Raw genomic sequence first — 144,179 nt, forward strand, 5'->3', positions numbered from 1 at the left:
TGTTAATGACTTCTTTGGAGAAACTAACCTCATGGCCTTTGAAGACAGGAGGAGAAGGGGACGACAGAGGATGAGATGGTTGGATGGCATCACTGACTTGATGGACATGAGTGTGAGCAAGCTTCGGGAGTTGGTGATGAACAGGGAAGCCTGGCGTGCTGTAGTCCATGGGGTCGCAGAGAGTCGGACACAGCTGAGTATCTGAACTGAACTGAACTGAACCTCATGGCCTCTGTGCTATTGTTCTGCTGCCAAGTCCGGTCCGTCTGTCTGCAACACCGTGGACTGCAGCAGGCCAGGCTTCCCGCTCCTTCACTATTTCCTGGAGTTTCCTCATTGAGTCGGGAATGCCATCCAAGCACCTCATCGTCAGTCACCCCCTTCTCCTTTTGCCTTAAGTCTTTCCCAGCATCAGGGGCTTCTTATGACCTTTGTCAACCTACAACACAGACTGGTGAACCACAATGACTCTTTTTTAGGAAGCAGAATTTATCTTCTGTCCCTGTACTATTGATAAATAGTAAAAACGAAATTCTGATAAAGTTACTTACATTCATGATACATATATTTTTAGTTTTATCTGTGACAAAGTATTTCTTTAAATTTTTTTATGATCAAGTTTTTTTGTTAATTTTATATTTCAAAAATGTTTTAAGTGGAAACATGAAATTCAAGTTGTTTCAACTGAATAAGCAAATAAGATGACTAAACCCAGAAAATCAAGAACTGAAATAATCCAGCCATAAAATGGCCGGGGGGGGGGGGGGGGGGAGGATATGACTAAATAAAAGAATCACTTGAAAAACTTTAGTTTACCTCTATTAGTTATGTAGGGAAACTAACAACTTTGAAAGAAAATTGGCCAACAGAATTTTATGGAAACATTTTAATGATACAATGCAAAGATAAGCTAAGAATTTCCTAGGCTGAGAAAGTTTATTTTTTGAGTAGTTCAACTCAGTAGCAAACAGTTGTACCAGAAAGTATTGTTTAGAACAACTTTACAAAACCTTAGCAGTTCTCTATGTTGAAGCTCGGAGACAAGGCTACCGGAAAAGCAAAAATTAAAGTAAAACCCATGACTTAAGGCTATACAGAGTAAAATATGAAGTGTAAAATGAAGTGTTAATTTTGTCAGACTCTTTGCTACCCCATGGATTGTAGCCCACCAGGCTCCTCTCTCCATGGAATTTTCCAGGCAAGAATACTGGAATGTGTTGCCATTTCCTCCTCCAGGGGATCTTCCCGACCCAGGGATCAAACTCCTGTCTCCTGCTTCTCCTGCACTGGCAGGTGGCCTCTTTACTACTGAGTCAATTGGGAAGTCTGGAGGCTTAAAGTGCCACCTTACAAATCCAAGTTCAGTGCTGTTGCAACTATACAAAAAACTTAAGTGATAAGATATTTGTTCTCATAAAGACTCTCAGTCTTAAAAACTGTCTCTGACCTTCTAAAGAATGCAATTTTATTTTTCTAATATGTTAACAGACTGTAGGAAGTATACATATGTGTGCATGCATGTATATGTACAGTGTACTGGGAAATTATATATAAGTAAATATAAATGGATGCAAATATATATTCCAGTCAGAATCCTATATATTCATTCAATTAAGTTTGTTTTCTCAGATTACAATAGCACTTCTGCCTTCACCAATACTACTGTCAGACATGGAAGGCTGGGGAACATTTTCCACAATGGTTGTGACCAGGTTTGAATAAATCCCTGAGTAGATCTTTCATCTCTTCTGAAAATGGCTTTTATCTTTACATCACTCCTATAGCATTGCTAAAAGGGCGTCTCCCTCACTTACTCTATCTCAGTGTTGTTGGAGAATGTTTGCTTCGGGGTTTTTGCCAGCTTCCCTTTGGAACAGCGAGCAACTGCTTAACAAATGGCAGGTCTATGTAAGAGGAAATCTCTGTGGTTTAATGTACTTTTGTTTCTTGTCAGTATGCAACTTCTGTTTTTGTTCACGTATAATCATCTTGTAACCCACGTGGAAAGTCAAAGAAACCAAGGCTTGGAGAAATGGATATTCAATCAATTACTTGCACACTGCTTTCTCAGTTCTTGGCCCAAAGAGTTTTCCATGAGACACGAGAGTCGAGTTGGTACCTGGGACTGCTGTATGCAGACAGCTGGATATAAAAGAGAGACAGAGAATCCCCTCTAAACTCAAGACCTTGTCAAAAGGTCTTCCTCATCACTTGCATGAGGTCTTCCCTCTAGAGAGAATCTCTTTCAGGCCACTGAAGTACTTTGCATTGATTTCAATAGTTATATTTACCTCATGAGTGTACAATTATTTGGCAATGTGTCTCTACCAGACTGAAAGTTTTGACAAGTTTGGAACTGAGTCTACTCAGCATATACCAGCTATGTGTTTTGTGTTTTCTACAGATGTCTGTTGGATGAATAGATGAACCACATACTGTAGTGTGGTGTTCCAAAGTCAGAAAGATGTCCATTTGATTAATGTCAATGAATCACAAAAACCAAGCCACACTCATAAAACACGTGTCACACACTGCTGCGCTCTTCTGTGCTAAGTTGCTCGGTTATGTCTGACTCTTTGCAAGCCCATGGACTATAGTCCACCAGACTCCTCTGTCTATGGGATTCTCCAGGCCAGAATACTGGAGTGGGTAGCTGTTCTCTTCTCCAGGGGATCTTTCCAACCTAGGGATCAAACCCAGTTCTCCTACATTGCAGGCAGATTTTTTTACCATCTGAGTCACCAGGGAAGCCCAAGAACACCGGAGTGGGTAGCTTATCCCTTCTCCGGTGGAACTTCCTGACCCAGGAATTGAACCAGGGTCTCCTGCATTGCAGGCGGATTCTTTACCGCCTTAACTACCAGGGAAGCCATCACATGTGAGGACTGTTTTATACTCAGGAAAAAAATGAAAGTCACTTTTTTGCAGTATGTGAATCATGGATTTCCTCATGTTGGTTCTCAACGTACGAGAAAGAATGCATTTCTGTCTGCCTGCTGGAAGAACTCATAAAGTCAACACAGGTGTTCTGAGTATTTACCGGGAAAATAGAAACCTAATACCAACTCAACTTTTGAGACAACTATCTAGTCCAGAGACCAATATGAAGATTGTCGCTCTGAGGGAGAATGAAATGAACACCATACTATCAGAAAGCCATGAAAGAGAGATAAAAGTAAGAAGTCCCGAGTGTCATCTTTCCAGAGGGAAGTTGGCATTCTGAACCAACCACACGTGGCAGCGAGGATTGAAATGGAAAGGGACGTTAGAAAAGAACAGAATTTGGAGAATGACTGAGTTTGGAAGGATGGGTTAAAAATACGCTCCCAAGAGGAGATGGTTGAACACTCTTCTAAGGACATAGATACAGGCAGAATTTTTCCTGGGAGATAATTCCTGGGTGAATTTGATATTTGGGGTGTTGATGAGCCCCCTGCATACTTATTTTGCTCTTTCAAAAATTCTAAATTCATGAGCGTGGGCAGAAACTAGTAACTCATTTCCAAACAACAGAGCATGGAAATGGACGAATAATCCTATCGTGGAGAAATCTTGCACACGATCTCTTAAGGAGTAGTGACTTTTCCATTCGTGATGTCATGATGATGTCTTCTCTCACCTGACAAGATGTGATGAGAATGACATTCCACCTCCATGGTATTCATTCCCCAAAGCCATGGAGTCTAATCTGGGGTCTGGTCATGAGAAAACCTCGAACAAACCCAGACTGAGAGACAGAATAGCTGACTTACTCATTCAAAACTCTCAGGGTCATGAAAACAATGAAAGACGGAGCAACTGAGGCAGAGCACAGGAGATGCGATTGCTAAGGGCAACGTGGTAACCTAGCGGAGATTCTGAAACAAAGGACACTAGTGGGAAAACTGACGGAATAGGAATGAAGTCTTCAGTTTAGTAGCAATGCAACAGTGTCGGTTCTTCCTTCTGATAAATGGGCCAAGGTGATTTAAGACGATAACATCAGAGGAAACTACCTTTTAACTTGATGTACCTTCCCTATGTTCTGAAGGCTGACGCTGTAGGATATAATGATAGTACTGTTACCAACAACAGCAACTGAAATTTCTGAAGCACTTTCACAAACACTGACTCATGATTTGACAATATTATAAGTCTGGTAGAACAAGTATTGTGATGTCCATTTCATAAATGAGTGGACAGTGGCTTGAAGCTGAATTTACCCAGGATCAAAATTTTTAGTGCCTTTGGGCTTAAACCATGATCTTATGAATCCAAATTCTATGTTATCTTTACTTTAACCAAGTATCAGAAAGAAAAGTTAATGTACATGTGCAGAGGAGGAGGGGAACAGAAACATGGAGAGGAGGCACTGAGGGATTTGAAACGATTAAATTTCAATTGAAAACTCCACTGGAGACTGAAGTCCTAAGTACAATTAACGCTTTCTGGTTTTTCAAGCTCACAAATTTGTTTTTTGCATCTCTCCGTCTCTATACTTGTGTATTAGTGATAGTTCATCTATAAAAATAACCTAATTATCACAGTTTTGTGAGTCTGCAAAACTACTATACTCTGGAGCCCCTGAACCACATTAACTGTTCTTTTACTTTGCTTCCTCTGGCCTCACCATCATACTTTTCTAGAGCTGACTCATGGGTCATGTGCCTAAGAAATTTCATATATTTGGTGTGGTATTTTCCATACTTCATTTTCCTTGTCTGGATTACACAACAGCACCAGCAGTCTTTAATGGGAGTATGTTCACAGGACAGTCTCTTGTTATACTTTAGAAACACCACTCGTCTATATGCAAATTCTGGACATCTGCAAGCATCCCCCTCTCCCTTTCTCAGTCTCATTCATTTTCCAGCAGCATACATCAGAAAGTAAAACCTGAACAGGCTTCCGTTTGCCTTGAAACAAAAATGCATCCTTAAAGATGAGATAATTATACTGTCATATCACACGGAGGCTTTCAAAGAACCTCCTGCGGATACTTATGTACACTCTCACACACGAAGATGGCTGTTTAAAAGCAGGTAGATGAATATTCTTCCTAAACTGTGGTCTCCCGAGTTGCTGCTGCAGCCTGAGGAGTTATTCCTATGCTTTGCTGCCACCTTGGCAAACTAGAAGGATTTACAACGGAATTCTGTACCCAGCGGGCTGGAAACAGCGTTCCCATTGACGAGGCGGGCTGGCCTGGCTCAGAGAGGCGGCTGAAACGGCCTTTATGCAGCAGAGAGAAACTGGGAACATCTATCCTCCGGTGGATTTCCTCTATTTAAAATAACTCGGGTTCGGCAAGATTCAAGTGTTCTTCTCTGAATAGCTTTTAAAGGCTCGGTCTCTCTTCAGTTCGAAATGGAGATGGGGAAGGAAGGAGTCGGTTGGGGACGTCTGAGTGTGCGCTCTGAGTGGCCCTTTGGGGGCCGACGCTGACAGCGAGGCGCTCTGTTCCGTTTTCTCTCGTCTAACCTTCCATTTCGCCTCCATGGGATTGCTCGCCTCCAACTTCAGTTAACTTCTTGGGAGTCCGGAGCACTTACTGGAAGATGTTTACAAAATGCGAAGCATCTGGGTGGCCAAGGCGGAGGCTCATATTCCCTTTTTATAGCTTCCAAAGAAACTGGGGAAATAAGCATTAAAATCCGGGTTCTTATATTTGACTGCTTTCCACGTCGGGACTCATATTTTTTGCTTCGTCATTCTCTTCCGTGTTTGCCTTGTTGATTCCATTCTAAGGCGCGGGCTCTCTGTGTGTCTTCCCCCGCCCCTCACCTCTTTCCCGATTCAGGTCTCAAAAATCCCTTACCACTCCCCTGCCCCGCGCCCCGCTTCCGATCTCTTAATCTTATTTGAATATGTTGTGGTCTCTGAGCTGCTGCAGACACTGGGTGGCTGGGAGACCCCTTTCCTTGCGGCTTCGTTTCAATTTGCCGTGAGTGGGTGGATGCCTTCCACAATTCGTCTCGCACACGCCAAACAGTTAAAAAGCCGGAGTCAGAAGGAGCAGAGAGTTCCACAACTTCAAAGCACGGTCTAGGAAAGGAAATAATCCGGGGGTCCCGAGTAGGAGAGGGGAGGGGGCAGGGGAAAAAAAAGGAATAAAACCCAACTTCGCTGGCAACTCCAATAAATCTAGTAACTGTTGGCAAAAAGCAAAAAAAAAAAATTCCGAGGGAGGGCTGGGTCTGGTCCGGATGAAACGCTAGGGCTCCTTCCCATGCCGGAGACGGGCTCTGGAAGCCTGCCACTGGCGTCCTGCCACGCGAGTGCCCCCAGACAGGAACACACCCACTGGAAACGCACGTGAACAAAGCTCGCTGCCCGGCAGCCGCCGCCTGCGGTTTCCTCGCGGATCGCAGCTTCTCCAGGGAGGAGAGCAGGGCGCGCACAGGGTTAAGTTAGCTCCCTCCCCGGGAGGAGGGATAGGCGGCGGAGGGGGAAGGCGGCTCTCAGTCCAGGCCGGGTACCTGCGAGTTAGTTGTACGTTCGAAACCCTTCGCGGTCGCTTGCGAGGGTGATATCTTCCAGTCTCACCGCGAAGGAGCCAGGGGGCCCGGAGAGCATTCCAGCGGCCGCGCGGTCCCCGCCCCGGGGGGGTCTCTGGCCTGCGGTCCCGGGCGTCCAGGAGCCGAGACGCGCCAGCTCCGCGCCCGCCGCGTCCGCCAGCCCAAGGATCGGGTTGGCAGTTCTCAACGATGGGCAGGAGGGACCTTGGCGGCGACCCCTAAAATAATACCATGCCCCGGGAGCCCCGCTGCTGTGGAGCCAGCTCCTTCCCTTCCCACCTCCCTGACCCTGTCGGATTCGGATGAGCGCAGTGCGAGGAGCTGCGGCCGCCAGGTAAAGGGGCTGAGGTGCCAGGTGGACTTTGCCAGAACCGACCTGGCTGCCGCTCTGCCAACACCACGGTCTCTTAAGGGGGGTTGTAATTATTATTATTTAATCCGCTGGGGGTGATCTTTGGGGTAGCATGCTTTAAGCTTTATCTTTCATCCACCGAAAGAACAGACTGCTTAACTCTCCCCCGATTTCAGAGAAGAGAAGTCTAGCTGCAGGTCGAACATCCCTCCTCTAAGGAGTTTTCTAACTGAGCTCTGGGGCAAGACGCAAGTGAGCTAGTCCCCCCGGAGCATCGATCCTAAATTGGGGTTGCTAGATCCACTAAGCTTGCCTGAATCCAACCTCTCATTTCCCCAGGATGAACGCTAACTTCTGAGAGAGCCACGCTCCCCTAGGCCCCCACCCCTGCACACGCTCCATCTGCTGGTACTGTCACCAGCGTTATCATCAAGAGGTTGCATCTACAACCACCAGCTTGCCCCCTGCCCGCAACCGGGGATCCATGAGTGGCTAACAAGATGCGGAGGGTGCTGATTCGTTTTCCTTCGAGTTGGGCCATAAATTACTCCCCCCCCCCCCCCCCGCCCCAACACCTAAACCAAGTCTTTCTCCAGCCGTGCGGACTTCATCGGTCTGGCACTGAGTTCCCTCCAGCGCGTCTTCTAGGCGCGCCAGTGGGGACGGCGAAGGCGGGAGCAGCCCACCGGGCTAAACTGGGATTGCGTTCCCGACTCCGGGGGCGCGGGGCGCGGGGAGGGGAGCAGTTAACGCCTCCCAGCACTGGGTTGAGAGGCGAATCGGACAGCGAGGAGCTCGCGAGTGGAGCCTCGCCAGCCGCCACCGCGCCCCAGCCTGGAAAGATGCCTCCTCCGCCACGCCGACCGGTCTCGGGCTTGTCCCCGCTCTTTCAGCGGCGGCGCGATCACTTCTCATTTGTAATCAGGCCCAAGATCAAGGTTGCCGGTTGAGGTCGGGACAATAACCAGGGAAAGGAAGTATCCGGAGAAGGTGCCTGGGGCGGGCTGAACCCACACTTGATGTCCAGTAAACTCCTGGAGCGCCTGGGGCTCCGGCCGGCGGCGGCGGCGGGGGGTGGAGGAGGAGGCCACCGCTGCTGTGGTCTCTGGGGCTCTGATGCTGGCACCTCCCAGCAAGATGGCACTCACTGTCAGCCGTCGTCCACTTAATCCCCCAGCCAACCCCCAACCCGGGATGTGTATGAATCACACACTGAGTTTGGGGGAGGAGAGCGGCTTTGTCATCTGTAAGGCAAACGCATTTTACGGGGCCACCTTCTCAGAAGGCAACGCGGGAGCAGCGGCCCGCGGGCACGACCTGGGGTCGTGTGTGCGTGAGTGTGTGAGCGCGTGTGCCAGCGTGCGTCTCGAGCATGCGTCTGGGTGGATCTCGGCGCGGCTTCTGCTTGAGAGGCACATTGGGCCTTCCTCCAAGCCTGCTTAACTCGATGGAGGCGCTCACGAAACGTGAAGGCGGTAGACACAACAGGGATGCGAAGGAAATAAAAACAATTAGGAGAGTGGTGCCAAGTGACTCAGACTCCGCACCGAGGACCGGTAAATCAAACCCGGGTTGCCGGCGGTCACCGCCCCTGCCTAACTCTTCTGCCGCGATAGCCGAGAGGGTCTCTCGGGAGCTGTTCCTGAGCCGCCTTCTAGCTCGCGGGCTGCTTCCCGCCCGGCCCCACCGACGGCGCGTCTCGGCGCGGCCCCGCGCTTGGCGCGAACTCGTTCTCCCTCTTCTGTTCAGCTTGAGTCTCTCTCTAGACTTGTTAAAACATGACAGCAACTTACTGGAGGCAGGAGGAACCTTAATGAAGTGAGAGAAGAGAAGCAGCTTCCCCCGCCCCCTCTTTTCCAAGAGAGACGTGGACCTGGTTTTCTTACATTCCTCTTTAACCTTTGCAAAGAGATCGCCGAGTGGAAACGGAGCCTGTATGCAAATCAAGCCTTTTTTTTTTTTCCCGCTGTCAAACCTGTTCCCTAAACGATGCGTCTGAAAGTGGTCGCTGCTTGTCATCTGTGGGGACGACGAGCTCTTTCAAGCGGCCAGGGTGCAAGGAGAAAATGGGGGTGTTTGAATTAATTAAACTTTGGATTATTTCCCGGTTAAATTATTTAAGAAGATCGGGGATCAGGGAACTAGGGGTGGCGTAGGGGGCAACTCACCAAGGTTGCCTGCATTTGAAATTACGCCATCTTGGTTGAAAGATGTTGTATTTTTTACCCTCTAATCTCCCGTTTCGATCATTCCTCAGCGTCTAAATCCTAGATCAGCTGGTTTAGAAGGACCACGCCGGGCGGGCAAGGAGGGAAATCAACTTTCGGCCGTTCCGACGGTGGCCACATCCTTCAGAGATGGGGTGGGAGGGTGCAGGGGAGAGAGGGAACCGGGAGGGCGGGCGCCGTCCGGGCGGCACCCGTGGGGTTGGCCCCTGAGCTCGCCGTGCCACGCGCTCCAGGGAGGACAGGGTTAACGGCCGCGGCTGACTTTGCCTGTTGGAAAGCTTGGGGTTGCAGCCGCGCCTCCCGAGCATTCTTTAAACCAGAAATGTGGGAGGGACTCCGAGAGGGTGGGCGGGGGGGGTGAGAGGGAGGGAGAGAAAGAGGACTCGAGGAGGGGAGCGCGCCAGAGCGCCGGGGACCGAGGCAGAGGAGGAGCGCGGCAGCGGCGGAGGCGACCCCGCGAATTCCTTCCAGTAAACACCTCCTGGGGGTGTCCGGAGGGCTGGGGGTGGGCGCCGCGGCGCCTACATTAGCCCGGCCGGGCTGCGCCCAGGCGGCAGTCGGGCCGGAGCCGCCGCCGGACTCAGCGCCCCGCGCGCTCCGCGCTGCGCCCCGCGCCCTGCTCTGCGCGATCAGCTCCCCGGCGTCGGAGGCGCACCCGCCCGCCCGCCCGGCTCTCCGGCCGCCCTCCCCCGGGCTCCTCCGTCTCCAAGGAGCCGCGGGCGCTTCGGGGCCGCTCTCCGCCGCGGTCCCCCGCTCCCCCGCCTGCTTGCGGGGCGCGTGGGCTCGGCGGAGGCGGAGAGGGGGAGGCTGCAGGCGGGCAGAAGGGGCGGGGGCCGCGGCTGCCGGAGCCCAGAGGAAAGTGGCATGCCCGAGCCCCGGAGGCGGAGGTGGCGGAGGCGGCCGCGGGGAGACGATGCCGCGGCTCCGTAGGGGAGGAAGGCGAGAGCGAGCCAGGCGAGCCGGGCGCCCGAGCGCCCGCCGGCTGCGGGGAGGCGCACGTCGCTCCGAGGCTCCGGCCTCTGCACCCCCGCGCCCCGACGCTGCGGGCGACAGGGCCGGGCTCCGGCAGCCGCCGCCGTCGCCGCCGCCGCCGCCGCCACCTGGAGGACGGAGCAAAAGTTTGGATCTGGGGAAGGACGCGGCGCCGAGCGGGATTCCTACCGGGGCCGCCAGGAGACCTCCGAAACCTTCGCAGGTAACGCGCACCCCCGACCCTCTCCTTCCCGGCGGGTCCGCGGGATCCCGCTCCCTCCCCTGACGCTCGCCTGATCCGGCGGAAAGTCAGACCCAGGCGAAGTTCTAGATCCCCGGGAGTGGGCACCCAGCGCGGGGAGGTCTCCTGGAACGTGGGCGAGATCTCCGGCGCTTCTTCGCGCCGGGTGGGCAGCTGGGCTGGGAGGCCAGCCTCCCCCGAGGACGGGTGGGAGCCCTCGGCCCCAGCTGGTGCCTCGTTTTGGAGCCCGGGGGACATTTACAATCTTTCTTCAACGGCTTTTAGTATTCTCCAGTCCAGGGAAATGCTGCGTAGATTTCACTCAGTCCCGGCCTCACCCTCCTACTCTCTCACCCCGATTTAGTATCTTTTAAAAACGATACGAGCCCATCCTCATTCGCCTGCCGGATTGAGCTGATGCCAGAAAGCTACTTGGCAGGGAGGGGGCGGAGGTGCGACAAGACGGAAGCAAAGGGAGCGTGTATTTTCCACTCTTTCGCATTCCCGGAGCCCTGCCTCCCTCCTTCCATTCACCTTCTGGCGTCATAAAATAGGAACTTTGGAAGTCTCATTTCTGTTGCAGAAGGCTGAGAGGAACCATGTTAGCCGTTGTTGGTGTGGATGTGCAGTGATCGTCTGCCCGGGTGTGTGAGTGTGTGTGGAGGGCGAGTGGCGTTGCGGAGAGGCCGGTTTCCTCGGTGGCCTGATGCACAGTGGCGTGGGGGGTAGTGAGTGGTCGCGTGTGTGCTCCAAGCCGCGGGGAGCGGATTCACGTTTCCTGAGCAGCAACCTCTCTTTTGCCGGTCAAAGCTCCTGCGTCTCACCCTGAGAGCAAAAAGGGTCCAGCCCCAACTCCCCGACGCCCCTTTCCCCCTAGTCGAGTTTCCCGTTTCCAAGCATCTCGGCGTTTGTTGCTCCATCATCTTTCTTATGATCCTTATTTATTCACCTGGAAAACTCCTCCTGCCTTCTCTTGTAAATGGAAATCAGTCTCTGAGAGCTCTTGATTAATTTTAGTGGAGGGAATCTCTTGTAAAGCTTCCAGTAAGCTAATCAAGTACAAGGCACAAATCCGTGTAAATGCTCACGCAGGAGTGCAAGGTGCTGATTAGATTTCTTTACATGCTGCATTTGGTATGCAAAGCCTCTTCTAAATGGGAGCTCTTGCTCCCCACTCAGCTGGGAGACTCTTTAATCACCCAGGGTCAGGGAGCTTTGGGGGCATGTCCACTGGCTCACAGGCTTCTTGCTAAATTTATTATGCCTAACTTCTCCCAGCCAAAAGCTAATATGATGGCGACCTTCCTTCTCCCGCCGATATTGTCTATGGACTTCAAGCTCTATGACCTTATTACATCTCCAGCTAAAAGATGACCCCCACCCCCAAACATTTTAAGGTAGATAGAATGCAGGTTGGCATGTGTCTGGGGATGTATTTGGTCCTTGCAGTATGAATCAGTATGAAATGTACAATTTTAGGTTAGTATCTGAGGTGTTAGCCCTGGGCTTTTTTTTTTTTTTTTTTTTTAATCACTGAGCAACATGCCAGATACATAAGATTGACAGGCCACCATATTAGATGAGAATCAGTCTTTGACTAAAGAGTCTTCAGGGCATGATATGAAAAGTTGCTTATTCGCCTATCATGTCACTAGTCCCCCAGTCCAACTTTTCTGCCTCCCCTCTTCAGAACCCCTGCATCAGAAGTGCAGAGAGGGTTAAACCATTTATGGATTATTAATAATCTCATGGATGACCGTGCAACACCATACTGTCATGTTGAATTGCAAGGGTCTGTGACTGGAGGAGGTTGGAAAATGCATTTTCAAACATCACTCCATGTCTCATGGCAGTAGGTACAAGAAATTGGAAAAAGAATTGAGCTATCTGTACTGTAGCAGGCCTATTACAAACCTAGCATGGAAGGAATGTTATTTTTTGTTTTTTCTTTTTTTAAGATGCCTGTTTCTTAACACTTCAGTAGCCTCATTGCAGTTTTAGAAATTCCTGGGGAAGCTTTTAACACCAGAAAGTAGATTTCCAAATGATATCCTGCTGCGCTGCCTCAGGTTCCCCCAAACAGGCATGGCTGTTCCTGTATGCCAGGTTTCAGACACTGTGATCTTATCCGGGTTTGCCTTTGACCGCCTGGATCTAATTTGAACCTCCTCTGATACCATTACATTTATATTCTGGCCTGCTGGAGAGTTTGATTTAGGATTTAGCCACATCTCCCGAAAGCAACTTTCTATCTTCCAAGTCTGAAGCTTGGTTTCAACAAAGGCTTAAGCATGTAGAAGTGCAGAAGCCTTATTCTGTAGAGACCCGGTGTGAACATTCCTCTTCCTGACTCTTCAGCTTTATGCTCTGCAAGGAAGAATTGCCACTTCCGCGGTCCCCAGTGTCTGAAGTTAAGAAAACAGCAAGGGTGCCTGGCAGCTCTCTTTTGGTTTTGCTCTGCTTAGAAGATGCAACAAAGGTCAAGGTGATGTGATTTCATTTCCATTCAGGTCAGACCTTTCTGGATAACCGTCTTTCGGTATCTTTAATTTCTATTCAAGTTCATTTTTCACTAGATTACTTTAATAACTTTGTGGTTTCTGCCACAGCGATTCAAATCCAGGCCATTAGTGACCTCTATCTGTGAGAAGTGAAAACTCATTGTTTTTCTTTCTTCTCATCAGAATCTACAGATTACATGGGTGTGTTGGGGCAGGGTTGGGGGGTGGTGAGCAACAGCTCTGTAGTTCTGAGTATTTAGATTTTCCGACTTGATTTTTCTGTTGCACAGTTCAGTATGGGTAATGATATTTAACAACAGTAATAAAAATGTTACAGGCTAATAGGCTACTAAATGGTTATTCCATATAGCATCGACAATGTGATCAACGTAAATAAAACACCAGTGCTGTCTATTGCCAATAAAAGAACTGTACAGTTAGGTAGACTAATGTTTAGAGACTCACAAACTGCTGGATGTAAGTGAAGCTTTATTGCCCCAGAGTGCTTACATAACAAGGGAAACTTGAGACAAGCTCAGAACATATATGTGGAAACTAGACTGCATAGTAGCAGTGCGTGTATGTCTTTAAATTCAGCGGTGCTTCTGCTGTGAACTTATGGTCCAAATCAAGGGCGAGGTGGGGTGTGAGAAGGGTGTCTGTAAACAGATGGTCTTTCAAGGAGACTTTTAAAATCTCGTTCCTAATCCAGCTTTGTCTTCTGAGCATTTTCGAATCAAAATTTCCATTTGAGCTGATTATCCTAAACAGTAATTGAAGACAAAGTTTACTGACTTTCTTAGGTGGGTGGATACCATTATCTGACATTTTCCAGATGGTTTTTGATCTCTTGGTATTTGGGAATATAGAATTTTTAGGAGGCTTTCTTTCTTTTCCCCTGGGCAGATTTTATACCAAAGACATTTTAAAAGACCAATTATTATTATCATTATTATTTTTAAAGTTAGACAACCATTATAATATCCCAACTTTATTACTTTTCCCCACCCTCCAAATTGCTTTGCTTTTTTTAAAGTTACATTCTTTTTTTTTTTCAAAACTGCATGTTGGGGATCAGAGTAAGGTTATCAATATCTTTTTACTCCTTTCATCAACATGACTTCCATTTAAATATCTGTTTATAGTAAAACATACACAGGTACACATCAAGGGCCATTTTAAGACAGAGATTCTTTTCAAGGTTTGAAATATGTTTCTTTTTAAAAGACTCTGACACAAATATTGTAATAAAAATATCCTGTGTTCTGATGAATACAGAGACTTATTTCAGTCGCACGGAACAGTAAAACACTGTATTAGTAAAATAATCAGTGGTATTTTCAGTACATGGTCAAATCTGTTAGAACCGTCTTGATTTTTTTTTTTTCTTTCCCCTTGGCGAATTTCACATCTACTGGTCTTTTTGGTTTACTTTGATTCTTTCTACTGTGGCTCTTTGAAGTGATTCAAAATTAAACAGCAGCTACTTTTTTGGGAAATTCTTCATGTTATATTCAGGATTCCAGAGGAGTTAATGATGCAGAAAAAGTCCTGTAAAACATCTTTCTAAAAGAAGTCCTTCTCTTGCAGGCTCCCCACTTACTGGCCTGCTGTACCATTTGCAGTGAGTTGGAACTCCGATATTTATTTATCTTTCAAATACCACCTCTAACTTAATTTAATGGGGTGGGGGGTGTTTCCGCAGAAGAGTGTAGCGCCATGTGTCGTCTGAACAAAGCTATGTCATTTTCATGGACCTGTCATAAGGGAAGGTCACCGAAAATATTCCTGTATAATTTGCGAGGTCAAACGGCCACAGCTAGGTTTCTCAAATACCTGTCAATTATTCTGCAGATACTCAATAAGGGCACACGTTTTTCCAGCAGTTTAGTGGTTGAAAACCTTTTTTTTTTTTTTGAGGCATTTTCAAAATCAATCTGGGATGCTCTTATCTGTTCAGCGCTCATTAGAACTGGGCAGTTTTTCTCACTTTCTTCCCAGGTTGGTTTTAAGGCAATGAGCGAGAACCTTGGCAAAAGTTCCTCTGTTTCTGCTCAATTCACAGGTCACGTGCTGTATTTCAGTTCTCTTTATTAGAGCTTTCAAGAAACAGATAAAAGGATCTTCCAACTGAACCTTCTAAGGACCCGAGGGCTTTCCGATTTAAACCCACCGAAAAATACCAGGTCTCCAGGTTCACCAGGGCCATTAGGTCTCAGGACACCAACACCTCCTTCCACGGGAGCAACAGAACAGCGGCTCCTAAAACTGGTTCACCAATACAGAGGTCATACGGCTGAATGGAACACATTAGACTCATATCCGTCCCAAAATAGGCCCGCGCGCTGGTGTCACTCTCGGCCCCAGCTGCCCGCGCGCGTCACTTTCATTACAGTCCAGTGTCAGGATAGCCTGTGCGAGAGTTCTCCCTTCCACTTGGCTCCAGAGCTTGGACTCGCGGGCTTTTAATATTCCTCACCGGCATTAGGTTAAGAGATGGTGAAGCTCAGAGGGTGGAAGTTCCAGAAAACTCTGTTTAGACCCTGAAGCATGATATCGATTTTATTCTTTCTTTGTTAAATGCTTTGTATGGTGGTGGACGTCACGTGATATGAAGCCTGCTGCTTTAGCCACACTTCACTGTACAGTTCAGTGGCGCTAGGTGCGGCCTCTCTGCTGTGCAGCCCTCAACATCATCCATCTCCGCGAGTTTTCACTCTCCTAACCCGAATCTCTGTGGCCATTCAACACTAACTCCACCCCCCCCCCACCTCCCCCCCAGGCCCCTGTCATTTACTAATGTACTTTCTGACACTATGGATTTGAATATTCTAGGTACCTCTTCTAAGTGGAGTCAAAGCAGTGTTAAAACACATTCTTCCCAATCATTTCTCCCCCACTTCTGTTATGTGCTCATATAGAGGATTTCATTTCTTCTCCACAACTTCCTCTTCTGTGAGTTGGTCCCAGAAAGCCCCACCCACCTGGCTTCTCATTGGGTAACAGGAGCCAGAAGGAAGTTGAAGGCTAAGGTTGCACAGACTCCTGCCTTAAACCATTTGACTTTGTAAGAATCATGAATATTACGTTTAATTACCTAGATGTTAAACTCTCTGATACAGTTCAGAAACTTCCTTCTCTACAAACTCAACCAAAATGATCAGAGGTGGATTTAAAAAAAAAAAAAAAAATTAAAACTGTTAAAAAAAAAATCTTGCAATCATGTAAATATTTAGATGTAAAAAGAGCCTTTCACTGTCTCTCCGCCATCATGGTAGATATATGTTTGCCTATTAGCCCAGGGGTAATTTTATGATGCCAGCTTTGTGTTTTGGGACTTGTACTGTGATGGGGAATGAGAAATAGGGAGGTTGTTTTGGAAGAAAGAAGAGATGTATTAATAGAAAGAAAATCTGTGTTCTCATGTCAGCACACTCCTTTCTACAGTGATGACCTTGGACAAATTACTTCATCTTCTGGAGACTTAATTTCCTCTCTGCAGAGTTCAACAGGGTTGTTGTGGGGTCAAATAAGATTAATGGGTGTGAAAATACCTTACTAATAATTCAGTGTTATATTCCCATGAAGAGGCATTAGTCAAATTGATAACATTTATCACTGCAGGACTGTCAGCTGCTAGGATAGTTCTAGGTTTTATGTAAATAGAAAGGTAACCAAGGCAGAGGGCTTCCTAGGTGGCTCAATGGTAAAGAATCTGCCTGCCAGTGCAGGAGATGCAGGAGACACCAGTTCTATTCCTGAGTCAGGAAGATCCCCTGGAGTAGCAAATGGCAACCCACTCTGGTATTCTGGCCTGGAGAATCCCAAGTACACAGGAGCCTCACGGGCTACAGTCCAAGGGATGGCAAGGAGTTGGACATGACTTAGTGACTGAGTGTGCACGCACATAGCCAGGTCAGAGTGCCCTGCCCTCCAGGAGCTTTTGCTTTTTGTGAGTTCTCTGAGATTTCACTCACCGATAAAGTGCCTAGTGTTCCTCTCCATCACTCCATCCCTTCGTTTAATGGTGCATCATTTCCTTGGGTGAGTTTGGTCTATTCTGATCAGGGCGAGTTGGGCGCAAGGGCCAAACTTTCCTTCCCTGACAGCTTGGCTTGTTGTTGGAAACTGAATTTATTACAAATGGATTCCACTGGGGATCTTTTGGAGGGGAAAAAAAAAAAAATCAACATTCCCTGAAGTAAGGTTGTTTCTTTTTGTCTGGCTTTATACATTAGCCATCCAAGTTAAACTTTTGCAAAAACACAGTCATTACTGGAATAGATGATGCCTTTTTCAGACTTTGGTTTTGCACAATAAGGCTTGTGAAGAGCATTTTCAGTCAACAAGTTGTGACTGACTCTGCTTCCCCATGGACTGCAGCCCACCAAGCTCCTCTGTCCATGGGATTCTCCAGGCGAGAATACTAGAGAGGGTTGCCATGGCCTCCTCCAGGGGATCTTCCCAACCTAGGATTGAACACATGTCTCCTGCATTTGCAGGTGGGTTCCTTACCACTGAGCCTCTAGGGGAGCCCAGGGAAGCTCTACATAGCTAGAAACACACACTGCAATGAGGGGCTATACCTTTGTGTGAATGGGCTGGTACTCATGGAGGAGGTATTATTTTTGTAGAGGCGGAAGGTTTATATCCAATGATGAGGAAAGCTTTTCCATACATCCAGGAGATGGTTTTTACCACTTAGCATGGACCAGGCATGGATTAAGACTGGAGAGGTCAGTGTAGATAATGCAGGATCCCTCCTGAGGCTACCCAGGCCAGCCAGGACAGAGGAAGAAATAAAAGCTAACGGCACTCAGGTTCACACATGATTGAAAACAGTGCCAGGAACCCAGAATATTAATGAAAAGAGTTTTACTTTTGGAAAGAGTCTCGGGTTCTAATGCTGGCTCTGTCCCTTGTGAATTTTGCAAACCATATTTTGGGGCTTCCTTGGTGGCTCAGATGGTAAAGAGTCTGCCTGCAACGGGGGAGACCGGGGTTTGATCCCTGGGTCTGGAAGATCCACTGGAGAAGGGACTGGCAATCCACTCCAGTATTCTTGCCTGGAGAATCCCATGAACAGAGGAGTCTGGTGGGCTACAGTCTATGGAATCACAAAGAGTCAGAAGTGACTGAGTGACTTAGCACGTTCATTTGGGGGGCACATTTTAAACATGCTTTTTAGTCTTCACCTCTTCAAGTCAAAAAATAGAAGGAAATTCTTTCTATTCCCAGAGCTGTTCTTCTGAGGGTTGAGATAATTATGTAAAACGTCTACCTGTCTGGCACACAGTAGAGGCTTAATAAATGCTGACTGCAGATCCTTCTCTCTGAAATGATAATGATTCCATTATGTTATTTTCCACCTCTACAAATACCTTTGCATTTCCCTGGAATCCCAAAGAAGCCTTGTGACCTCTTGAACCTGTTCACTAACAGGTTACAGCTTCTTCTGCAAAAGAAAATTTTGTGGTCTATTCAGGTAACAGTGCTTGAAAGGGATGGCAGAGGAAAGGGCCCTCCACTCAATGGCAGAGTGAGCTCATAGCTAGCAGGGTACAGTGTGGACTGATGGTGTGAGAAGGCCCAGAGAGAAGGAACAGAGACAAAAAAAAAGAAAGAGGCTTGTCCCAGTTTGGGGAACCGGAAGGTGACATCAGCGGGGCCCTGCCTAGCTTATAGTTTTTTTGGTTATTGAAAGCATCACCTTTGGCATGCCAACCCCGACTCACCTCCATGTCCCTTTCCATGGGGACCGTACCTGCAGCTTGCAACAAGTCCCACGTCTAGACTGTGACCCTGAACACAGTGAACCATGGCTATGATATCCCTGCTGGCCTATGAAGATTTTTATCAGAAAGCATTTTAAGCACTGGCTTCCCACAATTCATCTCACACATGACTCTTGGCAGAGTCAAGAAAATATTTTATTGCAGAATATTAACACGTAAATCATTGCTCTGTTTATATCATGCTTATTCTGTGCTTATAGAATGATTATGCCTTGCTTGTATAATGATGGATGTTCAAATCAGAATGATGCTCCTGGGTTAGCACTTCTGGATGGAAATATTTCTTTCAGAAAGCCCTTTTCAGTTAATTTAAGTAAAGGAGCTTCTTACTGTGCCTGTGTTGGACCCTCCTAAGAGCACTCAGAAGTACTGGTCAAAATACACTCTGCTGGGATTATTTTGCGTTTATCATTATGATTGCATGTATGTATAGTATAATTGCTACATTCTACTGAACAATGGAGACTTGGTTCTTTTTTTTTTTTCTTTGACACTCTGAATCTGTAAATTAATGTAGAAAGGTTGTATATTTAAGATGTTAGGAACATCTAACTTCCAAGTTTGGAAACGCAGAAGCTTTTCCTATTAAAATCACATCCTATATGTGTAATATGTATACATATAATCAGTCATATTGGAGCAGAGAGAACCAGGCACTAGACTGTACTTGGCAAGCTCTTCTCGTCTTAGTAAGTAGCTTCTGAACCAACATTCCACCCAACATAAAACAATAAGACCCTGTTTTGCTACTTTAGACTGTATTAGAGAGATTAAAATTCTTTGGGAAATGGTTTAAAATATTTTTTCTTACCCAAATAGGTAAGGAACAAGTCCAATTGTGCTGAGAGCAATGGAATTCAAAGCTCAGTTCTCATAATCTCTGAGTCCTGAAGGAATGCAAAGCAGACATCCATTCAAGTCACAAGCCTGTATCTGGGGATTTGACAAAGGTTGTTTTTTTTGTTTTTTTTTTTTTTTTTTTACCGTATGACATGGCACAATGCTAAGTTTTGTGCTGAGCATTTGGGATACTCTTTCAGAGAAGACCTTGTCCTTCCTCACCAGGAAATCCGATGGACTTGACCTAGAATTCTCCCTTCCCAAACTTGACTCAGCCATCTGAGTGAACTAAAGGAGATGGTTAAAAATGCAGGTCCTCAACCTGAGACCTGGAGATGTCAATGTCCTCCGTCCATGATGAAGCCTGGGAATGTGGATGCTCCTGGTACTGAAGATTACTAACTGATCATCTTTAGAATTTTTCCCGAGCCAAAGGCTCAGTGGTTTTATAGTTGTCTGGCTAGAGTCACTTGTGAATTTCTGAAAGTATTTTTTTCTGTATATTCTGCCACCTTTCTGTATATGTCGCTCCATTTAACCTAGCTCTTCCAGGGGAATCTTCGAAGTGACCAGACATCAGGGCGGCTGGCTTCCTTCTTGGAAGCCACAGTCTCCTGTGTGGTGTCTTCACTGTCTATCTACCACTCTTGGTGTCCTCAGAATTAGTGCCCTCAAAAAGCAAATCACATCATATTGCTGTGGTTGATGTTCAGTCGCACAGTCGTTCCGACTCTTTGCCACCCCGTGGACTGCAGCACGCCAGGCTTCTCTGTCCGTCACTGGCTCCCGGAGCTTGCTCAGACTTACTAGTCACCTGTGACCTGGATTTCCTGTGCCTCTGGATAAGGCTTATCCAAGCTTGTTATCATGACATGAGGTCCATGACAGTCTGGGTCTCAGACGATCTCTCAGGCCTCATCCCCAGCACCCATCCTCAGCACTGATGCTCCGAAGGTGATAAGGCCAGGCCTCTTGATACACAGCCTCGCGCGTGCTGTTTATCTTTTACATAGCATATTACCTGCTCATTCACCACCTGGCAAACTCTTTTCCTTTAAGACCCACGAGAATGACACACTCCCTCCCTGTCAAAATTAGTCATCGCCTTCTCTGTGCTTCTAGAGTGTTTTGTTTGTCCCACTGTGAGTTCCCCATTGAGGTTGTATTATCATTTGTTCCCATATCTGCCCTCCTTTCTGGACTCCAAAACCTTGGCTCATTTGTCCCTTTGTTAATACTAACAATAGTGCTCAGTGCCCCAGGTTCTGCATAAAGGTAACTGAATGAATATGTATGTAATTATGCCGTACCCTCCTGGAAAACAAGAATGTCCATCATCTAGTGATAGGGCCCTCTTCCTCAGAAATGCTTTTCCATTCCTATAGATGTGATTGCTCAATGGGGAAAAAAAAAATGCGACCACCACCGTTCTGCCTTACTCTAAACAGGTTTGTCAGGCAAAAGCTTTCTGGTTAACCCAACCTTGATCCACAGCAAGTTTTCCGAACCTCGCATGAGGCGATTTCCGATGCCACACTGGAAGATCTGTTTAAAGAAGGAATACTTTTGCCTGATGAAACATCTTTCTTGGCACCGAGTTAAACCATCAGTTAAGTCGATATCCACGCAGATGTGGTTTCCATAAAATCAGAAATTTAACTCACAGTGTTAACTTTGTGTCTCTTTCCTGGCAGAATTAAAGGGAGCAAAGAACTTGTAATGATGTTTTACATTTGTTCTTTTGCAGGTTCTTGCTCCTTGTTTATTTTGTCCTGGGCGCATTATTTCCTGATGGTGATATCTGAGGAGCAAGGGCCCTCCAGAGAGGAGAAAAGAAGACTAGAAATCATAGAACCTTAGTCTCTCTCCCTGCACAAAGTAGGACCCACCCTGTCCTCACGATTTTCACCCTGAATGAAGCAAAGCACATGCAAAGGGTCCAACGCATTCTAAACTTGCATGGTTTAACGTGATCATGGCAGGGACAGAAAAGTCGGACTTCAGGTCCCTCTTGTTGGCCAGGAGACAGCTCTAGCACCTTGCTGTTTTCATGGTGGATAATCGATTGATGGACAGAGAGGACTTGCCTGCTGGTGACAGGGGTATACGCACATAGAAACATACTCTGGTCCCTCTTCCCCCCTTTTTAAGCAAAACTTTCAGTGGCTCACAAGATCAGAAGATTATGGAGCACGTTTTCATATGCCCCCACTTTAGCCTTTGGTCCCCCCTGGGCCATTTCTAGACTGGCAACACTTTCAATGCTACCTTTGCCCAAGGATTTTGCAGAGTTAATTTATGGGACTGTTTAGAAAAAAATACCCTTTCCTGATTCTTGAATCATGCTGGGTGTCAGCAAGGCCACGTTCTCATCTAGGTGGGTTAGTAATAATAGTGATAGTAGTGATAGCTAACAGTGGTAATGGTATGGATTGTACAATTCGTTTAGGGTGCTGCTTATGCAGTTCATGCATATTATCATGTTTAACTATTCACAAAAATCCTGGATAAGTAGTTCTGTTTTAGAAATTCCACTAATAACTCCATTTTATGAAGCTCTAATACTTTGGGTACAATGAGTTGACTCATTGGAAAAGACCCTGATGCTGGGAAAGATTGAGGGCAGTAGGGGAAGGGGATGACAGAGGATGAGACGGTTGGATGTCAGTTGACTCAATGGACGTGAATTTGAGCAAACTCTGGGAAATAATGAAGGATAGGAAGGCCTGGTGTGTGGCAGTCCATGGGGTTGCAAAGAATTAGACAGGGCTTAAAGCCTAAACAACAACAACAAGAAGATACAGGGAAACTAAAGAAGAGAGAATTGCATCAGATTGCTTATCTGTGTGTGTGTGTGTGTGTGTGTGTGTGTGTGTGTGTGTGAGTTGTTCAGTCGTGTCCAACTTTTGCAGACCCATGGACTGTAGCCCTGCAGGGTCCTCTGTGAATGGAGTTCTCCAGGCTAGAATACTTGAGTGGGTAGACATTCCCTTCTCCAGGGGATCTTCCTGACCCAGAGATCGAAGCTGGGTCTCCTGCGTTGCAGGTAGATTCTGTAGCATCTGAGCCACCAGGGAAGCCCATCTTATTTTGTAGTTGCTGTTATTTAGTTTTATAGAATAAGTAAGCACTGGGTAATTTCCAAAATGAACTCTAAATTTATTTTCCCATGTCTTAAAATCGAGTTATCAGCTGATTGCTCATTGTCCCCTGGGCAGTGTGTGGTCCATCTTTCCACAGTTAACTTTGTTACAGGTAATTAGCTAAGAAGTCACTGTTTGTTCTCTGCCACTTTTGAATGAAAACAGTTCTAGTGCCTGTTAGGATATTTCTATAAAATGAGAAATGGAGAAGGCAATGGCACCTCACTCCAATACGCTTGCCTGGAAGATCCCATGGACAAAAAGAGTCATTGATTAAAAAAAAAAGTGTGACAACTTTTAGCATGTTTTCAGTAGTAAAGAGTGTCTGTGTTAAGTATCTAGGGATGACGGAGTCAGTTATTGGAGAGCACATCTCCATGTCTTATCTTTACCCTGTTACCAACCCTGCTAATACATAATTAAATTGATTGATGTGAGACGCACCTCTTTTTTTCCCTGTGGAAGGTGATAATGGGCCATAGAGTGACCAGAAGGCAGGAAATAGCATAGAGTCAGAGGATTCTGAGAGAGCCTGGAAATGATGAGCAATTGACTATATTATAAATAGGTCAAATTCTCTCCTTTTCTAAATCTATGTAATTGCTCAGGTGGTCAACCCTGTTGGGTAAAAAAATGACCCAGAGATGGGCTGGAAAAGGCTGTTCCACACTGATAATTTGAAATAAGCCCAGCGCTTACATGTCTTCACCCAGCTGAATTTGATTTTTGACCATCCGTCCCTTTCCACCGTTTTTGCTGAGTCCTCATCTCTGCATGCATGTACATTGTGTTTTATGAAAATGGGGGCTGTAATTAAGACTCTCCAATTATTTGTCCTTCCTAGTTCTGTGCATTGTTGTTTAGTTGCTAAGTCTTGTCCTACTCTTTTGCGACCCCATGGACTGTATCTACCAGGCTCCTCTGTCCATGGGATTCTCCAGGCAAGAATACTGGAGTGGGTTTCCATTTCCTTCTCCAGGGCATCTTCCCATCCAGGAATCAAACCTGAGTCTCCTGCATTGCAGCAGTTTCTTTACCGCTGAGCCACCAGGAAAGCCCCTGTATGTTCTTAACTGTCTAAATTAAGAGGTCCGGTGCTTAATCTAGACCGTGGCTGTTGCTGTTTGGATGTTCTTTTGTCACCCCATGCCCATCATCTGTCATGAGACCACTGTGGATGGGGCAGCATAAAATGGTTTCTGAGTTGGGTCAATCTGGATGGACTTGTCGATGGGGTTGTTTATGAAGGCAGGCTCTGTCCTCTTCAGTGAGTGGCCCTCAGTTCCAGGACTGCATGAAAACACCAGCTCTGTTTGGCCCTCTGGTAACGTCTGTGTTATTTCTGTCTATGACAGTGGGAGGTCTAGCTGAATCCAGTGGAAGCAAAACATTTGCTCTCTGCAGTTGGCAACTGAGAAGTGATCAGGCCGCATGAAAGACGCTGAAACATGCCTGTGTCAGTCTTGCTGAAAATGGTTGCCTGGTCCCCTGGACAGCCTGCATCTCTAAAGCATCCACCTGCAACCCTGGGTCCCTTTCCCCTCTCTACTCCGAGTGCTGAATTCACTTGGATTTTCTGTTAGGCTTCAGTGTCGATATGTTTTAAGGGGAGCCGCTCATTTTCAACACAATTTCATTCTGTGCAATTCCTATTTCTTTATTAAACAAGATGTGCTGTCTAGAACCAGGAGTTTGACTCATCTTTGATTGCTCCCTTTCACTCATTTTCAGCTGTTCCATCACCAGTTTTATGCCTCTTTTAAAAATGCTGTCCTTCTGGCCCTGACTTTGGCTCCATTGCAGTTGAACCTAGGTGTGTCTTTCCTCCCCTGACCTGCACAATGTAGCTACTCTTGATGATTCTCCTGCAGATGATACTACTTTTTATTACTCACGAGGTCAAGGCCAAACTTTTAAGCTTGACACTCAAGGTCTTTCTTTCGGTGGCTTTCCTTTATTTTCCCAAAGAAAAGTTCATCTTCTCTTCTGAACTAAATTTAGGATGAGCTCTCACTTTTATCTTTATAATAGTCTCATTGCAGTGTGAAATCTTACCTAATGCTTTGTGTCCATTGTCTATGAACTCATTTAGGGGAAGGCTGTCCCCGATAAATGTTTGAGGAACTCAGTTGAACTCAGGTATCTGACTCCAGCTTACCTCCAAAGCTCACAGGACAAATCTCCTGTCTCCGTCTACGTATACTGCTTTCCATCACTTTCAATATTAAGCAGATTAATATTAGCAAAGTTTGCAGAAGTAACTCTTGCTTATTTGAATTGTAAAATTGTCGAATAGAAGCTTCCTTTGTTCCCTCTCTGGAACACTCTGTCAAAGCAGTGCTCTCTTGCTTTGAAAACAGGAAGGTAGAACATTCCATCAGCATCACAAACTCTCTGTTGATATTTGTAAAATCTGTAGTCTTTCCAGGCCTCTAGGCAAGAGCAAATAGAAATAGTCAGAGGCATTAGACTTGATGATGTTGAATTGGATTCTTATAACTGAGGCTTGATAGCCAAAATGAGTGGTGTGCTGGTTTATAGTGAAAGAGATGCTTGCAGTGTTGTGAACCCATAGACTCCAGCTTGCTGGAATCTTTGAAGACATCTGGATGTTTTGAAAAAAGACAATAATCACATGCATTTTATTATCTTCATAATTGTATTCTTTTAGAAAGGGAGCCGTGTAATGACAAAGGGTGGGGATAGTATAAAGGCCATGGGGTTTGGATTCAGATGGATGGATTTTTTGTCTGTTGTTTCTAATTTTTTAGTATTTAAATTAATATTTATTGGAGTATAGTTTATTTACAAAGTTGTGCTAGTGTCTACTGTACAACAAAATGAATCAGCCATACAAATGCCTACATCCCTTCCCTTTGGGATTTCTTTCCCTTTCAGGTTACCACAATAGAGTTCCCTGTGCCATATTGCCCAGCAATTCTACTCCTGGGCATATTCACAGAGAAACCCATAGCTCAAAAAGACACAGGCACCCCAGCATGGCAGCACTGTTTCCGATAGCTAGGACGTGGAGGCCGCCTAAACGTCCATCAGCAGAGGAGTGGACTAAGAAGGCGTGGTGCATACATGCGGTGGAGTATTACGCGGGTGGATGGATTTGAATCTGGTTCTGCCAGGGTAGCTTGAGTGTGTTTCTTCCTCTTTGTTTCTACTTCCTCAGTTTTTAAATAGAGGACAAATAATACACATCTCATAGGACCACTGTCATGAATAGATTAAGTGATGCTTGACGCACATCAAGTGGGGCTTCCCTGGAGGTTCACGTGGTAAAGAATCCACCTGCAATACAGGGGACCTGGGTCCCATCCTTGGGTCAGGAAGATTCCCTGGGGAAAGGCATGACTCCTTGCCCCAGTAGTCTCACCTGGAGAATCCCATGGACAGAGGAGCCAGGTGGGCATGGGGTCACAAAGAGTCGAACACGACTGAGTGATGGAGCATGACACACATCAAGTGGTAGTAAGCATTAGCTCTTTCCTTTTTGCCCTCCAACCTGCAGTAGCACCAATGCTGTGGTTTATACATGACTATTTTTGTCCTGCATAGACGAGTCAGTTCTGTAACATTGTGTCATTGTTTCCCTAAAGGATCTCTCTGTGCAGTCATAGTACTTCTTGCCCAATTTCTCCTTAGCAGTATTTATTTCTGGGGTCCAGAAGAGGAAACGAGATTTTAGCAATAGTTTTCACTCTGTCTCAATTAGGACACTCACTGTCGAAGAACACTTAAAATCACTCTGCTTTCTGGGAAAGAAAGAAATCTTTCCAGCAGTCTTATCGCCTAAAAAACAGTGGGGATCATGAATTATTAGAAAAGAATTACCCAAAGAGAGTGCTCTTAAAAACAACTGCCCGCAGAGGACTCTGGCTTATCAACAGGCAAAAAGAAGAGAATCTTTGTACTAAACTTGATCTTGTCACTATAAGCACGAAAATAGCAATGCTCATAATATATTCTGTGGGGATGATGCTGTGAGTGTTGCAGCCATGTAAAAATCTCAAGTAAAAGCTTCTAAGAATGAACGTTATGAACTCTTCAAGAACTCCAGGGACCGTCTATTAGGAAACAGGTAAACAGTGAAATGAAAGCTATTACAAAGAGGGACGCAAAGAAGGCAAATCAAGTAAATAGTTTTGTTGTGGCCAGTCCACCTTGTGGAAAATATGATGGATGTGAGGCATTTCATTTAGCACGAATGACCACTGTAATTATAATTGGATAATGAATACGTTTTCTTTTGCTGCATAATGCTTTTTAGTGTTTTCCAGAGTTACGAAGGTGCTTTTCCTATCAAAACCCCATAGCCATGTGAAATTATATGGGTAGACTTATTACCTGGTAAAAAGTAAGTGTTGTTTCAGCTCTACTTAGATTTCACTTTAAAGGCTTGTCCACAGTCTGGAAACACATGTTAGCAGATAAAGAAGGATCTATACAGCATTTTCTACACTTAATAAACCAATATCCAAGCTTACCCTTGATTATATTTTTCTTTGTGTGAAAATCTTGATCTTCTTATATGAAATACTTTGGACATTTGGAAGGGGTTTTATGGGAAAATTGTAGTGTTTCCTTCATTAACAATTTTTCAGATAGCACAAATAATTATCTTGATATCTGAGCTTAAATTTGATATTCTTTGACAGGCGTGCACACAGGCTGGCTTCTCACTGCCCCCTCTCGTTTTCATGATTCTTCATTTCTAGATCATTAATGGCATTTCTGTGAAAACACGTAGCAAATGAATTCCAGAAGAAATGAGTATTCAGATGATTATTCATCCTTCAGTGACAGACAGACTTGTAAATAATGAAATGAAGAGGGAAATCTCTAATTTCATCTAATGGCAGCTTGGGTGTGATTCAGGTTCCACTTTTTATCAGAACTCCTAATAAGAAGATGGAAGGATTGAGGCTTCAAGTCCCATATCTCTCTTCAAGATTTAGAGTATGTTGCTGATGATGGAGAGCTAGTTGGTATCTGTGAAGTGTGAACAGAACCATGAGGCTACAGTGGAAGTGATGCAAGGAACTGGACTGTTTGGGAACATTAGGACGTGGAGGTGGGCTGGGAGCTTTAGAAGAACATGGGCATGCCCCTGGTAGAGATAATCTTCCAGAATCTCCTTTTCTGCCTGCAGTAGCTCTTAGCCTTCTCCAGTGGATAGTTATTGAGAATTGGTTTTCAAAAATGCAGCGTTTGCTTTTCTCATGTCACTCTGTGATTTAACTCTCTGGAGCCCAAGTGATAGCAATCAACCTCCTGTCACCTCCACTTCTCGTGTTTAATTAGAAGGAAGTGGGAGGAGCTAGTTCTCTGCGGTCCTAGGCATGACTCCAGGTAGAGTGTATGTCAAGGATGACACAGTTGTTCAGTGTTGGAATTAGGTGACCCTGAGTTTGAATCCCAGCTCTTCTATACTACCTCACTGTTACTCTTTGGGCAAATCATAAATTTTATCTCAACCTTTTGTATAAAATGGAGACATTAAAACTTTATAGAGTTCTTATAAAGATAAATAAGTTATGCAAATGTTATGCAGAGTAGGATCTTATTGTTAGTTTTATGTCTGTTTGGTTAATCACCACTCTATCCTAAGTTCTTTAATGAATGGATGCTTGAGTGCATACATGGATGGATGCATTTGTATACTCTGCCTTGAAATCTCTAAAGATTCATTTTATTTAGAATTGCAGTGGACCCTAATGGAATAACTAAAGATTTAATTTAATTATTGCCAGAAGGAAAGCATGGTATGAAATGTAAAGTTGAAGATGGGAATTGTTTTTCTTAATACTTACCATTTTTGTAATTCTTACTTCTTGAGTTTCTTAAAGCCTTCAATTTGTTTCATCATTTTACTTTCTGATGTCCGTAGTTGGTGTGTGCAGTTACTGCTATCTCATAGATTTCTAGAGAGGAAGATGACATGGGAAACTCACGTCCATTTCTGTTTTGTGTAGCTGTGTACCAAATACTCAGAAACAATCGGTGCCATGAATTGGACTAGACTAGCAGTATGAGATCATCAAAAGATCCGTAGGTTCATCTGGACCCTTTTTCTAGATTCCATATGCGTGTGTTACTATATGATACTTGGTTTTCTCTTTCTCACTTACCTCGCTCTGTATGACAGACTCTGTGAATTGAGAGGCTGGGATTGACATTTGTCACTGCCATGTGTGAAAAAGATGGCTAGTGGGAACTTGCTATGAATCCCAGGGAGCTCAGCTTGGTGTTCTGTGATGACCTGGAGGGGTGGGATTGAGGGGTGTGAGGGGGTCCGAGAGAGAGGGGATGGATGCATGCATACATCTGATTCACTTTGTGAAAAACTAACAGCAAAAACTAACACAACAGTGTAAGCAATTATACCCCAGTTTAAGAAAATAAGGTCAATACGCTGGTGGGCAGAAGGTCTGAATTCTAATTTTTGTTGTCTTAAAAAAAAAAAAAATCTTGGATCTCTGTCAAATTATCCAACCCTCTTGAGCCTCACGTTCTTCATCTGATTAAGACTGGGTAGTTCCATAAGTCTCTAATTCTCAGATCTGGGAGCAGCATTAGAGGTTAGGGTAGGCTTTGCATCTTGTCTGCTTGGGCTTTAGCTGGCTTCACTGTTTCACAGCTCTGGCACCTTGGCAAAGTACTTCATCTCTATAAGCTGCACCTTTCTCATCTCTGCAGTAGGGAAACTAGAACCCCCTTTAAAAAATTGCCATGAGGAGAAACAAGGCCCTACTGTACAGGACCGGGAACTATATTCAATATCCTGTGATACACCATAATGGCAAAGACTATGAAAAGAATGTATGTATAACTAAATTGCTTAGTTGAACAACATAAATGAACACCTTATAAATCTACTGTATTCAGTAAAATAAACTGTAAAAAAAAGGCCAAGTAAAAAACAAACCAAAGAAAAAACATGTTAATAAAATGCAAAATAAATATACAAGTAATTGAAATAAATGTGAGTAGATTTAATTTACACATTAGACAGAGATTCCATGTTTGGTAAAGGAAAAAAGCAAGTATTATGCTATTTACAAGAGACATCTCAATCCTATTAAAAAACTATAGCTGAAGTTCTAAAATAAAAGAACTGGAGATTATGCTACACAAAGAGAAAGGAAAGAAAGCAAACGAACAACAATAACCCCACCATCAACAGCAACAGTAAAACAGAAGGATAGCAAAGAAAAATAATTAATATAGCAGTTGCAACATCCAATAATCTAGAAAACAAACAAAACACTAGGAATTATAGAAAGGAAAACATGTCATGTATAATCCCAAATACTGGTAACAATCACTAATATTATTTGCATGTGTTTTTTCAGATTTGCAATTCTATTAGAAGTGTTTATTTAAAAAAACACAAGTGTTCATGAGGATTAAATGAGGTAATACACATGGAACATAATGTTGGGTAGAGTTAAGTGCTCAGTAAATATTAGCAAGTCTTCCAACAGGGCTTATTAAAAGAATAAGCCAAGGATCCCTTTGGAAGTGATAGTTTGGAGGTTTGGGGAAAGCAGTAGACATTGATGTGTCTCTGTGTTACTCACCCAGCAGACAAGTCATCCTCTTCAAAGCTACCAAGTAATCAGAGGGTAATCAGAGAGGAACTTCTCTGTCGCCTCTTCAGGAAGAGGTGTGGTCCCTCTCGCTCCCTCTAAGAGCCCAGCCGATGTTTCACAAAGATAACTATTGATGATTCTGCAGTAGCATGGAATTTCCTGGTGCACACAGGTAAGACACAGAGACACTTTGTTTTGTGAAGCAAATTGGAGAAGGAAATGGCAACCCACTCCAGTATTCTTGCCTGGAGAATTCCATGGACAGAGGAGCCTGGTGGGCTACAGTCCATGGAATTGCAAAGAGTTGGACACAACTGAGCAACTAATACTCGGAGGGCTGATCATGAAACCTTTGATGTGAGGGAGCTATTCCAGAAATCCTTCCAAGAGGCCTGCACTGCTGTAAGTAATGAGTCTTGCTAGGCGTATATCTGATGCTTCTGCCGCTACATTATTTCTGACAATTTGACCAGCCTAACCTGTAGGATCTCAGTTTAGAAGACCACGAGGGAAATAGAATTTCAGGGTGCAGTGCTCAGGCTAGGCCTCTCACAGTAAATTTTCAGTATGGAATCTTTTGTGAATTACTTTCAGGCACCACAGATGGTAAATAAGGCAGGGGATACTGAGAGGGCAGCCACCTCCCACCTGTTAGCTCATTCCTTTGATTCGGGTAAGAGCGGACAGGTACCTGCTCTGGTCATTGTGGTGAAATGCACATCCACTCTGCAGCATTTAGACAGAGCAAAAGCATGCTGCAGGCACTGCAGTGATAAAGGTTTCAGTTCAGGTCAGTTCAATCGCTCAGGCGTCCCACTCTTTGCAACCCCATGAACCACAGCACGCCAGGCCGCCCTGTCCATCACCAACTCCTGGAGAGTACCCAAACTCATGTCCATTGAGTCTGTGATGCCATCCAACCATCTCATCTTCTGTCGTCCCCTTCTCCTCCTGCCCTCGATCTTTCTCAGCACTAGGGTCTTTTCAAATGAGTCAGCTCTATACATCAAGTGTCCAAAGTATTGGAGTTTCAGCTTCAACATCAGTCCTTCCAATGAACACCCAGGACTGATCTGTAGGATGGACTGGTTGGATCTCCTTGTAGTCCAGGGGACTCTGTAGAGTCTTCTCCAACACCACAGTTCAAAAGCATCAATTCTTCGGTGCTCAGCTTTCTTCACAGTCCAACTCTCACATCCATACATGACCACTGGAAAAACCATAGCTTTGACTAGACAGACCTTTATTTGCAAAGTAATGTCTCTGCTTTTGAATACGCTATCTATGTTGGTCATAACTTTCCTTCCAAGGAGTAAGCGTCTTTTAATTTCATGGCTGCAATCACCATCTGCAGTGGTGGCCACAAAATGTGAAATCAGGATGAGGTGTGATGACACGATGTTAAGGGTGCAGACAGGGCATTTGGCAGAGTGGCTTGCCTCCAGGGATTCTTGTTCTGTCTCTTCCTCTTCCTTAGTGGGTTCTACCAGCAGGAACATCTCAGGGTCCTCTCTCTTACTGAATCCTTTGGGATGAAGGCTGTCTGAATCACCCTTTTATCCTCAGGTTGCAGCACAGATCAGGGATTTAGTAGGGATTCAACAAATATTTGTGGCAGAAAGGAGTGAGAGGGCAGAGGAAGGAAGGAGGGAGATGGTAAAAATCAAGATGGTTTGAGCTTTCCTTCAATAAGTGATGATAAGAAGTTTTGTTGGCGGTGGTGGTGGTTCTGCATTGTAGTTTTGGAAAGCGCATAGAGTTGTTTTATCCTATTAAAGGCACAGCGTAATAGAGGACCTTTGGAGTGAATTAAAGTACAGCTCTGCCTATGCACTTGACACAGTTATTCAAAAACCAGCATCGACTCAGTTTTCCATTCATCAGCTTATAAAGTAGGGCAGATAGTTTCAAATGTGGTTTGCGGGTTTCCATTGAAAGGAAAATCTCATCAAGAACAGAAACCCTAGCCTTGGATGAACTTATTAGGGGCTTCATCATGTTCTGCATGGCACCACATATTTTTAAGTTAAAAAAAAAAAAAAGATTCATGATGGAGACAGTGATCAACAGTTATTAATTGAAGCCCCAAATACTGGAACATTCTAAGTACTAGTTTTTAGTGTTCTCAGTGGGGTGATTTAGTAAATTGTCATCTAGCAAAAAATACATCATAGAAGAGGAAATAGTCGTCAGTGAGCCATCGCAGGGTGAAGACACCCTGGCTGCAGAGTAGACGTATTACGTGCTTTATTTCCTGATACATTAATGCACCAAAGAAATACCGTCCAGGATGTACTACATTTTCATTTCTTTTTCCAAAGCTTGCCAGTGGCATACAGATAACTCAGGTTTTATTTGACCCCTTCTATGTGGTTTGAATACCTGTGTTGAATCCTCCGCCTCTTTTCTTAAACTGAATCCTGACTTTCCAGTTAGAGCTGACAATGAATTCCACTCACCTAATCGGGCTGAAACTCTCTCCCTCTCAAGATTGTGATATTTCTACTTGATCTATTATTTGTAAAATTTAATTCATTGGCTTTGACCAAACAATTAGCACGGTGAATATGAGTGTGCTGTTTAACTAATCCGAGGCATGGTTACGTTTCTTTAGCCATTCCTTTCTGAATTCAAAAATGGAGAACTGCTGCTGTGAATTTCAATCAGCTCAGCCCAGTTAAGAGAACAGTTCTTCATCACTCCTGGTGCCTGCTGAGGTCTGATTCTGAGGTGCTTTTTCCCTGAAGGTAGTTTGCTGTCTTGCAGTAGGAGGTGTTCCTTGGTACCACATCAGATTCACATGCCCTCACCCATCGGGTATACATCACCACCGTGGAATGCACTGATGTGGATTAAAGACCTGTAACATCATCTAATAATGCCTTTCTAATGGAGATAGGCATCATTCTGGTAATGCAATTTTGGTCCTTAGAGACGTGGTATGCTAGTTCAAAATTTGATTTTACTCTTTGTGTAAAAGCTATCTTTATTGAAAGAGAGGGAGGAAAAATCTAAGAGTGGCAAAGTATTGAAGTCTTTCCACGTCAGATTCCACAGTAGATTCAGATCTTGAGCTAAGGCCAAAAGAGGTTAGCAGTCCTAATAATCTTGCTGCACCTTCAGAAATGAACTCATCAGTATGTCAGAATCTGCCTACACTCCTATGAGATGCTACAGGTCAGCAACATAAGTATTTCTTCCCTGTCTAAAATCTTAAAATGTATCTGGTGAGGAAAGAAACACAGGAAGAAACCCAGCTATTAAAAATTAGAAAGCTGATGACTATTAACACTTTTAATAATTAAATAGCAGAAGAAATAGGCATAAAGATGTAAGCATGGTTTTTGTTTTCTAGTAGTGAGATGTCACTATAGTATAGATAAAAAGCAAGCAATTAAAGAAATGAAGTTGTTAAATATAGTCTTGTGAACATAGAGGACTTGTACTTCCATAAAACTGTCTAGAATATACAGGTAATTTCCTTAAAATTAAAGCAATCTTAAGCAGCACTCTCTGGATGTTTATAATTTTTTAAAAGTTTAGTATCCTAACAGGCTTCTCTGGTGTCTCAGAAGTAAAGAATCTGTCAGCAATGCAGGAGATACAGGTTCAATCTCTGGGGTGGGAAATCTCCTGGAGAAGGAAGTGGCAACCCACTCCAGTATTCTTGTCTGGGGAATCCTATGGACAGAAGAGCCTGGCGGGCTACAGTTCGTGGGCTCAAAGAGTCAGACACAACTTAGCAACTAAACCACCACATCCTAGAGATAGCCGTATGGGTTCCACCTGCAGTATTCTCAATTCAAAGAGGATGCCTGCTGGCTGGTTGAAAATTATGTGTACATGGGTGTGTGCACAGCCTAGTGTTATTGGTAAAGCTTAATTTTAGATATTTAATTTACTTTTTTGACAAATTCTAGTCTAATATCCCTTATGGCAGAAAGTGAAGAAGAACTAAAGAGCCTCTTGATGAAAGTGAAAGAGGAGACTGAAAAAGTTGGCTTAAAGCTCAACATTCAGAAAACGAAGATCATGGCATCTGGTCCCATCACTTCATGGGAAATAGATGGGGAAACAGTGGAAACAGTGTCAGACTTTATTTTTGGGGCTCCAAAATCACTGCAGATGGTGATTGCAGCCATGAAATTAAAAGACATTTACTCCTTGGAAGGAAAGTTATGACCAACATAGATAGCGTATTCAAAAGCAGAGCCGTTACTTCATCAATAAAGTTCCATCTAGTCAAGGCTATGGTTTTTCCAGTGATCGTGTATGGATGTAAGAGTTGGACTGTGAAGAAAGCTGAGTGCTGAAGAATTGATGCTTTTGAACTGTGGTGTTGGAGAAGACTCTTGAGAGTCCCTTGGACTGCAAGGAGATCCAACCAGTCCATTCTAAAAAAGATCAGTCCTGTGTGTTCATTGGAAGGACTGATGTTGAAGCTGAAACCCCAGTATTTTGGCCACCTGATGTGAAGAGCTGACTCATTTGGAAAGACCCTGATGTTGGGAAAGATTGAAGGCAGGAGGAGAAGGGGACGACAGAGGATGAGACGGTTAGATGGCATCACTTCCTCTATGAACATGACTTTGGGTAAACTCCAGGAGTTGGTGATGGACAGGGAGGCCTGACATGCTGTGGTTCATGGGGTTGCAAAGAGTCGGACATGACTGAGGGACTGAACTGGGACTGAGACTGAGTCTAATATCCCAGATTCCCTGCTGTCTTTCCCTAAATTCACCTGCAAGTAGTGCTTTATTAATTTTAAAAAGCTAGTGATAAAATTATACTGCTAAAAGTATTGTAGCTTTAAAAATGGAATCAGAGCTTGAGCTTGGTCTGGGGACCACACATGTTTCTTGGAGAAAATCCATTTTCAACCCAATATGTTGTGTGTGCTCTACACTGCAGGGGTACACTGAGGCTTAGAGGCAGTAAGCTAGTCCTGGAAGCAAACTCCCTAGGATTCAGATCCCCTCTCTTCCTTGTACTTGGTTGCCTTAGATAAGTTGCTTCTCTCTCTCTTGGCCTTAGTTTTCTCAACTTGAGCATGGAGATAAGGTTTACTGCATAAGTTGTTGGGAGGATTAAATGAATTGGTTGAGTATGCTCGGAACAGTACCTGGCATGTAGTTTATACCCATTAAAGTAAGAACTATGATGATTACTTACGAATAATGCTTTACTAGCTCAATTCCTGTACCTTAGTAAATGACGTGAACTCTGTCTTCTAAACGATAAACCCCCTCAAAATACACAGACCCTCTTACTCAACGGGAAGCCTAAAGCCGTAACTATTTTACAGTGTTCTTTTTAAAGCATTTTTACGAGGAAGCTCTGTGACTAGTGTTCTGATTCTCTGAGAGCAGGGTTCGTATCATATTCATCTTGAAATGTCTCCACATCTCCTAACAGAGTATTGAAGTGAGGAATAAATGCTTAAATGATTCCTTCTTCAAGTTTATAGCCTTGTGGATAGGAGGCATTATTACTAGGGTACCTCAATTTTGAAAAAGGAGATAGGCAAATTAATGTCCCTGCACAGACCCAGAAAGTATAAAATAAAAGCAAAGTATGAAAGATGCTTCTCAGGACTAATGTATAACACGAGCTCATATTAGAAGGAAAGTGGTGATTATAGAAATAGTAAACTTGCAATCCTTTTTAGGAAATAAAGCACATAATGGAATTTTGTAGGAAAAAAAAATCTTTTCCTATGTTATAAGCACAGATCAGAAGAATAATGAAACCTCTGTGTAGTCTCCTCGGCTCTCTTTCTTGGAATGTGTATGTCCTCTGTGTGTGTGTGTATGTGTTCAACTGGCCTATGACTTTGTCATTTTGTAAGCAGAACAGTACTCTTGCCTGGAAAATCCCATGGACGGAGGAGCCTGGTAGGCTGCAGTCCATGGAGTCAAACAGAGTCGGACATGACTGAAGCGACTTAGCAGCAGTAGCAGCAAGCAGAACAGGAGGCAAGAGGCTCTCCTTTGCCTTGAGAGTTATACTCAGATCTTTCAGGAAATTAGTGTTTTCAGCATGAAACATATATCCTTGCCTCAAAAATTAATTTAAAAAGTAAGTAAATGAGAACAATCAGAGAAAAGCAAACTGGGTGGGTGGAGGTAGCGGGGGGTAGGGGGGAGATGGGAATGGACAGGTGCTTAGCTGATTAAAATGAAAAGTAAAACCACGGCCAGTGCTCCTGGATAAACGTCGATCTGCATTATTAAATGAAACAGGGGTAAAATATAGACTGTCAGAAGCGTTTTTCTTCCAGAGACATGGGGAGAATTGAAATGCACTTTCAAAGGAGAAGTCTTTCTCAGTGTTTCCTCAATCATTTTCTGTTTGAAGCTTGAATTACAGGGCTGCTTCCTACCTAATGCTTTCAGTTTAGAATCACATCACAAAGGACAGGGGGAGATGCAGATGCTCAGAACAGCGGCCGGAGCACTGGTGTTTATTCAGTGGGGAGTTCCTGCTGCACGATTCCCTTCTGCAACGTTCTGATTTTTGAGTGCTTTTGCCTCCTGATTTCGGACACCGTCTTCTCACAGAGTGATTGCTATGAGGCTGCAATTGCCAGAGCAGTTTAAGACCTTTAGGAAATAACGTGATCTGAAATAAAGGAACTGGTTATTCCCACCTCTTTCTCTGGATCTGGCAATATGGGTGGCTAGCAGCTTCCTAAGTGGTTCATGTCCTCATCAAAGAAACCTGTAGTTAAGATATAGTCATGTGGCCAGATAAATACACATCTAAACACGTAGATGTGTACACATGCTTATTCATACACGTGGACACTCACGTATATACGTATACATATATATACACACATGCACACACATAAGTGTTGTAGTTACTCTTGCAGAAGAACTTGTTATTCAGCCCAGACACCACATGCTTTCTGAACACGTGCTCAGCCTAATGGTGCAGATGTGCCAGGGACTCAACCGCTGTCTCAAACTGTTTGCAGTCTGGTGGTGGATGGTCAGGGGGCCGGGCTGTGATGGCTGAGGAGGTACACAGAGGCCTGGGGGCAGAGGAGAAGCGGGGCTCATCTCCCCTCTGGGAAGGCTCCACAAAGACTAACCTTTGAGCTGATCTTTGATGAACAAACAGGAATTTAGTTAAGCAGATAAGCACTTTGAGGTCTACCAGGCAAAGTAAGTGAGCACTTTGGGGCTAAGTTTATACAAAAATGAGTATGATTTCTTTTATTTCTAAAAAGTTCAGCTGTCCTTTGAATGCACTGCCCCAAGGAAAGGGAGTCAGGGAGCTAAGCCATAGTTGCGCACAGTCAAGATTATATGTGCTATGCCATATATGTATATGCACATATATGTGTAATGTAGATACATTTGAGTACATGTAATACAGATGTTTATAAAGTCTTTTTACACTCCCCTCCCAACCCCTTTTTACCTCCTAGCAGCTCAACGAGTTATAGGGATAGGGTCATTATTTTCCAGATGAGGGAAGGGAGGCCCATAGAAGTTCTGCTTCTTGCACGGGATCTCGTGGCCCAGTTTCCCTCCCAGGACATTCTTGGGACCCGCCACCTTTCCCCAGGTGTGTGCTGCCTGCTGCCACCTCGAGGCAGGATGGCAGGTTCCAGGTTCCCTCTCGGATCCCAGGCTTCCCCCGACATCAGTACCATACAATGGTTTTCCTGGCTCCATCACTCTCACTTCACGCTGGATCGACAGACTGTTTACCTGTCGCAAGAAGCCCATAAGATTTGAGCAGAAATGTTGACTTCCTTGTAGCTCTGCCAAAGCGGCTCCCTTCTCCCCCCGCCCCAGGAATTTCACCAAATCTCTTCATGCTTCTCCTTCATTTCCGTACGTGAAAGTGTTTCTGCCAGACAGACATCAGACTTTGTCCGTTCCGGCTCTGACTCTGCAGGGATGGGTAGGTTTCTTTCTTTCTAAAGTTTGACTTGTCTCTCTTTGGATGTGGACTTGTACCCACCTGGGTGAAACAACTGTGTTTCTCCTCATTTTTATAGGTGAGACAGGGTGAACATTCGACTGCTTGAAATTAAGTCCAAAATCAGGAAGCACGAAGGAGAAAGACATCCTAACCCATCAGGTTTAGAAATGATATCACACAGCCCAAAACCCGACTCCCAGTAAAGACAGTCTTCACACATAGAATCCATACTATGTGACAAGTAATTTGTAAAGGCTAGGAGAAAAAAAAAGAAGTGGTTCAAGAGAATAAAATTGAAAGGTGCTAGGTGCAGTGTTTCTAGACTGCCTGCTCTTGGCTTCTGAGATGCTCGTGAGAAATTTTTTAAAATGAATGAAGAATGTTGTTTTCTCTCCTTTATATTTCTACAGTGTGATGTTTCTGACTGTGAAAAAAAAATGCAGAAGAGCAATTCCTCCTCTGCTTTAATTACTCAGCTAATTATCACGATAACCTTGTCACATCATCACAATTCCCCAAACAGAAAATGCCAGCTCCAAATTGCACCAATGTTTGGTAATTTTACCTTGTTAATGGCTCGGTGTCAGTGAGCCGGAGCACTAAATTTTTTTTTCCCCATTACCTTGCGGTTGCACAGTGGCTATGTCTTTGCCTCCAAAGCTGCTATTACATTCTGCCTAGCGTCCTTCTGCGCCACCACTCTGTGATTCCAGTGTGGCTTTTTAACATCTCCTCATCGTTTCAGAAGCCATCTCCTGAGAAGTATGTAATTCTCCCCTGGCTGTTGGATGGTAATAGGAGCTGCGCGTGTCTGGAGAGGGGAGCGCACAGCCTGGGGTGAGAAAGTAGCTATTTATCAAGGTATCTTACAATCTCAGTTTATGTTGTTGTAAAACGTTACCGTGCATGTTCTGCAAGATTCTATCCGCTAGGAATTTGTCAGCCATTGTCGACACACCATAAGGAGTAAGGATGCAGTTTCTTCAAGTCAACGGAATTTTTATTCTGCATTTCTTTGCCCTCATTTTCGAAGAGACTGACTGCAAGGGATGCTTGCCTAATGGTGCCAGCTGTTAGATTATGTATTGTGCAGAATGGGTGCTGGAAATATACTACAATGCTCCCAGAGCCCCGGCAGGTAGAAGACAAGGCATCCTGATATATGGTCCTTGCCTTCGTGGAAATTCTCCTTCCATTATTACAGTGGGTGACATTGTTGACAACGAGTAAAGTTGCAGAAAGGCTGCCTAGTATTCAGTGATAAAGTAGGAATGAGATCACGTAGAATCACACCAGAACCTTTCCAAACAGAATGGTAAATGTCCCCTGTTGTACAATGAATAGTAATGTAGCCCTGAGAATCATTAGTTCTTCATGACAGCCCCAGACTTGAGTAAAAGTACCGTTGTTTCCACTGTGGTTCTTGTTTTCTCTGTATTAGCTGTTGCTTGTTTGGCGTTAGTGCCCCTATGATCCCAGCGCTGAGCCTCACCTCTATGGGACCCTTCTATCGCCATGCTTCTTTTCCGTCCTCAAGCTATCTTACCAATACAATCTGTCTCAAGAAAAGCTGGAACTCACTTCCACTACACTGAACATGACAGACACCGATGCTCAGCATTCATTTCCTGAAAAGCTTTGCATTTTCAGACTATAAGTAAAGCCTTGGACTAAATGCAGGTCGTTTCTGAAATGGAAGGGTTGGAGCAGCTACTGAACAACTGGGGAAGAGTGTTCATGGGAAGAAAGGTATCATCTCTTTCTGAAAGTTCCGCACAGCTGGCCAACTTGTTGAATCCCACTGACTCAGGTCTCCAAAGGGATATTTCTGAAATGCAAGCCAAAAGAAATTGGAATGTAACATATACAAGGTAAATATTCTGTGTGATTCCTGGACTTGCCACGGAGGACGTGTGGCAGTTGGGATCAAGAGAAGCAAGTTTGAGTGCGATCTCTACCATTTTTTGTCTAGGAGGCAGATTATTGGCTTTCTGGAAATCCAGTCTCCTCCTCTGTAAACTGACATTAATAATACCAAGTCACGCCTTGTTTTGAGAGTCAGATGAGGTGATACAAGGATCTGAGAGAGAGAGTAAATGGGTATATAATGTCAGCTACTTGAGGCTAGTTCCCAGCTCCCGTCCTTACTCCACCTTTTTTCTAAATCAAGACGCAGGCTCTCTAATTTATTTCACAATTATCATAATGATTGTGATACTTATAGGCATCAATTATTTTCCTATTCTTTAGGACATTCTTTGGGCAACAACAGGTCAATAACAGGAAAGAATGCCATCACATGATTGTGTCATGTTCTTCAAAATGAAATCTACTGAAGGTTGAACAGTATAAACAACAAGCAACATAAGCGGTCAGAGTGACTCAGGGGAAATGGCCCAATGAAATTAAACAAAGGAAATTTTATACTGTGAGGAAAAATCAATGGATTGTAATAGAACCCGGCAAGAAGAGACAAAGCTCTTGAGTCCCAGAGACCCAGAGGTGATTGAGAAGGTGTGTGTGGACTAGAACTCCAGCTTCTTGTTTTGCTTTTTGAAGGCGGTTTCCACTGTGTTAAGTATAAAGATAATAAGGCATGTATTTTTTAATTTGTTTTCTTTTTCTTAAGTGAGTTTCGATAGCTTGATGCATCTATAGGACATCAGGTCTTTAAGAGAAACACATGTCATTGTTTTTGAGAATTATGGTTTTTTGGACTTTGTTGCCTTACTCAATGTATCTACCACAGAAGCTTCATGAAATATGAGTTATCACAGTTACACCCAAGTAATATCACCACCGTTACCTCTGTCACCAAGGCTACACAATCAGGAAGTCATGAATTTGGAATGGGACCAGCTCTATGTGACTGCAGGCTATGCTGTTTAACAAATGCCAGATGAATTAAATGTCACCCCCCTCCCTGCCAGGGGCAATTCTTTTGTGACTGACATGGTTCAAATTTTCTGTTAGCTCCAAACCCCAGTACTCTATATGACCTTGAGAAAGAAAAACAACAGAGCGATTTGGACTTCTCTCTCAAAAATATGAACTGTTATATACATTTATTCCTAGGTGGAGGATGTGTCTGACATGTATATAACTTCACAGATGATGGTTGACTCCAGATCTCAGTGACGATGCTAGAGTTAAAAGGAAGGCAGTGTTGATGCAGGTAAAAATCTGAACATGATAAAGTCCTTAAAAAAGGTATTTCTACGTTTGACACTAGAATAGACAGCTGGAAGTCTGGCCATTGATTTCTTTCCTTCAATTGCTGCGTAAGATGATGTAATCAAGGGCAGTATCAGGTAGGCAGGAGCTCAGTCTTCAGTGCAGTTTTTAATACGTGCATGGTTGAAAACCGAAGTGGTACTTGGCAGTCTGCACTTTTCTGCCTTTTTATGGAGAATATTATAACCAAATGACTTTCTTTTCATGTCTCATGAATTGATGTGAATGATGACTATGCATTGTGTGAGTTGGATGGATAGGTTTAGAAGCTTTAGTGATTTATTTTTTTAGACCTTTGGTGAGTACCAATTTGGGAGTATTAAAAAGAACACTGGTTTCCCTCATTTTTATACAAAATTATTATCTTAGAAGATGTAGGATAATCAGAAATTCAACACTAAAACCATCACTAATGACCTGGTTTAGAAACATGCTTAGGTAATTAAGAGCCTAAATCATTACATGTCCATTGGGCCAACCATGACCATTTGAAATGCACTTATGGAAGACCTATGTGAAGACATTTTGACTTTGGCAAAAAGGGCTAGTTTTCTGAGTGTCCTTTTAGACTCACAAATAACAAAAAAAGTAAGTATTTGTGAGTAACATTCTGCAATATGAACAATTTCTGAGTCTTTTGTAGGCATGGTTAACACTATCACAGAAAAATATTGCTGAACTATTGTGATTGAAACAAATGATATCTAATTTACTGTAACAGTTCTAGATCTGCGAATCAGTTTCATCTATATGATGAGCATTATAATAGTGCTGATCTCAAAGGTTTTTGTAGTGATCAGGTATGAGATTCTATCAAAAAAAACGATTTGCAAGTTGACGAGTATTATTCACGCGTAAGTCCTAGTGGTGTCTGTTATTCTGATTCTATGGGACAGTTTGTACATTAAGACATATTTCATGTGGCTTATCTTGTCCTGTCTTATGATTTCATAATAATACCCATTTACATTTATTTCCTTTTGTTTCATGAGATTGTTCTCATATTTCCTGTATAGTCATGAATTAGTTCTCGATTGCATTCTTGGTCTTACCAGAAAGCACACAATTTAATTTTATGATTCAATCAAGTCTTTGGGAATTTAAAATATTACTTCCTCTATATGAAAAAGAATACAAACTCCTGAATCATTGGGTTCCAACCAATTTATATGATATTGAAAGGGAAATTGTTGAAGTTTCTCTGATTGTTTCATAGTATGAAGGAGATAATATATTTATCATATGAATCCTGGTTTTATCTCGTTTCTGTCTCACCATTTCTATGACAGCAGGAAAAGAGTCACGGAGTTATGAACTATACCAGTTTTAGGAACAAAATTTATAAGATATTATATAGACCATCCAAGGTACAATGCCACAGAAATCCTGACAGCTTATTTTATACTAGATTTCCATTTCTGTTGTTTCCATTTCTTTCAGGAATCTTAGGAAAAATGAAATAAAATGCCCTACTTTAAACACTGTTTTGTTTTTATTTTTATTGAGATGAAGATAACAAAATTCTTCCAGACCCAAATGACGTGCAGTCCGCAGTGTCAGACAGTTGTTTTTGCAAACGAGAAGTGATATTAATATTCCCAGGTTGTATGGAGTCATAAAAATAGCTTTTGTCATAATGTCACTCGTGTGCTATTACTTTTCTCATAAGAAATCTGACATATCCATTTTCAGTTAAAATGTGGATATGAGACAAGGGAATATGCAATTGTTTTAATGGGCTGGGTGTAAAAATAATGACCTTGATGGAGCTATTTGCAGTGTTATGTAACATCTGGAACCCCGATAGTTTCTTAATCTGATAAATAGGAATGTCAGCATTTCTCCCATACTTGCACAGTTAGTGACCAATTTATTATTATTTTTTTTAATTTTCAAATGATTTCAGGAGCCAAACTCACAAGAGTTATGTTAAGATGTATATGCTTGAGGGTCTTTGTGCTCAAGTTCTTAGTTTTAAAATACATGTTGTTAGCTTTAAAAAAAAAATTACTATTTTGGGTTGTCATGCTGAAAAGACACTCGGAAATAGCATAAAAAGATCCTAGATTGAAAGAGCTGTTGCAAATCATGAGGGAAAATGTACTTGACGTGTGACACTGATGTATTCCTACTTATTGAATCCATGGGGCCTTGGGAAGGTTTAGAACCTGTAATGAAATTTGTTATAATATGCCTAGCGACAGGCCATATCTTAAGGGAGAAAAGCCATTGCTTTGTTAGTTCTCCAGACAGAAACTTCAGTGCTTTCAGTAGAGAATGAGTAAGCAAAATGCATCATTTCTTGTAAGATTCTCCCATATCTCCCATCATTAGCAGAAGAAAGATGGGTCTCTGCTTTCTGTCGGATCTAGACCATGCCAACAGATAAACCAGTGGAGGAAAACAACCAGTTCAGGGAAATTTGCTGCTATACCAGCAGCAGTCTTCTCATGAATTATCCTGATGATTCTTACAATGGAGATTGGAAGACAAAGTTGAATGTACCTGGACAGAGATCCACTTTCCTATTGGCAGTTGCCCAGGTCACTCTGGTTGAGGGCCCGAGTGAGAGCACACGAGGCAACAAAGAGTAGTCTCTAGATGGATTAGAGGGAAAAAAAATCAAAGGACTGTGGCCTTAAGTCCCCTGATGAGCCACTCACTCCTGGTCAGGGAAGATGATATTCACTGAATGAATACCGCACATTGTTACTACATTCAAGACTGAAGTTGGGGCAATTTTCCAAGAATGAAATTGCTTTGTAGAGGTATCTAGAGGATCGTTTTGATTTTTAAACCCATAAGATAGCTCCTGGCAGTTTCTCAAGTCTAATCCTAAAGAAACCATCCTTACTACTACCATGAGTGTGTGTGTGTGTTTGTGTGTGTGTGTGTGTGTGTGTGTGTGTGTGTGTGTGTGTGTAAGATGGAGATTTCTGCTGCTATTTTGGTGAAAGCATTTGGGAAAATGCAATATTTAGAATTGTTCCATAGCTGATTCAGATATGTATGGTAGACTCTTCAGGGTTTATATTCCTGGCTTCGTTGCAGGGAGAAAAAATGTCATCCGGTGACTGAAAAATAGTTTCAGCGTTGCATCCTATCAAATCTTTGGCATGACTAAAAAGGAACAGACCCCTTCAGTATATCAGCTTCCCAGGAATGAAGCAAGCGTAAATATGTTTCAGTTTGGTCGTTTGTGAATTAGTCAGGATGAAAAAATATTCTGTTTCTGCCAGATGAAGGGTAATACAGTACAGAACTTTCAACAGTATTAATATTTGTGTTGGTCTAAAAGTAATGAAAATAGTTTCCACAGGTCACCAAAATTTCTCATGATTCAACCAGTATCATTGAAAGTTGGAAGAAGGACACATCTCTTGGAATCTATTTAAATGAAAACTGTGTTGATGCCCTGCTCAGGGGTAATCTTTTTCAGAGGAACTGGGGAAGGTGTGTGCTCACACATGTATCAGTCGGGAGCAGGATAGTAGATTTGAGCTTTGCAGAAGTGGCTGCAACCAGCCCAGGTTAGCTGCCATGTTTGATAACGTCCCGTCAGAACCACTTGGGCACCTGGGCAATGTCTTGAACATCATGGTATTCCCGACACTGGCATGGTGCTTTCACATAACAGAAACGCCAAAGGTATTTGGCTTTTCTTTCCACATATGTCTTAGACTGAAATGGAACTTTCTAGGAAGAGATACACTGTGTCTATGTCATAGGTATGTTTGCCTTGCTGCCATATTATATGGATTGAGGGCATGGATTCCAGAACCAGCTTCAGCTCACCATCTTGGCTTATATGTTGGCTCTGTCACTAATTAACCTAGGAGCTGGGCACAGCCCTTTATCTCTCTGCCTCAGTACCTTTCTCTGTGTCATACAGACAGTAACAGCACCTGCTTGCACGGTTGTTGGGAGAATTGAAGGACATACTATCCATAAAGTGCTTGGGATGAAGTCTACCCCTGGCAGAGGACTTTTCAGTAGATTTTGTTTTCCTAAAGCAATCAAGGGAACGTGATCAAGGGAACTGATCAAGCGGCCAGTCAAGTTTTATGAGCAGCATGACCTACCCTTCTTCTCGCAGGCGGGCTGCAGAAGGCTTGCACAGCTCCTCTGTAGAGCAAGGGGTCTTCCTACTTATTTAGAGAGTCCTCAGCTCTGTTCTCCTCATGGCGGGTCCATTGAAACTTTGCCCCTTTTCTTATTTCATCAGGGGACAAATAAAGACAAAGAAGTGAGAGGGCAGCAAACACCGTCTCTATTCACAGAACCTTGCTGACTTGGGGAAGGGGGTACTGGGGGAGGAAAGTGGGTCTTTGAGGCAGAGCACACAGTTTTGTTCCAGGTCATCCCTAGGCTGAGCACTCGGCTTCCTGTTGAATTGCACGGGCAATGGAAAGGGTTATCATAAGGAGGATGAGTGCTGAGATTCAGATGTCTGCAGCTCGGGACTGACATGCATTACTGTATACCGCATGGGTAACTAACTGGGACCTGCTGTCTCACACAGGAAACGCTACTCAATATTCTGTGGCATCGTATTTGAGAAGAGACTCTGAAAAAGAATGAATCTGTATATACATATAACTGAGTCACCTTACTGTACACCCCAAACTAACACAGCGCTGGAAATCAACTGTGTGAAAGGGAACGTGTGAGTCGCTCAGTCATGTCTGACTCTTTGAGACCCCATGGTCTGTAGCCCACCAGGCTCCTGTGTCCATGGGATTCTCCAGGAAAGAGTACTGGAGTGGGTTGCCATTCCCTTCTCCAGGGGATCTTCCCAACCCAGAGATCGAACTCAGGTCTCCTGCATTGCAGGCAGATTCTTTACCATCTGAGCCACACTGGCTCTAAAAAATCAACTATAATCTAATAGAATTTAAAAAAAAAAATGATTGAAAAGCTTTAACTACGTGTGAGGGAGACCTTAGTACTGAGTAGTGGTCACTGCTAAGTATTATTTCCAACCAAATTTAATTTTCCTTCTTATGATATAGGTGGGGACTTTTTCTTAAAAACGTTCTCAAGTATCAATTTACATTCCCACCAGCAATACAAGAGGGTTTCCTTTTCTCCACATCTTCTCCAGCATTTATTGCTTGTAGATTTTTTGATGATGACCATTCTGACTGGTGTGAGGTGATATCTCCTTGTAGTTTTGATTTACCCTTTTCTAGTAATGAGTGATATTGAGCATCTTTTCATGTGTTAATTGTCCATCTGTAAAATAGATAGCTAGTGGTAAGTGGGAGCTCAACTTGGTGACAACCTAAACTGTGGAATGGGGGGGTTGGGAGGCTCAAGAGAGAGGGAGAGGCAGGGAAGTATACATACGTATGTATACTTATAGCTGATTCTCATTGTTGTACAGCAGAAACCAGCCAAACACAGTAAAGCAACTATCCCCTAATTAAAAATTAAAAAAAGAACAAGAAAAAAAAAAGTATCTTCATGTTCAGGAAGCTTGGAACAACTCTGGATCAAATGGCACACAGGATGATAATTGAGCTTCACGCTTGGTTTACCTGTCGTTTCTTTTGTCTTTATTTCCACGAACTTCCTCAGGGATCCGCTGTCCTGATCCTGCCATCCAGCACCCACTCCCCACCAGTTAATGAAGGTTTCCCATCGCAGGCTCCGCCTTGGCTACTTCCTCCTCTTCTCCTTATCTCTCCCGTCTTAGTTACTTGACTTTTGAAACCCATTTTCTTTGTAACATGGAGAAGCCTCGAATCGCTTCTGAGGTTAATGGGCATGGTCTGTGTGTCCAGCACGGTGCCAGCTGTATGTTAACCACTTCTCTCTGCTTCTCCTTCTTTCCATCCCTTCCCGTCTCCTCTTGTTCTACTGTCTTATGGATTTGCAGTTCAATTTTTGATCTTAGAAATTCCAGCCATGACACCAATCGATGAGCAAACCCCATCATGATAAGTCTTAACACTGTGATGTGAATTTCCTAGCAACCACAACCCTTCACTGAGAAGAAGGGCTTGTATTCATGAGGCACCTTTGGGACATGGTGATGAACTACTGAGGGCTTTACAAGGGGAGAAGGAAGGCACTTCAGCTACTAGAAGAGGTTATCCTTTTGCCTCTGGGCACAGTTCTTGCTTTCCTCTAGAAAGAAAAGAGGAGCTGTGTCTGCCCAAAGCAGCTCTGCCGTTATCTCACTTCCTTGGCAGCTGAGCATCTATTGTTAAGGAGACCCTTGTTAGCGCAGGTTTCCTTTTGTGAGCCTGGGGAGGTGAGAAGGGCACAACTGGGCTCCTCTGTTTCTTGAATTAACCAAGAAATGGCACCAGGGGCAACAGGGAGCGTGGAACCCAGGCCTCTGTGCCAGGACTGTGGGCTGGAGCAGGGCAAGGTTAGCAGGAAGAGGAGATCATTTCCTGCGGCCAGCACCACCCTGGATGCCCTGAGCTCAGCCCTTAGGGACAAATGCTGGAGACAAGGACCCAGGAGGAACCAGGACAATAGCAGTTGCTCTTTAGTGTTCTCATAAAATTCTGCAGATAGTCATAATCAGGAGTGTGTTTTGAGAATTTCTGATGAGGTTTGTTTAGTCTATGAGCCCTTTGGTTATAGCAGTTTATTTTGGTCTTATCAGAGCTACTGAAAAATACATTTATCTTGCTGGACACCAATGAGACAATGGCAGGATACCAATCCTGAAATAAGGTTTTTTAAAGCATCTTTTTTGTTTTTTTTTTCTGTCTTTTTGGAAGGATTTTGCATTAGCAATAAAAATCATCACAAGTGCTGCCATTACCAAGATGTTTTCTTTGAAAAGTTTTGACCAGTTCTGTTTGGGGATCATGCTAATGAAATGTGACAGAGAGTCTTAGTGGCATTGATGGGCTGTTGGTATGTTCATTTAATCTATACTTTTTAAACAGGCTTTCTCCAAACGGACATATCATCTTTCAACCTTAGGAAAAAATCAAGAAGAGAAAGTGACAAGCTTTCACACTGTTTAAGGCTGTGTATCACCTCCTTCCTCATTCTCTAGTTTCCGGTATTACTAGTCATCACCCAGGAGAGTCAAGTCACCGTTTTTGTCCCAGATTATACCTTGGCTCTTTCAAAGACTTTTTCTCATTCCAAAGCCAAGTTTGTGTTGAATATTGAAGGTGAAAGCCCTTGGTTTTGTAGGTTTCAAATTCCAACTCCAGGTTGTAATCTGTGTGAGGATATTCTGAATAGTTAAGTGGATACATACAAAAACTGAACGTGTAATAACTGAACTCTTTTCATTTCAGGCATTGGAATTCATAGTTGTACTTTCTTACCTCAGCCTGACCACAGTATTGGAAGCAGCTAAATGAGTTTGCATTTAGAGATTTTGTGTGTGTGAGTGTGTGTGTTTTAGCATCACATAGATGTGCTTTCGTTTACCCACTTAATGAAAGAGCCAAGAGCAAAGCGCATAGTTTAAAGGAATTCTTTATGCTTGTGTTTTCCTTTAATTTTTTATCATTTCCTTAAAAACTGTCCCAGTGTCTTAATATATACCATTATACTTATTGCAGTCTGCAATGAATTGAGAATTTGGATTTTAAAGTGTTTGTGGCTGCAAGTGTTTGTAAGAACCATCTTTTAAGAAAATACCTGTTTATGGTCCTCAGTGGTACTGGGTTTGGGTGGTGTAAGAAGGAAATGGCAACCCACTCCAGTGTTCTTGCCTGGAGGATCCTGGGGACGGCGGAGCCTGGTGGGCTGCCGTCTATGGGGTCGCACAGAGTCGGACATGACTGAAGTGACTTAGCAGCAGCAAGGTGATTACAGTGTATCTTTGGCCCCGCTGACATCCTTAGGATTTGGATCTCAGGGCTTTTCTTCATCTGATTTCAAGGCTGAAATTTAAAATGGATATATTCTTATTTTATCACAGAATGCTTTCTGCTAAGGTTTTTTTCCTCTGGAAGAGTACATGATTTTAAGAGCCAGTGATGTTAGCTTTAGGTTGGCTATAACGCGTTTGGGCCTCCCAGGTGGTGCTAGTGGTAAAGAACTCGCCTGCCAATGTAAGAGACATGGGTTTGACCCCTGGGTCTGGAAGACCCCCTGGAGGAGGGCATGACAGACCACTCCAGTATTCTTGCCTGGAGAATCCCATGGACAGAGGAGCCTGGTGGGCTACAGTCCATAGCGTTGCAAACAGTTGACACAACTAAAGCAACTTAGCATGCTCAAACATCTGATGCATTTATATTTGGACCTGCTATAACATTTTTATATTCTAGAATTTCTTTTAAAATGGAAATTATCACCCTCCTAAATATTAGTTTCAGAAACTTTAACAAACTATAAAGAACCTTATGGGGCAAAAAGGATATTGAAATATGATGGCCAAATAGTGCCTATTATGACATTTTAATTCAAGGATTCACAGTTTGCAGTTTAAAATTACAAACCAATGGCTGGAGTGATTGATCTGGGCCTAAGAAAGAAGAAATGGCTTATCTAATCTCTGGGCTCTTCTCTTTCACTGAAATTTGTAGAATTTCCACCAAAGTGCAATTCCAAAAAAGGCAATGAAGTGTTCTCAGTTGTGTCTGACTCTTTGTGACCACATGGGCTGTAGCCCTCCAGTGTCCTCTGTCCATGGGATTTCCCAGGCAAGAACACTGGAGGGTGTTGTCATTTCCTTCCTATTCCAGGGGATCTTCCTGACCCAGAATAGATGGACCCTGGCTCCATCTCCTATGTCTCCTGCTTTGGCAGGCAGATTCTTTATGACTAGCACCACCTGGGAAGCCCACTCTTTATTCATCTGGTATTGAGTATTTCTGTAACTATCTTACCACTGCAGACTAAAAGGAATTGTGACAAGGTACTTACTGGAGTGAAGCCATGGGGGCAGAGCCATAGAAGGACCCTCTTCTGATTCAGAGCACTTGATGTTTGAAGAACACAGCATTTCTATTTTTTTTTCACCTTCATTAGACATTTTTTGTTAATAACTTTAAAACAAAAATTTCCATTACTCTGTTCAGGCTTCTGGGTCATTCTTTTATTATTAAGATGTGATATGTACATTGTTAAGTATACAGATCTTCCCTCTTTTAATTTAAAAATAAAAACTTTTTAATACTGGAGTAAAGTTGATTAATAATATTGTGAGAGTTGGTAGCTCAGGTGCTCAGCAGAGTGATTCAACCATATATATACATTTCTCTATTCTTTTAGATTCTTTTCCCATGAAGGTTGTTACATAATATTGAGCAGAGTTCCCTGTGCTATGTGGGACATCCTTGTTGGTCAACCATTTTCAACATAGCATTGTGTACATAGCCATCCTGAGCACCTTCTTTTCATATCAAGTGTCTCTTGATCTGGCTTAGCAAAGCTCTTTGAAGCTCCTTTCTTAAGACAGCCAGTAAACTATGTGTTGAGAGGCCGTTGTTTTGCTTTCAGGGAAATGGAAATTGTGTGTGGGTGTGTGTTTGGAATGGGGAGGATACTAGTGCCAATTTGCTAAGATTTTATTTAATTTGCAATCAGTCTTATCTATGCCACCAAAATATTTTTGGATGGAGCCCCAAGAACGTAGAGTGGTAAAACAAACAATAAAATGTTGAACCCCACAGGCCTGCACAGCAACGGTCCAACTTTCGTGTCCTGCACTCAGTGCTGCAAACAGCATGGATAATGGACTGCATATCGGTAAGGCATCACTTTTGGGTCACTTCAGTCGCTCAGTCGTGTCCGACTCTTTGCGACCCCATGGACGGCAGCACACCAGGCCTCCCTGTCCATCCCTAACTCCTGGAGTTTGTGCAAACTCATATCCATCGAGTTGGTGATGCCATACAACCATCTCATCCTCTGTTGTCCCCTTCTTCTCCTGCCTTCAATCTTTCCCAGCATCAGGGTCTTTTCCAATCAGTCAGTTCTTAGAATCAGGTGGCCAAAGTATTGGAGCTTCAGCTTCAGCATCAGTCCTTCCAATGAATATGCAGGACTGAACTCCTTTAGGACGGACTGGTTGGATGGCCTATCACTCAGCCCTGTGTTTTCTCATTTCCATGGCTTTCCCTGGGTCATGCATGTCTGTGTGCTCAGTTCCTTCAGTCCTGTCTGACTCTGTGTGACCCTATGGATGGTAGCCCTCCGGGCTCTTCTGTCCGTGGGCTTCTCAAGGCAAGACTGCTGGAGTGGGTTGCCATGCCCTCCTTTGGGTCATAAACCTAGGATTTCCTCTTCTCTGCTTATCTAAATCCTACTCTTCTTTCAAGGCCAGTCTCAAGTGACTTATCTTCCATGAAGAATTCCCAGGCTGTTTTGACTCATAGCAGCTTTCTTTTCCTCTGAGGTCATCAGGGGCTTTATCAGTTGCACCACTTGTCTGAAGGCTCATCAGAGATTCAGCTACTGCCGTCTGTACTTCTATGTTGTGCTTTTGTTGTTATTATCCGGCCATCTTTTTTATTAACTTCTTCAGGAGACGTATGTTATCTCCTCAACCAAGACATGGGCGGCAGGGCAGCGGGTCTTAGGATGTTTTGTGTTCCTTACACCAGTTAATCAGATCCCAAGTTCATAGCAGGTGTTGTTATTAAGCAAATATCGGTTCAGTGATTATAAGACGATGCAGACATGTAAGTAGGTTGAATGTTAAGTATGTGCAGACAGTAATTACGTTTTGATGTTCTTTTGTTGCTCATTTGTCCTGTATGTAGCTAGGTTGAGTCTGTGCCTAAATGCTGGCAAATACATGGTTATGGGCCAACCTGTTTGGCCCACAGAGACTCACGTCCTTGCTTCTCATTCTTCCCATTTAACGAGAACATGCCCTGCCCTGCGGTAGGTGCTTCACAAATTCTCGTGTATTTAATCCTCATAGGAGCTCATTGAATTAACTGCTGTTTACGTTTTCCAGATGCCTAGAAGGCAATGGCACCCCATTCCAGTACTCTGGCCTGGAAAATCCCATGGATGGAGGAGCCTGGTAGGCTGTGGCCCACGGGGTTGCTAGGAGTCAGACACGACTGAGAGACTTCATTTTCACTTTTCACTTTCGTGCATTGGAGAAAGAAATGGGAATGCACTCCAGTGTTCTTGCCTGGAGAATCCCAGGGATGGGGGAGCCTGATGGGCTGCCCTCTGTGGGGTCTCACAGAGTCGGACATGACTGAAGCGACTAAGCAGCAGCAGCAAGGGGCACAAAGAGTTTGAGTGACCTGCCCAAGGTCTCAGAGCCAGTCAGGATGGAACTCAGACTTAAATGCAGATCTGAAAAGCTCTCAAGACAGAGCTTTAATCCCTAAATTTCAGTCTACTGAATTTCTTCTGCACCCAGACCCACGCTCCAGTTCTAGCTTTCCAGCTCTTGACCATCCAAATCACTGATGTACCAGAGTTTCTGTGTTAACATATTTCTTTAGCTGAGTCATCCTTTAGGTCATTTGGACCTCACAGTTAGCAACCCAGGATTGTCAAACATAGCTTCACTGGAAGGAAAGTTTTTATGTATTGTAAATACAAGGATGGGAAGAGAGTTAGTGTAAATGACCAGTATATCCCCAGAGAAGGTTTCCCTGCTATCTCAGATGGTAAAGGATCTGCCTGCAAGGTAGGAGACCCAAGTTCAATCCCAGTGTCAGGAAGATCCCTTGGAGAAGGGAGTGGTTACTCACTCTAATATACTTGCCTGGAGAATTCCATGGACAGAGAAGCCTGGTGGGCTACACTGCATGGGATCACAGAGTCATACACAACTGAGAGACTGACACCCGCATATTCACACGCATCTCAGAGGAAAAATTCTGATGGTAAGAGAAGGAAACACTCCCGCCATCATTTCTGTCCCTTCATAGTCAACACACACATACACACAAATGGCATATCTTTGGAAACAAAAAGTAAGTAATGGGACTTTATTTTTAGCAAAGAACAATTTGATTTTTCTTTACTCACTGTTAACGTTGTGTTAGCATTTACTGATACAATGAAGACACGTCTATTGAACTAGTTTCTGATTCCTATGTGGGTATCATTCTGGTATACTGCAATTGGACATATTACACGGGGGCGAAGGAGTTCACACATTAGCTCAGGGGAGAAGAATGTCTCAGCTCCTTCTGTTGGGTGTGCCAGCTCTTGCAGCTGTCTGAGAAAGACGATGTAAGGAGGAACTGTTTAGAAATGACAGCATGGGATGAATTCTGGCATCAGGTGTCAAAGATGCTATTTTCGGTTGCGCTTCTGGGTTGCTAATTTAGTGAGTGATTTTCCCTCAGTGTCCTCATGTGGCTAAGGAAGAAGTGGTTTGTGACAGTATTTTCTTAACCAGTATTTATTTTACACTGTATCCTTTGGTATTCTCAAGTTCATACCATCTTAAGATTTAGGACATCTGAGCCACCTCTAAAGCTATAGTGGAGTGATTTGAGTCATCAGAGAAATCTGGCTTATTGTGTCTTCCTCATTTATTTTTATTAGTCTGGGTTAAAACAGTCATTCTCAACCCATAGGAGAATACATCTCTAGGGCAAGGTCCCAGGAGTCTGCATGTTCAAAGAGCTTCCCAGGAAAGCCTGAAGCATGCCACTGATTAAGGACTTCTGGCTGTACCATTAACCAGCTCAAAAATAGTTCATTCACAATTTGCTCATGACTTCTTGATTGTTCGATTATAGGGTTGTGTGCTCAGTTGCTCATCTGTGTCTGACTCTTTGCAACCCTATGGACTGTAGCCTGCCAGGCTCGTCTGTCCAAAGGATTCTCCAGGCCAGAGTACCAGAGAAGGTTGACATTTCCTCCTCCAGGGGATCTTCCTGACCCAGGGATCGAACCTGCATCTGTTCCATGGAAGGTGGATTCTTTAGCACTGAGCCATCTGGGAAGCCTTGTGTGTGTCAGTGGCTCAGTTGTGTCTGACTCTTTGTGACTCTATGGACTGTAGCCTGCCAGGCTCCTCTGTCCCTGGAATTCTCCAGGAAAGAATATTAGACTGTGTTGGCATTTCTTTATTACAGGGTTAATACATAAAATAAATAAAAATACAGGATACCCAGTTAAATTTGAATTTCTGATAAGTAGTGAATATTTGTTTGCATGTCTAAGTCCCATGCTCTATTCAAAGTATCTTATTTTACCTGGCAACTTTTCATGCTGTAGAAAGCCAATAGAGTCTTGACTCTTTCACAGGTGTTAATACCAAGGGGTCAAAAAGGATCCCTATACAAAAAGAGGTTTGTGGAGGCTTTGGCACAGCCTGCAAACTTGCATCTTAAACCTTTGGAGGATCATTGTATTGGAAAGAAATTTGAAGGTGACTTTGTAAAATCTTGTGTTCGTTTCCTTCCTTTAATGCTGCATTTTGCCAGTGCTGTGTTCACTTTACTCCTGAAATAAATTGAAGAGTTTCTTTTCGAGTGCAAAGGAATCTAGCCACCCAGCTCCTATTAAGCCATATCTTCATGTGGAAATCTGTTCCAGCATTTCTCATATGGCTGCTGCTAAGTCGCTTCAGTCGTGTCCGACTCTGTGCGACCCCATAGATGGCAGCCCACCAGGCTCCCCTGTCCCTGGGATTCTCCAGGCAAGAACACTGGAGTGGGTTGCCATTTCCTTCTCCAGTGCATGAAAGTGAAAAGTGAAAGTGAAGTCGCTCAGTCGTGTCTGACTCTTAGCGACCCCATGGACTTCAGCCCACCAGGCTCCTCCATCCATGGGATTTTCCAGGCAAGAGTACTGGAGTGGAGTGCCACTGCCTTCTCCCATGGATACGGCTACTGTCTCCTAAATTTCAGAACTTTATTTTGATGAGACTTGTGAGGACTCTGAGACCTCCCCATTGACCAATTTGTTGTCTATCCAAATAGTTATTCTTCCAAGTGGAATATTTTTTCACTCTTTGTAAATTGCATCTCTTTAGTCTCTTTTGGGGAAAAAAAAAAAAAAAATTACCCAAGACATCCTGGGAAAGGTAGGAAACAAAAGCCTTGGCCATTGTTAAGAGCAGATCAAAGTCATAGTCAACACCACCGGGATTCATTCCCACTGAAATTGATCTCTGGGTAACATCCATGCCTAGCTAGCATAGACTGACTCAGCAAAAACAAACAAACAAACAAACCCTGCCGTCACTAGGTGGGCAGATGTTTTCACTTTGGCTTTTATTTAATAAGTTTTCAGGTACAGTTAATGGGCATACTTGTCTTATGAGTTTGGCAGTCCTAGCACAGTGCCTTTAACTGTTGTGGTTGCCGAGGCAGTAGTTCAGCTGTGTGGACGCAGCCTTCACCATCTGAAGCTTGTTTATCCGCAGCCTTTGCTCCTGGACTTTTATCATCTCTCTGAGATTTTGAAACCTGGACCCAGATCATCCTACACATTCCTTAGTCTAAAAGAGGCTCAAGGTAAATATTGAATGTGTATATCTGATACTCCTGGGTAACTTTGAGTGCAGTGAATATGGGTGAAACAAGGGACTCTGTGACTTAGAACTCCGTTTCCCAATTTCTGGAGCTGAGGACAATTTGTTGATATCAATATTGATACGGCGGCTCCGCGGTAAAGAATCCGCCTCCAATGCAGGAGACACAAGAGATGTAGGCTCACTCCCTGGGCTGGAGAAGGTAATGGCAGCCCACTCCAATACTCTTGCTTGGGAAATCCCATGGACAGAGGCCTACAGTCCATGGGGTTGCAAAGGAGTCAGACACCACTGAGTGAGTAAACAGTGCCAGCAACAAGGTGCTCTGCAGCTCAAGAGAGATGTCCTCACACCGACTCTCCTTGTTTGTAGGTATATATAAGTTAGGTTGGAAGTGGGGAAACAAAAGTTCTCTCTCTTGAATGGGCTTATTGGGCCCCACAAGGGTAATTGTGCTGTGCTCAGCAGTGTCTTGTCTCTTTTGTGACCCCATGGGCTGTAGCCCACCAGGCTCCTCTGTCCATGGGTTTCTCTAGGCAAACATACTGGAGTGGGTAGCCGTTTCTTCCTTGAGGGGATCTTCCCGACTCAGGGATCGAACTCGCATCTCTTGCGTCTCCTGCATTGACAGGTGGATTCTTTATCACTGAGCCACCTGGGTAGCTAAATGGAGTAAGGAGAGATGAACAGGATGAATGCCTGTGGCTCTGAATCAAAGCTGTTCAGAGCTCGTATTGGAAACCGTGGCCTAGACTGTGCTTCTTCCCACGGGGCGGAAGGGCTAATGAACAACCTGCTGCAGCAATTTCAAGCCTCTCTAAAGGCTACGGAGAGCAAGAGGCCACAGGAGGGAAGACAGAAGCGGCCCCTTTGTTCCAGAGAACCACCTTCCAGCCATGGTTCCACTGCTAAGCGCCCACGCTTCTGAGTGTCAAATTGTTCATCTGTAACGAAGGGATGATCCCGCCTCCTTGGCTGTACTATCCGGAAGATTAAAGCGAGGAATATATGTTAAGTGCTTAGCGCGGTGTCTGGGAAGGACATGGCTTTTAAGGAGTTCAGTGAACCTTCATTCTCTCTTGCCTATAAAACTGTTTGGGAAGGCATTTTCTAGAATTGGGAAGGAGGCTTATTGCACTAAGGCTTTAAGAGAGTATTCACAGCCTTGTATATTCATACTCTGTACTTCCTCTGATTAATAATCTGCCATCGAGTTCACCGGTGACCAACCTAGAGATAAAACAATCTTCCTGTTTTCGCAGTCTCTGCTGTAATTGAAACTCTGGCTGTCAAGAGACAGTCTCAGAAACTTATGAGCAAAGCCTCAGTTATTCGAATTGCTTTCAGGTTTGCTACTATTTTTAATTATGCTTGGTGTGTTCGTGTTTTCCTTTTGGAACAACAGCTATGTATTTTCATCCCCATGGTTATCTTCTGATGCCTCATATTTGGTTGTTTTCCTCTATCTGGGCATAGAAGCGGGGATGTTATAATTTGTCTACAAGTATCTGCTGTCTCCAAACAGTAGAGAGAGTCCCTTACACTTATAAAGTGATAAAACATTATCATTGTTTTGTGTTCGGTGCTTACAAATTCAGAATTGTACACGTTATTAAAAGCTTTCAACACTTCCTTTTCCTTCTTTGAAACATAATCAGCATATTGCCTCTAGCATTCTTTCAAGGAAACTCAAAGACTATGCTTTCCAACTTCTGAAAATCTAATTCCTAAAGCAACAGCAGTGCAAACGGCTTGTACCTTTTGTGAGTAGCCTAACAAGTCATTTGTTGATTTCGTTTTCAAACGCATTTCAGACGCAGTTTGCCATGTTAAAACGGTTGCTTGCTTGGTGGTGGAAATATTCTATTGCATCAGAGAGAAGACGCTACAGACACCCCTCGAAAGCCCTTCAGATAAACCCCCAAGAGCAATGACACACTATGCTCAGAGGAGAGCAGAAATTCTGATAACTAATCCAAATCCTTGACGTGAAAGTCACACAATGCCCGCATGTTGTGTATTTCTGTTTAGAAGAGTGAAAAGCTGAATCTGTCCATGTGAGCCCCTGATCTTAAATACTGCTATTCCTCTAAATATAGCTCAGGACATTTGTCAGTGAACTGTGAAGCTCTTGTTAAAAATAAAATGGAAATTCAAATCTTGAAATAAATAAGATGTGATTTGTAATGCCTTGCCTGTTTTTCGTTTGGGGTTGGCCCATCTGAGGCCCTCGGAATGCCCGTTGTGAGTGACCCCATTTAAGTAGTTATTCAAAGGCTATCAAGTGTTATAATTCTGATGTCTCCTTTTGCTGTTGGGGTAGAAAACGACAAAGGCGAATCGATTTTTTAAAATGTATTTTTATATTTTGTCAATATGTATAAAAATGGAGGAGAGGAAGTGAAATGATTCATTTTAAATGACGCATGAATCCATTTTCTCCTGCCGTGCTCTTATAGGACTCCTGCCCGTATCGAGGGGAGGCGAGTGCATGACTGAAGAGGTGAATTCCAGTCACAGCCCACTGCTGCTGACTTTAAAAAGATATGCATGGAGTTTTATTAATTTCCTGCAGCCGCACTCCCTTTTGAGACTCTGCTTTCTGGCCAGTGCACCATTTTTCAGTTTATTAGCCTCTGAGGACCATGCTCTGCCTTTAACATGCCTGTTCTACGTCCCCAGCTGTCAGTAGCACTTGGGGGAGAGGGTCAAGGGCAGACTTGGGCCTTGATTCAGCAAGTGGCAGCCACAACCACGAGAGTCTGTCCCACTAAGTTGAGAGGAAAGGGCCAATATTTTCAATGTTGCTTGCGGTGCAGCCTTTCTCATTTTAACACAATTCATTGTTTAAAATACATATGTATATGTATATACATATCTATCTATCTATAGATATACAAATATCTACATAGATATACGGATATCGATAGATGGATAGATAGGTACATGGGTACCTGTTCCCCCTCGCCCCGAAACAGTTTTACAGGTAACCATTTTGAAAGCTACGAAACATTCCACCGCAGCAGCTTTTGCGACTTGCGCCAGAACAAAAAATCACAGGCACGCCGTGTTAACTAGGCAGTGTGAAAGCATATTGCAAACATTATTATCAGAGAAGAACATCTTTCTAAGTCCATAATCATTTTGAATAAATGGCAGCAGTAACAATGATAACCGATGGATGATAAACCAAGAATAGATGGCTAAGCGGCTGTCTCTGAAAAGTCACCTTGTAAATCAGAGGCCCGAGTAAAGGGAAGGATGCGCTGGCCCGACTTGCAGGCAGGGCCTCCAACCCCAGTCACAGGTCGAAGGCAATGCCAGTGCAGCAAAGTGAGGGGAGCTGGGGTCGAGGCACGCTGCAGACTATCCTAAGGAGCTTTTTATTTCACGAGTTTCGTTGATCTAGCTCAGTTCAGGAGCATTCTTGTAAAAATCAGACTGCTTTAACTCACAGAAATGCTCAGAGTCACAGACAGCTTTATTGGTGGGTGAAATTCTGCTGCCTTGTGGTGGTAGGGTTGAAATGAGTTTGATGGACACCTTGATGGCCACCCCTGCTCCTGAAATCCAGCCTGGTGCTCAGAAACCCGGGATCCCCTTGCAAACCTGGCATCTGAGCAGCAGAAACACATCCCTCCCAGTTGGAACCTCATACCTTCTGATCTGCCCTGGCAGTCCTGATAGAAATCAGGTTTTGGAAACCCTTTGAATTCTTGTCTTTGAGCTGACCGACCTCTGCAGTGAATCTCCACTCCTCTTCCACCCTTCCCGAGGGGTGCGGTCCCCCTGCCAGCTGGCCCTCTGAACCTGGGGCTTCTGTTCCCCCTGGAACTGCTTTTGAAGCCAGAGGGCGCCCTGCAGTGGCTGATGGCAGCTGGGAGGTGGGTGGAGGGGAGGACGGGGGCTGGGGGCGGGGGGGGGGACAGCTGAGAGCCGTATTGCTCCGTGGGATTGCAGGTTTCTCCTTTGCCTCTTTATCCAGATAGATACTCACTTTTATTTTGAAATGCATGTCTTCCCTTGGCTAAAGTAAAGACAGAATTATTCTGGTTTTAAAGAACACCACGAGAGCCAGCCTGTTTATGCAAAGTTGACTGTGACAAGCAGCTGCCACTGAAGCCATGAGTGCCAGGACTTGGAAATTGGACATACACCCATTCCATTTAGGCCGAGGTTATTTCAGGAGTGGAGGGAGGCTGGGGAGGTGCCAGAAACTTTCTAAATGAATTCCGATGCCCTCTCTTCTTTAGTCTCTCATTGTTTCAGTCATTTGGAGAAAATTACCTCTCAGAACCTCAGCTTTCCTTATCTGTAAAATGGCAATAAAACTCTTAGGTCAGGGGGCTGTTCTGAAGATTAAAGTATGCAGTATTCTTAAGCACTGTAAGTGGTTTCTGGTTTTTCTGAACAGCTTCAGAACCTTTGTCCTGATCAGGATCCTAAGCATGGTACAGCAAGTTTCTAGTGAAGACTCACAGGACTCCAGGGGCAGAAATTGGCAATCCTCTTTGAAAGCAACACCTGTGGAGCAGTAATGAAGTGCTTCGAGGGTAGTGATAGTGCAGTTTCGTTGAGGGTGGGTGTTCGGTTGCTCAGTCATGTCTGACTGTTTGCAAGCCTATGGACTGTAGCCCGCCAGGCTCCTCTGTCCATGGAACTCTCCCGGCAAGAATACTGAAGCAGGCTGCCATTTCTTACTCCAGGATATCTTCCCGACCCAGGGATCGAACCCAAGCCTCTTGCATCTCCTGCATTCTCAGTTGAATTCTTTATCAGAGCCACCTGGGAAGTCCCATTCAATGCGGGGGCCATTGGAATGTCCTAAAATCGGTAGTTGCCAAAAGGGGAAGCAGGGTCCTTTGTCGATTTGTCCTTGAGCTTCTACCAGGCTGGTTTGGGTTGTCTCAATTTTGCCACTCAGATTTGCATCTCGTCTTTCTTTCTGTGTTTAGTTGTTTGGATTTCTCCCAAAGTATTTGCGGCTAAAATTCCTTTTGGACTCTGAGCTGCCTTTTTTTTACATAAGCTTTGGATTGGAATCAATAGAATGTCAAGACGCCAGGCACATTCGGCCTAATAGCAGGTGGGTGTCTGCCGGACAGTGTGCCTGATTTGCCTGACAGCAGCAAATTTAGGCCAGAATTAATGAGTCAGTGGAGATGCTGTTTGTGTTGCAGGATTTTTGCAGAGTTTTCACAAGTAGTTGTGTTTTCTCCTTCTAATGGGACTGTGTTTGCTCAAGAAATTATGTGCTCATATATGTTTGTGTGTATGTGTTTATTACAACATTAAGCAGATTTATTCTTGGAAACCAGTAATCATGCACACTCTCAAAATCTGACTCACAAACCTAGAGTTTAGTTTAACAGTTTGTCCTTTTAATGTTCAAGGAGAAGAAAACACGCAAATACTGGATGAGTCACCAGTTTTTGTTTACCCTTATTAGGACACTTTGCTGTTGTATTTTGGGCTAATGTTAGAAAACCAAGGGTCAGTGGAAGAGAGGGGAGCTGGGGTGGTGGGTGAAAGAATGAGGTCACAGCCAGACACTAGTTTGAATGTTGCTTCTTCTGTTTAGAGGCTGTTTAACATTGAGAAAACCTCCTTCGTTTTGGTTATCATTTTCCTCTGGATCTTTCCTTGTATATTTGGGAGTTAAAAAATGGTTAAATGTGGAAATGCAAGTAAAGAGCCGGGTGTCATCTTAGGCGTCCCTAAGTGGTGACTTGCTAGCTCATCAGTAGAAATGGGTGACCTTAGCAGCGGTTTCTGGTTTCTGCCACGTTTATCCTTTAGCTGGTTCTTTTGTTTTCCATGCTCTCTATCTGGCAACACACTTTCTCTTGTTTCTGCTTTTAATTTCGAATATAAACCCACATCTGGGAATCCAGGCCTTCTCATCGTTGACCACGAATGGCCTTTGAATTCACGAGACCTCCCACAGTGGGGATGATATTAAACATTCTGATCTAGATTTGGGCAGAGGATGAATAAAATGGAAATGAGGTTTATGCAGATCAGCTTCCCATTTGTTTGGAGATGGTCAGGATGCTGCGGCAGGCGGGGGTGTTCCAGGATTCTAGAACAGAGCCGGCAGTGCCCTGAATGACAAGCCGGTGGGTTCGCTTGGCTCGTTACAGGATGCCACTTACCCCCAGAGAGGACCGGCCTCTATGCTTGGCGGTCAAAGAAAGGAAAGCAATAGTTCCATGGGACCATTCAGTCCTAGTTCAAACGGTTTAGGAAATTCTACCACTTCTTCTCTTCCCGGGACAAAATGGTGGCTGTTCCCTTCCTTTGGTTCAAAGATCCAGTCAGTCCTCGTGGGTGACAACTGAAGTCACAAATCCAGTCATGTTGGTACTGAAGCCTGACCCGAGGGGTGAGGACCTCCATTGTCTAACGGGACGAAAGGCCAACCATTCTCCCTCTGCAGTGGTGACATTATGTGTATTTTATAACGTTTGTGTTACAGTGCCCATTGTTTTTAATTTGCAAAAATAGATTTTAAATAATAAAATTCTTTATTTTTATTCAGAAAAAAATGAGAGTGTTTTGTTGGGAGAGTGGGGTCAAGGTTAGAGGATAGGGTCCAAAAATCCCTTTGCCACATTTCATTTGAGTGAATAAAGGCCTGATATTTGGGGTCTTTCTGCAGTGCTATTTTTCCATATCGTCTTGTCCACAATTAGGATGTGTGATAAATATGATTCTGTTACTTTGTTTCAACCCGGGCCATAGTCTTTGAAGGGATGAAGACTTGGTTACAGATGACAGCTGTACCTGTGAACACAGAGGCAGATGGTGTCAACTTAGGTGCTTTACTATAGTGGACTTCTCTGCTCACAGAGTTTATCGTTTACACTGGCTGCTTTTTCTTGGAGGGGGTGACAAGTAGGGAGCTGACCCCATCTGTTCGTGGAAAGAGTACCAGCTTTGGAGGAAGAACTCACCTTAAATATTTGTGTGATTCATTATTTTTCTGTGTCTAAGTTTTCATGTCTCTAAATTATACAAAATAAATCTTTCTGCCAAGTTTTGATGAAGCTTAAAGAGGAAGCTACTTATAGGAACCAGTAACTCCAACAGTGGAAGATATTTACGTAATCACCTACCATCCCATTTTGTGAGGGATCTGCCTGTTTAAGGTGACTTAGATCCTACTCTTAGATCTACAGGCTGATAGTAAAGCAAAATAAAATAAAGATTTTATATTCTTATCAACAGCAAGATGAGCATTATTTTGATACATATGCCTTATGACTATGTGATGTATGCGTGTGTGTATAATGGGTAATCATAGTTTCTTTTGATTTAGGAACCTCTGTGAAAGTGGCAACGAGCCTGAAACTGAAATCACTCTAGACTTCTTAACCACTTTGACCTACTGCCTCAAACAAAAACTCATAGAGATGTTCCTCAATCCCACTTATTGACTTTCATTGTACTTTGTGTTTGTTTGAGGCAATAGATCAAAGTGATTAAGAAGTCTAGAGTGATTTCAATCTAGGTTGAAATTCTGGCATTCATTGGTAATGATCTTGGTTAGTTCCTTAACCTCTGTGGGTTTAATTTCTTCATTTGTGCAATGGAAGCAACTAGAGAACTAGGTTCATAATGCTACTATATGGATTAAATGAAGATGATTAAGTAAGGTGTCAGTCAGTCATGTCCGACTCTTTGTGACCTCATGAACTGTAGCCTGCCAGGTTCCTCTGTCCGTGGGGATTCTCCAGGACATGGAGTGGGTTGACATGCCCTCCTTCAGGGGATCTTCCCAACCCAGGGATCGAACCCAGGTCTCCTGCATTGCAGGTGGATTTCTTTACCATCTGAGCCACCAGAGAAGCCCCAAAATACTGGAGTGGGTAGCCTATCCCTTCCGGAGGGGAACTTTCCGAGCCAGGAATCAAACCGGGGTCTCCTGCATTGCAGGTGGATTCCTTACCAGCTGAGCTACCCAGAAGGTGTCTAGCACGTAGTTAAGCACTAAGTAGATAAATCCTAGCTATTGTTGCAGTTATAATCATTATTATGATATATGTAATGGGGATAAGAGTTAGTCTTATCTTATCTACTCATTGTAGGGATTACATACAATCATTAAGCATTAATTTGTCTTGCAAAGAAAGTGCTGAGTAAAGTCTAGCTGCTTTTTATTATTAGAATGAAAGCACCTAATTTTGAGAGATGTTAAGTGATAACTATAAAAAAAAGGGCACCTTTCCACAGGATTCTGCCTCTTAGATCAATCTTACTGTCTTGTTCTATATTCCATTATATTCTGCACAAGTTTTCAGAGTAAGAGTTGCACATTGTCTCACTGCACGTCTTTGGAGGTTAAGCTAAGCTTCCTCCATATTCCTCTCCTAGCCCTTTTCTAAAATAGAAAATCATCCGATAAAAAAAAAAAAAATTAGACCTAGAGAAAACTCCCATGTGAGGAATGAAATTGTCCTTGTGAAGTTAAGTTAGGGCTCTAGAAACTGTGTGCAGAAAATCATTGAAAGATACTCTCTATAAGATTCTGAAAATTATTGAGAGGGATCAACTCTGAAAGTTAGAATGTCCCAGTCCTTCTGGTAGTAAATACTTTGGGAGCATTTATTTGTTTTTAATTTTGATTCATTTAATTTTTCATGCTAGGTCATACTATTGAAAGAAGTAGAAAGGTGAAAGTGTTAGTTGCTCAGTAGTGTCTGAGTCTTTGTGACCCCATGGACTGTCGCCTGCCAGGCTTCTCTGTCCAGGAGATTCTCCAGGCAAGAATATAGGAGTGGGTTGCCATTCCCTTCTCCAGGAGATCTTCCTGACCCAGGGATCAAATCCGAGTCCCCTGTGTCTCCTGCTTAGGCAGGTGGATTCTTTACCACTGAGCCACCAGGGAAGTCCTCAAAACCAAGGGCCATTTTTGGTTAGCACCAAAGTAATGCCACGCAAGAAGCTGAGTTCCAGTTGGAGGTGCTGAGGATTGAACCTGGGGCCTCGTGCATGTGAAGCCTGAAATCTGTGCTGCTGGTAAACTGGAGTGGGCAGAGTTCCCCAGTGGTAACAGTCAAGGAGCTCATCCCTGGAGCAGCTGAAGGCACTGTGTCCCACGAACAGGATTCAGATATGGGCTAAAGCCATGAATTCTGGGAGCAGAACACTCCTATTTTGGCAACAGTGGCTCAAAGCCCTGGGTACCCCCAGAATCAGGCGGTATATGCCATGAGGAGAGCCTCCCAGCACATCCCAGGGCTCCGAAGCATACTGTCTAGATCAGCGCTCCTGGCTTAGTTAAAGAATATTTCCTCAAGGCATTGTGCAAGGGACAAAATACAACTTACTCTATATAACACAGGCGCTGCCTGTTGATTGTACTGTGCTGTGAGTCCTGAAAATCAGTGAAAAGGAGGAGAGAAAGGTGCCTTTCTTAAGCTAATCAGAATCTGACAATGGGTATATGTAGGTTTTAAGAATGGGAGGAGATTGCCACTAGGTTTTTGTTATTGATGGGCTCCTGTGGTGCCCCGGTCTGTCTTTTTCCCTGTAATAAGATTTATTTATTTATCCCTCAGGGTATATGGGCTTCCCTGTCTGTTACCTGTGAATTTTCAGTCTGAGGAAGCCTCCGCAATTACATTGCTCTCTTGTCCTAAACCCTGTTTAAGCACTGATGAACTGGGGCTTCTTCACTACTTGCCTCATAAAATGCAAGAGTTGAGTAATACTTGTACAGGACTGGGAAATGCATTTTAGGAATGGCATGAGCACATACCAAGCCTTACGGTATTGACGTGGGCATTGCGCTCCTTTCTTCTTTAAATAATTAGCAGGAGAAATTACACGAGGAGGGAGGGGGAAGCTGAAAGGTAGACATGAAAAAAAAAAAAAAATGTGGCAGTCAGTTAGAATCATAAAAGGTATTTTTGTGAAGTCTTGATTCTGCGTTTCTGTCGAGAAATAGACTTTCCCTGCCGAGATCTGGTGGCCGGGTGCAGGCGGGCTTGGAGTTTCATCCTAAGTCATCTCTGCAGCTCTCTCCACTTCGGGTCTTTCGGATCAGGACAGTGTGCCCCCCAGAGGCAAGAGGACAGACATCCTTCTCTGGGGTCCGTGCAGGCCTGCCCAACTTCAGCAGAGACCCACTTGCTGTGCGGAACCTAGCCTCCTCCTCAGATGCCGGCTGACAGAGGTTTCTAGATGGCGCTGAAAGATGCTTTCCGAAGCTTCATGGAGTCAGTGTCCATGCCTGCAGCCGCTCATCTGTGATGCTGGTGGGTGCAGACACCTCTGGCCCTACCTTAGTCAGGCCTTCTGCATGGGAGCAATATGAGGCTTTTTACTCCTGCGGACTCTTCACTGCAAATGGGGCCACATCCCAAAAGCCAGGAACAGGGTGGGCATGAAGGGGCAGTGTGTTACGGGCAGTGATGAAAGGTATCAAGGCTGAGGAGGGGCACGACGCAGACGAGGGCCTCTGTGGCATCCTGAAAGGGTAAGTAACAGAGCTGGGGAATGTGACTGGCCTTTTGTCCTGGCCGCTGACGGTCGACGTCACCTTGACCTCTGGTTTCCATATTTGTAAAATGGTCCAAATAGTGACCTACCAGATGGAGGTGAGATTGAGGCAGATAATGCTTGTCAAGTTATCCATCATCAGCATTCAATAAGGTCTCCAGCACCCAAGCGTTTCCAAGCCACCCTTCCTCAGGTTTGACTCGAGATCTGTCCTCTGTGTTCAAAGAGCAAGACATCACTCAAATGTTTTATTTCTCTTACTGTTCTTTTTCCCACCTGCTTCATGCCAGATGATTATGTTTTCAGGGCAGTCTCTGTATTATCAGTCTGCTAACGTTGCCTCCTTCACTCAAACCGGGCTCATCTTGTTCAGTTGTAATGAGAATTCCACAACTATCCTCCTTTGAAAAATGTGAACCTCTTTACTTCTAATTGAAGAGGTGAGGTGAGCTTATTTGTAGATAGTTTGGAAAATCCAAAGTTAAAAGAGTGAAATCACCAGCAATTATAATCTCAGTATACAGAATCATTGCATGTGTGTGTGTGTGTGTGTGTGTTATAGGTATGAGAGTGTATATGTAGTGGGTATTTTACTCAGTGTTCTGGATTCTGCAATGTAAAGTTCATTGAGATCGAGGATGTGTGGATTTTATTCATTTTAGAATGAGAATACAAAGGCATATACATTTTCCTTTCTTGATGTTCTTTAGGTGTACCAGTGCTTCAGCTTGCTGATAGTGATAATGATTGCAAATATTTTTACGTTATCTGTCTTCTTGGCATTAGTTCTACATGCCACACACACATACCAATATATTCCTGCACGTATATGTTATGTGTTTTATATATATATATATATATATATATATATAGCATATACACATATATGATTTATTTAATTATTTTTACGGAGGAGGAAAATGAGGCACAGAGAGGTTAGTAACTTGCGCACATACCACACAGCTTCTAACAGCAGAGCCCAGCTTCAGCCCCGGGTGCTGTGGAGCCTGAGCTTTTTATCTGTTCTGCTCATTGCACTGATAATACTGGTGTAAGAAACAGTGATCAAGGAGCATGAAGTTTCAGTTACGCAAGATGAGTAACTTTTAGTTCTCTGTTTACAGTATGGTGTCTGTATTAACAGTTGCTGCATTTTGCACTTTATTTGCTGAGAGTTATCTTGCTAAGTGCTCTTACCACAATAAAATAAAATAAATGAAATGAAATAATGTCCCAAAGCAGCATTTTACAATCTTGGTAAAACTCATCTTTATGTGTCAATCTTTCCACAGTTTAGGAACTGGAAATATGATGTTCATTATATATACCTATATATTTATATATAGCCATATGTGTGGGTGTCAAAGTAAAAGGAGGTTTTTGTTTAATTAAAAAAAGCATCTGAAGCTAGAACACCAGTAGGCAAATTCTCATGGGCATGGTAGACATGGCATCAGTTTAGTAATGATCCCAACATTTATATAATCGGGCCATGGTATTTCTCAAAGTCAGAAAAAATGTTCAAATCCAAGAAATCAATGCAGAAAGGTAAGCTGGTTCTTATGGAATTTAGATGAGTCAAAGATATTCCCAGGTAGCATATGAATGTTAAAGGTAGTACAGGTTTTCATTTTTGAGTTGACTTTCCTTTATAGATTAGTATTCTCCAGTTTGGCTATAAGCAAATCTACACTATGTTATATAGGCAATAGCTTATTTGATATTTGACCCTTGCTTATGTGTTCGAAAAGGTGATGCAGTTCCCAACTGGAGGTTTTAAGAGATAATTCAAGTGAAGTCCTTCATTCTGTTATTGGAATGTTTAGAGAACTGGAAGTATTTGTAACTATCAAAGGACGAAGCTCACTTTTACTTTGTTTTCAAAATGATATTAAGAGAAAAGCACGTTTACATTCGCTCAGCATTTCAGGACATGGGCACAAGTAACCCAGCCTTGAAGCTGCTTTGTCATCTAGCTTGCATCTGGCCAAGGAATGAAACATAGCAGACCTTCTCTTGGTCTCTAATCGTCGCTGGCAGCAGACACCAGGGTGCCAGCAGCGCCAGAGGATTCCCCAGGAAGAGCTGCTTCTGCTGTCCGAGATTTTCCAGACTTGTTTTGTTTGCTCATTTGACATATAATCTTGTGGTTTCTGGCCGCTTTCACCACCTAAAGCAGAAAAACATATTCGATTCTTAGGTCTAGCTCAGCTTCTAACTGTTTCAACAAATTAAAGGACTTGACTGTGGAATTTTTTTTTTTTAAGTGAACACTTTGCTGTTACTCAAACCCTACCATGGGTTCCGCAGACAAATGCAAGCTGTCTCTTTAGATGTGGTCACAGTTGACAGTTCAAAAGAATGAAATCAAAACCCTGAAGACTTGAACTAAAAAAAAATCATTCCTGGAATAAAAGCTCGGATTTCAAAGATGATATTAAAATGATAATAATTTTACACATCCTCGTTTAGCATAAATTTCTCCTGATGAAACACTCCCCACAAAACTGTAAGGCTGTGTTGTCTGAATCACCCTTTTAGGGAAATCTCTAGAACTTTCACAGGGTAAATGATGAGGAATGTTCTGGGGGATTGATTCCATTATAGTTTTTCTTATTGGTGGGGATGGGATTAAATTAAAATAGTCTAGACTGAACCAAATGAGACTGTTTGATTCTGAATTTTATTTTTTAATACTATCATTAAGCTTAAACTGTTGCATTATTCTGGTGCCCACATATTTTTCTTTCTTCATGTGCTGTTATGTGAAGTGACATGGGCTTATTAACAAAAAATAATTAAAAAATACTTTCAGTTCTCTAAACATTCCAATAACAGAATGAAGGACTTCACTTGAATTATCTCTTGCAGTAGCTCACCCATCCATCAAGGTAGGGACTGCTGTATTATTAATAGTATTATACAGATAAAGAGACTTGCATTTCCCGAAGTTCAATAACTTACTCAGTGTCGTGTCACTCGTTCAGGGTTTCTCCACTGCAGCTGTATCTGCAGTTCGAACTGAAATTAGCTCTCCGTTGTGGGAAGCTGCCTCTGCCTTCCTGGAGACTGAGCAACACCCACGGTCTCATCCACCGTCTCTTCCCACTAAATGCCAGCTGCAGCCCTAACCATGACTAGCAAAAAGTCTCTAGTATTGCCAAGCGTGCCCTGGGAAGGGGGGCAGGACTGCCACACTGAGAATCACTGTGCTAGTTACGTGGCAGAGCCTGGGGATATTTTAGATGGATTCCCTTCCCCTTAACTCTTCTTGGGCCTCCCTGATAGCTCAGTTGGTCAAGAATCCGCCTGCAATGCAGGAGACCCCGGTTCAATTCCTCGGTGAGGAAGATCCCCTGGAGAAGGGATAGGCTACCCACTCCAGTATTCTTGGGCTTCCCTTGTGGCTCAGCTGGTAAAGAATCCTCCTGCAATGCGGGAGACCTGGGTTTGATCCCTGGCTTGGGAAGATCCCCTGGAGAAGGGAAAGGCCTCCTACTCCAGTATTCTGGCCTGGAGAATTCCGTCCATGTCTCAAAGAGCTGGACACACTGAGTGACTTTCACTTTCACTCTTCTTACTGTTGCCACTCCCTGTTCATATAGGACATAGCAACAGTGATCAGCTTCCCTTCTCTCTCCTTTCTTTCCCCTGAACACAGAGTTTTAGCCCTTGGCAAGTGATGGTTAGCGTCTGCTTGTTCATCCTGAGGACGGACTGAATGCATTGACAAACGCCTTCCTGTTCTCACTGTGGGTGTGGTCAGTGTAAAACGGCGGCGGGTTTGTGCCTTGTGCTTGCAACATCATACGCATAGCCACACGCATGCCATACAGTAAATGTTTAAGTGTTCATCTCTCTTGCTTGCTGAATGTGTTTGCTGAGTCAGACTTCTATCACTGGTTCCTCTGAATCACTAAGTGGCCTGCAGCAAGTCACTGAATCATTTGTGCTTCCTCTTTTTTTTTTTTTTCTTTTTGAGAAAATGAGAACCATCCTTCCATCACAATGCCTTTTACCTTTCTCTTTGGAGAGTGGTGTGTTTACTCCTAAACCTTTTGGAAGGAATTCTAAGACATCTGGTTCATTGAAAGGTAAATACAATCTTTTGGAAAGGAAAAGTATATTCATTCACTGAGATAACTGACTTTCAAGATGAAATACTCCATTGGTCAGCCATCAGTACATAAAATACTTTAAGAAGAAAGCCGAGAGGTAGCCACACACACCTTTCCCAAGTTGTCGCTGGTTTCGGTTTTCTCAAGGGTAGACACTTCCTCAGGCTTTCTCGTAGCTGAGGATTTGGGTATAAATACAAAACCATTTTGGAAAAAAGTAGTAAAAGCACACATTGGTGGTGTCTTGATGTCCGTGTCTCCGTTCATTTCACAGGAGCGGAGGGCGTGTCTTGCCCTCTTCCAGTGCCGGTGCATTTGAAGTGCATACCTTCCTGTGTAAATTTATTCTCGAAGTTAGAAAGTCTGCAGTGAGAAAGTGCTTGAGGGTGTCCCTGGTGGCTCAGTGGTAAAGAATCCGCCTGCCAATGCCGGAGACAACGGTTCGATCCCTGATCCAGGAAGATCCTATGTCCTGCAGAGCAGCTAAGCCCAGGCACTGCCAACACTGAAGCCCGAGCGTCCTAAAGCCCCAGCTCTGCAACAACAGAAGCTTCCACAAGGAGAAGCCCACACCCCCCCAACTAGAGAGAGGCCCCCGCTCTCCACAACCGGAGAAAAGCAGGAAAAGCAAGGAAGACCCAGCGTGGAGGAAAATAAATAAATCAATAAAAGTATAAAAAGAAAAATGCTTGCACCCTGAGGGTCTGAAGATACACAGGCAGAGGACAGACCAGACTCCCACCTCTGGCTTGAAGAATGTATGGGGCGGGTTCCCATAGCTCCTAAAAGGTAACCTAGGTGAACGCTTAGGTGATGAGAAATCCTATCACCTCCAGGCTTCCAAAATAGCCATCAAATTGTTTTGGCCAGTGAGCACATAAAATAGTTAGGTGAGAGTAAAGTAAATCTTTATGGATTAGCAGGCAACTCAATGTAATTCTTTTTTATTGCTTTTGATTTATTGTGTGACAAGTATACATGGGTACCTAATTTATAAATGAGGTGGAGTTTTGTTTGCTGAATATATAGCATTTTTACTGCTAATAAATATTTCATAAGCTAAACCCTGACTCTTGCGGATGTGGGAAGTAAAGGGGCAATATACTTACATAGAATGCTATATAAACTTAATATGCATTTATCTTAGCTTTTCAAACAGAGTAACAGTCAAGAAATGAATGAGTCACTTCAGTAAACTGAAACAGCAAAGTAAATTGCAAATTGACTTTAAGTGTCAAATTAAATATTTCTCTACCTCTCCGTAGTAGTTGATTTCACCTTGTCTGAGATGTTTAGTTGTTAAGATGTGTCCCAGTCTTTTGCGACCCCATAGATGGTAGCCTGCCAGGCTCCTCTATCCATGGGATTTTCCAGGCAAGAATACTGGAGTGGGTTGCCATTCCCTTCCCCAGGGCATCTTCCCAACCCAGGGATCATGGTTGGGTCTCCTGCTTGGCAGACAGATTATTTATTGCTGAACTCTGTCTGAGATGGGTCATTAAAAACAGATGTGATGCAAAGAAAGCAAAAATATTTTATAAGACTTTTTAACAGCAACAACAAAGTGGTAGGATAAAGATGACTTTCTGGTTTCTCAGTGTTAATCGATATATTCTGTCCTCTGATGGAGGACAAAATAGAAAAAGAAGGCAAGAGCTCTAGAGAAAGACAGAGGTGGCTCCCTTCTTCTGCCCTGCTCATACTGGTAGCTGCGTCCCTGGTTTCCCACCCAACTGTATAGGACATTGGGCTGCCAACTGTAGGACACGTAGGAGACGGAGACCGCCTCCTTCCCTTGCTTCTTCATCAGGTAAGGAGAACTGGTATGTCCTTTAACCTTCGGGATAAAAGTGCATCAGCTCTGAAAGTAAGTGGAACCTGATGTGTACAATGAAGGACTGGTATCACTTGCTCAGTCAGAAGCTGCAGCCACATTAATTCTGCACCTGTTCTGCAGGTTGCCCTTGCTGAGTGCCGTGGGGGCTCCAGACGCGCAGAACATGCTCCATGGGCTCTCTGCAAGCACAGGGCTCTCTTTGTAGTCATTCCATACTGTTTGCAAGTTACATAAATATATCTCATAATATTTTCAAATCAGTGGGCGGAAAATACACAAAATACATCTCCATCTACCCTACACTAAATCTCAGTACACATCTGGATAAGGGTAACGTCTTCTTTTCCTCTTATGTTTAAGAACTTTAGAAGTGATGCCTCTTCAGAAGAAAGCAGAAAAGGGGTGCTTGACTTGAATATGTATACTAACTCTAGATTAATGCTTAATTAATGAGTTATTAGACTTTTCCTTTTTTTATTGGCATATAATTGCTTTCTGATGTTCTGCTGTACCACAAAGTGAATTAGCTATATGTGTGTATATATATATATCCCCTCCCTCTCAAGTCTCCTTCCCACCCCCACCTGCTTCCTACCCATCTAGATCATCACAGAGCACAAAGCTGGGCTCCTTCTGCTATACAACAGGCCCCCAGCACCTAACTATTTTAAACATTTCTACATTTTTCTGTGATGTCTGTGTGGCCCCATTCTGTGCTGCATATTCCATGAAACTCAAAGCTGATTCTTCCTATGATGTTCAAGCTCTATTTTTCTGTAGCTCATCTCTGGAATGCATGGCCAGTAGGTTAATTTAAGGCTTGTCGTGCCTTTCATATAATGTCTTTTTAAGTACAGTTGAAACCCTGTTGATTTGATAAGGTTAAACGTGTTCAGTCAAAATCAGTAGGTGCCAGTAGGATTTTAAATATGTCGTGTATTTTCTGGGGATTGGAACTGAAGGATATTGTCGGATCTTTATAGTCTATCTGAAAACCAATTAATAACGTTTTATAGATTGTGAACTCTTTACAGCACTGCCAACCCTTTGCTGTGTCTTTTGGTTGTTTAGCATTGTTTACAGGGCTCTTAGTTACCTGTGTGTTTTTTTTGTTGTTGTTTGGTTGGTTTTTCTTGCTTTGAAATTGTTTTATGCCTGGTTCTGAACATTAAAACATCTCAATATCCGATTTCCAGAAATAGTATTTTAAAAGTTTCTATCTATCTTATATACTACAGATCCTAACATCCATCTGCTTCTTAAGAACATGACAGTCACAAGTATCTGCTACTAATTTGTTTTCGAGTTCATCTAGAAAGAGTCTTTAATATTATAAGATTTTTAGTCTACTCCAATTTGTGGCCTTCTGAATATTTTAATGAACCAATACTAGGTTTAAGCTCCTCAGGACAGTTTCTCTAGAAAATTCAAGTTACACTTGGTAGGCCTCGGTAATTCCACAGCCACATGAAAAATGAACTAGGTTCTGCCTAGATGTGACTGACATGAACCTCTTTCTATGGCTGAGGACATGAAGCGTGGGCTGGAGGCAGGAGACACAGTGGGCTGGATGCCCTGTGTCACCCATCAGCGTGACTTCCCTCCTGTGAACCCTTCCAGGGTTTTTCTTCAGATAAGAATGCATTTTGCAATAAAAGTTTATCTTGATTGGAGGGGGTTCTCCTGCTACAAATAAACCCTTAAAATGGGACGAGGTTGATTTCTGACTTAGAATAGGGATAAGCCCACGGAGGTGATTTTAGAAAGGAAAAGACAAAGGGAACAAACCGTCTGACCGAAGGAAACAGAAAAGGAATAAAGGGAGAAAAAATCCCACAAACATGCCCCGGGTACATCAGGAAGCGGGGCCTTAACCCTAAGGCTAGTGGCAAATCTGTACGAGGAAGTCATTCATTTGGCTGGGGATTGGAAATGTGGTTTGTGTGTTGGAGTGACTTTTTAAATGGGTGTAAGAGTTTTGCTCAAGTTCTATCTGTATTTCTAGCTTGTCCTCAGCAGAGGGAGAGACGGAGAAATGTGGATGCAATCACTACTCTGGGGAGGGCTGAGAATTTGTTGCCTCTAGAATGGAGTGTGTGTGAATGTGTGACTTCAGAGTGTGGCTTTGTGTGTGTATGTGTGTGTGAGAGAGAGACAGCAGAGCTTTCTTGAATCGTTTCCCCCAGGTGTCTGTGTGTCCAGCTCCTTCCCTCCTGCAAGCCTCAGTTCAAATGCCTTGTTTAAAATTATACCCACTCAGCCCTTCACCACAAACCCAAGTCCCTCTCACCTTAGCAGGTGCTTGATAAGCAGTGAGACATGTTCTTCCTGAGCTCTGAAAGGACCTGGACCCTAAAAGTTGTCCCTGAGAGTTCCCTGGCCGTCCAGTGGTTCAGACTCTGCTTCTGCTGCAGGGGATCATGGGTTTGACCCCTGGTCAGGGAACTAAGATCCAACATGCTGTGAGGCATGGCCAAACAAGTTAATTAATTAAAACTAATTTGCTTCTGGTAGAGATATTACACTGAATTTGTACCAAAAAAAAAAAAATGTTGTCCTCATCTCAGTCATTTTCAGTCTGTAAACGTACAAAAGGCTTTTATCTTCTGGCACATTGGATTCAAAGTCCTCCCATTCCGTTTTCACATAATTGTGCTAAGCACTCAACCTTTTTCTCCACGGCTTCATACACAGCCCTGGTCATTACCTAATGGAAAACCTGTGATATGTCTGAATGACCCTGGGATTTGGTATTCTCATCATCCTAGGTTCAAAACTGATGTGTATAATCTGCGTGAATTTGATCAAATTATTTCACTTTAATTAAGTTTAGATTTTAAAAAAAATCACAGTAATGAAGTACCTGCACAGGTTTTCTGAGGATTAGCGATAAGACGTAAAGAAATGCCCAACAAGGTGCTTGGCCTGGAGACAGTGTCTGTGGTTCCTGGACACATTTTGAATGTATATTCATGCTTATTTATTTCTTCTGTATATGGGTATGCACAGAGCTAGGAGAACTCACGGATTCCTTTCAAAGATAGGGAAGAAAGAACCTTTTGATGTTCGAATGAAAAGAGCTTAGGAATTAATGTCCTGCTGCTATCCATGGTATAAGTGCCTACCATGTTCAAATAGCACCAATAGGATTAATATTCCCAATTTTCTTTGAAGTCTTAACGCAGAAAGGCCTGGAAGTGAAACCCATAGCTATTTCTAAGGGGGATAAGTTCTCAATATCAAGTAACAGGCCCCGTGGGACAACTCGTCTATATCTGTCTTGCTGTATTTTCCTGTCTTCACGTATATATTCTCCTGGTGCCTTAGAACGGTTCAGTTGACTGGCAAGAGGCAAGCATGTTCCTTGCTTGGTCTGTCGCTTGGAGTCAACTTCTGTGAGTCTCCTGGGAAGGATGTGGAGGGTTTTGAGATTTCTGCTGTCGGAACTGGGATTTTTTTTTCATTCATCTTTGGACAGGCTTGTGGCTGCCTCTCTCAGGAAATTACAGTTCATTTTTGACTGTTCAGGAAGGACCTTTAAAAATACTGACGTCCAACAAACAAACAGCCTCTCCCTGCACGGGGCAGGGAGGCCACATCTCACCCAGGGGCCAGGAAACACACTCCTCTGAACTTTCGCCGCGGTTTGTTTTCACAGGTTATCTTCTCTTCCAGATCTGGAGACTGACACAGAATCTATCCTCTCAGATTTGGGTGAGGTCAGTTCAATAACCACCAGCCCCATCTTCACAAGAATCCTCACAGGAGTCAGACGTTACTGCAAATATTAAAGAAGTCCAACGCACACTTTTCATGTCGTTTTTTGTTTTTGTTTTTCTGCTTTTGAGAAGCTCCCTCACATTTGTTTGCTGTTTGTCATGTTGATGCCTTGTTGAGCCATGGACCAAACTAGAGATTAGATAGGAACACAAGGCAGGCTTTTTTTGAAGTAACTTTTTTCTTTTCTTAAGGGGAAAAGGGCTTTCATGTGAGAATTTATTTTCTGGATTTGTCCAAGGCGCAAGAAGATAAAAGAACTTCAGATTTAGAATTTCTAAAGTAACTTAGCCCGTCATCTTTCGGTAGAGTTTCTTTTCTTTTTTTTTGCTTCTCTTTTAAACATTTTCACTGTTTAAGCTCTTTCTGTCTCTCACCACGGTACCTGGGAGAATTCAGATGTTCATAGGCACGCAGTTATTCTGCAGCTGCACAGATCAGAACATGTTAGCTGGGCCTTGTTATGTGGTGTGTTGCCTTTCAATTGATTTTAAGCACACTTTAAATGGTAATGAGGATGCCAGGCTGGGAGATAGCATATGGTTTTAACGATTTGATTCTCAGAAAGCAGGCAAACATTTTAAAATGATAGAGTTTCACTAGTGTGAAACTCAAGGTGACATCGGAGGGTTTGAATGACAGAAACTACTTCTTCCATCTTTATGATTATTAGCTCTGCCTTCATCGTACTGTGTGGAGAAGAAAAACATAAAAAGAGGGAAACCAGAATTTACTATCAAAGTTTGGATCAAATTAAATATGACATAAGGCTCTGCTCCAAAGATTCAGCGCTTGGTGCTTTTGAACTCAGATCAGCCTTTCCAGCAAAATATAATATGAAAAGTCAATTAAAATATAATAAGGAAAAATGTAATATAAGGAGTTGGAAAATGAGAGAAAATGTGGCAGGGTGTGAAAGAAAAATGAAGACGAATATTAGGCATTTAGGCATGAACTACCGGTGTATATAGGACCCCTTGCACACTGTCCTATTAAGTGAGAGAGATACGTGGGTCAATGAGGTGCAGCTCCAGGACTCTGGCCACCTCATGCGAAGAGCTGACTCATTGGAAGACTCTGATGCTGGGAGGGATTGGGGGCAGGAGGAGAAGGGGACGACCGAGGATGAGATGGCTGGATGGCATCACGGACTCGATGGACGTGAGTCTGAGTGAACTCCGGGAGCTGGTGATGGACAGGGAGGCTTGGTGTGCTGTGATTCATGGGGTCGCAAAGAGTCGGACACGACTGAGCAACGGAACTGAACTGAATGGAACTGAGGTGAGTCATTTGGAGACATTTGATCTCTTTATGGAAAAGACTCAGAGGTACCATTGTCGGTTTGTGTTCTTGTCTGTTCTGTTAGATTTTGCCGACTGTCCTTCCCAGCTGGATGGCAAAAGCCTGTTGGACAGCATTCCGCTGGGCTCACGTCTGCCCCAGCTTCTATCCATGCCTCTGTCAGCGGCCATCTTGGTTACTCCTATGTCCTGATTATTGTAAACAGTGCTTCAATGTGGGTATCTTTTTGAATGACTCTTTCTCAAGGTGCTCTGATGACCTCGGGTGAGGGAGGCTCGCAAGGGAGGGGATGTACGTGCGCTTCCGGCTGATTCACACTGTTGCTCTATAGCAGAAACGAAGACAGCACAGGATAGCGGTTATTCCCCAGTTTATTTTTTAAAAGCCTATGGGGTGATATTTTTCTTAAATCGCACTGTTTTCATGGTTAAAATGGAATGCTGGAGATGCTAAGATGCAGTCAACTTAAGGATATTTAGGGGTTTAGACAACCTGTGAGAAGTCTGGTCTGTTCACAGAGATACGGTGTGTCTCTATGCTTCAGTCACTGGTGAATTACATGGTAAAGTGTGTGACTTAAAATTTCATACTGATAGAATGTGACCGCTGAGTGGGACTCCAGAGATAATATGCTCTGGTGGCATATTTTGTTTTTACACCAGCAAAACAGACTTATTTACAGTCATAAACATAATTGTCTGTGGTTAGAAAATAAACCTTTGATCTCCTGAGTTTTAGACTCTCTTTAGTGGCTTCTCTACACTTGTCACTATTTCAGTGTAATTGTTTCATTCAAAACTGTTAATTTGGTTCCTTCATATAGACACAGTCTAAGTCAAATGATGAAAATCATGAATGCCATTTATTGAGCAGTTATTCCATTCAGGCCATTTACTAAGTAAAAGCTTTGCATAAATGCCCTCATTTAATCTTTACAACCGTGTTGTAAGGAAGTTTTGGATTAGAGAAGCTAAATGATTTGCTGAATGTTTGCCTACAGCTCATTAATGACAGGGAAAGTGTTCAGACACACAGGTCTCTCTGACTATGTATATTCCTCCCGGAGCTAAGCAGGTTTCTCAACTGACTAAAGCTATTTTACTGGAATTCTAAACCTCCTTAGATTTTTCACGTGATTTTTGGTTGTAGTACACAGATGACGCTTAGTAGAAACAGAATTCAGAAATCAAGTCTTCTTTGTCATCCTCCTCAATGCTTTAAGTCCACTCCTTTCATTCTAAGCCCTGATTTCTTCTGGGGATATTCAGGTGCTCAGAGAAGTCCTTCAAATCTTGAAACCGCATCCCAGTTGCCAATGGGTGGCACTCCATCCAAGAGACTTATGTGGTTTTCAACGGGAAAGAGACCTTAGGCAATATAACAACCCTCTTCCCATTACGGTTGTAATACTCAAGCCTAGAGAATGAATGACTTTCCCCAAGGCCACACATCTAGTTAGTGACAAAACAATGACAAACAGCCAGGTTTCTGGAATCCATGACTTTACCTCTTTTGACTGTTTAGACAGCCTCTTGTTAAAAAGTAGTGTTGAGTAATAGATTTAGTCATATACATCAAATTTTATGCAGCTATGCATTAAGATAAAATGCAGACATGGGTTTGTTTGTTTGCTTTAAATTCAAATGACAAATGCAAGTAGCTTTTGACTTCAGGAAAGATTCTTGAATCTATAGATGAAAAATGCTTCCTAGTGTTATAGATGGCCACATTCTAAATACCCCTCCTTATACCATTCTTGAACTAGCCTTAGTAGCTACCACTGAATTGGTGGCTACCATAGATATAATGTGATGCTATTCCTAATTCTGGAAATAATTCTGTAGTGTTAGTATTGTTATTCCCATTTACTAGGAAAAAACTATGACTCATGACTTTTGCAATGTCATACAGATACTCACTAGAATATTTAGTAATTGAAACTGGTTTCTCTAACTGGAAAGTTTATATGTTTCCCTATGTACCATAATGGACCAACAAAATTAAAAGTAAAAAATTAATTTTATTTTATTAATTAACAATAAAAAATTATTAAGTAGTCTAATGATGCCATGCACAACAAAATGAATTTCTCCTTCTTAATTTGCACCTTAGACATTCAGTTTGATCATTCATCCTTGCTTTCTTTTATCAGTGAGTTAACAAACACATGAGCAGTTTACAGATGAGGCAACCACAGGAATTTTAAATTAAACTCCCCCAAGGCCATACAGCCAGGAATGATACATCTGGAACTTAAAGCCAAGACCCAAGTATAGAGACTGCATCCAGCTACAGAAAAGTTTAAATTATAGTATCTGCACAAGCAGTAGAAATAAAGTTTTGAGGAGAGCAATGCATGATACTTTCAGGATATTTCTCTGTAACTAGTTGAGGGTGAACAGAGAAGAGAAACTGGTGACAAGAAGATATGAGGCAAGTTCAGTTTAGCTTATTTATGGAGTTAGCAGTAAGTATCGGAAGAGGGAGATAATTAAAGTTAGACCTGACCTCACCAATGACTCATTTGCCTAGTAAGTTAGGAGGAAGTAGGAGACAGTGGTGACCTCTTCACTGTGCGTAGCTAAGAGGATGCTGATGCCACTGGTCAAAATGAAGAAGTCAGAGGAAGGTCCTGATCTGATGTGTGACTGTTGATGTCTGTGGGCATGGAAATGTAGGGACTGGATTTCTGATGGGGTGTTGGACCTGTTTTGGAAATTGGGGATCCAGACTCATACGATTAAAGCAGTAACATTTTATTTATTTTTTAATGATGCACCAAATAGAAGGTGAATGAGGACAGAACTATAAGGACTGACCACATCTAGAGACTGGGACAAAAACAAATGGGTTCAGAAAAGTAAAAGGAAAACTAATGGAATATCAGGAAAACTGAAGAAGGGGGAATTTAGGGAAAGGAAAGGTGGTCAGGAGTATTGCTCCTTGCAGAAAAGTCGAGGTGAAGGAAGACTGAAAGAGACTTTTGGGTTCTATATTGTGAAATCATAATGTGGACTTCTGAGAAAGAAGTTTCAAAAGTACTTAAGGATAGTGTGACCTGAATTATAAAGATCCAGATGGTAAGAAATAGACATAATGTGACGTACAAGAAGGCAAGGAGAAAGACGGACTAGACGTTTGATGGACTCCCAATGTTGGGAACAAGTTTTTGGAATCATGGAGACCTGATCATCTTTGTCATCACAGAAGACCTAGTTCAAGATGCTATCCATGGCCTCATCCACCCCAGTCTGTTGAATGACTAATTTGACCTTTCATCCAACCAGAAAGATAGATATCACCCTCATTTTATGCATTTGAAAAATCACAATCTCAAAGAAGCAAATGGAAACCGTGTCCTATGGTAGGGAGGATGATGGGGAGGACGTGGGGTGAAGGACACAGGTTATCATCAGAAAGGAGCAGGTTCAGCTGATGGCCAGGTGGGGATGAGGCTCAGAAAGGCAGTGAGGCTGCAGGGACAGAACCGAAGTGCTGGAAAGAGGATATGATGAGCCTGGAGGGAAGGAAAATGTGGAAAAGAGTCACTGACAGAATGTGGCCCAGGGCGGGCCGGGAGCAGGCAGCCCAGGTGCATCAGGACTGGGTTGAACTTGCGTGGACTCAGAGACCGTCAGTGAGCCATTTTGTCAGCATTGCTCACAAGCCTTATTGAACTTTGAAGGACACAGCGTGATCCTAATAAAGAGGTCCTGAAGCACAGCCAGACATCCAGAACTAAAATCATGCCCCACATCACCAATTCCCCAGGGAGACTTCAGGTCTCTGGATAATAGAAGGCAGCAGGCTGCTCTAGCAGCTCTGGAATGGCAGGCTGCGGTAGATTAATGGCCTGGGGAGAAAAGCTCTAAAGCTCTTCTCCCCCCAAAGCAAAGAGCACAACTCTGGAAGCAGAACACTTGGACTTAAACCCCAGCCTTGCTGCCCACTACCGAGATGTGCTTAGTCTCTCAGTTGTGTCCAACCCTTTGCGACCCCCTGGACTGTAGCCCACCAGGCTCCTCTGTCCATGAGGATTCTCCAAGCAAGAATACTGGAGTGAGTCACCATGCTCTTCTTCAGGGGATCTTCCCAACCCAGGGATTGACTCCAGGTCTCCTGCATTGCAAGCGGGGCCTTTACCATCTGAGCCCACCAGGGAAGCCCCCACTACCTAGACAAGTTTGAGCAAATCTCTGAAACTGCCTGAGCCTCACTTCTGCATTTACAAAATGGGACTAACTTGCCTTAGGACAGACTTGCCTTATAGAGATGTTATGAAGATCAAATGAGATGTATGGGGGGGTCTCTTGTAAATTTTAAATTATATCCAATTGTTAATTTTTTAAACAACTGTCTTTATTGTTGGAAAAGCCACAGAGATGTGAATGGCTAGGAAATATTGCTAGCAAAAGGCTTGCCCCATATCTGACATACAGTACTCACATTTGAGAGTGGTATCCTTGAGTCTACTGTGGAGTGTTCTGGATACCAGGCTATACACATGGTTGCTCCTGGAGTTCAGGTGGAGGATCTCTTTGTCCATGAAAAAGAGTATCTCTTTGTCTGTATAGAGGAAGGTCCTTTCTGCAATAAACACTTTTTTTAAAGCCATATCTGAAATTTGTCATAAATATTTATAGGAGAGGGTAGGGAAGTAGATTTTGAGGGTATAAATGTATTTCATGTATAAATACATATACACACTCATCTTGTTTTTGTTCAGTCACTAAATTGTGTTCAATTCTTGTGACCCTATGGACTGCAGTGTGCCAGGCTTCCATGTCCTTCACTATCTCCAAGAGTATGCTCAAATTGATGTCCACTGAGTTGGTGATGCTATCTAACCATCTCTTCCTCCACCACCCCTTCTCTTCTTACCTACAATATTTCCTAGCATCAAGTTTTTTGTTTTTTTCCTCTCAATGAGTCAGCTTTTCCCATCATGTGGCCAAAGTATTGGAGCTTCAGCTTCACCATCAGTCCTTCCAACAAATATTCAGGATTCATTTCCTTTAGGATTCACTGGTTTGATCTCCTTGCTGTCCAAGGGACTCTCAAGAGCCTTCTCCAATGCCACAGTTCGAAAGCATCAATTCTTCAGCACTCCACCTTCTTTATGGTCCAACTCACATCCATACATGACTACTGGAAAAACCAAAGCTTTGACTATATGGACCTTTGTTGGCAAAGTGATGTGTCTGCTTTTTAATATGCTGTCTAGGTTTGTCATAGCTTTCCTTCCAAGGAGCAAGAGTCTTTTAATTTCATGGCTGCAGTCACCATCCATGGTAATTTTGGAGCCCAAAAACGTAAAATCTCTCACTGCTTCCACTTTTTCTTCCAGCTATTAGCCATGAAGTGATGCGACCTGATGCCATGACTTCTTTCTTCTAATGCTAAATTTTAAGCCAGCTTTTACAGTCTCCTGTTTCACCCTCATCAAGAGGCTCCTTAATTCCTCTTCACTTTCTGCCTTTAGAATAGTGTCATCTGCATATCTGAGGTTATTGATATTTCTCCCAGCAATCTTGGTTCCAGCCCGGCATTTCATATTATACTGTGCATATGTGAAAAAAGCACTGTGACAATGTACTGTCTTGATGTACTCCTTTCCCAGTTTTGAACCTGTCTGTTGTTCCATGTCCAGTTCTACCTGTTGCTTCTTGACCTACATGCAGGTTTCTCAGGAGGCAGGTCAGGTGGTTTGGGACTCCCATTTCTTTAAGAATTCTCCACAGTGTGTTGTGATCACACACTCACAGGCTTTAATGTAGTTCAGAAAGCAGAAGCAGATTTTTTTTTTTTTTTTCTGGCATCCCCTTGCTTTCTCTATGACCCAACAAATGTTGACAGTTTGATCTCATCTTACAAAATGCATATAAAAATTTATATGTCGCATGAACATACAAACATAACTACCTTATTTTCTTTGCTCTCTCCTACGAAGTTGTCTTTTCAAATAATGATACATTTATTCCAGTTTCCCGAAGTTAACCATCTTGCTAAAACAACCTTGAGAAAGTCTCTGGGCTCAGATTTGTTGTTATCATTCAAGAGTCATCCTTGGTCCACTCTCGGCTCTTCTTTCCGTCCACCTTCCTCACTGCAGGGAGTTGGCATCTCCGCTTTCGTTACAGCACCCTGTAGCTCAGGGAACAAATGGGAGGAATCAGGATTGGTTATTCTCTGTGCTCTCTTTGTCTTTGTCAGTGTTTGTTCAAAGCCACGTTAGAGTTCTCAAAGCCAGAGTAGCTTAATGGATGGAGGTCTACATTCAGTACAGAAAACTGTGATTTCACAAAACCTCTGATTATTATGGAGACTCAAATAGAGGGAGTGGGCATAATTTTGCTTTAGGAACTTTACCTTCACATCACATTATTTGCCCTTTAGCTGAATATATCTGGCAAATTATTTATTAGGAAACATGTTGCTTGGATATTCTAAGTTTATAGCATACCCTTTGATGCATGTGAATTCTGTGTGGGGATTCTTCATCCCTGTTTGAAACAAATTAATAACTGTTTTTAAGATACACTGCAGAGCAAAATCTGTTTAATCCCATATTAATGATTATCATTGTGCTCAGGTTTATTTAGGGAGTTTGGGGGTTGTGAAGTGGTTTTCTTCCTTACAACTCAGTAAGGAGTTAGAACTAGAGCTCATCTCAAATGCCACTTACTTTCCAAGTCTTTCAGATACACCCAATCAAATATTCCCTTTCTTTTCTGCCTGGATATAATTGTGTTGCTACCTCCAGTTATGGCATCTATGACCTTCTGCCTTCAATTATTCATTTATCCATCTTCCTCATCTTCTGGTCTCCTAAGTAACAGGCGGGCAAGGACTTGGACTAATTCGTTTCTGAATTCCCTGAAGGCTGTTAGTCTCGAGCCCTGTGATTCATACTCGCTCACTTGGTAACTGCAGCTGCTCCAGTGAGGTGGGCTCCAGGAGAGTCGACGGAGACCCCTCTGCTTGTATCCATAGAGGAGAGGAAAGCTGAGGATCTGGGCCATGATTATTAAGGAAGGAAAAAAAAACCACAACATGTCATAATTCTTTCTAGAAAAAACAGCATTGACCGAATGACTGATAAGCTTAAAACCGGCGTATTAAAAAATGCCCCTGTCTTTCTTATTGTTCGTTGATGAGTGATGCTTTCTGCTGAGGACAAGATAAGGACAGATAACTTCTGATAGAAGATGAAGGGGTTCCCGCTCGATTTTTCCTTCTTTTTCTTTTTTGTCAAATCTTGGCAGGTATTTGAATCCTGAGGGAAGAAGGGAGAAGGGATCAGAGAGTAAAACTGTACAGGTTTCTGGGTAGCAAAAGGTGACTTTTCATTGTGTCTTAATGGGACCATTTTAACAATGTTAAAATGTGCCGCTTTGGTTAAAACCCCCATCTATTGCTTTCTATAGTATATTTCTCTGAACTCAAGAATGTGAAAGCTGGTCCCACCTAAATTAACCCTACCTTATTTTATTAGTTTTTGAAAACATTTTTGTGAAGATTTTGTTGCTTTTTTTTGTGGGGGGTGGGGCGGGGTGGACAGAAAGAAAGGAGCTTAGATATAGTGGGGAGTCCATCCTTTTCCATAAAGATGCCTGATAGGGTGCCCAGGGAAACTAAGTGACTTGCCTGTATCAGTGGAATGTTTAGGAGTAAAGTCATGATTTATTTCATAACACTTATCCGGATCCTCCTTCACTTATACCTATTTCGTTTATATTTCACATGTTTATCTGCTGCTTGGTAATCTCCTCTAATGTGTATATTTTGTTTATGGAACTATAATGTACTTGGTTCAGGGACTCAGATTGTATCTTTGACTTCTTTTGACTTCTTACAACCAAGCCCGAGTCTTTGAACATTATTATTCACAGTAGGTCCTCGCTTCAGTATTAATGATTGCTATGGGCAGCATTTGTTTGCACTAATTACTGTGGATGAAGAAATTGAGTGAGAGGTGGAAAGCTCCACCAAAATGAAAAAGAAAAAAAATCAGAAGCACGACAAATAAGCCTAAAGATTGCTTTTAAAACTGAGATTTTTGTTGTTGTTCTTACTGTTTTTGAAATTGGACTAATGGTAGCAGGAATAAAAGGATGCAGATAAACCAGATTGCTCTAAATAGCTCAGTTCAGAGCAGTCCTAGGGAAATGCCTCCACAGAGTGCTTAGAAAATGGGAAGACATTAGTCTCTCCTGCTGCTTCTGCCCAGAGGGGTAGGATTGGGGGATTAGGAAAGAAAATGGGAAGACCACAGTGGCCCTCTCAGCCTCTTCCGCTGTCACTGCTATTTAGCAAAGGTGTGACTCTTCGCGAGGTTTCAGAATCATCACAGGTTACAAAGAAGACACCACTAAGAATTCACAGCCCTTTGGGGACCTAATTGCAGCGAACCTGATAAATAATTCAGGTAGCCAGAGTGCCTGGGCATGGAAGACTTGGTGCGTTTTCATCTTTTCCTTTGATGCTACCCCCGGGCTCCTTTCCGTCTGATTGAAGTCTTCGCCCCCCGCCTGCTTCCCTGTTTCTCTGCCGCTTCTCTGCCTCTGTGCCTATTTAGCGGCCTCTGTCTCCAGCTCTTTTGTCAAGAAAGTCCGTTGTCTTCTCTCTCTTGGCTACATCACTCTTTCAATAACTTACACGTATAACTGGAAGTAGGGAGCATCATTTATTTCAGTAATAGTAACTCTCTCCATTGGATGGTGCTCAGCACCTCTGCTTAAGTTTTTGCCTCAATAATAAGTCACAGGTCTCCCCCCCCCCCATGCCCCCAGATTATAGGGCTAATAGAACCATGTTATACATTTGAAAATGTATATAGTGTACAAGTAGTCTAATATCAGACATAATTTTGATAGTATTTTCAGTTAAGTAAAGAAGTCATAAAAATATTTGATCAGTGAAACACAAAACTACCTGAATGGACACTACCTTGCCAATCTTGATGTAGGGTCCAAGTTATTGCCTGCCTGTGGACCCACTGATTGAATTAACCTTGTTTTTCTTCTCTTAATGCATCAACTCTGATTTCCAGTTTCTAATAGTAAAATAAAAGCAAGTAGGCACGAGGAGAGTAATCTGAGTGTAGAATCATTACAGATTTTTAAGATTCTGCCCTCTCCTTACTTCTCTGTCCCCTAATTTGCTAGAAACTTTGACTAACTTGTCTTCATGAATGTTTCTAAGCCATTCAAGTAGTTTTTCATACAATAAATAGCTCCTTTTTGTTTCCCTATTTTGTTGCATTATAAATTTTTCCTTATTAATTATAATACAGAGTTTGAAAAATCCTTAATTATTAGAGAAATGCAAATTAAAACTCATTCCAGTCAGAATGGTCATCATCATAACGCCTATAAATAAATGCTGGAGAGGGTATAGAGAGAAGTGAGCCCTCCTGCACGGTTGGTGGGAATGTAAATTGGTGCAGCCACTGTGGAGAACGCTATGGCAATTCCTTAAACACCTGAAAACACACCTAATATGATCCAGCAATCCCATTCCTCGACATATGTCCAGAAAAGATGAAAATGGTAATTCAGAAAGGTACACGCACCTCAGTGTTCATAGCAACACTCTTTATAATGGAAGCAACTTAAATATTAATCAACAGATGAATGGATAAAGAAATTGTGCTATAAACATACAATAGAATATTACTCAGCCATATAAAAGAATGAAATAATGGCATTTGTAGCACCATGGATGGACGTAGAGATTATCATACTAAAGTATGATAAGTAAAGTAAGTCAAATAGAGGACAAATATCATAAATATTGCTTATATGTGGAATCTGAAAATAGGTACAAATGAGCTTATTAACAAAACAGAAATAGACTCGCAGACTCAGAAAACAAATTTATGATTGCCAAAGGGGAAGTGGGAGTATAAATTAGGAGGATGGGATTTACATATACACACTACTATATTTAAAATAGGTAACTAACAAGGACCTACTGTATAGCACAGGGAACTATATTCACTGCGTTTTAACACCCTTAAGGGAAAATAATCTGATGGGTGAATTCTTGGATCTGCTGGGGACATGACCACGGCACCTGGGAAAAGAATGTTTTCAGCTCCAAGAATGAGAAATCCTTCTGGGGAGTTCTAGAAGCTGAAATTAGGTTTAAAGTGGATGTCTAGAAGAAAAACCTTCCTTCGGTTTACAAACAAGTCTGCTTTGCAGTCTTGCTCTGAGAGTTGGATGCAAGTGAGCTGTTCTGAATCACCTTGTCTTATGATTAGTTTTGGCATCTTTCTTTTCCATTGTATCATCAAACTGAGCATATCTCTGTATTAGTTTGCTTGGACTGATGTTATAAAGTACCACATACTGGGTGACTTTAACAACAGAAATTGATTTTTTAATAATTCTGGAGGTTAGAAATCCAAAATCAAGGCAGGGTTCTGAGGTTCCCCTTACATCATGGCCTTCCTTCTGGGTGTGTCCATGTCCTATAATGTCTTCTTACAAGGAAACCGGTCGTATTGCATTAGGGCCAACTGTAATGACCTCATTTTAACGCAATGCCTCTTTAAAGACTTTATGTCACATTCTGAGGTCCCTAGGAATTAGAACTTTGACATTTGAGTTTTAAAGGACACAGTTCAGTTCATAACAATCTGTTACCAGTTGGGTAGTGGGCATTTGATAATGAATAAATGAGTGGATTTTGTTTTGTTTGTTTGGTTTTGGCTGTTCCATGCAGCATGAGGGATCTTAGTTCCCTGGCCAGGGATGGAAACCATGCTCCCTGCAATGGAAACACAGAGTCTTAAACACTGGACCACCAGGGAGGCCCTACAAATGAATTATTTATTCATATATCTGCTGCTTGAAGAATTAGCAGTTCTAGCAATACGTGTGAGTTATTGATAAGTTTCTTAAATTAGTTATATTTCTATTAACCTGAAGATATGCTTAGGAAGTAAAATCCCGAGGTGACGTTCATATTTATTCAGTAACTCTTCACCACTTTTCACAGAGGAAGTTTGTCTCATCATGTGAAGAGCCCCTGCCATCATCAGATTTGCCCCAAACATTTGCAGGCCCCTGAGCAAGGGTTAGAGAGATGCCGGCCACAGATCTAATCTTTGAAAAGTTATTTCTTATTAACAGACTGTTCATAAAGTGTGTGCAGTCCTCCTATCTAGGACCTGTGATTGATCTGTCTTTCAGAATGTCCTGGAAAGCCAGGCATGTTTGACTTTAGAAGTCTGACTCCACCAGTGCTGCGTGGAAAGTAGCAAAAGAGAGAGTTGGTCCCAAGCCTCTTCTGTTTCCACTGGGGTTCCATCTTGAACCACAAGGGGCTTGGCCCACGCATACCAGCTCTGCACTCTCCTCCCCCAGGGAAGCAAGCGACACCTAGAGGTGTCAGAACCTCGAGAGGACAGACCCATGAAAGAATCACCCAACCCTGGGAGAAGGTTTGGGGCAGGGAATTCTGGACCTTGGCTATAAAGAACACAGCTTGGAAGATGCTGCCCAGCCTTCAGGTGGGCATGGTGTTTGGCCCTGTGTACTCATTGCCCTGATGGGAGGGTGTGGGTTGTGGTCTGAGGGTGGTTCTCTGACTAGTTTCAGCTCCTTCAGGACCTCACACTACTAGCTTTGAGATTATCCTCATACTCTGGCTTCCTTGAAGCATGAGCAGGAGAGTCAGGCAATCAGAACTTTCTGAGAAAACACCAAGGTCAGGGTTTGTGTGTTAGTCACTCAGTTGGGTCCGACTCTTTGCATCCCCATAGGCTGTAGCCTGCCTGCCAGGCTCTTCTGGCCATGGAATTCCTGAGGCAAGAATACTGGAGTGAGTAGCCTTTCCTTTCTCCAGGGGATCTTCCCAAGCCAGGGATCAAACCCGGGTCTCCTGCATTGCAGGCGGATTCTTTACCAGCTGAGCCACAAGGGAAGCCCAAGAATACTGGAGGTGGTAGCTGTTTTCTTCTCCAGGGGATCTTCTCGACCCAGGGATTGAACCCAGGTTTCCTGCATGGCAGGTGGATTCTTTACCCTCTGAGCCACCAGGGACGCCCAAGGTCAGGGTTTAGCCCTGTTCAAAGAAAGCAGACAGAAGTGATTGTTTCATGTGGGAATTTGCTTCATTACATCCTGACGCCAAACACCCACATTTTCTGCAACTGTGAAGTCTCCCGCAAAGACTGACTCACTCCTTGTGAGGAGATTCAGGTCTGGAAAAATGTGAACAGATTTCGGGTAAAAAGGCAGGAAGTGGGGTGCCCACCTCGCCTGCAGGGAGCCAGGGTGGTGGTACACACCTGCACTCCCGTGAGATGGCCTGAGCATGTGTGGATGCCAAACCTGACCACAGGAGCCACTTGTGTGTCACTGGGGTCATGAAGGGCCACGATTTCAGAATTACCTATGGTGACTTGCCGGGCTATGTTCATAGCTTCAAGAAAAAAATTTAAAAAGCGAATGCTTTTCTTCACCACATAGAATAACTTACAGCGAGGGACCCATTGACTTGGTCGGAAACAGTGGGTGGTCTGCACCTTTCCCAATAGAAGGGATAGTCTGCCAAGCAGGGTGACAGGCTTCAGGGCTTGCGATAAAAGGGGGGGAGAGCTTTCTAATGAATGGCGTGGTATCTTTACGCCGCATGGCTACCTCGCTTTGTCTTCCAGATTCTTCAGGCAGAGCCGTGTTTCTTTTATTTATTTGTTATGTAGGTAGCGTCTATTTCCAAAGAGAATTGGAGACATGAAAAAATGGGAGCGGGGCAGCCTTGGGGAGTTCTCTGAAAAACAACGTTTGCGGCAACAGTTCAGACCTTAGCAGGTTGGTGCTTTTCTCCCCCCCTGGCTCCTCCTGTTGATAAAACTGCCTCTTTTGCTTCCTCCTTACTTCTCCTCCCCCCAGACTTCTTTCCATTCCAAGCTGCACAGCATCAGGCTGTTCGCTTTCATCTTTACCTTCTCCCTGGCTGCTCTAGTCCATTTAATTGCAGTCTTTCTATTGCCCTTAAAATAAAAGTCCAAGTGGTTTACCAAAGCCTCAAGGCCTTATGTGTCCAGGCCTGTCAGAATCCTTGGCCCCCCTACGCACCCCATGCTTCCCCAAAACATCCCCAGCCACACTGGTCTTTGACTTCCCGGGAAAGAGCAGTCTTCTTCCCTTCTGACTTTGCCCCTGCTCACACTAAGACTGGGCCTGCTGGGTTAACCTCTGCTCGCCCTGGTCCCAGTTCCCCTGTGGGTATCAACTGCTCAATTTGGAAATCGCATTCTCCAAGATGCCATCCACGTGTGCCATGTTTAAGTCCACACTCACAGCCACCCAGTGTTCTCTATCGTACTTCTTTGTGTCCTTCATGACATCGCTCATAATTCTATCATTTCTAGTCGCAGGTTTGTAGTTGTTATTTGATATTTCTTTTCCGTCTTGCTTTAGAAATATATCGCCTTTCTGACTGTCGGGACTTTGTCTTGTTCATCTTTGTATCCCAAGGGCCTTGAGCTGTGTCTGGCACAGAATAGCCACTCAACACTTGTTTGATGAATGAATGGATGAGAAATACTAGCTTTACGAGAAAGTCTGTACACTTCGCTTGATTTAGAATGTCTGCCAAGGATATTTGGATTTCTAGAGAGGGTAACATTCTAGTCCAAAGAAATGGGTTTGTAATTGTGAAATTGTATCAGGGAGCTGGTGTAAAAAGGTTTTTGAGGAAACAGAGGTCCATTGGGAAACCATGTCACATTAAGTGGCTGCCCACCCACGAGTATTTTTCCTTGATCTGTTTCTTGAGTGCTTTGTCTAAAAGAGCAGACCTACCATTTAGATGTAATACTTTAGAAGTTAAAACTTGTTAGACTCACCACAATACTCCCAAGGACCAGGGGCCCCTGCATTTCAGTCAAGTGTGAAAGTGTAGCTAAGGAAGGAATGAGTAATACGATCTGATTTCAAACATGTGATGCTCTGCTTCCCATTCATGATCTTTAAAATTTGCTTTATCATCCCAAACTTCACATTACTCTCTAGTATATGGGATTTTAGTTTTATTTACAAGGGAAGATAGGAACTCTTTTCTGAACAACTATAAAGTAGCTGAGACAAAGATGAAAAGCCAGTGAAAACTTTCTTTTCATGTGGCTCGCGCGCGCGCGTGTGTGGGGGTGTGTGTGTGTGTTTCACTGGGATCACCTTACAACTCCGTTGCCTCCCTCTGGTGCCAGCTCTGTGCACATAGGCCGGGTGACATGGACCAAGTCAGGCTGTGGTTTGCGTTCCTTAAAAAAAGAAAAGAAATGTTACCAGGTTTTCCTAATTTTTTTTTTCTTCTTCTTTTGGTGAAAGCTCTTTTATTTATTTATTTAAACAAAGACTAACGTGTTTGAAATTGTTTGGCAGCATATACTTTAGAGAATACAAGCTTTTTGCATGTGGGGTAAAGTTAGAAACCTGCAGAGTTTATAAATGAAAGCAGGACTCTGACTGTGTATAAACCTATAAAAGGATCTGCTTGTATGTTTCAATTGCTAAGAATGGGGGGGGGGGGGCGGGGGTTGAATATTTCAAAATTCATTCAGGTGAGAAAGGCCACCAGGATAGATTTTTTAAAGGTAGCTTTCAAAATCTGCTGTGTAGGTTTTTTATTATTGTTGCTTTCTCATGAACTGTTTCTCATCTGAATTCTGTAGCCGTAATGAACATGGTATTGATACCTCTCATCTGAGGTTTTATTTTAAATCTCAGAAATCCCCTGATTTAATCTTAGCCCCTGTCTGAATGTGATCCAGGGTCAGGGCAAGGGAGAATGTCCTTGAGAGAAGGAGAGGGTCAAGGATAAGAAATAGTCGTCTTTCTGCAGTTTCTTGTCCCTTCTCATCTCCCAAATCCAGAAATAGTCCCCAGGACATAGCCTGACACGTCTGCATGACAGGTATTCTGAAGATGAGAAAGTGCATTGTAAAGCCAGTTTATTCAGTGAGGAAATTTTATACCATTTACATTCAGAGCCAGTCCTATCATACTGAAATAGGCTTAAGCAATGGAGTGTTTCATTTTTTTAGAATCAAAACCAGATAACGTACCTGGAAGTGCACACTACGTAACTTCATTTTGTGTGCCTAATCAATGTCATGCCTGAAATCTGCATTCTCCTTGTGAAGGAGACATGAGATTTTTGTCTCGTTATATCTACACATATGGGGTGCAGTATTTTGGTGGGAAAATAGGCCATGTTTATATTTTTGGATTCAGTTTATTTTTTTCATAAGTGTTTTTATAGCTCTCAAACTGGCCTGTTTCATAACGATGCTAACTATGTGAAGTGGTAAAGTGATGTACAATTAAAGCACAGTTGAACTGTCACACCGAATGTATGTAAATATTTATAAGCTGTTGGTATATATGAGCACAAACACATATTTGCTATACACTGTAAAGACTTACCTGCATTCAGATCATCACCATTTTAGAACTGAGGTGTTAAGTAGCTAGCATGATCAAACATGCCTTTGATCAAACAGAGTTTGTAGTTATATAGATCACACTGATCTTACGTGAGTGGTACTCTTGCTGAAGAAGAGTAGAGAATTTGATGTCATTTTGTAAAACAAGTACAGTGCTGTAGTAATTACAATTATTTTCCACTTGTGTGGTCTGTATCTTTTCCTAAGGTCATTTAGTTCCTTTGTGTTTAGGGACTATTTATCCAGCAATCTCTCCAGCTGGGTTAGTGTAGCATAAAACTCTTGAAGCCAGTTCTGAAATATTATCTCCACGATTCCTTACGGGACCTCAGATTGAAGATGTGGAAGAGTTTTTACAGACTGCCTCTTCAAACAAAGTAATCATCTGAAGGTCACCCTTTGATATATCCATTTATTCTGCAGACACCTCTTGAATCCCTGCCACGTGCTGCTCTAGACTCTGGGGAGGCAATAGTGAGCACAAGCAGACCACTCTGTGACTGTGTGGAGTTTACAGGGAGACAGAACCTAGATAAGGAGCAAGGCCCTGCAGACCATGCCCGAGTTCAGGTCCATCCATGCCTCTTCTCGGCTGATCTGCTTTGGAGAAGTTACTTAATAACTTGGAGCCATTCCCTCTATAGGGATCATAGCAGTAGAAATGCATTGTTTTATTGCTAGTGGACGTGTAAAGAGACTGAAGGTTAATGCCATCTTCGAGGAGAATGGAGAGGGTGCCTTCCAGAGAAGTCTGAATACAGGAAAATTGCTAGGTGGGGCCGAAGGCTTCTCTCGAGTTGCAGCACATGCGCTTTTCAAGCTGTGGCATGCGGGCTTTGTTGCTCCACGGCATATGGGATCTTAGTTCTCCTATCAGGGATCGAACCTGACTCTCCTGCATTGGAAGGAGGATTATTAACCACTGGATGACCAGGAAAGGCCCTGGGATTTCTTCTTTAAGATAGACCTAGCCTGTGGTGTTAAGTGACTTTCTCTGGTGGGACTCTGAAACTCAGGCGGACATTGGAGTCAAGTGTTTGCTTGATTAGTGTCGTGAAAGAATCGAGGACAAGAGACCCTGGGGTGTTGGCAGAGGAATTTTTTAAATGAGAGATCATATATCCTAAGCTGGTAAGGAAAGAAACGTGGTGTTGTGGGTGGAGCACTGATGTTTTTTAGCCAGGAAACGTGAGTTGCATATCCCAGTCCTATTTCTGAGATATGCTATTATTTGAACGGGTAGAAGACACCAATTTCTCCAAGCTTGTTTCCTTATTTGTAAAATAGTGATGACTTATTTCTCAGGCCTCTGTAAGGTATTTCACAAGACTAGTAGTAGCTAGTGGTCAGTAGGTATTAGGATATCTAGCTGAATCTGAACTCAGGTTGGCAATATACAGGAGACTAGTGAATAATGCAGGCAGAGTTATTTGATTATTCCTTCTTTCGAACTATCAGGAACTATTTAAAATTTAAGCTCAAATCTTTTGTTCTAGCACTGCACAGCTTGCCTTTGGAAAAAGAGAGAGGCAAGAATGAGGAAAAGAGGATGAATTCTCATTCTCACCGGCTCCTCCAGGTCAATGCTGGCAGATTGCACTTGGGGGCGAGCATGAGAAGGGGCACACGTATTCAGAATGAGCAATGCATGCTGAGTTCTCCGGTGGAAGGAGGGGGAGGAAACCTTTTAGACTCCCTGGTGTCAGGTGCTTTTATGGGATTGTCTGAATACAGCCTCTTGTAGAGAAAAAGAAGATGGAGCAAGATTTTCCCTAAAAGTACTGTTTGGTAGCTTACATTTCCCACTTTCTACAGATGTTTTCACTTGGAATTCAAGAAACTCAGGACACCTACAACATGTCATTTAAAGAGTGTACATAAGGTGGCTGTATGACAGACAGCTGTCAATTACTTTTTTGTTTCAGTGGTTTTCCTGCAGCACGTGCGTGAATGTGCACTAAGTCACTTCAGTCGAGTCCGACTCTTTGTGACCCCATGGACTGTAGCCCACCAGGCTCCTCTGTCCATGGGATTCTCCAGGCAAGGATACTGGGTTCAGTTGCCATGCCCTCCTCCAGGGTATCTTCCTGACCCAGGGATCAAACCCACATCTTTTACGTTTCCTATAGTGACCCCACCTAAAGATTTTCCCAAACTGCAGAATGTAATGGTGACAAATTACGGACTCTTGGATATGAACGGGGCAAGGAGCTTCCCTGGTGGCTCAAACAATAAAGAATCTGCAATGCAGGAGACCCGGGTTTGATCCCTGGGTGGGGAAGGTCCCCTGGAGGAGGAAATGGAAAGCCACTCCAGTATTCTTGCCCAGAGAATTCCATGGACAGAGGAGCCTCGTGGGCTACAGTCGATGGGGTTGCAAAAAGTCAGACAGGACTGAGCAAGTAACACACAAGGAGACTTTGCCATCTGTCTTGCTACCAGCTTATCAGTAGCCACTTGTCCTTCAGTGCCTCCAATCCTTGGCACCTTGCTGCTGCTCATCAGCTGGGCAGCCCTTGATTTCCCATTCCCACTGAGCACTGAAGTCACTTAGGGAGAGCGGTAATGGGCCCCCTGGTGTAATTATCCTTTGCTTTTGTCCCAGTGCTTCTTACAAGTGGTACCCACATAAATCCCAGGCTTCTGCTAGCTTTGTAAATTTCAGCACTGAAGAGGGGCTTTAGATTTGCAGGAAGGTGGGTACTGGCTTCAATACTATTGTAACACCATTCTTAAAATTACATCTGAAGTTTGCATTTTCATGTAGAAAATTGATCATACTGATTTCCTGTGCTGTCTACGTGGCTTCAGGCAAATTATGTCGTCTCCGTGGACTTCATTTGAGGTTGATAAAAATATCTCCGATGGGTTGTTGTGGGATTAGATAAAATGAAACATATTAAAATGCATTGGATATTAAAGAGTCTATGTTTTGTTTTTAGTTGCTAAGTAGTATCTGAGTCCTTTGCAACGCCATGGACTGTATGTAGCCTGCCAGGCTCCTATGTCCATGGGATTCTCCAGACAAGAACACTGAAGTGCGGTGCCATGCCCCACTCCAGGGGATCTACCCGACCCAGAGATGGAACCTGTGTCTCCTGCATTGGTAGGAGGATTCCTTACCCCTGAGCCACATGGGAAGCCCCATAAAGAGCCAATACAAAGAGTTACTTGATCTGATATGATCCTTTACTCACTCAATAGCAAGGGCCGTGTCATAGTTGTCTTTCTGGTAACAGCTCCATTCCTGGCAGGGAATGGATGTTCCCTGAGTATTTGCTAAGCTGCACTTGCTGCTGGTCAGGCCATTAAGAGTCTTATCTTCCATTCTGAGCAATGCATATCAAGAAGGGCATTACCAATGAAGGCATCAGCATTGCTGAGATCCTGGAACACTTGAAATAGAAGGGACGTTTACACAGGAAAGGAGAAGACCTCAGAGACCCAATGAATATCTTCACATATTTGTAAGGTTAATGTATGGAAAGGTGTATGTGTCTAGATAGGAAAGAACTATGGTAAAAATAGGGAATGAAAATCAGAGGAAAATAAAACCTGATGAATTCAAAAGAACCTCCTCTCTACTAAACTGGGGACAAAAGCTCCCTGAAACAAGGGCTTTTTCTTAGTTTTCAAAATGCTTGTAATAGGAATGGCACACTGAATGCATGCTTTCCATATGTTAGATGAAATTCTCAGTGATTTATAGTCATACAGTGTCCATGAGATTAGTATCATTGTTTTCCCCATCTTGCCTATGAGTGAACTAGGGCATAGGGAAATGAAGTAATGTGCCCAAGTTAGCACAGCTCGTCTGCGGAAAAGCTGTCCACGTCAGCTGCCCCCAGAGACAGGTGCTCTCTCTCTTATATTGGGTTGGCCAAAAAGTTCACTCAAGTTCTTCCATAAGACGTAACAAACTTTTTGGTCAACCCACTGCAATCTCTACCTTTCTAAATCACAGTTTATTAAATACCTACTTAGTGGTTTGGATTTACTTCATATGCGTTATATTTAGTGTTCTCAGCAATTCCCATGGCTTATTATCTTCTAATGACATTAAAAAAAGCCATGTTTAAGGAGGTTTAGTGTTTGCTGTCCTTCCATTAATGGAAGTGGCTGAGCTGCTGTTTCTCGTTGTCCAGTCACTAACTTCTGTCTGACTCTTCTTGACCTGACGGAATGAACCTCACCAGGCTCCTCTGTCATCCATTGTCCCTGGGAGTCTGCTCCAATTCGTGGCCATTGAGTCGGTGATGCCATCCAACCATCTCATCCTCTGATGCCCTCTTCTCCTCCTGCCCTCGATCTTTCCCAGCATCAGGGTCTTTTCCAACAGATCTGCTCTTTGCATGAGGTGGCCAGAGTATTGGAGCTTCAGCTTCAGCGTCAGTCCTTCCAGTGAATATTCAGGACTGATCTCCTTTAGGATGGACTGGTTGGATCTCCTTTCAGTCCAAGGGACTCTCAAGAGTCTTCTCCAACACCACAGTTCAAAAGCATCAATTCTTCAGTGCTTTACCCTTCTTTATGGTTCAATTCACCCTTCTGTATGGTTCAAGTCTCACATTTCTGCATGGCTACTGGAAGAACCATAGCTTTGACTATATGGACCATTGTCGGCAAACTGATATCTCTGCTTTTTAATATGCCCTCTAGGTTTATCTTAGCTTTCCTTTCATGGAGCAAGCATCTTTTAATTTCATGGTTGCAGTCACCATCCACAGTGATCTTGGAGCCCAAGAAAATAAAATCTTGTCACTGCTTCACTTTTCCCCCATCTATTTGCCATGAAGTGATGGAACTGGATGCCATGATCTTCGTTTTTTGAATGCTGAGTTTCAAGCCAGCTTTTCACTCCCCTCTTTCACCCTCAACTAGAGGATCTTTAATTCCTCTCCACTTTCTACCATTAGAGTGGTATCATCTGCATATCTGAGATTATTGATATTTCTCCTGGCTATTTTGATTCCAGTTTGTGATTCATTCAGCCTGGCATTTCACATGATGTACTTTACATAGAAGATAAGTAAGCAGGGTGACCATATACAGCCTTGTCATACTCCTTTCCCAATTTGGAACCAGACAGTTGTTCCATGTTTGGTTCTAACTTGCTTCTTAGTTGCTTCTTAACCTGCATACAGGTTTCACAGCAGGCGGGTAAGGTGGTCTGGTATTCCCATCTCTTGAATTTTCCACAATTTGTTGTGATCCCCACAGTCAATGGAGAAGGAAATGGCAACCCACGACTGAAGAGACTTAGCAGCAGCACACAGTCAAAGGCTTTAGTGTGGTCAATGAAACAGAAGTAGACGATTTCTTCTGGAATTCTATTGCTTTTTCTATGAACCAACAGATGTTAGCAATATGATCTCTGGTTTCTCTACCTTTTCTAAATCCAGCTTGTATATCTGGAAGGTCTCAGTTCATGTACTGTTGAAGCCTGACTTGAAGGATTTTGAGCAAAACTTGCCAGCATGTGGAATGAGCATAACTGTACTGTAGTCTGAACATTCTTTGGCATTGCCCTTCTTTGGGATTGGAATTAAAAACTGACCTTTTCCGGTTCTGTGGCCACTGTTGCTTTCCAAATTTCCTGACATATTGAGGGCATCACTTTCACAGCATCATCTTCCAGAATTATAAATAGTTCTGCTGGAATTCTGTCCTCTAACTTTGTTCCTGGAAATGCTAGTCCTAAGGCCCACTTGACTTCACACTCCAGGTTGTCTGGCTCTAGTGAGTGACCACACCATCGTGGTTATCCAGGTCATGAAGACTCTTTCTATATAGTTCTTCTGTGTACTCTTTCCACCTCTTCTTGATTTCTTCTGCTTCTGTTAGGTCCTTATCTTTTCTTTATCTTACCCATCCTTCCACAGAATTCCCTTGACATCTCCAACTTTCTAGAAATTTCTAGTCTTTCTCATTCTAGAATGGGAATTTTCCTCTGTTTCTTTTTTTTTCCCTCTGTTTCTTTGCATTGTTCATTTAAGAAGGGCCTTCTTACCTCTGCTTGCTATTCTCTGGAACTCTGAGCTGAGGTCAGATTAAATTCTGGTTCCACTAAATCCTGATATCCTTTGGTGTTTCCACACCCCCACCTCACTTCTACCACTCACTTCATTTGGTCTGGACACAAGAAGGACCAGTTGTCTCAATTTCCTGAAAGCAGTTTCTGATCAGCGGTGTCTGGGTTCTCGGACACTGAAGTAAATGATCATCGGACCCAGCTGGGGAAAAGACAACTGACAAAATGTCTCTGCCCAGACTTCTTTGAAGACCAGGCAAACCAGAATCTAAAGGGATAGGAGCCAGAAATCTAATGGTTCATCACCTTCCCCAAGTGTTTTTGCTGACCCCTGGGGATGGGAAATCACTGGATCAGATGATGGGAAAGTCTCTCCAAAAGATGAGTCTAAAAAATACCAGCATTTTTTTTTTCTACCTGAACCATGAGATCCTTAGTATCTGAGCAAACGAATGAATGACTGAACTACCTCCCTTTAAAATGGGTTGAAAATTGTATAGACATGAGCTATGGCAAGTTCCATCCTTTATGGACCATATGCTTTTTTTTCCCCTCCTATTGGTGATGCATCAAAGAAATTCTTCTCTATTAGTGTCTGTTCACCATTGAGCTTATTAAATATCCTAAAGAGTCTTGCAGCCCTCGATTATGCAGATTTATATGAACCCCAGGGATGGTCAGTGGGAGCTCCCCAGTAGATTGAGAGCAGCCGAATGGCAGTAATAAATGTGTCCTCAAAGTTTATGCATCTGAGTTTGTAATGTTGTAACTAATACTAAACTTACCCCTATTATTTAAACCAACTGCATTGAAATCCATGTGAGAACAACTCTTCAAATGTGTTAGAGAATTTTATGCTTGTCAGGAGAATAGTTTTTCTTCTTCTTCTTATTTTTTTTGTCCAATTTTAATGTTTTCAATTCTAGACTTACTGGTGCCAGAAAATTGTCAACTGTTTAAATAAAGTGTTTCCTTTCTTTCCTTCCCCTCTTTCCCCCATTTTCCCTTCTTTCTCTCTCTTTGTTTTAGCAAAGAAAAATATTTGTCTAATGAGAAAAACTTCAAGGGGCTTGATTAAGCTTCAGTGAATGAGATGGAAAAATGGCTTCAAGTTAGGGGGTAGCTATTGTTATATTTTTCTCTGAATTCCTCTGCTAATCCCCACATCTTGGCCAGCTAACTATAGAACTCTCCTGATTGTTGCAGGGACAGTATTTATAACCTATCTAGAGGAATGTGGAAAAGTGCACAAGGTCTATAAATTGCTTTAGTGTTTCCAGATTGTAACAAAGACATTCGCAGTGTAGTTGGGCCTATGGATTCTGCACCTGTGTGTGTCTGACTTTTAAGCACAAACAACTCCAGAAGCTCTAAATCGGATGTACCCAGGGACACTTTTCCAGGAGAACTCCTTGTCAAGTTAGCTTTTTCACTCGTAGCATCACTCAGGCATTGTGTTGTCTCTTGGCGGGATCCATTCAGGGCCGAACCATTGAAGATTTTATTAGGTTTGGCCTGATGTCATTATACTATGCAATCAGCAGTGCTTATTGACAATCCTTATTTTCTGTACTATGATTTTTATAGTCTGAGTTTATTAAGGGCTCCTGGAATACAAGCTCCTGGAATTAATTAAAAAAGGAAAGAAAGAAAGGAAAAAAAAAAAACACTTTGTAGGTAGCACTAGGAGAAAAACACTTCACAGAAAGCTTTTACCTGATTTATATCTTTTAAGTCTCAGTTTCTATGGAAAGAGTTAAATTAAAGGAGCCTGGGATAGCTGCTGCTGTTATTGTCATCTTTAACAGATAGGCAGGGCCAGGTTGTTGCTATCTCCAAAGAGAACTGGTTGCATGTTGATTTATACTTAGGCTTTTGGAACTGTGTTTTCTGATATAAATGAAAATGTCTGTTTTTACCTAGCATCTTCCATTAAGTCTTTCTTCATAATCTCTCCTTTCCTGGAGAGGAGACACAGTCAGTGCAATATTCAAACAGACAGCAAAGACGAAAGAAGAAAAAGAAAAAGAAAAAAAGCACAACTTTTGCTCAGTATTTTAAATTCATCTTGTGAAGTAGGATCTCTTCATATCCAACCATTACGAAGTGGCTAATGATTCTGAAACATAGCTTTGTTTCTCAGCTTCTAGAAATAGCACAGTCTCAGTGGGAAGCAGACCGAGTTGGAGGAAAGTGCTGCGGGGCTAAAGTTCCATTCCTTCTCTGAGCGGGCCTGGGTTTCACCTCTGGATCCACCTTACGGCCATCCCTGGGCAGAACTTCTGAAATCTCTTCCCTGGCTTGCGCCTTCCTATCCTTTAGAGCCTCACAAAGGCAGTCCTCCCACTGCTGTCTTTTTCCTGTTATCCCGGGGACTAGACTAGACCTTTTTACAAGGTACCATAGTTCCCTGATTCCCTGAGGCTAGAAACCTTTACACAGCACCGTAATTCCTTGTTTATTCACTTCTCTCCCCTCATTATATTTTTAAGACTGACAAAGTCAAAAACCATATCAGCTCTGCATGAAGGTACCCTCATTCCAGTGCCCCCCGCCAAATATATTGGCCAAATAAATAGATGAAAAACATACTGAGTTTCCATGCTTTTTTGGTTTCCATGGCATGAAACACGTTTAGGCTCAGTTTATTAGAAATGCATCTTTAATTTCCTCTATAAAATCAGAATAAAAATACTAAACTTTTAAGGTACTTGTAAGATGGGGTAGGTCACTGGTTCTTAACCGGAGGCATTTTGCCTCCCCCGGGGACATGCCTATATCTGGAGACATCTCTATGTTCACAGCAGCTCCGCGGCAGAATTATCTGGCTCAAAATTTGAATAGCGCTGATGCTGAGAAATCACGGAGTAGGTGTCAGTACGGAGAACCTGGGTGGTCAAAGGTGATTTTTATTTTACTCTACATTCTGGAGTCCACCTCTGTGGATATCGTGAATCATAACAAGAACACCGAGAATAACAGTTTTATGTATTATGTCCTTGTCACGTGTCAGGCCTCATACAGCTTTTCACAAATATTTTCCTATTTAATCCTGTCAACAGTGCTGTTGAGTTAGGAACTATTTTATCCTCATTTTTCAGGTAAGGGACCAGAGGTGGAGTGAGGACTCAGAGACTATGCGTTTGACCATTATGTTAGGTAAAAAGATGACCAGGACATTAAAAAAAAAAAAAAGAAGAAAAAGCCTAACAAGCTTTTTAATGGTGCAGCGCTACCGGGCGGGGTTCCTGGACCCCAACGAGGCAGGCCGAGGAAGTCCGTGTCCTGACCTTATTAGAAGCGGCTTATGTGAGTTTGTTGCGAGGGATGGTCAGGTTAATGGGCGGGGGCTCAGACAGGCCGCCCGGCCGAGGCGTCGCGGGCTGATAGGTCCTTTTACGTGGCTGGGGTGGGGCGGCTTTCGCTGGCGAAGTGTGCTGTCACTGGTCCCCGGGATCTGGGTGGCTCCTTCCACTGGGGACTTCCCCCGCCGGCGGGGGTGGGGGTGGGGGGAGAAGAGGCGCCCATCATGGCCCCCAGGGTCCGACCGACCTTACATTATACTATGCTACTTTCTCTGTAAATTCAGTCTCTATCTTGGGATTTCTCTTCAAATTTTTTCAAGACAGACCTCTCTAAAGAAGGATTTCACCCCTTCGTATTTAGTAGGAGTTACAGCTGAAAATATGGAGAATTCAGCCTGCTTGAGTTAAAAATCATTATTGCCTAGGTGGCTGCGATTTAACACCTGCACTGATTTGAACAAAGATACAGTTTACTGGCTGACATAATATATAGACTGTTGTCGATCCAAGAATTAGAACAAGTCTACCATACACAGTTATTTTGTGGGATTCCCAAGAAGCACGAAGCACACCCTGAGAGTTTGTTTACATTCAACGTTGAGCTTGTCATAGCTGATCCACACAGTGTGATGCAGATGAGAGAGTTTTCTCCTGTTGAGGGGGATAAACAGTGACAGTTTGCCCCATGTAATCCCATTAGGGGCTTTCTTCAGGACCACATCCTTATGTAATGATACAAGAACCACTTATAAGTAAAGCACACCTGCCAGAGAGCAAGACCTGGGGCGAAGGGTTGGCTGCTAGGGTGCTTTCCTCCCCTTTCAGAGAACCCGATTGAAGCGCGTGGAATATTTGCATTTGGATGCACGGTGATGGCCCCCAGCCCCATTTCTGAATCCTTTGTTGGCAGCCAGTCATCATCACGGTCGCTTTTCAGTCGCTAAGTCGTGTCCCACTCTTTGCGACCCCCTGGACTGCAGCACGCCAGGCTCCTCTGTCCTGCGTTGTCTCCCAGAGTTTGCTGAAATTCACATCCGTGGAGTCAGTGGTGCTCTCTAACCATCTCATCTTCTGCGGTCCGCTTCTCCTTTTGCCTTCAATCTTTCCCAGCATCAGGGTCTTTTCATGTGAGTTGATGCTTCAATCATCAGTGCCCTGAGGCTATTCACGGATAAAGTTTCTAAACAAATCCTACCATCTTGAAACATTGGTTTGTTGTTTCTAGGACCTTAAAACTAAGCTTGCAAATGCAGTTAAGAAGCATCTATTATCTTTACATAAGAATTTTAAGACCCTGGGGAAGTTATTTTTTCTCCGTTGGAAAATTCTGTTTCTTGTGCACCACTTTCACACTTGGAAGATTCCTGTGGAATCCTCAAAAATGTGTTAGATTCTATTCTTTTAGTCTCACTTTCCTACCTTTTTTGAAGAGGAAATGCTAATAGCACCAAACAGATTTTTGTTCTTAAATAAATCACGCTTTATGAGCATGTGTTCCTCTGATTACAAATAACTCTTTCAGCTCCTACTGGATATTAGTGTCTGTGATTCAAACATACATTTCCAAGGATCTGTTGAAGCCAAGTGATATATTTGGTCATTGTGCTACTCTACTTATAAGATGTCATTTACATATAAGATGTAATTTGAGACCATCTCCTCGGGACCAAAGTGATTGGTATGCCTTAGGCTTTTATTCTTCTCAAATCAGTCACTTGATATACTCTTGCATTTATTTTACATTTAATAAATTAAAGCATTCTGATGATTAAGTAAGAAGGCGCTCTGTCTAGGGCAGTGTTCCTCAAATTTTATTGTGCATGCCCTAGGCTCGTGCTAAGGCACACATTCTGTGTTTCCAACAACTTCCCAGGTCAAGTTCATGTTGTTGGACCAAAGACCACACTCAGTAGCAGCTATGAGGGAATGTTGGGACATTTTGATAATTTGAAACCTAAGCTAGGGATGGCATCAAGCTGATGGCACTGAATTCACTTTTCCCACACTATCCTTATTTTTTTATTTTTCCTAAATTATTCGGTAAGCTAATAGGGAGATTTTTGTTAGAGAGGATTGCTCCTGTTTCTTGTGACAAAACATATATTTGTAATTTTTAACCAATTAAATAATTCTTGATTTTTAATAAAGTATCACACCCATCCTTTTTGCCTGGAAAGAGACTCTCTCGACCAACCTCCTTTTTGTTCCAGTGTTTTCTGAACAACTGAAAATGTATATTACCATTTCTGATCTGCAAAGGCATTTTTTAGATGGTTCACGATCTTTTAAATAGTAGAACAAATTTAACATTCTGGACAGTTGAATAGAGGTTACATTTTTTTTTTTTTTTGTCTTTTTTAACTATGTTTAAAAACATAAACAGTGGACTTCCCAAGCGGTGCTAGTAGTAAAGAACCTGCTTACAATGCAGAAGACGTTAGACACGAGAGTTCAATCCCTGAATCAGGATGACCCCCAGAAGGAGGGCATGGCAACCCACTCCAGTATTCTTGCCTGGAGAATCCCGTGGATAGAGGAACCTGGCGTGCTACCATCTGTGGGCTTGCCAAGAGTCAAACACAACTGAAGTGACTTAGTTCTCATGCATGTAAAGATAGTCAAGGAAACAATTTCAAATAGTTCCTCTGTGCATTAGATGCAAGTTGTTTCAATTACTGTGTATTGGTGAGAATTAAGTGACTTCTAGCTTGCCGTGTCCTGTCATGTTAGCTTATTTTATAGGGAAATCAAATCTGACACCTTTCAATTAACGTCTTTACCTCTCTAATATAAAAATAGATGGAAGAGTTCTGGAGCAAGAAGCTTTGATTAGTATCTTCAGATTGCCTTTACTTCTCCAAATGCATCTCCTATCATTTCAAAGTTTGCTGAAAGTCCTTTTCTAGAAGCAGGAAAACAGTCACAGGTGGGAGGAAGGTTTCGTTGTTGAAAAATAATTTATTCCTAGTCATGAGCTTGTCAGCTCTCAAAGGAATCACAGTGGTGTGTCTCATCTGTACCTAGAGGTCTCAAAAGAGGGGATAAGTGGAAATGTGCCATGGATTGGAGTTTGGTCATTCTAGGTGGTCACTCAAGTGTGAGCTGTTTGGGAGGCAGACAGATGAAAGGAGGCAAGGAGTGGGGAGGGAAAAAGAAGTCCTCTCTCTGCCTTCACACATGCATCTGTATGTCACCTTTAAACTGCCTCATCATAGTGTCAGATCAAAACGATGCAAATTTCTGTTTTATATATAGTTGATATATATTCATGTGCTTAGTCACTCAGTTGTGTCCAACTCTTTGCGGCCCCATGGACTGTAGCCCGCCACGCTGCTCTGTCCATGGTACTGTCCAAGCAAGAATACTGGAGTGGCTCTTCCCTGACCCAGGGATAGAACTCAGTTCTCCTTGTGTCTGACTCTTTGTGACTCCATGGACACCAGGCTTCTCCATCCATGGGATTTTCTAGGCAAGAGTACTGGAGTGGGTCCATTTCCTTCTCCAGAGAATCTTCCCGACCCAGGGATCAAACCCAGGTCTCCTGCACTGTAGACAGACACTTTTACCATCTGAGCCCCCAGGGAAGCAGAGTACTAAGAGCCAGCAGGGAAGCCAAATGCAAAATGGGGACAGATAAAATTATCTAGAAAGATGCATCTTTTTCGTTTGCCACTTTTTACTTGATAATTTTTCATTGAAACATAAGTGACTCACAATGTTGTTTTAGTTTCAGGTGTACTGATTCAGTTTTTATATTAAAAAATGGCAAATGACAAGAAGCATCTTTCCAAATAACTTTATCAGTCTCCATTTGCATTTGTTTATAACTGAAAAGGGTTTCACATTTTTCCCCTTAAATTGTATTTTTTGCTCAGTCAGTCATTTCATGGTGAAATATGACTGTGACCAGTTACATTTATAAATAGGCATCCTTGATTCAGTAGATTCGGCCCCAGGCCTCTTATGCCTCTCTGTTTGGATATGCAAATAGATCTCTGAGAGAAGATGCTGACTGTGATGTAAAATTCACTGCATGATCATTGATAATGAGAGGCAACGCTATGATTTTCTTTTGACGATGAAGACAAATCATTTTCATTTCTTGAATACCTCTTCAAGTGAATTATTATTACTTAACACATTACTTAATGCCAACTCCTAGCCTCTGGGTGTTTAGTCCCAATCACAGCATTTTTGAAAAACCTACAGTCAGATCAGCACTTAATCCATTATCTACCCTTCACTGACTCTTTTCTCTCCTCTTTCCTACAACAGATTGCAGATTGAGCTTAACCAAGAAGCTCGTGGGCTGATCCACGCTGACCTGCCTGACCACAGAAGAGGTTCTGTCGGCCTGGTTGGGCCCCTCTTGGCCACGGATAACTTGGCTTCACTTGTTGCCTGGGTGGAAAATTCTTCCTGTTGAAATATTTTTGCACATGGAGGACAACAGCAAAGAGGCCAACACAGGCTGAGAAGACCAGAGACCTCAAGAATATTCTTTGCCCTTGGCCTTCGGGACATTTCCTCTAGTTGGAGTTCTGGACTTGAGAACCCTGTTCAGTTATTTTGGTTTAGCTATCTGTTTCTATTTTTTTTATTTTTATTTTTTTACTTTTCTTTTCCCTACAGCATTGTGTTTGATTTCCGTACTTCAGAAATGGGCCTACAGACCACACAGGGGCCCGGCCAGGGGGCTTTTTTCCTGAAATCTTGGCTTCTCATTTCCCTGGGGCTCTCCTCACAAGTGTCAAAATTCCTGGCGTGCCCTAGTGTGTGTCGCTGTGACAGAAACTTCGTCTACTGTAACGAGCGAAGCTTGACCTCAGTGCCTCTTGGGATCCCGGAGGGCGTCACTGTACTCTACCTCCATAACAACCAAATTAATAATGCTGGGTTTCCTGCAGAACTCCACAACGTTCAGTCTGTGCACACCGTCTACCTTTATGGCAACCAACTGGACGAATTCCCCATGAACCTCCCCAAGAACGTCCGTGTCCTCCACCTGCAGGAAAACAACATTCAGACCATTTCACGGGCAGCCCTGGCCCAGCTCCTGAAGCTGGAAGAGCTGCACCTGGATGACAACTCCATCTCCACCGTGGGCGTGGAAGATGGAGCCTTCCGCGAGGCCCTGAGCCTCAAGTTGCTGTTCCTGTCCAAGAACCACCTCAGCAGTGTGCCAGTGGGCCTCCCCGTGGACCTGCAGGAGCTGCGTGTGGATGAGAACCGCATCGCCGTCATCTCAGACATGGCCTTCCAGAACCTCACGAGCTTGGAGCGTCTGATCGTGGACGGGAACCTCCTGACTAACAAGGGCATCGCCGAGGGCACCTTCAGCCACCTCACCAAGCTCAAGGAATTCTCCATCGTCCGGAACTCACTCTCCCGCCCGCCTCCTGACCTCCCAGGCACACACCTGGTCAGGCTCTACCTGCAGGACAACCAGATCAACCACATCCCTTTGACAGCCTTCTCCAACCTCCGGAAGCTGGAACGGCTGGACATCTCCAACAACCAGCTGCGCGTGTTAACTCAAGGGGTCTTCGACAACCTCTCCAACCTGAAGCAGCTCACCGCTCGGAACAACCCTTGGTTCTGTGACTGCAGCATTAAATGGGTCACGGAGTGGCTCAGGCACATCCCCGCCTCGCTCAACGTACGAGGTTTCATGTGCCAAGGTCCCGAGCAAGTCAGGGGCATGGCCGTGCGGGAGCTGAATATGAATCTGTTGTCTTGCCCCACCACAACCCCTGGCCTGCCTCCCCTCACCCCAGCCCCGACTTCAGCTTCTCCTGTGACTCAGCCCACCACGTTCTCCATGCCGATCCCCAGCAGAAGCTACACACCCCTGAGTCCCACAGCATCCAAGCCCCCCACAATTCCCGACTGGGATGGCAGAGAAAGGGTGACCCCACCGCTTTCTGAACGGATCCAACTCTCCATCCGTTTCGTGAATGACACCTCCATCCAAGTCGGCTGGCTCTCTCTCTTCACTGTGATGGCTTACAAGCTCACATGGGTGAAAATGGGCCACAGTTTGGTGGGGGGCATCGTTCAGGAACGCATCGTCAGCGGTGAGAAGCAGCATCTGAGCCTGATAAATCTGGAGCCCAGATCCACCTATCGGATTTGTTTAGTGCCCCTGGATGCGTTTAACTACCGAGCTGTAGAAGACACCATTTGTTCAGAGGCCACCACCCATGACTCCTATGTGAACAATGGCAGCAACACGGCTTCCAGCCACGAGCAGACGACTTCCCACAGCTTGGGCTCCCCTTTCCTGCTAGCGGGCCTGATCGGGGGCGCTGTGATATTCGTGCTCGTGGTCCTGCTCAGTGTCTTTTGCTGGCACATGCACAGAAAGGGGCGCTACACCTCCCAGAAGTGGAAATACAACCGAGGCAGGCGGAAAGATGACTACTGTGAGGCGGGCACGAAGAAGGACAATTCCATCCTGGAGATGACAGAGACCAGTTTCCAGATTGTCTCCTTAAATAACGATCAGCTCCTTAAAGGAGATTTCAGACTGCAGCCCATTTACACCCCAAATGGGGGCATTAATTACACAGACTGCCATATCCCCAACAACATGCGATACTGCAACAGCAGCGTGCCAGACCTGGAGCACTGCCATACGTGACAGACAGAGGCCCAGCGCTACAGAGCGGATGGACATGGAGACTCTCGAGAACATGCACGTGTGTGCACGTAAAGACACACGAGTTACATTTGATAAATGTTACACAGATGCGTTTGTGCATTTGAATACTCTGTAATTTATACGGTGTACTATATAATGGGATTTAAAAAAAAAAGTGCTATCTTTTCTATTCCAAGTTAATTACAAACAGTTTTGTAACTCTTTGCTTTTTAAATCTTAAAAAAAAAAAATAGTTGCTGAAGTACTGTACAGGGTTGTACAATGAGAACCCAATGCCAGGGTGAAAGAATGAGTGATTCTTCCTCCTGATGCAATTCACCACTTCACTGTTGATGCTTCAGAACAAATTCGTTTCCTAGAGTTGGTGGTAGATAAAAGGGCAGGTTAAAGTGGGCTCATCAGAGTAGGACAGATAATAGTCATAGAACAAGAACTGCTCCCCAGATATCTTCCTACTATTTATATACTTCCGGTTCTGGAAGAAGAGTGAAAACTTGTCGAATCTAAGAAAGGAGGTAGTCACCCTGTTTTGACCCAAAGGAGGAAATGCAGAAGGCATCTCTGGAGGAAATCAGTTCCTATGAGAGAAGTTAACCCATCCTGGCAGAATCAAGAAAATGAGACAAGATTTGAAAAAAACCTTTGAATCCAGGGGTTGGCTTTCTGACTGGGAACTTGAAAAATCACCTTCAGGCTCCCCTGGCCCTATGTGAAACAGAAGCCTGAGTCTGGTTTCAGTCATCTTCAGGACAGGTAGGATACCCCAGCAAGAAAACTCCCTTTAAAAGTATTACTGTTCAAATTATACATCAGGTTGAATCACATTCAACAGAGATATATTCTAGAATACTTTTTTAGAAGAGGCTAATTAAATAATGGGAAGAATTATATTGAATGGAATTATTTTTGATAATGAGAATTATTTGGGTAGATTCACTGCAGCTATGTCAACATGATATTTAGACCAACAAGGGATCAATGTTTGGAACGTACTAAACTGGTTATTTAAAAACTATTGATACCCTTTAGACAAAAGCACGTAATCAGTGGTCCCATTATACTATATCAACTAACTTTGTTAGTATCATGTTGAAATAGCTTGAATTAATATCTTTATCCCCTCAGAAATTCTTGTCTTCCAATCACCTCACATATATTTTCATAATTAGCTGTTGATGATATACATTTGTTGGTCACCCCTCTGCTAAAAATTTGAAAGAAAACTATGGATGCCAGTCTTCATTGCACAAAATATCCACACTCACTTTAAAATGTATACTAATTTTCCCTGCTAATAATCCTGTAAGGACATATCAAAGCTGGCAAAATACCATATTTTTTTTTTTTAAAGCAATACTGTGTTTCCACCTTGAACTGACTTTGATCTGCTTCCATTTTTTTAAATTTCATTTATTCCTTTTAAATTGTGGATGTTCCTCTTCTTTGGGAATTGTGAGGGATAATCAATCTTATATTAACAGGATAACAGATGAAAAATGAACAAGCCTGGGAGGGAAGGCTTGTTCCTCTAATCTTGGCAGCACAGGGCATTGAGCAAAGGGCATGGAGAAGAGAAGGATGTCCAGGCTTAATTCTAGATATTTTTTGAAGCAACGTCCGTCTTCAGAAAGCGTGTATAATGTCCTCCTTTCCATCCCTTAGATCTAGAAGGGCTATCGATCACATACACACCTTATCTAAAAAGTAAACGCTTGGAAAATTCTTTTGAAAATCAAATTTAAGCATTTCACTCTGTATTGCATATTTCCTTGATCACTAGTCATTATTTTAAGAACCTATGACGTTAGCATCACAATCATGTTGCTTTGGCTTTCCCTGTCCCTCTTACGTTTAACAAAATAGAACTGTGATGTGTCTTCTTTGTAAAAGTTTAGGTATAAAATGCTATGCAAGTTTTTCTTTATAGTAAGAGCTTTATTTTCTTTAATAATATATCCCCAAGTAGTATGTTTTAATCTCCCTTGTCCCTCAGAATAAGCCGAAAATATAACTGAAGTTATAATGTTGCAGACACAAGAATCGAAACTGTGCAGTCAAGCTGAAATTAACTATGAATTAACTTGAATTAATTCTAAAGTGACTTTGGTTTTCATTTTAGTCTATTAGCTAGCTCATTTCGACTGTTGCCTTTTTAATGCTAGGTCCACACAGTGAAGGGAAAAGACAGTCTGTGAAAACGATTAGTGTAGCAGTAAGCCATCTGAAATGCGGGACCATGACATGGGGCTTTGTGTATTTAACTGGATAATTCCCTTCCACTGTCCTTTTCTCCTTGGCTGTGTAGATAAAACTATGTGTTCAAATGATGGTACTTTGATTTTTGAAGTTTTTTTTTTTCGTTTTATCTACAAAATAATCATTCTCATTTATTTGTATTGTGTGTATAACCTCCAGTGGGATATGTGGCGGCTGAAACAAATGTCTTTGCTTTGAGCCAAGAAGACTGAGGTTAGAGAGGTTTCTATAATGTCTAATGAGATTCGCAGAATTCTCTGGAGCTTAAGTCCTATGATGGAGACCTGGTCATGTGAAAAGATTAGGATGATCTGAAATGGTTCCTTTGCTGGAAGGCATTCCCGAAGAGATAGAATCTAGTTAGAGGCTTAATTCTAAGCTTGTATATGACATGACAGAGACTGCTCAAATCAAGACTGGTCTCCCGTTTGTAGTAGCATAGCTGGGACTCTCACCCACACCAGAATAGAAAGCACATCACGGAATCTGCACTGTCTTACGTGTCTCAGGAAAACTGCTGAAGGACCATCAGTGGCAGATTCTGCTTTGATTGGCACTTTTGTCATGGGAATTTTTGCTGAAACATCATCTCAGTGTTGGACCTCTCTTGTGCTCATCATTATTATGCATTTTGAGGTTAACAAGAGTCAAAACTGAAGGTGCAGGACAAGACCGTGAACAAAGCCATACTTTGCAGTTGATAAAGAGCTTGATGCTTGTCTGACCCAATGGTGGTGATGTCAGATACCATGTGTCTACTTTTAGAGCTAGTAACTGTTACTGTGCAGAAAAAATTCCAAAAGGAAAAGACATAACCAGGAGCATACAGATATTGCTGACCATTATTCGTACCCAGGGTTGTCATGGATACCTACTTATTTAGGGAGACTTGTTTGAACATGGAGAGGCCCCTAGCTTCTTTCAAACTGTCAAATTCATTAGCAGCTCATCACATGGGAGAAGCAAAAGCAGAGAGAAAAAGAGTGTTCCCCTGACTATTTTTCTTGTGTGAAAAGTGGAAAACAGTCTACCGTGAGAAATCATGCAGTTTCTAGTTATCTGGATGTTTGTTGAATATTTATTGGATGTTTTCCCTGAGATTTAAAAGAGAAAAAAAAAAAAAAAAAGGTATAATGTGACCAGTCTGGTAAAAAGGATGAATAAAATAGCTAATATTATGGCTCCATTTCCTACTGGATCATAATGGTCCTAGTCATTCCACAGGAATTAGAACTTCTTCCCCACTGAGGAAGACAAACTCTGGATGTTGTGAGCAAAGTATCCATTCCAGACACAAGGTGATACACTTGCTGTCCACCGGAAGCAGATGGCTTGGTCAGCTAATCACACTTGCAGCATCCATTGCAACCTTAGGTCTAGAAGTCATCAATTTCCATTACTTCTTTGCTTGTAACATTTTTCTCACTATCCTATGAAAAGGAGAGTGTTTCACTTTAGAATATGAGCATAAGGGTTTTGTTCGTGATTTACCTTTCCAACTTCATGGGAAAACAGAACAGAAAAGAGCTTCCCAAAGAGGAAGAGATACACGAAGCAAACCCCAAACCTCCTTCTTTGTTAGTCTTGTCCAGCCTTGCATGATGCACTTTCTTTAAGTCATGTAGGGAGCAGTAGTTTACCCCCCTTCTCTAATTTCTTCCTGGGGTGGGGGAGGGTGAAAAGTGAGCTGACAAAGGGGGTGCTTGTCCCTGATTATGGGAGAAAGCTTTGTACACATGGGATCCTGTTGTTATAACAAAATATCACCTTCTCTTGCTATAGTTTTAGCTTTTCTAGCAGCACACTCACCAGAAGAGCACAAAGCAAGGCCATCACAACAGGCGTTTTTAAGCTAGTGTAACACACACACTTGCATACACGCACACGCACACTGGGGTGTTCATAGTTATATCCATGGGATGGAAGATGTATAACCTTTCTGAGGCAAGGTGAAGGCATCGCCACTTGTGTGCCCCTTCTAGGACCAGTATATAGCCACTGACAGTTAGTCCTGATAATTTGTTTTCATCTGAGCCGCGTGCCGATTTGCTCCTGGTTTCTGTGTAGTGCGTTCTCGCTGACAAGGGACTGCAAGGAGGGTGGGAGAGTGCATCACACATCCTCTGAGACCGGCTGCGTCGCACACTTTGTTAACCAGACGCTTCACTCTACACTATACAGTACCTTGTTGATATATTCAGTAAAGGCTTATTTTAAAAAGAAACCTCATTGTGTTTATCTGAGTAAGTTCATTGGGTTGCTGCCCATCATTTCTGGGTTCAAGTCAAAGAGAAATGAGAGATGCTTCCGGATGCTGGAGGTTGAGAAGGGTGGAGGAGATAATAAAGTTTTTCACTTTCTTTTTCCTTGAACACAGCTTCTGTGTTTTAAGGCCATTTGACTCCTGTTTTGTGTCAGGGGTTTATATGAAATCTTCATGCTCTTTTCTACTTCCTGGCCAAACTGTTATGTTCCTATGAATATCTTTTGAATATACACACCTACCTGAGCATATTATTTTATGTTTGTGAAATCTGTGTGTAGAATATAGATAAATACCAATGTAGTCACCTCATCAGAATAGTCATTTTCCCTATTTCATAATATATCAATTTAAAATGTCATTTCCCTTAAAAATCCTCATGGTACTTTCTGCGTCAGAATTGTTTATGGCTCATCCACCCATACATTGACTGAGCACTCATGGCAATGTCTTTATTCCTATGCTCAAGTTCAACTCGGGATTAATCTCCTGATTTTTCCTGAACCCCCTTCCTCTGACCCCTCTTGGCCATTTTACTAATAATGTATTTGACAGAGACGGAACCAGGAAATAAAGTGATGACAGTCCAGTTACTAGTATTAATGATTTGCAAATCTTTGTTGGGGAATTAACTATGAAAGTGCAAGAGGATGATCCATATTAAATTTGGGAGATTTTACATACAACACCTACGTATTCTTGGTTACTTTTGCCAAGAGGTACAGACTTTACTCTATGGAGACTAGATCCTTAGTCAACGGATACCATTCATTCAAAAATGTTTAGGAGACATCGACCTTGCCCTAGGCGCTGGTCTGAGTTCAGAGGTTTGATAGAAGAATAAAATATAGGCGTGGCCAAGTCAAGAATATCTTCCCCTCTGCCATGTTTCTAAAGAACTTCATTTGTTCACCCCATGTATTTACTTCTCATCTACTTTTTACACAGCACTTTGTTAGGTTCTACTGGGGATTCAGAGAAAAACATAACTCCGCTGCTAAGAAGCCCACAGACTGTGCAATAAACTTGTTTTTTTTTTTTTTTTTTTTAACACATCCCAGTGTCTCAGAGCTTATGTAATAACTTGACATTCTCATTAAAAACTCAGTGGAATATCTAAGATACAAGAGGGGTACATACCTGTTGATAAATGTAATAACGCATCAAAGTTGTATGTTAGATAGAAAAATGATAGATGACCTTGGTGTTTAGTAGATGAAGCAAAGTGACAGTGCCTTAATAAAATCAGACTTTAATTGAGTTAACTTTTCAAGTTTACACCAAGTCATTGAAAATTTCAGAATTGTCTGGTGATTACAGACAGCAACCTCTGAGCACCAGAATGGAAATCAACCCAAAATAATAATAATAACAGTGCCTGACTCCTTCTTAACTGTTTCCTTGCTTCTAAATTGTTTGACTAGCCTTAAGACTGACTAGTCCTGAGGAAAAATTCTTAGTGTTTAAAATTTTTAATGATGAGGTATCACAACTTCACCCAGTGGACACATTATTTTTTGTGTGACAAATCAAAGGAATATCTTTACAAACCTCCAAATATCTTTGAATTTCCTTGGTCATCCATTCCTAAATTTTAACAGTAGTTCTGTTTTTGTGATTATTTGATGTCTGCACACTAATGTGACTTGAAAGCTTCAGATGGAATCAAGCTCTGTGTATATCTACAGGGTGAGCTGAGAGAAGTATTAAAAGGACTTGAGTCAGGTTATTTTGGGTAATGAATTTGTTTCATACTTGAGAGGTTGGTTTAAATATTTTGTAAATCCTGCTGAAGATGCTCATATGTCAGAATCTATTAGGGTGTTAGCAAACTGGCTTCTGGAGTTAGACCTTTTTTTCATAGCACAAATATAGAATGTTTGCTTTGGAGGCTATTATGCAGGCTTTATTTCATTAGTGTTACAGAAAGTCAAGGGTAAAGAATTTTTAATGTTTAACTCCAAACCGAGTGTCACTGGAACATACACACCAACTGATGATCTCCTTTGTCCATGTTCTTGGTATGAGGTCTAAACTAGATGAACGTTTCAATGTACCCTTTAGGGGAACTCTTATCTTTTGCCATAATCAGCTTCTATCATGGGTCCATCTTTCCCCAGTCAAATATAAAACTGTGCTGGATCAGAGAGTCTATTAAACTCCCTGTTTTGGGTTAGTATGGGTCTTGGTTAGTTTTGTTTTCATTCAGCAAATATTCGCTGAGACCAGGTAAGTTTTGGTGCTGAGTAAGACAGTTTTCCAGCAGACTTAACTTTGCATCATCAAAAATCCATCCTGGAAGCTGCTAGTGTTCAACTCATAGCCTAGGCTATTTCCCCCTCTTTGCCTTCTTGGAGAGCTCCCCTCCTCTGTGCATGGAATTCTCCAGACAAGAGTACTGGAGTGGGTAGGCCTTCTCTTCTCCAGGGGATCTTCTCTCAACCCAGGGATCAGACCTGAATCTCCTGCATTGCAGGCAGGTTCTTTGCCATCTGAGCTATCAGAGAAGCCCTTGGAGAGTTCAGGCATCTATAAAACAATCAGCTAACCAGCCTAATTCCAGTACTTAATCTCTCAAATGTGTGACACGGTTAAGACCTTTCCTCTCCTCTCTCTCCACTTCAGTCTTGCCAGAGGGACAAAGGGTAATTTATAAAGAATACCCGGTGTGACCCTGTCTGAATTTCAAAATGTTTCATTAGTGTGACCTTAACAGAGAAATCAAACTCTTTGTGTGACATACATGTCCTGCCACACATTGCTGCCTGATACTGCTTACTGGTATTTCCTCCTCATGCGTTATGGACTCTGGATCAGATATATATTTTAAATGAGCAAATGAATTAAAATCTTTAAGTCTGACTCCAAAGATCTCAAGCACCTGTCTGGTGACATTTTTCTCGCTCAAGATACAATTCGAATGCACCACCACTCCCAACAAGCATTGACTTGGAAAGCTTCTTGGGTCACACCCATCCACTATGTGACCTCTCTGTGCAGTTACTCCAGAAGTTACTTTTTTATCTTTGGCACTGATAGTTTGGAATATTTCATGGGTCTGTTTCATGCCTATGCTCTGGGTTCTGGGAGACAGAGCACATATTCTATCGACAGTTGTGTCTCATCCAGTGCTGAGTACGGTGTCCAGCCCCTGGCACGTACCCCACATGTGGTTCTGGAGAAAATGTGATTGGAGGACAGGGGGCCCAGCGGTGACGTCAGGCTCTCTGTGGAGTCAGCTCTTCACACACAGCAGCATCTCAGAAAACAGATACCCAGTCAATCTACTGTAGCTGGATTTTATTCTTTTTAAGCCTCAGAAAGAGCTGTAGAATTGTGAATTATGTAGAATAAGTTTTGCTCAAAAGTAAAACACATATTTTCTGTAATATTTTTTGGTAACCCATTGCTATTTTTTGCAGAATTCTGTTTTTGTGACTATACGATAGTCACACATTAACTGATATGAAAGTTTGAAAGGGACTCAGGATATGCTTAAGAGAACTATTAAAATGATTCGAAGAATATTTTACACACAACCTCAAAACTGAGCCAGCTTGCAAAAGGGATATAAAGTGCTATCTTTAAGAATCTTCTTGCAACAAAATGTCACCATCACAAAAAATATGCAAAGTATTGGACGACACAGAGTCAAAGAAAAAAACATTTTGACAGTTTGCTAGCTAGAATGAATTCTTCACATTTAAAAAAGCTATATTTTTTTGTTTCCATCAGCAATATCAAAAGGGACAGTCATTATTCACCGTGTCACATCCTATACCAAAAATACAGCATATATCATTTAAAAGTTCACATTGTATTATCTTGGTTATTACCATGAGTGTAAGTGGTCTCTCCTAGAAATGATATTCCCATAAAGAAGGAAGCAGTGGAGAGTGATAATTATTCAAATTTGTATCAAGCTGATTTTTTTTTTTTTTTTTGAAACCTGCCTCTGTCGCTGACCTGCCAGTTGGCCTTGCTAATAACTTACACTTTAAAGGGCTATCAGTTTCTTTTACCTTAGAGGGAGACAGCGAAGACTAACGCATGTGGTGGCCGACAGAACTGGAGGCACGCATAGCAGTCAGTGGCCTTCCCCAGTGTCTCAGTGGGTAAAGAATCCACCTGCAATGTAGGAGACCTGGGTTCGATCCCTGGGTCAGAAAGATCCCCTGGAGAAGGGCATGGCAATCCACTCCAGTATTCTTGGCTGGAGAATCCCATGGACAGAGGAGCCCAGCAAGCCACAGGCCATGGGGTTGCAAAGAGTCGGACACAGCTGAGTGACTGACACGTAGCAGGGCTTCCCAGGAGGCGCTGGTGGTAAAGAACCCGCTGCCAGTGCAGGAGACGTAAGAGTCTCAGGTCCAGTCCCTGGATTGGGAAGATCCCCCGGAGGAGGGCATGGCAGCCCACTCCAGTATTCTTGCCTGGACAATCCCCATGGACAGAGGACCCTGGTGGGCTACAGTCCATGGGATCACAGAGTCAGACATGACTGAAGCGACCTAGGTCACAAGCATAGTAGTTAATGCATCATCTGGGATTGAAATAAATGACATTCAGCCTCTGTATTTTCCAGACACCCAATTCACAAACACAGGGTGATATGTTGCCAACTTTAAGTAGTGAAACAAAGCTTTTTAAGGATTAAGATCAGAATAATTATTAGAATTATTAAAATCAGATTGTTAGGAATCATCTATTTAGAGGTAGCTAGCATTCAAAATCCCACATCACTGTGTATAACCATTCTTAATACAAGTTTGACAGGAAGTTTTTTTCTCAATTTTTTTTTCACGTACCAGGCTTCCCAGTTGGTACAGTGGTAAAGGGCCAGTGCAGGAGACGCAAGAGACTTGGCTTTGATCCCTGGGTCAGGAAGATGCCTTTGGAAGGAGCTGGCAACCCACTCCAATGTTCTTGTCTGGGAACTTCCATGGACAGAGAAGCCTGGTGGGCTACAGTCCATGTGGTCTCAAAGAGTCAGACGTTACTGAGCACACACATTCTTTTTTCTTGAACAGTTGGGGAAAAGGAGATTCCTTAGCACAACACAAAGCAATACCAGGCCTTCTGTCTCATTGGTGAGTGGGATCCGTCGAACAGGATAGAACACTGTCCTACAAAGAGGACCAACTTCTTTGTAGTGTAGCTATTCCGTCTCTGATCTGCAGAGGACATGTAGGCATGGTTATCCTGAAATTAATTCAGGAACTGTTTCACATGGGTGAGTATCAGAACGAGTGTTCCAAAGACATCAAGAAATTGAAACGCTTAACAAAAAATCAAGGTAATAACTTTCTGTTTCAGAAATCTATAATGGTAAATGACATAGGTGTATTTCATTCTGCTACGCCACAGACTATGGCAGTGTGCATCCACGCTTGATCGAGAATTGGCTGGTGACAGCCGGACGGAAGAGGGTTGTAATGGCTCTGAAGTGCAGATGCGATAGTCTACCAGCTGTCACACAGTTCCTTTCTGCAATCAATACCATTCTTGGTTTCATAATCTAGTTGTAATTAAGAAACACGCATCCTCCTCAGCTGTTTTTTTTTTTTTTCTTCTGTATACTTTCTGCTCATGGTTGTTAAAATAGTCTCAAAGCAGCTCCCTCACCGGGGTTTATATTAGCCTTATTTTCTTTTTAATCCCATCTTTCCTTGATCAATAAATACAGAAGGTCAAATATTCTGATGCTAAGGGAAGAAAAAAGAAATACTTTCTATTCTAGTCCTAGACTGCAGAGTGTAATTGGTTTCAGGCCAATTCTTTGATAGTGGTAAGACGATGCTACCAATCCCATGGTCTGGAGCCAATTTCTCTTCTGTTTGGGTCAGTGTCTGTTTTAATAGATTGGCCCACAGCTCTTTCTATTGTTAAATATTTCACACAGTGGAGGCCCTGGTTCGTTGGAATATAGGATGCTCCTGAAGTGTATCTGAAGTAAGGGAAAAACAATTGCTTTGTCACAGAGGCCAATTACACCTGATAGAGACCGGCAGCTTCTATACAGCCTGCTGGGTGGGAAGCTAAATTAGTGAAAGATGGTGAATTGCTTTCATTCTGAGCTCAAAGCTTTCGAGAGCCCGATTCATCGTTGCTACATCCCAGACTCATGCTTGGGCCTTGGACACATTTGTGCTTCAATTCTCTCATATGTACAAAGGGTAATTGCAAAATTTGCCTCAGCAACAATATAGCACCATGCTTGACACATGCCAAGTGCTCAATAATTGCCACTTACTCCTGGAAATATATGGAATTAATGTCCAAACTCTGGGCTACATAGCTCAAGTCTCTCTTGCATTTTGAGTGAGACCATTCACTTCTCAGGCTTCTCTTTTATATTTGAATGCATCAGTGTTTGGTTGATTCTTTAAGTTTTTAAAATTCTGTTTCATCCTTGTTAATTTTTCTTTTAAGTTTAGCTTTGTTTAATTAGACTGCTTTATGTCCTATGTTCTTATCAGTTTTACAAAAAAATGTGTATGGAGTGGAAAATCAGGGAGCATTCCCTCAGTTTCATTAATTTTATAATAAAGACTGGCATGTCTCCTATTAGTTATAATAGGAGTAAACTCAGTATGTCTGGGAAGCAACAAGCACAGTCATTAAGAGTACAAGTTGTGGGATCACAACTCCCGCTTTGTACCGGTGTGACATTATTTAAAGTCCCTGAGCCTCAGTTTCCTCCCATGTGAAACAGGGTACTAAAACGTATGAGGACTCAGTGAGATAATTTATTTCAAGAGCTCAGTGCAGTGACAGAAATTCATTCGTAACCACTGCTGCTGAAAAATTACAAATGAATAAAAAGAGAAGAAAGTGGAACAAAGCTCTTTCTGATTAATGCAATTACCTTCCCTTTAAAACAGGAAAATTCAAGCAATATTACTAAGTAGACAATTTATAAAATACTTTATCTCAATGAAATATATCAAAGGTAGATTTTCCTACAATTATATAAGGCAAAATTGTTTCTTAAAATATTAAATTGACCTGTATCTTTGCTGGCCTTTTATACAATAGCTATTAAACTTTAAATATCCAACAGAAAATTATGAGAAGAATATCCAGGAAAGTGATGATTGATAAATGTTTATTTTAGATGAAATGAAACAGATTCTCTCCCTGACTCGGCCGTTTCTTATCTTTAAACCTTCAAAAAGTATACAGTTGTAGTCTAAAAAAAAAAAGGACAAGCATTTCAAATACTTAGAAAATGCTTCTTTTCAGGACCTTCAATATATTTACAGAACCACTGCTTAGATAACAGTGAGATATTAATTTCAAAATGTTTAGCCTCGATATCATTACCTAAGAATCCCTGCAGTAAACAGTACCTCTATTTGATTACATCATACATCTGAATTTAATAATGGATATATTGTTTTATTAAAGATGTTCCCTAATGCAGACTTTATAATAGCTTATAACAGACTGACTGATACTTTAAATGAACGACTTTATAATTTTTATTGGAGCATTTATGTGATTTCTCCTGGAGTAGGAAATAGCAACCCACTCCAGTATTCTTGCTTGGAAAATTCCATGAACAGAGAAGCTTGGTGAGTACAGTCCATGGGGTTGTAAAGAGCCTAACGTGGCAGCACAGACACGCGCACGTGCGTAGCTGGCTCACAGTGCTGTGTCCCAACAGTCTGAGCTGCACAGCAGAGCGAAGCGGCGATACAAGCACAAATACGCACTCTTTTTCAGACTATTTTCCCATAAACACAGGCATCGCATCTTATCAGTTATATGTGGAATTTAAATGAATGACTTTTAATTGTATGTTTGGAAAGTCATCCTTGGAGCTCAGTTTGAGGCATCTCTATCTGTTTACCTTTTTCAGTTCAGTTCAGTCACTCAGTTGTGTCCGACTCTTTGCGACCCCATGAATCGCAGCACGCCAGGCCTCCCTGTCCATCACCAACTCCCGGAGTTCACTCCGACTCACGTCCATCGAGTCCCTGATGCCATCCAGCCATCTCATCCTCTGTCGTCCCCTTCTCCTCCTGCCCCCAATCCCTCCCAGCATCAGAGTCTTTTCCAAGGAGTCAACTCTTCGCATGAGGTGGCCAAAGTACTGGAGTTTCAGCTTTAGCATCATTTCTTCCAAAGAAATCCCAGGCTTGATCTCCTTCAGAATGGATTGGTTGCCAACCTGTTATTTACGATTCTTATTCATTGGGTCTTTCTTATTAAATTTTTAAAGTCCATTAATTCTAGAAAGGGAATTTAATGAAATGAAACCAAATTAGAAAAATAATTATTTCTTAATGTTAGTTAAGTAAATATTGGTCTGCCTTTATAAAAGACCAAAATAGCATTTTAAAAATGATTGATCAAAGTAAATATTATGCAATTATTTAGTAGTATTTTTTCAAACATTAAAATTCTACCTAGCAGTTTAGAAACATCTCTAATACTACTTAAATATAAATAAATCATAGATGGAATCACCTCAAGGAAAAACACATTCTTATTAATCTTAACTATTTTTCCATAGTGAGGGAAATTCAAAACTTCAGAGACATGTTTTGGAAATCATTTATTTTAATAAAGATAGAATTTATTAATGAAAGAATTACTATACTGAGTCTATTTTAAAAAGCTAAGGTGATGTGAAAAGTAAACCAAAACAAACCAACAAAAACAGCATAAGGAAGAAAGAAAGAAAAACAAAATGATTATACTGCATTACTACTACTTTAACAGGCAAATGCATACACACACACACAAATAAAGAACATAAACATATATTTTACAGGAGAGTGATCAAAGTACAGACCAGGAAATAATGGTGTTAAGTACATTTATTTTTTTTTTACATAAAAAGAGGCAATGTGTATTCTGGACATAAGAGTAAACATATTTAAATATATAAATCATTTATGATATATGAGAATATTTACATCTCAGCCAGGAAGTTATTAAAAATATTGACAAGTTGTTTAAAATATTAATCCTCTAAGTACGAGAAAGTTGAACTGCTGTTATTGAAACTTGTTTAAGAGACTTCCCTGGGGGTCCGCTGGTTAAGAGTTCCACTTCCAGTGAAGGAAACAGGAGTTCCATCCCTGCTCTGGGAATAAGATCCCACGGGCTACTGGGCAACTAGGTCCACATGCCACAAAGCCACAACTAGAGGCCACGCAGCACAGTGAAGACCTAGCGCTGCCAAAATTAAAAAAGAGAAAAAGGTTGGTTAAAAATCCCCACAGCATAAGACATATGAGAGTGTGAGATGATGGGAAAAGCCTTGGTTTTGGAGTTCGAATGCTTTGAACTTGGCTTTGTTCATTCACTTACCAGCTGTTTTCCCTAGCCAATAACTAACTTCTTTAATACTTGTTTTATATATACATATATATATATATATATATATATGTATGTATGTATATATATATATTTAAAGATATAATAAAAACATCTACCATAGTGTGGCTGTGAGAATTCATTGGAAGTTACGAGAAGAGCATCTAGTTTATAGCAGTCACTTAGCTGTATTTACCGCATCCAACCTCTTCCTGTAATTTCTGGTCTCTTTCCTTTCCTTTGCTATCCCTTCTGGTAGAACTAAGTGCCTTCCTGTACTCCTGTCACAGGTGCTCATGGTATGCCCTTCCATGAGACCCTCAGCTAGAGAGAGGGCCCATCAATGCTGCCATAGTTTGGGTATGCTCATTTATTGCTTGAATTATTACTTTAAGATTTAAAACATAGTAATTTCCTTTGGCATTTCTGTAGATGTCTCTGGGAGAGCTGGTGAGGCATGTTTGCAAATTTCACATGATGTAATATCTCAACGATATATCAGTAAGGTTAACTCTATGCAGCCCATAAAAGAAAGAAAGTGAAGCCGCATCTCAACGATATATCAGTAAGGTTAACTCTATGCAGCCCATAAAAGAAAGAAAGTGAAGCCGCGCAGTCGTGTCCAACCCTGCAATTCCATGGCTGTAGCCTGCCAGGCTTCTCCATCCATGGGATTTTCCAGGCAAGAATACTGGAGTGGGGTGCCATTTCCTTCTCCAGGGGATCTTCCCAAACCAGGAATCAAACCCCGGTTTCCTGCATGGCAGGCAGATGCTTTAGCATCTGAGTCACAAGGGAAGCCATATGCAGCCCATAGTTATGTCATTTAAAAAGAGTTTAAATTCCCTGTTGATTTTCCTCTTTGTTCCGTCATCCTGTATTCTGCTTGGAGTTGCTACCAGTGTCTTCATTCCCTTGACACCAGGCATCATTACCAAAAGGAGTCCATGTTATCAAAATTTTCAAGAAGTGGAGCATTTACTAGCTATTATGATGGAAGTTGGGGATATATGTCTTATCCCAGCATAACAATTAGCAATAGAGGACGGAACAAGACAATTGAGTATAGTTGGAGAGAGGAAAGATGGAGAAGTTCAGAGCAGAGGCCACTAAGATGAATAGCCACCAGAAGGGATGCCAAATTTGGGAGCAACATTAAGGAGAGCAAGATATGCCTGTGTGGCCGGCTGCCCAGAAAGAGCTCCGGTGCTGTTGAGCCTAAAGAGAGAGTGGGCCTTCCTTGGTGGCTCAGTGGTAAAGAATCTGCCTGCCAATGCAGGAGATATGGGTCCAATCCCTGGGTTGGAAAGATCCCTGGAGAAGGAAATGTCAACCCACTCAAGTATTCTTGCCCAGGAAATCCCATGGACAGAGGAGTCTGGTGGGCTATAGTCCAGACGGTGGCAAACAGAGCTGGACACGACTTAGTGACTAAACAAAGGCCGAGAAAGAGTATTCACCTCTATGCTCTTCTCCAGGTCATCATCACCATTGCCTGGTGACTGTTGTCTTGGTCTGGGCATTTCACTGCAACTTGGATCAGCTCAGAGCGGTCAAGTCTTCTTACAAATGGACTGCAGGTTCAGTTTAGGCTTCATTTAAGATTTCATAGCAGCTTATTTCTCCCCCTACCCTGACCCCTTCCTTCTTATTCATCCCTTTCACAGCTGTGGATTGCAAGAGTCCTTGCAAATAAGTCTTTTGCATGCTAATCTGGCAGCCTTCCCTGGAAGCCTCCTTCTTGAGCCTCCTGCTCAAGGTTTAAATTTCACTGCAGGTCCGACTATCATTTTACGAAAGGGTGAGGCTGAACTTAAAGGTGTTCCTTACTTATTGAAAAACATAAAGTATAACTAACTTCATGTTATAACTTATGACTGCTTAATACTATGTATTTAAATGATGTCCATGAACCTATGCATGGCCCAAGTTTTGATTTATTTTTATAGCAACTCTATTTTGATTAATCAGTATTTGGCATTTTCCCTTCTTTGATGACTGTCAAATTTCTAAGAAACTCACCCTAATGTACCCTGAGTGAAAATTTAAAAACACAAAGTATAAGAAACAAAGATAGTCAGCATTCAATTCTTTGAAGCCATGTGAAACCAAGTTTATCAATTCTATATGAAAATTAAAATATCTATGAAAAAGATAATCAAAATGATTGTTAAGAGAAGTGTCTCCTGTGGATAGATGAAAACTCAAATGAAATCAAAAGAATTCCCGTAGTAGGCAGCTGCTACTCTGAAACAATTTTCTCTTATGTTTCTCTTAAATTATGTAGAATAACAATGTTCTCTTATTTTAACTATCCCTGCAGGATCCCCTGATTTTCTCAATCAACCTCTGGAAACTGGGAAAATGGCCGCTTTCATTCACCATTGTCCTATTTGCTTCTTCCAGCCTCAGTACTCCTTGACAAATTCAGTTTAGCTGATGGCAAGTTGTTTATGAACATACCTTCTCATTAGGTTGACAAAATCTTGACAGGAGTGAAAGCGAATTGAATTTTCTATCTGAAGTGGTTTATGCTTTTAAAATAAGGAGCTCATCTTGGTAGCAGTTTACCCTCATGGGTGGAAAGATGAATATTAAAGGCCCTCAGGTATTCAAGGTACCACATTTGCTTTCTATAACACGAACAGAAGACGGGGCCCCACCAATAATTCTGAAACTTATGATTTACTTTCAGCTACTTACTTTTTAAGGGGCCCAAAGAATGGTAGCAGTGAATGGTTTGCCTCCACTCCTGTTGGAGAGCTTTTGAATTTTCTCCTGATTATTGCTAGAATTAGAGTGGATATCAAGAATCATACTTACAGACTGTTGCTATCATCAAGGGCATCACCCGTTTTAAAGATGAGATAACTGAAGCCCACTGTAAGGTGGTGGACCATTCCGCAGAAAAAACCGAGGAAATATAAAAATGACCAACCTGCACTCTTTATTTCCAAAACTATATCTTTTATCAGGATAGCAAGGCACTCCAAGGATTAATGACCCAACCATCCTTCTGGGAACTTGCAGTCATGCAATTACCAGCTTTTAATGAAGATCATGACCCAGATTCCCCAGGGAAGTAAAATTTAGTTACAAAAGTGTATGTGTAGCAAGTGTTATATACCTTGAAATTTTGTTTTATTTAATCGTTAGGAAAGCCACTGACAGGTTTCTCTCTAGAAGCAAATAGGAAGAAGCTTAATTCATTAATAATGATAATAAAGACTAAGTTGTCTCATTAAAGTCTTTGCCATTACAGAACCATTGTGCTGTCTTGTGCTAAGTTGCCTCAGTCGTGTCTGACTCTTTGCAACCCTATGGACCATAGGCCACCAGGGTCCTCTGTCCATGGGATTTCTCCAGGCAAGGATACTGGAGGGGGTTTTCATGCCCTCTTCCAGGAGATCTTCCCAACTCAGGGATTGATCCTGCCACCTTAGGACACCTGCATTGGCAGGCGAGTTCTTTATCACTAGTGCCACCTGGGAAGCCCGGAAGCACTGGCTGCCATAAGTTTCCCACTTTTAAATAATGTGTCTTGTGAATATTACTACATCTTTACACATGTTCTGAATTCTCAGTGATCAGGTTCAGTCTTTTCTATTAGAGTCTAGCTTCGCAAAGAAATTGAAGCCCCTTGATTAGAACATAGCAAACAACCATAATGACCTGGCAAATACTTCATGACAAGCTGCCTCCTCGTCTTTCTCACAAAGAGCGTAAGATAATTAGTGTGAATATTTCTGAAGTATAGAGATCACCTTAGGCTTTTCTATAGCACAGATGAGGTGTGGAAGTCCTGACCTGGCTTCTTACTAATCATGTGACTTTGGGCAAGTTGTTTAAACTGTAGCCAACATTCCTAGTAGATTTGGTGCAAGGGCTAAATGAGTTTAAATACGCATAAAGCTCGTTCGATATCTAGTGCAATTCTCTATCACGTGGGTGGCAATATTCTAATTCCCTCCCACAATGTATTTAGTCTATAATTTATTTCTGCTAAAACCCACTAAAGTAAAAAGTAAAAGTAGAGAAGGCTTTTAAAATACATAAGAGCCTCAAAGGATAAAAGAAGGGAATACAGTGATTATTGTTGGTGTGGCAAGTTCTGAGAGTCAGCTCCTTTAGACAAGTCCTAAATATGGTCAGTTGGTGCGGTATTCATCATTCTCAATTTATTATACCCCTTCAAAGGCTGAAGTGAAGTCGAAGTGAAGTGCGCCTTTGAATGTTTGGGGTTAGGTAGAGGTCAGGCATGATTGCATACTCAGTATTCCAGTGTCTGGTCACAAACTTCACCGAGGTCAAGAAGCAGTAGCAGGAGGGCCTCCTCTCAGGATAAAGGCTACAGCAGAGTGTTCTTGGATATATTAGATTGGTGCAAAAGTAATTGCAGTTTTGCATTATTGAAATTTGCCATTTGATTTTGGAATACATTCTTAAATAAATGTGATTGTATTATACACCATTTTAATGCGAATTTTTTACTTTATACTTTTTGCTAATGACTTACTCTGTGTGTGTGTGTGTGTGTGTGTGCTTAGTCACTCAGTCATGTCTGACTCTTTGTGACCCCATGGATTGTAGCCCACCAGGCCTCTCTGTCCATAGGGACTCTCCAGGCAAGAATACTGGAGTGGGTTGCATGCCCTCCTCCAGGGGAACTTTCCAACCCAGGGATCAAACCCAGGTCTCTTGCATTCCAGGCAGAATTTTTACAATCTGAGACACCAAGGAAGCCCCTGGAGTGGGTAGCTTATCCCTTCTCCAGGGGATCTTCCCAACTCAGGAATCAAACAGGGTCTCCTGCATTGCAGGCAGATTCTTTATGAGCTGAGCTACCAGGGAAGCCCAATGACTTACTACATGCTGTTAGTTTATATATGTATTTTAGACTATGGTAACGTTAGACAAATGTTAGACAAAAAGCAAATTCAAGCAAAATTTTCTTATTTGAGTTCAAAATGAATAGTAAAGCAGTGGAGACAACTCACAACATCAACGATGCATTTGGCCCAGGAACGGATAACAAATGTACAGTGCATTGGTGGCTCAAGAAGTTCTGCAAAGGAGACAAGAGCCTTGAAGTTGAGAAGAGCAGTGGCCACCCTTTGGTGGTTGATGTTTTCTACCCCATGGAATGCAGCCAGCCAAGCTCCTCTGGCCGTGGGATTCTTCAAGCAAGAATACTGGAGTGGGGTGCCATTTCCTTCTCCAGGGGATCTTTCTTACCCAGGAATCAAACCCACATTTCCTGCATTGCAGGTAGACTCTAGCGTCTGAACCACCAGGGAAGCCAAGCAAGAGCAATGATCAAAGCTGATCCTCTTACAACTACATGAGAAGTCGCCTGAGAACTCAACATCGACCATTCTATGGTCATTAGACATTTGAAGCACCTAGAACGGTGGAAAAGCCTGGTGCATTTCTCATGGAGTGAAGCAAAATGAAAATCGCTCAGTCATGTTAGACTCTTTGTAACCCCATGGACTATATGGCCCATGGAATTCTCCAGGCCAGAATGCTGGAGTGGGTAGCTATTCCCTTCTCCAGGGGATCTTCCCAACCCAGGGGTCAAAACCATGTCTCCCGCACTACAGGCACATTCTTTACCAGCTGAGCCACAAGGGAAGCCAAAGAATACTGGAGTGGATAGCCTATCCCTTCTCCAGTGGATCTCCCTAACCCAGGAATTGAACCAGGGTCTCCTGCATTGCAAGGTGGCTTCTTAACCAACTGAGCTATCAAGGATTCCCAGCTCATGATAGTGTCTCATGAGCTGACTGCAAATCAAACAAATGATCATTTTGAAGTGTTATCTTCCTCTTACTCAATGCAACAACAACAAACCATTTCTTGATCAGATTGTGACTTATGATGAAAAGTGACAATAATCATCACTACATGAAAACTACTGGTGATCTATTCAGTGGTTGGGCCAAGAAGAAGCTCCAAAGCACTTCCCAAATTCAAACTTGCACCAAAAGAGGGTCACGGTCACTGTTTGGTGGTCTGCTGCCCATCTGATCCACTACAGCTTTCTCAGTCAGTCAGTCAGTTCAGTTGCTCAGTTGTGTCCAACTCTTTGTGACCCCATGAATCACAGCACGCCAGGCCTCCCTGTCCATCACCAACTCCCAGAGTTCACTCAGACTCACGTCCATCGAGTCCCTGATACCAGCCAGCCATCTCATCCTCTGTCGTCCCCTTCTCCTCCTGCCCCCAATCCCTCCCAGCATCAGAGTCTTTTCCAATGAGTCAACTCTTTGCATGAGGTGGCCAAAGTACTGGAGTTTCAGCTTTAGCATCATTCCTTCCAAAGAAATCCCAGGGCTGATCTCCTTCAGAATGGTCTGGTTGGATCTCCTCGCAGTCCAAGGGACTCTCAAGAGTCTTCTCCAACACCACATTTCAAAAGCATCAATTCTTTGGAGCTCAGCTTTCTTCATAATCCTGGTGAAATCATTACATCTGAGAAGTGTGCTCAACAAATTGATGAGCTCCAGTAACAACTGCAATGTCTGCAGCCGACATGAGTCAACAGAAAGAGCCCAGTTCTTCTCTGAGACAGTGTGCAACCTTAAGTTGCACAACCATTACTTCAAAAGTTGAACAAATTGAGCTACAAAGTTTTGCCTCATCCGCCATGTTCACTAGACCTCTTGCCAACCAACTAACAGTTCTTCAAGTATCTTGACAACTTTTTGCAGGGAAAACGTTTTCACAACCAGCCTGATGCAGAAAATGCTTTCTGAGAGTCCATCACATCCTGAGGCATGGATTTTTATGCTGTAGGAATAAACAAACTTATTTCTCATTGTCAAAAATGTGTTGATTGCAATGGTTCCTATTTTATTAATAAATATATATTTGAGTCTAGTTATAATGATTTGAAATTCAGGGTCTAAAACCGCAATTACTTTTGCACCAATGTAAATAATAGTGTAAGAAATGGTCGTGGATTTCCTTCCTTACCCCCCCCCCCCCCCCGCCCCAGGCTCTTTCACTGATTTTATACACACTTCATATTTGTGTTAGCTCCTCTCTTGCTTAAAATACCTGGAATCATTTTCATTTTGAGAGCATCAATTCCTTGGCAGGTTGATAAGAAGTCCAGGGTGCCCAAGGAGGAGAAAATGGTCTGGGGCTCTCAAAGAGGAAATAGGGGTCTGGGATTCTCACGGAGATGGAAAGGACAAACTTTTTTGTTCCTTTAAGCCCAGAGCTAATGATTGCAAAAGAAAACAACTAATCTTGCTCACGAATTTTTTTTCCCTTAAACTCGGTACCAACAACAACAAAGTATCCTACTGGAAGACATGTTTTTCCTTCTTGAGAATCTTCTGACTAATCCTGTCATCTTAAAATTTATATTATGGGAGTGGATCTGGTCAGATCTTTCTCTTGTTAATTCTAATCATGTCATCTTAAAATGTAAATTGTGGGAATGAGTCTAGTAAGATCTTTACAACCTTGAGACATTCTTTTGATTTATTGTAATAGCCAATTGAAAAAATATATAGCTCCCTTTCCTAAGACTAGCAAGGGGGGCATTCTCTGTCCCCCATCTGATGTCTCTGTCAGAAGCTTTCTCTGTCCCTTTACATACTTTAATAAAACTGCTACACAAAAGCTCTTGAGTGATCAAGCCTGGTCCCTGGTCCCAAAGCTAAATGTCAGACAGCAAGAATCCAACAACCTTAAGCTATCATTTTCTTGCATTTTATCTCATCAGATGAAGTACTTAATTCCAAAACTGATTGCAGATCTACTTTATATGAGGATATAAATTTGGAATTGCCTAATCTGGCTGAGTAGGGCTTCCTTGGTGCTGCAGGGGTAAAGAACTCCCTTGCCAATGCAGAGAGTGCAAGAGACGTGGGTTTGATTCCTGGATCAAGACTATTTCCTGAAGGAGGAAATGGCAACCCACTCTGATATTCTTGGAGAATCCCATGGACAGAGAAGACTGGAGGGCTACAGTCCATAGGGTCACAAAGAGTAGGACACCACTGAACACAGGTGCATGCAAAAAAAAAAAAAAAAGCAAACAAGCAAAATATGAAAGGAGACAATCTTGTCAGTGCATAATAAAACACTGCTGATTCTTGGCTTGTAATCATTACCAGAGGTCACCTGGAATGAAGTACCTATGAAAGCCTAGGTTTTGTGATTTCGTCAATAGACTTTTATGACGGAAATATAAATATAATAATTGAAAGGTAGGCTGGCTCTCTGACTGGCCTGAAGATTGTAAAGAAAGAAAACAACAAATTCAGAGTTTTAAATACTTTGCTCAAGGTAAGTCAGGAGTCCAGGAAGTGTCCATGACTTCTTCCTATAATTTTTATATCTCGTAGCTGAAGGGCTGCAGTTGGCAAAAACATGCACACTGTTTGTGACCTTGTTTATTACTAAATTGTAGCGAGTGCTGAATCACAGCCTTACCAGGCTTTCTCTGAAATTTACAGCATTAGATGAGAAAGGTTGAGAACTCAAAGAACTTGAATGGGAATATTAGACAGATTTAGATTCTCTTAACCACACTGAATGTCTAACTCTGCTGAAACATCTTTGCCAGTAGAGGCCTCCTCATCCCTCTTCTATTAGATTGATTTTTCCTTTATTAGAGAGCTGACTCACCTGAGGTAGCTAATGTGTAAGGAATACCGTTTCTCCTCATAGCTTGTCATTACCACCTCACTGCCTCCAGACTTAAGGTTTGAATTGGTTCCCAGTGTGTGAGTAGAGGACAAATACAAAGTGTGAGCCAGGGGAAATATCTGAAAACATTAAAAAATGGCAATAGTTGGTTATTTTTCATTATCAGCAGAGACCTGAGGAATGTGTGTGGCAAATAGATTTGAAAGGAGGTGCATCAGATGGGAAAAAGTATAAACATATTAGGCCAAAGTAGCCAGTATGGCTGCACGTACCAGAATCCGCATCCAATATGCTGGCCCAAGAAGTCAAGAGGGCTTATATAAGCGGTGGATTGGTTGACTGAAACATGGACTCAGTGGTGGTTCACACCAAATGAAGTCAAGATGCAAGAAATTCCTCAGCCTAGCTATAGAACCAGAGACTTGGGGGATAAGAACTTTGGAGTGGTTTATCACATGACTCATTTTAGCTTCTTCTTTTTTCTCTCTCTGTTAAACCTATGTATTTATTTCTGCTGTGCTGGGTCCTTTTTGCATGGACTTTTCTCTGTTTGTGAGGAGCAGGGAGTAATCTCCAGTTACGCGTGGGCTTCTCACAGACTCGACTTCTCTTGTGGAGACAGGCTCTACAGTGCGCGGTCTTCAGTAGTTGCGGTTTCCCCGGCTCCACAGCACAAGCTGAATGGTTGTGGTGCAAGGGCTTTGCTGCTCCACAGCACGTGAGATCTTGTAAAAGGAAATAGCAACCCCTGCCCGTCTTCTTGCCTGGAAAATCCCGTGGACCGAGGAGCCTGGCGGGCTACAGTCCATGGGGTCGCACTGCGTGGGAAATAACTGAGCAAGTAAACAACAGCAATGGCAGAAAGTAGGATAAATCCCCCCTCCCCATGAAAATTCAGGACCTGCCATCTTTTTCAAAATCCTGAGAGTTTGGTGGGGCATGCCTTGACATCCCTTTGAAAGAAACAGGCCCCGTTTGGGTGGCCACCATCTTGGATTCTGCCATCTTGGATGTCTGAAAGCAACAGGCGCCATTTTTAAATGCGCTTCCTCCAAACGTTTCCTGAGTAATCACTATGGCTGTGGGACTTCGGTTTGCTGCAGAACAAGAGGAGACTCTCCACCTCATCCAGGCTGTGGTACCAACTGATCTCTCTGCCACTGGACAGAATGATTCAGCAAACTCAGTAGTGCCTAAAGTGTGTGTGTGCAGATGGGCATGCGTTTTGGAAAATTTTGCAAATCCGAGAGGGGATTAATAATGTAGATCTTTGGGATTTTAAGACAAAATCATATCTTCTTCCTGAAATTATTAATCTTCTTTTGAAGAAAAGATCCTTCCATGCTGAAAGATGCTGGAAAAGCCCAAACCCTTGACCACTGGACTCCCACGTGGTCATGAAACCACGATGATCATGTTTTTCTATCAACTCAATAAATGTGAGCTCCAATGACAAACCGCCTACAGCAATTGGAAATGGAATATATAAGATTGGCTGAATGCTCAAATTTGTCACTTGAGCAATTTTTCGCCCTCTCAATGGACTTTATTTTGCTGCATTGCCACTTTAATCATACGTGCTTCCCAGAATAGCTATAGGGAAGAGAAATCTTTCAAGTGCACAGATATTTGAGTGGCACATCTGCTTACTTACTCTGCTTGGAAACAAAAGTTGACAGAGTAAGGGTGCAGTTTGGAGAAATGATAATAAGGAGGAAGAGGAACAAGAGGCATAGAGCTTCCCATGTGGCACTAGTGGTAAAGAACCCAACTGCTAATGCAGGGGACCATAAGAGATGTGGGCTCAAACCCTGGGTGGGAAGATCCCTTTGAGGAGGGCGTAAAACCCACTCCAGTATTCTTGCTTGGAGAATGCCATGGATGGAGGAGTCTGATGGGCTACGGTCCATGGATTTATAGAGAGTTGGACATGACTGAAGTGACTTAGCATGTATAGGGAAGAGATATGTAAAAGGAGCTTCCAGAACTGGCAGAGACATTCCTAGATGAGGAATCGCTCAATGACTGCATGAATACAATTGCCCAAGGTATGAATGTTAAGTAATTAAAAAAAAAAAAAAAACTAGGCACCATCCCTTGCTTGCTGAATGGTGTCTTGAATAAAGAGTTCATGACAGCAAGGATGTAATTTAAACACAGATTAAATAACATGACTAATTCGATATGGCCAGTACTGAATACCCAAACTGCTAACCCCAGTGATAAATGCTAATACATTGAACCATGCCCTGGGGGTGCCAGTAATTTATCTGATGACAGATAATGACATGGGATTCTTTCCATTATGGAAGCTGCAACTATTCATTGTGGGACAGACAATTATTTTGCCTATGGATTTGCATTTCTTGTTACCAGGCCTCTGATTTTACTCAACAGTACCCCCATGATGGTAATTCATGCAGCATTGTTTCTGAACAGTGGATTCGATTATAAGACACGAAGAAGTTTTAAAAGTGGGCTCAGGTCAATAGGATTCACTTGTGTATCATGTGCAACCAGCTGCCTGAAGCAAACCACCATTTAAGAGAGTGTAATGAACCAGTGAACTCTGGCGTTGCAGAAGACTCTTGAGAGTCCTTTGGACTGCAAGGAGATCCAACCAGTCCATTCTAAAGGAAATCAGTCCTGAATATTCATTGGAAGGACTGATGCTGAAGCTGAAACTCCAATACTTTGGCCACATGATGCAAAGAACTCATTCATTTGAAAATACCCTGATGCTGGGAAAGATTGAAGGAGGGAGGAAAAGGGGACGAGAGGATGAGTTGGTTGGATGGCATCACCGACTCAATGGACATGAATTTGAGTAGGCTCCAGGAGTTGGTGATGGACAGGGAGGCCTGGCGTGCTGCAGTCCACGGGGTTGCAAAGAGTCGGACATGACTGAGTGACTGAACTGAACTGAACTGAATGAACAAATGAAAATGCAGTTGCAGCACCACTTGGGAGAAGATTCACTTAGAGAGTGAAGGTGCTGTCCTTCGTAATAAGATATATGATCTAAATTAGTGACCAATAGATGATACTTTTTTCCTGTGGTTGAATGTCATGTGGGGAGTTGTCTTAACCTTCCCAGAGGTCTTTAAACAAAGAGACATGCAAACAAAATTCAGATGCTCAAATCAGCTGACATATTCAATTGGAAACAAAGGGAAGGACTGAGTTAAGTTAATGTTCTTCTCAGAATAAAGGGCAAGTGTGCTAGATGGACCCTAGTATTTAATCTCCAGTTGAACATATCTGTAGTTTCTTCCTCTTGAATAGATTAGCCTTCAGCCTTCCCTGCCAATGACATGTTTACAAGGATCAGAGCTGAGATTTAAGGCAAGCTCCCTAAGATACTGAAGTTGTCCAAGGCAGTATACTCTATCTTGGATGCTAAGGGGCATGTGCACACGGCTGTAGATGCCAGTTTCTGAATGAGCAGCTATGGATGTTATTTGCATTTACATGGATTTGGGAGGAGTGTTACTAATGTTTGATGGATCTGTTGTTTGTTGTTGTTCAGTCACTAAGTTGTGTCCGACTCTTTGCGTCCCCATGGACTATAGCCCATCCAGCTCCTCTGTACGTGAGTTTTCTCAGGCAAAAATACTAGAGTGGGTTGCCATTTCCTTTTCCAGAGGATCTTCCTGATCCAGGGACCAGACCCGCATTTTCTACATTGACAGGCAGACTCTTTAACACTGAGCCACCAGGGAAGCCCTTGATTGATCACAACCTCTTACATTTTGAATACCTCATATGCCTTATGTACATTTACTGTGTCAAGAATATGTGGTACTTCAGGAGACTGCTGTATATTTATATATTATGGGTGTTAAATGACTCTTGGTCTTCCCATCCCTCCATGTCTATGCTCAGTGCACAGAAGGTATACTTGCTTTACCAATGTTTAATATGCAAATAAGATCTATATTCTTAAAAAAATGATTAAAATTTTTTGAATCAATAGATTTTAAGCCATGTGTGACCAGGCACAATGGAGGAGACAATGGCCACCCACTCCAGTGTTCTTGCCTGGAGAATCCCAGGGACAGAGGAGCCTGGTGGGCTGCCGTCTATGGGGTCACACAGAGTCGGACACGACTGCGGTGACTTAGCAGCAGCAGCAGCAAGCAGGCACAGAGTTTGTCTTTCTGTTTATAGCTTACTAGTTCCTTTGAACTCATAGCATCCGTGTAGTGTATGTTGCCCAGAGACATTGCTCGATCACTGAGATGGACAGAAATCCTGTCTCTCTGGGGGAGAGTTGCTACTGTCCCTGTCAACATGTCCACTTCCTCTCTGTGACTGAAGATAGCCCTGAAGTCTGACTGAAGAATCATAAATGCAAAAGTACATTTTAGACAGGATGCAGAAATCTAGAAGTGCTCTAATAACTAATCTTCTACAGTTTCCTCCAGAAAGCCCCAATGTACTTATTTTGGCTAACAATTTACTTGAACAAAAATCACTTGACCCAAATTTCGATGATTTAATAGCTCATCTGAAGAACTAGCCTGAAGCAGATGATGAAAATCTGTCACAGATGCTATAACTCCTATTTGCAACCATTGGTCTTTTGGTTTATGTGCTTTAATAATTTGAAAACAAGAGGATAATCAGGAAGCAAGACAGATATGCGTGTCTTGAGGCAGAGCTTAATTCACACTTGTGCAAAATATTTTGTCAGATGGACTCCTTAACCACATTTGTTATCAGTGGCACAGAATATATTGGATTAAGTGTTTGAATAATGTGCAAGAAGGGTGTCAGGTTGATCTTCACAAGCGAAAAGCTCAGCCTGAAGAACAGAACATTGTTTTTATCAGACTAGTTTTAGACAAGATTTGAAGACGAATTACCTCACAGTGCAATTTCTCACATTGTCTACACTTTACCTCATTATAAAGTTTAATAAAAGATATCATTATTTTTGTGTGTCAACTTTGAATTCTTCACTTATCTTTAAACTGTGTCAATAATTTCAATTATGTTTTGGGCAGAGGCAATACATACCATTAATTTAAAATACACACCTTATACAATTAGAATATTTTCTCATAGTCTGAGAAGAATATAATAGTTCTGTACTAGCTCATCATAAAATTTGTTGCTTTATTTTATTATTTCTTTATTTTTTATTAGGAAATTATTGTTATTTCACCACACAGGAATGTAAAGGGAGTGCTTACAAAAACATTCATGTACTTATCAACAAATTTTAATCTAAATAGTATTTTAAACTTACTTCAGATCTTTTATTCATTAAAAAAATTACAAATATAGTCAAAGCCCTTGTGCCCACTTAACACAAAGCCTGTTTCCCTTTTCAAATATTTACTATGTCCCTGTGTATAAACAGTATATAGTGTTTTATGTTTTGAATTTATACATAAATCATTTTATAATTTGTGAATCATTTTAGTATTGCTTTTTTGTGCCCGGTATCATATTTGTGAAATGTAACCATGTTGTTTTAATTCACTCATTTTCAGTATAGAATACTATTTTACTGTGTAAAAACATTTAACACGTACATAAGAATTTAAATTTTACTTTAGCATATTGATAAGCATTTTAGTTATTTTACATTTTTCAGTACCATAAAACCTCTTTCAGTGAACATTTTTTAAATATCTTGTATCGTGGATGAGAATTCCTTAGGCATATATATCTAGGATCTGAATTGCTAGATTGAACATTCAATTTTCATTTTTAACTTTAGTAGATACTACCAAATTGCTCTCCAAAGTGTTTATACAAATTTTAATTACCACCAGAAATATGTGAGTTCTCATTTCCACATCCTTGATATTCCTACTTTAAAACATTTAAATGTTTGTCTATCTTAGGAATGGAAATGGTGTCTCCTTTTGGTTTTCATTTGCATTTCCCTGATTCCTGTTGCGTTTGAGCTTCTTTTACTTTCTTCATTGTCTGTTCAGGATTTTTTTTTCCCTTATTGGCCCTTCTACTGCCAAATAGTTAACATTAACTTTCTATATTATCTGCAGTAATTCCTAAAGGTTTTTCTTAATATAAGGCTATATATTTCCTTCTAAGTACCAATCTAGCTGCCCGTCTCAATTTTTAGTATGTAATTTTAAATTAATATTCAGATCTTCAATTTTTCTAATTTGATTGCGATTTCTTCTTTGACCCATAAATTGTTTGGAAAGTCTCAATTGTTTTTGTTTGAGAGATATATCTTTAATTACTTATTCCTAATTTATTTTTATTTAAGTTGGAGAATGTGACCTGAATATATAAACTATCAGTTCTTTGGTATTTGTTGTGTTTTATGACTTAGTAATTTGGTCAATTGCTTGCAACAGGTGTTCTTTTCCTAATGTTGTCTACAGGATTCATTATATTGAGTAAATATTACTTCATTTTATTTCTTACACTTTTGTTATGCATGCCTGTTTAATCAATTATTTGGATAATGTTTTAAAAGATCGTTCACTGTGTCCTAATTTTGACTATGTTATTCAGTGAGTAGATTTTAGAATAGTTGTATGTTTGTTGATGACATACTGCTTTCATGATTAGGTATGACCCATTTAATTTCTCACAAGGACATTTTGTTTTATTTTCTTAAATTCTATTTTTATTATTAGCACAATTTTACCAGCTTTCTTTTGACTAATATGTTCATGTCATTTTCTTCCTCTCATTTTTATTCTTTCCAGGTCCTTATTCTTAAACTGTATCTCTTATGAGGAATTTTTTTTTTTTTTCTGAACTGATTTTGAAGATATTTGTTCTTTTTCTATTCTTTTTAATGGTTTTCTGAAAATCTCAGCATGCATATTTGTCTTCAAGTTGAAAATTAATCAATGCTTTCTTGTTTCTCCTAAATAATATTAATAAAAGAAATTTCAAATTATATTATTGTCCTTCATCACTTACCAACTTATATATATTTTCTCACTAGGGCTGGGACCATACATATACGACATTTGAAAAAAGAAGATTTCTGTGTTAAATATGGGGTTTAAATCAACACCAAAACCACGATCTAGACTAGCTAGCTCTCATTAAAGCAGCTTTTTATAAGGAAAGCAATGAACAAAGAATGTATAAAAGTCTTTAGACGTGAGGACAAAAACCATATTTTATTTCAAACGTTTTCCATCTTTGATGTTGCTGAAGTTTCCTTCATAAATGTATTATCTGAAGTTGATTAGAATTCTGTTTTAATAGTCTTGTTAGCTGCGAAGATGTTTCAATGATTTGTAATAACGTATTATTTGGAGAATCATTATGTAGGACTATTAGATGCTCTCAAATGCAGTGATATTTGTATTAGGGAGAAGCTTTTTTTCTGATTGTTCCAGAAAGAGTTCTGGCCTGCTTCGTTTCTGTTGCACATTTTCTTTTAGAAACAAAGTTCATTTTCTACCCAAAAGCAGGTTTTGGTTTTTGTTTATTACTACAAAAAATATTTCCTGAGAATTTTCTTCTTGTGATGCTCTTCATCTGATTAAACAGTCATTTTAATTTTTATATTATAAATCTAATAAAATATTATAAAGCATAAAATTGAAGAATAAATCGCTGTTTTTATTCTACAACTTAAATATAATCTTCATCTTTTACTGAGCCAATGGTAAGATTTAAACATTCGGCTTTTTTGTTGATGTTATGTCAAATTGCACTATGTTGTACACATGAAACTAATTTAATAATGTATGTCAACTATACTTCAATAAAAAATGAGGCAAAAAGCAATATCAAATTATGTGCCCAATGCAACTAGTAAATATAAAAATGCATTTAGTGTTTTTTTAAAAAATAGAAATTACCAATGAATTTGATCTTTTTATTATTTTGAATATTTTCTTCACAAATCTCCCCAACTCTTTTTAACAAAGGAAAGAGATTAAAAATATTATTCACTCTAAAGTTACTTACCTCTGAAGTTGTGGAACTGATAGCCTTAGTGGCTCAGACAGTAAAAAATCTGCCTGCAGTGCAGGAGACCTGGGTTCAACCCCTGGGTCCAGAAGATCCCCTGGAGAAGGGAATGGCTCCCCACTCCAGTATTCTTGCCTGGAGAATTCCATGGACAGAGGAGCCTGGTGGACTATAGTCCATGAGGTCGCAAAGAGTCAGCCATGACTGAGCAACTAACACTTTCAATTTTTCAAGGTGTATCATATTCCGTGCTATGAATGGACATAGCTTTTAACGACATGACAGCAATTAGGAGAGAGTGAAGATTTTAATCTAAGTCAACTGATACGCAATGGCTGCCATGACTCTCATTACCTAGAAGAGACAAAACAGCCTTTGAGTTCCAGACATTTACAGTGATGCATCTGAACTCAAAATACAGTTTTAAAAATAAACACTCAATTAGTGATCCACTTGAGTCCTTGCACAGATAGGCTGGAGGTATTTCCTGAGTCACATATACAAGTGGAAGGCTTTAAACAAAGTTGCAAAAAAAAAAAAAAAAAAAAAATCACAACTAGGGAACAGATGGAACTTGGAACGCTACCAACTTGGTCATACTAGTTGACAAATCTTCTGGTGGCATCAGTGGAGTGCCATTTGGCTAGTCATGCCTGTGTGAAGAATATCCAGAGATTCTGTGTCCCGTCACTGAAGATGTCCCACTAAGTCATTTGAACCAAACTTCCTCACCAGTGATCTTTAGAATCTCAATTTGACTGTATCATTTGGCAATTTCAGGAAAACCTCTAGCAAAGCCAAAAATTCTTCTGCTGGGGTCCTATTAGTATTCCCCACAGTGTTACCCAAACTCATTGCCTTTTCCTAGAAGCCCATGAAAGAAACTCCAATCCAAGTATTCTGTGTTCCCCCTTTTCAAAGTCACCTTGGAGAGAGCCTGCCCCTGGAGTATGGACACCCAGGCTGTATGAAGAGTTCAGCCACACAGTAATCTTGGTTGAGTCACTTAACCTCTGTGATCTCCTAAGATCCATCCCTGGCCTGTGTTGCAGGGATGTTTTGAGAATAAGTCAATGTGCTTGAATCCTCTGTGTGCTGCCTTTAGAAAGACACGGAGATTGATCTGAGTAGCAGCCTTTCTAAAAAAAATAAATAAAGAAAATAAAGAAAAAAATGAATGAAGAAAATAGAAAATTAATGCCTATTTTTCTTCTAAATTAAAGAACAAAGAAACTGTGCCTTTTATTGGCTTTTGTGATACTGCGAGTAAGATTCAAAATTGTATCTGTCCTCTCACATTAATGTTTATTTGATATTAATTGACGGAGTGTCATTTATAGTCTGGTTTTTCAAAGCCATTTGATGAAAGCCAGAATGATTTCACTTAATGCAAAGGACATTAAAATTGTGCATGTGTGTGTGTGTGTGTGTTAGTTGCTCAGTCGTGTCTGACTCTTTGCGACCCCATGGACTACAGCCCACCAGGCTCCTTTGTCCATGGAATTCTGCAGGCAAGAATAGTGGAGTGGATTGCCATTTTCTTCTCCAAAAAGGCTAATTAAATTAAAACCAGCAAAATAAAATAAAATAAAAATGCCCCTTGACATTTATGTTTGTACCAGATATTATCCTGAGGAGTTTCTGATGGAATGGCTGCCATGAAGAGAGCAGCTTTTTGCTTTGTGATCTTTCTATGAATAATAGCATAGATTTGAGGCAGCTATGAAAATTTCATGGGAGTCATTTGTAAATCACTTTCTCTCTGCATCTAATTGCAGTATATATTTGTTGCTGAAAATCTAAAGAGTACACAAAGTACAAAATAAAAATTACCCATGTCTCATCAGCCAAAGCCAACTAATGTCATCATTTTCATATCTGTGTGTATATTCTTTAAAGAAATTAAGTTGGGATAATCCATTTAAACTGATTTGACTCCTACTTGGAAATCTATATTCATAAAATTTGTTTTGTGAACATAATATTCCATCTTATTGATATGCCAACATTTATTTAGTCAGTGGTTCAATGAAGGATATTCAGATTAATTTTTTTACTATAAAGGCAGCACCTTTTTGCTTGTACACTTGAATCATTGAGAAAGTTGGGCAAAGGTATGAATAGTTTAGAATTTCATTTCATATTATCACACTCTTTCAACAGTTTGTACTAAGATACAGATGTACCTGCAGTATACGGAAACCCTGGTTTACTATGGCCTCATCAGCACATTATCATTGTAACAGGGTTGGAGATGTTGCTGATGTCCTGTTGGTAAAATCATAAAACAGACTTCAACCAGATGTTGAAGTAACACCTGGCTATTAACAGCAGATATACAAATTGAAGAAGCATCTTTAAACTCAATCCTGAAAGCTCTTCCTCAACATTTGAAAAGCCTCAGGCAACAGAAGAATGAATACATTAATTTGAACCTAGGGGTCCATATGTTGTCTACAAATCAGACCCATTAGCTTTGCTCACCTTATGGTTTGGCTATCATGGGGAAACCATCTTGACTGCCAAGGAGAGATAAAAGTGTACATTAAAAATACATTGCACCTTATCTCAGGGAAGCAGGTGAAGAGGCTTTCATTCTTTAAGCGGGCGGACTCGAAGTTTTTGTTGCATGTGTTTAATAGGGACTCAACACAAATGCTGGCAACATGCAATCTGAGCCCACTGTCCCAGGAGCAGTGCCTGCCATCTGCTTTGGCTAAGTGGGCCTGCCCAGTCCTTGCCTCCCTGCCCTTGAAACTTGACTATTGGAATTTAATTACATGGTTATATGATTAAATCAATGAGATTGAAAGGTTAAAGCTAATGTTCCTAGAGGTGAAGCAGGCCCCAGGCTTTGGAAACAGCTGGCGTTGGGGAAGTAAGCATCCTCCTATCATATCAAGAGGAGGAGCGGTAACGAGCTCTTCCGGTGGGGTGACACTAATTTGGTCTTATTAAATGTGGTGCTGATGGGCTGATGGGGAAAGAATTTCAAGGTCTCCGGTCCAGAAAATGAATTTGAAAGCTTTCTACCTTTTTTTCTTGTTGTTTTGTTAAGTTTACGTGCTCAAACAATATCTTTTCCCTTGATTTACTTCTTTTATTCCTTTCGCTCTTTGGGGATAACTTTGAGAATCTGGAACACACTGTCTGGAAAGCAAGGAATTAAGGAAGCAAAAGGGAATCTGGACTCATTTTTAATAGATGTGTTGTCTTTATCTGATTGCTAATCATTCAGTGTGGTGCTGGTCTTTACATCAAAATAGATATTTTCTGACGGACTACGATCTTGATAGTGATATTCTTTTCAGAGGACAATGATGAAAGTTATCAGTTGCGAAAGGATCTCCTGGATTTTACAATTTACTGTAACACAAAGCATGCCAATAGGTGACAGAACCCAGATGCAGGAGACTAGGATTTAGACTCAGGAGACTAAAATTTGTACTCGGGAACCAAACCTGCCTCTACAATTCACTGAAGCTGGCGAATTGCTTAACCTCTCCTTGACTCAATAGAAATAATAACACCCAGGTTATGGAATTGTTGATCAGGATTAAAATGTCTAGTTTTACTGCCAGGTGTCTAGAATGAAGTCGTAGTAAAGAAAAGTTCTCATTTCTATAAGACCGAATGAGGGAAACTTTTGATTTTTCATTTGATTCTTCACATATTTCAAAAACACTCTTTTCTGAGAGGTTCATATGGTACTACTGTGGTCCTTGGAAAAGTTATTTTATCTATACAGGGTATGCTATGCAGACATGTATTATCACGTGGGTTTGTGCCAGTACCATGCGCCATGACATTCTAGCCACAACTGTGACATTTTCAGCATTATATTGTGATGAAAAATATTTTGGCCAGGAGAAGTGTGATAGAGAAGGAGGCTAAAATAGTCAGAGTCCTTCTAAATTCTCAATAGCAAAACTCACCCCTCAGCCCTTTTTGTACCTTCCTCAGTTTAGTTTCCTTGGGTCCTGTCACCTCAATGCATTTGGCATCTGTTACTTTCGTGTACAAAATGCTTATTCATAAAAGGGCAACATGCTCCTTGCACCTAGGAAGGTTTGTTTTTACCAAGTAAACAGTTATTTGCAGAGATTTAGGAGGGGAGTGGTGACTAATCAGCTCTAACTCCTGACTGCTGAGACCGGAGGGGAAAAACAGACTTTCCATGAAGTCCTTGTAGGCGTGGGTGAGAACTTCCCAATTGTGAGCATGGTGACTCTTGAAAACCTTAATATACTCATTTGCTCCATGTGTTAATAAGGCTTACATGTTCATAAGTCTGTGATAATAAGGCTTGCCTGCATTTCCACATGGAGAAAGGGAAGACACTTGATTTGACCGTCAAAGCCCTCACTCTGGGTGATGCTGCGTTGCACTGTGCAGAACAATGCAAGCACTGAAGTAACGATTGCACCAGCGTCTGTGGAATTCTCCTGAAGCACTGAAACGAGCTTTGTGTGCATGCACACACCAAAAAAAAAAAAAAAGACAGAAACACAACAAAACGCCCCAAAGTTAGTGAGATGAATGTGAAATTAGCTCTACATTACAGATGGAGAAACTGAGGGTTGGTATCGGTTGAGGCCAGGCTCACACTCAGGCCCTGTGAGTCAAAGCCCGTTTCTTCTTAATCACATCATATGATGAGATATAAGTTTAGCCAGGAGTATGAGAAAAATAAATAAATAATAAAACAAGTAAATATGCACATAAAACATTAAGAAGCAATAGGAAATGATACAGATAGTTTGGGTATAGAATAAGATCTAGACACCCAAATCCTGATCTGCCACAAATCTCTGTATCAACTTGGATAAACTCTTTAAACACTCTATCAAGTGAGAGAATTTGGTGGCTGTTACACATTCTGCCAATGACCATTCTGAATGTAAGCCTTAAATTGCTATTGATGCTGAAACTGGGCCTCTGGACATTGGTGCTGAATTGAATCTCGGAGACAGACTTTTGGGTGAAGAAGA

The 144,179-nt window shown here is 42.3% G+C and overlaps 1 protein-coding gene across 3 annotated transcripts; it reads left to right on the top strand.

Moving 5' to 3' along the window:
* The first annotated feature begins 10,133 nt into the window (after positions 1 to 10,133).
* Positions 10,134 to 108,893, top strand: FLRT2 (fibronectin leucine rich transmembrane protein 2). Of its 3 annotated transcripts, XM_052646758.1 has the most exons (4): positions 10,193 to 10,272; positions 70,642 to 71,156; positions 89,999 to 90,107; positions 106,358 to 108,893. In XM_052646758.1, the coding sequence occupies exon 4, from the start codon at positions 106,743 to 106,745 to the stop codon at positions 108,723 to 108,725; it is 1,983 nt and encodes a 660-aa protein (XP_052502718.1). In that variant the 5' UTR covers positions 10,193 to 10,272; positions 70,642 to 71,156; positions 89,999 to 90,107; positions 106,358 to 106,742; the 3' UTR covers positions 108,726 to 108,893. The 3 variants fall into 3 exon arrangements, with proteins under 3 accessions (XP_052502719.1, XP_052502718.1, XP_052502717.1); XM_052646757.1 differs by lacking the exon at positions 89,999 to 90,107; XM_052646759.1 differs by lacking the exons at positions 70,642 to 71,156; positions 89,999 to 90,107 and having other exon boundaries at positions 10,134 to 10,272.
* The last annotated feature ends 35,286 nt before the right edge of the window (positions 108,894 to 144,179 follow it).

This window comes from Budorcas taxicolor, chromosome 10 (genome assembly GCF_023091745.1).
Source record: "Budorcas taxicolor isolate Tak-1 chromosome 10, Takin1.1, whole genome shotgun sequence".
NCBI lineage: Eukaryota > Metazoa > Chordata > Mammalia > Artiodactyla > Bovidae > Budorcas > Budorcas taxicolor.

Coding starts and splice junctions, on each gene's coding strand:
- FLRT2 (XM_052646759.1), top strand. CDS start 106,743: ATGGGCCTACAGACCACACAGGGGCCCGGCCAGGGGGCTTTTTTCCTG.